This window comes from Aythya fuligula, chromosome 23, assembly GCF_009819795.1.
Source record: "Aythya fuligula isolate bAytFul2 chromosome 23, bAytFul2.pri, whole genome shotgun sequence".
Lineage (NCBI taxonomy): Eukaryota > Metazoa > Chordata > Aves > Anseriformes > Anatidae > Aythya > Aythya fuligula.
Window position 1 is genome coordinate 2,708,932 of NC_045581.1, and position 123,132 is coordinate 2,832,063.

At 54.4% G+C, this 123,132-nt stretch overlaps 3 protein-coding genes across 5 annotated transcripts; 2 read left to right on the forward strand and 1 right to left on the reverse strand.

Annotated features, from left to right (window-relative positions):
- Positions 1-24,827: 24,827 nt before the first annotated feature.
- Positions 24,828-79,951, reverse strand: PTPRU (protein tyrosine phosphatase receptor type U). Of its 3 annotated transcripts, none has more exons than XM_032202303.1 (31): positions 66,827-66,927; positions 61,033-61,304; positions 60,792-60,873; positions 59,690-59,805; positions 59,375-59,549; positions 58,492-58,785; positions 55,976-56,284; positions 52,916-53,025; positions 52,396-52,597; positions 51,457-51,559; positions 51,096-51,369; positions 49,477-49,513; positions 48,673-48,811; positions 46,441-46,470; positions 45,743-45,900; positions 44,026-44,216; positions 42,779-42,851; positions 42,145-42,221; positions 41,381-41,398; positions 40,902-40,938; positions 40,552-40,649; positions 40,347-40,463; positions 39,362-39,516; positions 38,017-38,152; positions 37,515-37,664; positions 37,228-37,401; positions 34,876-35,016; positions 32,729-32,854; positions 30,508-30,665; positions 29,788-29,923; positions 24,828-27,444 (listed from the first exon to the last, which is right to left on the reverse strand). In XM_032202303.1, the coding sequence occupies exons 1-31, from the start codon at positions 66,858-66,860 to the stop codon at positions 27,382-27,384; spliced, it is 4,185 nt and encodes a 1,394-aa protein (XP_032058194.1). In that variant the 5' UTR covers positions 66,861-66,927; the 3' UTR covers positions 24,828-27,381. The 3 variants fall into 3 exon arrangements, with proteins under 3 accessions (XP_032058194.1, XP_032058195.1, XP_032058193.1); XM_032202304.1 differs by having other exon boundaries at positions 61,033-61,239; positions 66,827-66,863; XM_032202302.1 differs by lacking the exons at positions 41,381-41,398; positions 46,441-46,470 and adding an exon at positions 79,879-79,951 and having other exon boundaries at positions 66,827-66,955.
- A 12,706-nt stretch (positions 79,952-92,657) lies between these two features.
- Positions 92,658-98,225, forward strand: MECR (mitochondrial trans-2-enoyl-CoA reductase). The gene is made up of 9 exons (XM_032202229.1): positions 92,658-93,290; positions 93,364-93,495; positions 94,977-95,120; positions 95,209-95,311; positions 95,669-95,771; positions 96,182-96,255; positions 96,717-96,777; positions 97,269-97,341; positions 97,455-98,225. The coding sequence occupies exons 1-9, from the start codon at positions 93,245-93,247 to the stop codon at positions 97,616-97,618; spliced, it is 900 nt and encodes a 299-aa protein (XP_032058120.1). The 5' UTR covers positions 92,658-93,244; the 3' UTR covers positions 97,619-98,225.
- A 2,475-nt stretch (positions 98,226-100,700) lies between these two features.
- On the forward strand, positions 100,701-114,170 carry SRSF4 (serine and arginine rich splicing factor 4). The gene is made up of 6 exons (XM_032202295.1): positions 100,701-100,824; positions 108,072-108,214; positions 109,091-109,203; positions 110,950-111,164; positions 112,485-112,568; positions 112,726-114,170. Exons 1-6 carry the CDS (start codon positions 100,718-100,720, stop codon positions 113,519-113,521), a joined length of 1,458 nt encoding a protein of 485 aa, XP_032058186.1. The 5' UTR covers positions 100,701-100,717; the 3' UTR covers positions 113,522-114,170.
- Positions 114,171-123,132: the final 8,962 nt, after the last annotated feature.

Genomic DNA, 123,132 nt, shown 5'->3' on the forward strand with positions numbered 1-123,132 from the left:
AAGGAGCTGCTGACATCCAGAATCAGTGGTGCTGTGCCTGCGGTGTAGCAGGGGACTGCAGCAGGTCTGGGAATTTTGGGCACCTGGAGATGGACCCAAGCCTGCTGGGGTCACACTGCCACCACGTTGCCGTTGCATCAGAGGCTTCCAGCCCCATGGCAGAAGGCTCCAGGTGGGTTCCCACCAGCTCCCATCCCTGCAGGGAAGCTTTTCCCCAGGCTGACACGGTGAGAGGTGTCTGTCCCCCGGGCACAGCCCCTGCCTCCAAGCACCAGCAGGCTGCGAGCTGTCCCCTCTCACAGAGCAAGGCACCAGCCTGTCCCCCTGCAGGCTGCTCTCCTGCTGGCCTTCTGAGGGTCACGTCGCTGGTGTCACCTCTCCACGTCACTGGGGCTTAGAGGTGGATTTAATGAGCCTGCATTTTCCTCAGCTAAGAAAAACCTCTAAGAAGCTTAGTCCCAAGCATCCCGGGGAGCCAACAGGGCTCTCTGCAAGTGTCACAGTCCCCACCGGAGGACAGAGATAGCCCAAATGGCCTAAAGCAGGCTAACTGACATCAAAAGCAGGCACTAGAGATCTTGGGGACAACACACCCATGAGGATGGCTTTGTCCTCACTAGACCCTGCCAGGTACCACCCTCCTCATGGGATGGACACGGCGGGTGACATCCTGCTCTGCCTTCTATTGCCCTGGATGAGGGCATGTGCTGGAACCAGGGAGAGGTGACAGCAGTGGTGGCACAGTGCCCACACTCAGAGGACCCAGCAGCATCTCTGAGGGCTGCCACAGAAGAAGCTGAGCTGCTGGTCATCGCTCCTCATGTTCTCCCACTGCTGGCTGGTGTTTAACCCCTGTCCCTGCACTCATCCTGCAGTCTGGGGCCACCAAATCCTCCAAAAAACTGGTCCCCCTGGCATCTCTCTTAGGCTCCCAGCAGCTTTTGTAACACAAGTGACATCAGGGAAGTGAATCCTGATTCACAGCAGTATAGAAGGAAATTAAGCCTGTAGTGTTTAAACCCAGAAGAACAAGTCCTTGCAAAGCAGAAAGGAACAAAATTCATTATCAAAATCAAGGGAAATGAGCATCATTTCTTCTCTTTTATGAAGGTCACTGAAAAAGGAAGCCTCACATGGGGTCCCTGAGAAACCAGTAGTGTAAATAGTCAGCGGACAGAGGGCATCTTCTATTAATGAAAGTGTCTTGCCAAAAAACACAGGCATCATATAAATTATCAGATAATGAAATTCCAGTTAATTTGCTGCCTGGTCAGCCACAGCCCTCCTGCCATGCTCCTGAGCCCGGCCAATAACATTAAGAAAGAATTACATCAGTATGAGGGCAGCTGGTTGAAAACCACATCTTGATGACTTGATTCAGGGAACGGCACCTTCTCCAGGATGAAGGGGGGTGAGAGATGCAGTCCCACAGCCCTCTGCACTGGGTCACTCACTGCTGCTCTCCCATGGCACGATGCACGTCCGTGGCTGTGACTTGTAGGTCTTTGAGAGCCAGAAGTGAGGATTCTCCACTAGGCTGAGGAAAACAAGCCATATTTTCAGTTCACAAGTTTCCTTGGGGAACTCATTATCCCAGGGGCTCCATGGAGCTGCTGACATGCGAAGTCTCCAGCTGGTGGGTGTCTGTCACCTCTTGGCATGTCACAGTGCCATAGAGCAGAAAATGGCCCCATAACCCATGGCAAATCAACCTGCTTCCATCTCACAACCACAGCCTCCAGCCCCAGGCTCAAGACCACCCACTTCACCTTAACCAGGCTTCAGTAGTGTCCAACAGCAAGCACCTCAGAAGGAACACAAGAAGGGGATGACTAAGCAGGGACATATCCCAGAAAGTCTCTTCCAGTCCTTACCTGCCTGCAGCTTTGCAGTGACCAGCCCTGAACTTCTGCCTGGTTGCTCTTGGCCATCTCACCTTGCCACTGCACTCTCTTCACTCCTTTTGGGGTTGTCTCTGTCTCTCAGGACCTGGAGGAGATGAAAGCCACCCCGTTTACTCTCTTAAGGCCTTGATCCCACAGGTAGAAAGAGACCCAAGACAGGGAAGGGCAACTTCAGTGATCAAAAACCAGGACAAGACACAGGACCAGCCCTAGCATCAACAACCAGGACTGGGTTTCAAGTACAAATCGCGTTATAACTCCTTCCCATTACCCTTTTCCCTCTGCTGCTCCAAACTATCCAAGCTTCATAACACCAAATATTCAGCATGCTCCATGTAATTTTAAAGCCATTATGTAAGTTGCTCTCTCCCCCCCATCTCTCGATGTCTCCAATTGGTGTGTCAGAATGTAATTAGCTTTTGATGGGATGTTAAGATTTCTTGAGCTCCTGTGGAGAGGCAGCATGGGGAGAGGCGAGGCAGCGGATTGTGATTGTCACTCCCCACGGTAAATGCTCGAAGACCCTGGAAGACTCATTTACAAAAATATAAAATAAAATAAATAAAAAATCCCAAAGTAACAGACCCAGTAGGCTTCGGTTTAATTGACTGAAATCACTGGTTTATTTTTTTTTTTTTTTTGCCTCTGTGCTTTCTCCTGCTTGGAGAGAAATGGCAATTAACTGTCTCGTGACCGACAGATGAGTGCCATGCTGTGACAGCGGTCAAGGCTCTACTGCAACTCCAGCTCGAGAGGCTGGAAGTCCTGAGCTGTTCAATCCTGCCCTTCCAAGCCCTGCTCTGCTGCCAGCTTTGCTGCTACAACTCATTGTATGAGCAAATCCTCATTTGCTCCAGGATCAGGTCCTCCAGCTCCTTTTGTCCATCACAACCCCCCCACATACCCCCCACAATCCACCCGAGAAGCAGAAGGGACAGAACACAGCAAAGTCCAATCCACAGCCCAAAGATAATACCTGACATCCAGGTCTGCAATTCGGGGGAAGTTTGGTGTCTCTAAAGAGTGTAAATCTCTGTTGCAATCACTGCTGAGGCTGAGCTCCCTCAGTGCTTCGCATGCTACCACGGACAGCAGAGCTACTGTGTCCCAGAGATGGATGCACCAAGACATGGGGCACCAGCTTTTCACCAGGAAGCAGCATTTACAAACCAGGCCAGGTGTTTCAGCTCTGGCTGTGGTGTCCTGTTGGAAGAGAGGACACTGGGGGTTCTACAAAAAGGATGCAAGTCTTTGTGCAGATAAACAGACCCAGCTTTAGATGCTGTGCATAGAAACCTGCCACAGAGCTCTTACAAAACCAAGCTCATTTTGTTGTCATGTTTCTAACCTCCCAAGGGAACCATCCTGGAGACCTATGCCTTAATGGTCCATGCAACAAACACCACATTCTCAGACCCTTCTCTGTACTCTCTTCCCAACTAGCCAAGCCTCATGGAGGTGTAAAACAAGGCAGGCAATTCCCCCAAACAAGTTTTCTGCAGTCTGGCTGGGCCTGAACTTTCACAAGAGCACCTGCCCCAGTCAACAAGCGCACATCAAGTCCTTACACACCTACAGATGGTGCTCATCTCACCGAGCAGTGTGTTTGTCTACACACAGACCCTGGCCAAAAGCCCACTGAAGTCACTGGATGCTTTTTCATTAACTTCAACAGGCTGTGGATGAGGTCGGTGTGGTCAGTTCTCTTCAGAGGCATTGAAATGCATCCTGCAGGATGCTCAAGCACGCCTTCAGATTAGCCATGTAAATGCTTTCCTAAACACAAACCTGCCACAACTCCCTTGCAAATGCACATATATTAATACACCTCTGGCTCCAAATTCGGCGATGATGTGAAACACAGGCATATCCAATACAATAACGAGCCGTTCCCATCAAATGCCAAATCAACTGGATAATGGGCCATATTGATTGCTTCAAGGGCCAGACCAATTCCACTTGTCCTTTTAATGATTATTATGACATTATCTATATTATTTCTGCTCAGAAAAATTAATTCCTCTCTCCCCATCCCTGTCGCTCTGGATGCGAGTCCATTCAAGCCTCCATTCCTGCTGAAACATCAGCTAAGGAGATCTCTGCAAGACCTGGACTTAATTCACTTCTGAATTGTTGTCAGGCAACTGGATTTTTTTCCTCTAATACTGCCACTGGCATTAATGGAAAGAAAACAATAAATGTATCTGGTCACCTAAGTAGTCAGCCTCCCCTTTCATAGCTCTGCTGACATTTCTGTCTCCAGCCTGGACAGTAATGCATTCCATTTTAATGTTAGCAAATGCTTTCTTTATGATCAGAGACATTTTTCATTTGCACTTGTTTGCATCTCCCTTAAAATTCAATATTTCATTTGGGGATGCAGGGTTATTGTCTGCTCCTCAAAATAAACCATATGTGGCACAAGGATATTTCTAATGATTTTCGTGGGTCTCCCCCCCCCCAGGAGCAGCAATTGCTTTTGGGGCCGCTCCCAGGAGCCAGCCCCAACCCCCTGTACAGGGCCCTGGTGAATCTCTCTGCTGGGGCCCCATGGACCTTTTGGGGTCACCCCAAGCAGCATCCCCCAAAAAAGCAAAAACTGAGTTTAGCCAAGCTTTTGTCACCCCGAGTCAAATGCCCCCGTGGATGCATTTATTCCTGTGGGCAAAAGTTGTACATCCCTGCAGCTTCACCCTGCCAAAACTCCTGCAGAAGTCACACAGGCAGATGAGGATGGCCACGGGTTAGGAGACAGCTCTGTCCTAACCCCCGACCTCCCCATCTGCCAGAAAACCATGGGGGGCAGAGACAGGACAAGCTCAGGACTCCTGCTGGCATTAGAGGTTTGCAATTCTCAGCTGCTCTGAACGTCCAGTAATAGAGCCGATGAGATCCCTGTGTCACAGCCTGGTCCTCACAGACCTCCCAAAATGGTTTGTGCAGGAGCAGGTGGAGCTCCTAGGGCACATCTATCAAGAGGGTGCAATCAGGAGACTTCAGTCCCCAGTTTTGGGGTCCAGGGCTGTGGCAGACTGCGAAAAGAAGGCATCAGGCAAAACCCACTGTGCTCCACAGGAGCCAGCTATCAGAAGCAGCTGCCCCAGAAACAAGTGATACCTCGGCACTTGCACACTCCCAATTCAAGCACCCACCACTTTTGCAGCCTTCCTGCAGGAAAAGGGTAGGCGGTTCACACCATGCAGCATCTCCCCCAGCCTGAACAGCTCACACCAAGGCGAACTGGAGCCTCTCCCTGCCATGCCTTTCCCAAGCATCCTCTCTGACCTCCAAGCAACTGCATTTACTGCTGCCCCCCCCCCCCCCCTTCCCCACAGTGAAAATCTGTTCCTTTCAAGGGTGCCTTTGGGAACCAGATATCTCAGAGGGCAATTACCAGATGCTCTTACCTGAATATCCCTCTGATCTCTGGCACTAAATGAGAATTGACAAGAGAAGTGGGTTGGATATATACATAGCAATTTTCTAATTTTCTGAGCAAATTTGGTTAAAGCTGCTGAACAAGAAAGCTTGAAACTTCAATAATAGAGCAACCAGCCAGGCACGGGAATGACAAGAGCTCTGAGCTCAAACATAGTTTTGCCCTGACCTAGAGAGACCATTTGAAAAGCTGAAGGAAATATTTGTCCTCCTGTGGCCATTACATCAAGGCTGCTGAGAAAGGTTTCCCAAGCAGGCTTTTGCAGTACAGCACCATCCCCACCAGCACCAAGCCTGAGGCTTTGAAAGCAGGCTGAATCCTAGACCAAAATCTGTTTTTGTTGACTCAAGGCAGTAAGAGGGAAAGGTTTTGCATATGGGCTGCTAAAGGGTTTATATTATGGAGATTATGTCTCCCTATGCACATGCACTGTAATAATTACAGAGTATTTGTGAGGATGAGGAGTGCCTTTTGCAACCTCTGTGCATGCAGAGGAGGACAGAGGGAGCCCTTAGAGCTGGATGTATTCCTGCAAGATGAAAGCAGCCAGCACTGAAGTTATTCTGAGAGCAGGAATCAGCACAAGAGCTTGTCGCCTGGCTTTGCTGTGATCTCCCGCAATAACGGCGCAGAACAAAAGCTTTATCTCTGTGCAGGAAGGAAGGTGTCCCAGTTCCTACCTCGGCAGCTAGATGCTGGGACACGGCTGCTCTGCCTCATCTCTCCTTGTTGCTATTGCCTGCAGCAGGTCTCTGGGAGCCGTGAGTGGATCAGGTTGGGGGAAGGTGCCAGGAGGTCCTGGGGGGATCAGGCTCCCATAGTGCAGGAACCAGAAGCAGCCAAGGAGCTGCTGGAGGAGCTGCTCAGTGTCAGAGCAGCAGAACCTGCCCAGAAGCGGTTTTACCCTTATTATCCGCAGCCACCGATTTCTGATTGCATTTAAAGCAGCCACTGGGCTTTTTCCCAGCGGGGCTGTGTCACCCACACAGCCACCAGCCCACATGGCAGATGTCATGGGCCAGGTCCACCCACACCCCATGCCCACGGCCATAGCACTACTGGCTCCACTGGATCCCTCTCAGCTGGGGCAAGATCTGGCAAAGCTCCCACGAAGCCATGTCTTCTTCCTGCTGTTCATTTCCTTAACTGATTTCTGGTAGCTTTCCAGGACGTATTACCATCTCAGACACTGGCTCAGGGTTCATCTAAGACACCAGGATTTGTCACCTCCTTTCTTCTGCTGTCTTGCTTTCCCCCAAGCCTGGTTTTCTCACGCCCACAACCGTCTCAGATTATTTTGGTTTCCAGTACCAGAAATTTCATTATCACCCATCATCTTCAGACACAACAGAAGACATAATGCAATCATTTAGCATTCATAGATCTGCTAGCCCTGCTCCTTCATGTATTTATCAGACAGTGCCAGAAAACCCGTCACGAGCATCCCAGCACTAGTGCCTGGTGTGTCAGCCCCCTGGAGCAAACGTTGAAGAGCATTTCTCCTGATCAATGAGAAAAGCCCTGCAATAACAATCCATAAAACTAAACTGCATTAAGAAAGCCCCTAGACTCATCTTCCCATATCTAATTAATTAAACCCTACTAACTAGCCCTATCATCCAGCCCTTTCACTTTTTATTACAAGCTTTTATAATGGAGCTGGAAGGAAAATTGACTCTCCCTTGGTGGGGATGGCATGTGAAATATCAGTACCAAGAAAAGATTCTCAGTATTAAGAAATTAAAAGGAACTGGAAAAAGAGGAGGAAATGCTAAAAGACCGAATGAAGTCTTCTGTGATGGAGAACATTTTCTGTGCTCTCGCTGCCAGATAAACCTGATTTGAGCTCCTGATTTGCTCAGAGCCTGACAAGGGGAGGCTAAGAGATGAGCTGCCTCTTAATCAAATCCACTCCCTCTCCCCTACAAGCCTGATGACACCAATACATGAAAACTGTGGAGATAACAGAGGGTTCCCAAGGGCAAGGAGCTGGCAGCAGAATTTCCTTGCTGTCTTGAAACCACACCAAGCAGCAACCATTTCTTCAGAGCCTCGTGCCTGCTGGCTTTCGTCTCCATGTTCTGCTTTCATCTCTGTAGTCACCAAGGTGCTCTGGGGTCCTGTGCTCTTGGGCTGACTGCAAGGAGCAGGAGCCTGATTGCACCTTAAAATCTACAAAGCTGCCTGCCTGGGGTTCACACTAGAATTTTGAACAGACCTCGCATTAACATTACAATAGCATAAATGCACATTTGCAAAGCATTTGGAGGAGCCCGGAGGCAGAAGAGCAAGGACTAACACAGGGCACCAGGGTCACACATGCAGTGAGGTCAGACCAAGGATGGCTGTTGCTGCTAGTGCTCCAAAAGCTAACATATATATTTATTTATATATATGTGTGTCAGGGCTGAGATGTTCTTACTGGTCAGGAGTGAGCAGATGTCCCAGCACCCACCTGCTCCATGCCTCACTCAGGCTGGACAAAGCACATCACTCACCCTGGTGCAAGATGTACTCTCTTAATTCCCATCACCTTTACATTGCTACAGATGTCATCCATTCCTCATAGCTCCCAAGTCCTCACAAGCTTTCTCCTAAGAATATTGAAGGTTTTTTTTCTGATCCTGAGCCTTGATATATTTGGGGAGTTTGCTGACCTCTGTTTCACCACCTTTTTTTTTTCCCCAGCCTGGGAAGCTCTCCCCCCTACCCAAACTGGCCTTGTACCAGCTTTCTTGTTAACACAGCTTCCTTCCACTACCACTTCTTTGAAGAACACATTTACGTGCTTTATTAATCTCTGGATATTGCATTCACCTTCTCCAGACAGCTTGTTAAAAATGGATCTGTTGGTGCTTCTATTGATTTCAGGTACTATTAACACTCATCACCCTTCCTGGAAGTGGGTTTCGCACTGCTGTTGCTGACTGCCAGCATCACCCATCCCCTCCCTGATGGCCCAACATGAGGGTCTCCTATCAGCACACGTGTGCTTGTTGAAGTTGTTTTTTGCTCAGGTAATGCCGGACACACAGTATCTGAGCACTGGCGTAAACTGGGAGCAAAACTGCATGTACCTGAGCAGGAGATGGAGGTGCAGGAGAGGAGGACGAGACCAACACCTTGGATAAACATCCATTTGCTTTGCTCCGAGCTTTTTTGGTTGGGAAACAACATAACCTTGCCAGAAGGGATTTCTTCCTGCTCTGTTGTCCCCAAAGCATCCCAGCCTGGCAGGCACTGAAGCCTGAAGTCCTTTTCCCCAAAACAGCAGCAGCAGGGAGATGTGACTGGAGGAGAGAGGGACAGCAATAGGAAACCTGGAGATGGAAGAGGAGCTTCTCCCAAATGCCACAGCCTGGACTGAGGACATCCGTGGAGGTGCTCATGGGGCAGAATGAGACCCAAGAACCCCGCATCCATCCCTGGCCTGGGGTCATTGCTCTGCACAGGTCCCTGCATCTGGATGCTCAAATGCCTTGAGAACCACTCAGGTATTTGGGGGTCCTGGAGTCAAAACAAGTCTCAGGGCATAGCCGTTTCAAAGAGCAAGCTGCTGAAATGGGAACACTTGCTGGTGTTTAAATATTTAAGACTCAATAGCCACTAAATCCTGATAAACACCCAAATGCAGAGAAATAGTTCTGGGAAATTAATAGGATTAGAAGTGTAGTAGGGGGCTTAACAGCAGCGAAACCTGCTGGTCTGCTCTGCAGCAGCATTTGGCTGGGATTGAATCATTCCCAGCCTAGATGGAAGAGGAGGTAGTCTCACTGGACACATCATGGGCAGGAACATTCAGGAGAAAACACCCCACAGAAAACACGGGAGGTTGGATGTTCCTCGTAACAGGGTAAAGCTCTTCCAGCCCTGTTACATCCACCTCAGCTCCACAGAGCAATGCATGAACCATGCTTGCATGGCTCGAGAGCAAGAGAGGCTGAGAGCCTCTATACATTACTGCAGCAATAAATGTCAGCCACTGAAAATGGGCTTCAATTTCTAACCGTTGATTTTCAATAAAAATAAAGGCTGAATCCTACCAAGCCTAGTTAACTTGCAGGAAAGCTGACAGACCTAATCAGTTTGCTTTTCTTTAAGCACTGTGGTACCTGAGCACCTAGCAAATCTCAGCTCCTCATTACAGAGAAGCCCCTTGTTAGAAGGGGATTTCTCATAGCAGCAGAGCCAAGAGCCCCACACAGAGCCATGCATGTGCCCTCACTGCTCAGGATATACAAGAAGCAAATCAAGGTCAGCCATCCTCCAGTAGAAAAGCCCCTTTCTTCCATCAGGTACCCTCGTATTCACAGCATTTTTCCCAGTATTTCTTTTCCTTAGTGTTTCTGTCTAGCCCAGATGTAAGTGGCTGAAGTAAAGCTCACACCATTTCCCCTGGAAGATTATTCCATGGTCTAACAGACTTGGCCATTAATTATTTTTTTTCCCCTTCCTGACAGCTGAAATTTGATGTACTTTAATTTCATGCCGTTACATCAAGGTGTGGAAGGAAATGAGAAAACCCATAAGATCGTACAAAGATTGTACAGGCGATCGGGCAGGATGGTGCTCAGCAGCCACAGACCTGGCACAGTCCCAGGCACATCTGGCATAGCACATCAGGACTACCTTGTCCCCCTCTGTTTTGCCCATAAACTGATCAGAATAGGAAAAAACAACCCAAGGAGGCTGAGGCTGCACCAGAGAAAGGCTCTGAGCAGCCACTGGTGGATAGGGAAGACAAACGCACAACATTTTGCACCAAAATTTAATCTGTTGTGAACTCAGGGAGGAGAAGGGAGAAGGTTCAACATGTTGCAGCTGTAATAGAATACAGTCCTCCTTCCCTAATCAGGCTGTGTTATTGGGGAACAATTAAGAGCAAGTCAGGGGTAATTAGATGTAATTAAGATCTCTCAGCAGGGAGCAAGGCACTCAGGGGAGGCTGCACAGCCGGCGGCTGAGCTGTGCCTGCGGGAAGGGCACGAGCTGGGATGGGGAAATGCACCCTGTGCTCTGCCGTGGGGCACCCACAAGCCCTGCAGGAGCCAGCCCAAGCAGTTTTTTGCCCACTTGGGACATCTCCACTGTAAAAGTCAGGGACATCTTTCCGGAGGAGGTTCTTAAGGTGCTGACCCAAAGGGAGACGTGTGCCTTTGGCTGCCAGGATCCAGGCAGTGAGCAGCAGGAAAAGACTGACTGCAGGGCTTAGGGTTCAACTCCAATAGCAAAAGCTTTCCTGAAAAGCCAGCACCCCTCCATGCACTCATCCTCTCTGGGTTACACGACAAGGCCACCTGCACACTTGTGCACTGGCTAGACATGAGAGGTTTCACCAATGTCTGCTCACAGTTTTATGAGAATTTCAACTACATCTGACTGCACAATAGGTGGAGCTAGAACTGCTGCCAGCTTGCAGGAATGGCAGCAAACCACAAGCTAACACCAGCTCCATGGCCTGAGCCCTGCCAGCAGGGACATGTCCAACACTAGTGGCCTTCCAGAGCAGCGTTGGATGAAGCCAGTCCATGCAACTGCTGAAATGCTTCCTGGGGGATGCACACACACCTTAGGGAGGGTTTCCACATTAATGCAGCACGATGAAGCCGTGGCTCTTACTGCAAGTTTGGGGTCTGGCTGTGGCCATGCAGGTGATGCCATGCCAGGGCTCCAGACGTGGACATCAGACAGCTGAGCCAGGAACACCAGACTTCTCCCTCTGCAATCCCATTTTAAATGACACCAGAGGTGCAAAACCTGCCCCAAAAGCACGTGGGGGCATTTAGGGTGGCTTAAGCTGCCCCTACAGACACTACCAGGGGATGCTGCCTTCAGGACCCCCCAGTCCCACCAAGCAGGACCTGGATGGAGCAATGCTGAGCCCATGCAGCAGGATGGTGCTGGCCAAGCCACCCTACATCAGGATGGGAGCCAGGGCAGCCTCTCCAAGGCACTCTGGCTGCATTCCCCAGCCACCCACCTTGGTTTTGGTGCCTCACCCAGGCAGGGCTGCTGCACCAGCCTTGTTCAGGCACAGCTGGCAGCTAATTAGCTGTTTAGCATAAACCCTAACAGTCTGCAGCCTTCCCTTGGGATGGAGAGAGAAGAGTTTTGCTGCTCTGAAGTGAAGAAAACCTTTACTGCAAGGGGGCAGCCAGGAGGATAGAGGCTCACAATCATGCTCAGGTACAAGGGGTTGAAGATGCTCTCTCCTGCTTCAGCCCCAGGTCAAAGCAAGCAGGGCTGATGGGCTTCCCTGGGACACCCCTCACTATGAGAACTGCTTAGCACAAACGCTACAGCTGGAAGTGGGGACAAATACCACCATTTTGTGCTCGAAAGGACAAGGTGGCAACTTCCCTCTGCACCCTTCCAAAACAGCATATCTCCTGTCACCCACCGCCAAAATGATGCTCCAGCACTGAGCATTCGTACACCAAACTTTCTGAGCTGGGCTACATGAGGGGGTGATATTTCCCCACTTGTTGTACCTCCTGGATGCTCCTGCAACATCCCTCCTGACCATGTTTGGGGCAGGTGGTCTCTGGGTTTCCCACACTGCCCCGACAGCCCTTCCCACCTCCTTCAAGGCAGAAGGAGGGACAGAGACAAAGTCATTTGCCAAACACCATCAACAAGAAATGGCAGGAGTCAGAGCCTACTTTTCTCTTCTCCCATGGCCATCTCATGGGGCTGGGGAAGGGCTCAGAAGGGTTTTGCTTTCCCCTTACTCCCCAGGTGATTGCCATCAGTTTGCCTGCAGAGCAGAAGCTCGCCCTCAGACGGGCCTCAGTTGTTGCCATGAAGATGACTCCTGACTGCACCAGAAAGGAAAAGCAAAATTAAAAAAGCAGCAAAATCACAACTAAATAAAGTCTCATTTGCATAACAGGTTTCTAAGTTTTTCATGCAATTTGGAGCATAGAATACAACGTGGAGCTGTTGAAAACAGAGCAGCCCTGTGCTGGTGCTCTCTTTGCCTGGGCAATGAATCCTCTGCTCCCAGCAGCAGCGCAGGGCAGGATCCATCCCAGCACAGATCAGCTACCAGCAGCCCATAGCAGCTGGCAGCCACCTGGGTTTGGCTGGGTTCCCTGAAACCTGCGCCCCTAAACCCTCAGCCCAGGATGGGGAAGCTGCCCTGAGGCTGTTCCTCATGGAGATCTCCTGGGCTCCAGGTGGTCGGATCTCATTTTTAACCTGTTTGGGCTCCAGGCCACACAGAAGAACAGAATGAGTCACAAAACAGCCTGCTTGGGTTAAAATGACCGATTTTGGAGCTGTGCTGCTAAGACACAAAGCTACTGCTGCGTGGCGAGGGCTCTTTGTGGGAGCTGGTGACTCTAAAATTGGTCTCATCTCTCAGGCTTTGCGTGCAGGCACCAGATTTTTCTTCTGGATAAACTCTGCCTTGGGAAGGTTCTTCAGGGGAAATTCATGAAATTTTAAATTACAGCAAGGTTCGAGCACTTCAAGGGGCTTCAGCATCACGGTGCTTCACCAAGAGCATCAGCCAAGGCAGCCTCTCGGGTCCTCCACGGGCAGGGTCACCAGGACCTCCTCTCACTCCAAGACTTTTAAGGCAGCACTTTAAACAAGAGCCTCTTCCCTGCTACCCCAACAATGTGCAAATACCTCACTGACAGAGAGCAAACATCTCTGAAAAAGCATCAGCAACCTTCCTCGGGGCCACCTGAAGCCGGGTGCCCATCACTCCGTGGTCTAGGCTGCTCCCCAGGGATGGTGGTGCTGGCTCCGATGAAACCTCCTCACCTCAGCCACATTCAGGGCACAGCGTGCAGTGCATCTCTTTGTGAGACACGCTAAGTAATCCCAGCTTCCAGGGAAGATAATTAAGTTCCACTCGATGGTGTGACTGCCACAATTTAAAGCGCGCGTGTACACACACAGAATGAGTAAAGGTGGTGCTTTTTTTTTTCTTTGCCTTAATAAAAATAATTGGCTTTGGCCAGCTGTGGGTGTTTCTTCTCCCCTTTTCAGCAGCAACACCGTAGTGAGCTAAGCCTGCTCAGTGACAAAGCTTGGCCCATCCTTTCCACAGCAGGTCCCCAGGGAGTTGCTGCACCCTTTGTGGCACCCATGGGATGCACACACAGACACAGACCTTGCCCTGTGGTCTAAACAGGCAAGAAAACAACCCCAGCAGAGCAATCTGCCTTTAGGAGCACTGGCTACACGTGAAAATAGGGAATTATTGGGATGATGTCCTTATGCTGCCATTTCCATAGCATGTTTGACATGCCCAGGGGAACGTCTGGCAGCCCCTGTGAGCTGGCCCTGCTGTGTCCCACGCCGTATTGCAGTGACAAATGGAGGCACAACGGCAGTGACAAACATGCCCCGGGGCTGCAAGGGCTGTGCAGAGTGGATGCATCCCCAGGCACACCTCCACTAAGCCATACAGCTCAAAGGGGCTCCATACAGTGGGGCTGCAGACACCCCCAGGATGTAGGGGCTGCCCACAGGGACTGAGCTGCTCCATGCATGCATGGGGAGATTATTTCCAGCCTGGGTGAAGCCCAAACATCTCAAAGGGGATAGGATCCCGATCCTGAAAACCACAATGTCTCTAAGCTCTGGCTAAGATATTTGTTGTCTTGAACTCCACTGTTTTTACTTGCAGACCCCAGAGCATTTTGCAAAACATTCACCTGCCCTGTTGAGCCACACATCCCTAGCATAAGGGCATTGCAGCACCTACCCTGCAGCCAAACCTGAGCTGCTCCTGCCCAGCTGCTGAATCAGGCCCATCTCCACAGTTCCACATGGAGACAGAGCTGGACATCAAGAAACGGTTAAATTCCTAAGCGAGCCAGTAATTACATTTTTACTGTAGTTTAAAAAGGCCATTTGAGGCCTTACAGAGCAAACATTTTCCCTTTTAATGACACGGTAATAGATTAAGAGGGGCCTGTCTCATGGCAAACATCAAACAAGGGAGATGGATTCCCCCAGCAGTTGGAGCAAGCAGATCTCTGGCGCACGGCATGGGCACAGGAAAGCAGCAGCCACCATTTCGGCACAGACCTGGCACAGGCAGGGTGGCACCGGCATCCCTCGTGTCCCTCCTCATCTCCAAAGGGCACCAGAGGACAGAAGCTGTGCCAGAAAAAGGAAACAAAAAGGGTCTTTGGGGTGAAGGGGGGTGTTATTGTAGGTGTTTTAGCTATTGCAGATGTTCGGGTTGTTGCAAGATGATGTCCAGGAGGAGCCAAAGGGAGAGGCAGCGGGGGAAAGGAAATATTTACCAAGCTTCAAAAACAGCAGATGGTTGCAATGGAAGGGAAGTGCAGACAGGGCAGCTCCAGCGGGAGCAGGATCAGCCCTGATATTGTAAAGGATTTCAGGTGCTTGGCACTCCGGGCCACCACAGCACTGCTGGAAGCCCAGGGTGCTCCATGCACAGCTGGGTGCTCCGTACAAACCTGTGTGCCCAATGCAAAGCAGGGGGTCCTGGGGGTCTGGGAGCCACCAAGCACCCCACCAGCCCCCACATCGCTGGTGCTTTGCTCCAAGACATGCATCCAGCCAGTATGTGTGCTCCCCATGGGCCACGTCCCCTCCCCAGGCTGCTCGGTGGGGGCTGCCCCCAGCGCTCAGCACCTCCAGCCCCCGCTAGGAGAAGCGCCCGCGCATGACGGGATGGAAACCTGCCTAATTAGTGCCAGGAAAAGCAGCAGCAGCAGGGGCCCAGGCAGCCCCTGCCAAGCAAACATGTTCAAATCAAACCGGAGCTTCCTCGCTCCAAAGTTTACAAGATGTTTCTTTCAAACCCTCATTAAGCCCTTCTGTCGTCGCCTGCCCTGCCTGGCCCCCGTGCCGGGGCTGGGAGATGCGACCAGGCGCAGGAGCTGTGGGTTTTCAGAACTTCAGGGGCTTCTACTCAAGCCCTCCATGTGTTAACCCACATTTACACCCGAGCTGCCCAGCCAAAATTCCGTAATGCACACAGACAAATAATCCTCCTGGAGCACTGTCCCCATTTTTGCACCCTTGGCTGGATCAGACCAGCCCATTGGGCATCCCTGCACCATCACCCCGTGCCTGGAAGTGGCTTGGGCTCCGTAGCTGGTCACCCATATTTTGGGGTTAGCAGGCAATAAAACCAGCAGGCAGAGGTACTGGGCTGTTCCTGGCCTCCTGCCACAGCTCAGTGCTCAGAAACAGCCAGAGACCCTGCACAGCACGCAGCGTACCCGTACCTGCCTCCTGCCCAGCACCCACAGCAGGATTCATTGCAAAATAGCACAGATACTGATTTAGGGTGAAAACAAGCAGCTGGGGGACAAGACGGTGGCAAAACACGTCCATATGGGATCAGAGCAGCCTGCAGACCCTGGCATTGCTGCTAGAAACACACTCTGAGCTTTCCCAAATCCAATTGGGTTTTAAAGGGTATTTTTTGGGTGGGGGAAGGCCAAGGAAAAGCACTGGAAAATATCAGGTTTCAACGCGCTCTCAGCATTGTGTGTTTTCCCTTTTGATGTTACTTTTTAGTTTTTATTGAAAAATATTTTGTGGTCTGACACAAACCTCACTCTTGCCTGAAGAGCCAATGTCAACATGAAATCCTGCGAGCGCCTCAAAGGGAAACATTTGAAACTACATAATGAAAAAAATAAATAAAAAGAAACTGCCTTCTCCTTTCCTAGTTTTTCCTTTTTCCCTTCTGGCAACTTTCAGCATTTTTTTGCTCTTTTCTTTACGAACCAAAGTCATGGTTTGGGGTCTCAGTGTGGAGCAGAGCCCGGCTCCAGGTGACAGGACAGTGCCCAAACCTGCTGCGCTCCAGGGCAGCATCCTGGGGAGAAGACCCTGGAAAAGTTTTCCCCCATGAAACCGTCACCCCTGGAGCTAAGCCAAACACCTTCCCCTCCTGGCACAGCACACAGAGGCCAGCTGGGAGGCCAACAGCTCTTTGGTTAATGTCAGAGAAACCTTGGATGAACCAAAAAAAACAAATCTACCCCCAGGAAAATACAGCCCTCACCCTCCTCCAGTCAATTAGGGCAGCACTGTTAATTAGGGCTCCCCGGACAGGCCTCGCACCCTTTCCTTGACCAACAGGGTTTGTTGTTTTTTTGTTTTGTTTTGTTTTGTTTTGTTTTGCTTTTTTGTGCTGTCATTAGTCAGAATATCACAAAACCAAAAAAGCCCAGAAAAGGCATGAAACTGGGCAAGGGCAGGCTTGCTAAAAACTGCAGCTTCTACATCTTGGCAATACATTTAATTTTGGCTAGAGAGGCTCAAACCAAGGGCTATGCCAAATGGTGCATCTATAAAACCAGGCATGTTTTAAGACATTTATGCTCCACTTTTGTGCACGCTCCTGCTCTGGCTGCAGGGAAGGGGAAAACCCAGGCACGCACGTGCATTTTTGCACACCTGAGCAGCTCTGCAGAGGGTTGCAGACACATCTGCCTGCGTGCACGCACTTCAGGCTTACTGGGGGGGCGTGAGCCTGTTTATTTGTGTCTGTTTGTGCGTCTGCACTCGGGCTGTTTGTTGGTACGGGCTGCCTTTCCCTCCACATATGTCTCTGTGGCTACGTGCCTGACTGCGTAGGAGAGCTCCCGTGGCTTTCTGGTGCCATTCCCAGGCAGCTCTGACAGCAAAAGGCACGCATTGCGCCGGGAGATTATTAAACAGCGATGGAAGAGGGGAGGAAGCACTGAGGAATAGTTAATTTTCAACCTGCAACTCATTCCTTCATGGTTTTAAAGGATGTTTCCCACCCACCTCTTCTGGCATGTGAAAGACCTGCCCGAAGCGAAGCTTTCCTGTACCCAGGCACGCACAGGAGCAGGGGTTGGATCCTTCTCAGTGTGCAAGAAAGCTGCTGGTGCTCGGGTCTCCATTTTATCCTTCTCCTCTAGCCAGTCCCCCCAAACCAGCATCTGTACAACTTTTTTTCCCTACTGGATTTGAAGGAAAAAATAAATGGAAAACCCTTTTTGGACCTCTGCTAACACCTTGGAAGAGCTGAGCCAGAAAGGGACAGGAGCCAGGTGGTGACCATAAAACATCTTGAGGGTGCTCCAGGGGCAGAAATTGGGATCTCTCCGGTAGATTAATGCCAGTTTAATGAGCAGGAGACAACAATCCTTTAGATCTCAACCTTGCAAATGCTCCCTACCTTTTTGTAATGCCGAGGCATGCTAGGGCCTGTGCCTGCATTCAGGAGGGAGGATTTATCACACAAGCACATCTTAGCACTGCGTTACAGGCAGCAGACCTGTCTGGGCAGGGTCTGCAGGGCCCTCAGGTGTGCTGTGCCAGTGCCACTGGTGTCCCACCAGTAACCCCCACTGCAGCCCAGGGCTGTTCCCGATGGATGGGCACTCCAAGCCCCCAGCAGCGAGCAGGCACAGCAGCCTCCAAGAAAACCATGCTAAACATCCAGCCCTGCAGTGCTGGCACTGCAACGAGACAAAGACATCACACCACGTGCAGCAGTGGCCTCAGGAGATGTATCCTTGGGGCACCCACACTACAACCCAGAAGCACCTTCCTCCTGCCCTGGTGGCAGGCCCAGCACCACCACCACCGCTCCCCAGGCAGCCGTTCAAGCACCCTGGGGTGCGGTTTCACCAGCAGGTTCCACCAAACCAAAAGCTTTGCAGCTCCCCAGGGTCCGTACTTGACCCCTTCCCAGCCCCAAGGTCCTGCTCACCTTCACTGCTGTCGCTGTGCCCTACCTGAGCACCACCTGGGCACCGATGAAGACTAAGGACAGTGACTGGTGCTTCATCCATCCTTCATCAACCTTCCTCTCCCACTAAGTCTTTGGGCAGCTCTTCCTTGTTCTAACAGCCTTACAAAAGGATTTCTGGTTGCTGCAGATGCCCAATGGTTCCTCCTCTGGTTCCTCCACACTACAGCGCATCTTCCACTCGCAACCAAATGATGCTCTTTGCATGTGGGTGTGCAACGCGTGTGCTCCTACTCACTTGCTCCCCCCAGCAGAAGCCGTGCAAACCATCAACACTCTCCCAGTGATGCCTCAGCCCCATAGCAGAGAGCAAATTGCTCTCTCTTGTCGAGGAACCCCCATGCCAAAGGTCTCTGGGGGTCCCATCTGTAACTCTCTTATCAGCACCCCTCTTTGGCTCATTTCTTTAACAAATCTCCCCTGCGCATCTCACTGGAAACAGCCCAGAGATAACAACAGCAGATATGGGCTGACCTATGGGATTCCTGGAGTGATCAAACTGTCAGATAACAGAATAAATCTTTCTCATGGGCTGGGGATTAAATCAGAGAGTGTTAGCTGCTGCGGCTTCTTATTTATTTCTGTTCTCTTAAATTGCATTTCCCTTCCCCCCACCAAGAGTGCCTGCTGCCTACAGCTGTAAATTACTGCAAACCTTTATGGCACGTTTAGACACTGAGTCTCTTAACCTTGCAAACACCTCTTGTTTTCTTTGATGGTCTCCAAAAGCTCTAGGGAAAGAGAAAGCAAAAAGGGAGGGGAACGATTTGATTGCAGGTGCGTGCCTTGGCATTGCACAACGGCATGACCGGGTCTGAAGGTCGCCTGAAGCCCAGGGGCTGGGTGTGCAGCTCCTGGCTTTTGCATTCAGCAGCCTCCTGGCCTTGGGTGCAGCACCTCATCTCTGCTTTGCCCCAGCCCTCCTCCGTCCCTGCGCCCTGCTGAGGATGCAAATGGGGCTGTGGGTGCCACCGTCTGATGCAGACATGCGTTGTAGCCCCAAAATGTAGTGATTCTCCGTTGGATTTGGTGGGGCTGCACTAAGCAGCATCTCTGGGATTGGGGTGGAAGAGAACCATGAGAGCTGCAGAGCACAGAGCTGCCCACGGAGCTCTGAAACAGGGGATGGAGGAATATTGAGAGGTTGTTCGGTCTGTAGTGACTATTGAGCAGAAGTGTTTGACAAGGCAAAATATCTTCTCCTTCAAAATAAATAAATAAAAAGCAAGAAATAGAAGAAAACAAACAAATATACATGAGTGATCCTGTCCGAAGAGATTTGCAGGCGTGCACCTTCTGTTAAGAAAACCTCACTGCATGGATTTGCCTCCGCAGTGCGCTGCAGCCTTACCCCCACGTGTGGGGACAAACGAGGCTGGTGGGCAGCCCATCAGTGTTGGGACTGACAGCCTGATGTCAGGTCCAGAGGTGGCACATTAGCTTGCCAACACCTTCGTGCAAGGCTGGGAAAAGCAATCAGAGGAGACCAGCTCGGGCTGCCCGGGGTGCTCGCCTGCTGGCTCCTTACGGGTTTGCTGCCCCGCTGCGAGCGGCGAGGATGAGCAGCAGGTCAGGGGAAAGGTATCAGGGGAAGAGAAAATCCCAAAGTCACCTGAATGTCCAGATGCCCTGGGCACCACCCTTTGGGGCTGTGCTGGTCCTGCAGCAGATTGACACGTCCCAAATCCTGGGGACGGCCTCACCATGCCACTGGCCTGCCTCCAGCCCTACACATCCCTGCAGGGCTGCTGCAAGCCCTCGTTTCCCAAACTCCCTGCGAATTTTGGGTGCATTCATCTCTCCTCAGGAGGCCCAGAGTTCAGACACGGCTGAGTGCCTCTCCTTTACAGACCTGGCAGCTTCGCCAGCCAGCTGAGCCCTTCTTAATAGGCAGCAGCAGCATCCAGGAGCCCTGAGCCAGCCCTGCTTTGCTCAGCGCTGTGCAGCCCTCAGCCCAGAGCTCTGGCTCAGGGGAAGGCAGAACAGCAGGGTTTTTGTCCCCAAGGTAACAGCAAGATGCCAGCACGGGCTCAGAGGCTGTGCCCAGCACAGGGACACCCTGAGCCCTTCCCCAGCGATGCCGGGTTGCTGCCCATCTGCTCCACCTCGGACAAGGTCACCTCAGATTGTGCAAAGAGGTGAAGCATTCAGAGATCCTGTCCCAAAAGTGCTGCTGAACAAACCAAGCAGCCGGCCCCACTCCCCTTCAGTTGCCTTACCCACGGGACCACCCCCCAGCCCACCAGAAAGGGACAATTTCTCAATCCACCAGCACCAGCAACGTGTCTATATGGCACTGAAACCCACACAGGAGCTTCATCACCTCCTGGGACTGGACAGAAAAATGTCACTTGGATGTTGGCCCCAAAACGCCGAGGGACACATGGGTTGGAGCACCAGCTCCAACAGCATCAGGAAGGGAAGAAAGAGCCCATGGACGGGAGATTTTCTAGGGACTCAGAGGGCTTCAGGCTGCTCAGGGAGGGGAGGATCAATGATCGCTGCCGTTAACCTGCAGGGACACCAGAGACTGAGGATAAATTCCAGATAAAAGCTGTTCTAGCAGGAACACCTTCCCTGCCCCATGAACCTCAAAGGCACAACAGTAAGGGAAAGCTCAGTGATTCATTTCTTTTACAAAACCACGTCCTGAGAACACTGTCACATTTTCTAGCTGGAGTGAAATCCTCCTGGCAGCCCCCGTTGCTGTTTGGGACCTCGAACTAGCCGGCTGCAGGATGCTCGTGTGCTTTTCGGCAGCACAGATCCGTGTTTGCCTCCCTATTTCAAATTCTCCCCAAACTTTCTGGGCAGGATTTTCTCACCCAGCCATTTGTATTTGGTATCCGCGCTGAAATACTGCTTTATAAATAGCAAAAGCTTTATCTTGACTCTAACCAGCAACCTCAACTTAAAGCTAAATGCATAATTTACTGCAAATTAAACTTAATGGGACTAGAATAATTATGTTGACTTTTGGAAGTACTTAAGGATAAATACATGATTAGATATTTTGCACACCGTGAGGAAATATTTATTTCGAAATACAAATTCTTCCCATTGAGCCTTTCGATGGCACATTTAGAGGTGACACCATCAGCATATAGATTGCAGTACCATTAAGGCTACTTAAATAAATTACCCGGCTGTATTTGCAGCGCTGGGGAGATGGGAAGGCTCCAGCCATGCATGGTGCCCACACCACCAACTCACCGGACACTGCAGCCTCCACTCGCCGTGCCCATCAGGGAGGTGCCGCGAGCATCCCTCCACTCCTCTTGCCAAAAAAATGAACCGAGCAACATCAGTGCTAATTCATATTTCCTCCCCTGGGGAATTGGATTTTTTTTTTTTTTAATGGAAATGGCTCAATTTGAGAAGTGTAATTATTTTTTTCTTTCCTGCAAGTCAAAAGTGAGGGACATTTCAGCGGGAGGACTTGCAGGATCTTTATCAGCAGCTGATGCTGTAAAAGCAGCTGTGGCCACAGCGTGCTGCTGCTTTGTGCTTGTCTGAAGCTCCGCGGCTCTGAGCTGCCAAGAGGTGAACAAAGAGGTTTCAGCAATGGGCTGCTCTGGGGGGAACCCCAGCTTGTGGCTGCATGGGGTCAGGGCAGCCCCAGATTAGCAACCAAAGGGGGAAACATCACAGCAAAGTGTCACTCTCTTCCTCCTCCCTCCTCCTCCTCCTCCTGCAGGCTCTGGCTCCTGCAGCCACTGCCCAGTGAAGATGAAATCTGGGAGCCGGGGCACCATTCCTGGCTGCCAATGGCCAGGGACAGTCCAGGGTTTCAATCAGAAACAATATTTCGTGGGGGCTTTTTTTTTTTTTTTTCTTGATGCTAGCAGAAGGGAGCTTTCCTCTTACATCTCCTAAGGGGTGAAACCTTGGCTGATTTGGGGCTTTCCTGGAGGTTAGGATCACGTTCCCAGCTGGGTTCCTGTTCCAAGGATGGGTGGCACGGCTGTCCTGGGCAAGTGGCTGTGCCCTGGGGACAGCTGTGACACGTTTGTCCCCTCCAGGCCCATCAGAAAGGCACCAGCACTCAGAGGCTGGCGATGGCAAGGGGATGGAGGTGACAGCCCCACCTGAGCCACGAGCAGATAAATCACAGGCAATAAATGAGCTGCTCTAGCTAATTGAATTTGGGTTTCGCTTTCATGAATTAATCTGCCAAGGTTAATCTGGGGAGAGAGGGTTAGCTTGCCCTTCCCCCAGCCCTCCTCCCACCCTCATTCAAGGCAATTTTTGACAACGCCATGTACAAAGGAGCAAGCCCAAAGCCTTGCCATCTGCGTGGTTCCATCACAGCCACCTCTGCAGGACGCTTGCCATGGATGGAGAGGATGGAGCAAAGCATCCACAGGGAGCACCAGTCCCTGCAAGTGGGAGGACAGGGGGCATGCAGGGTATGGGGGGCATGGGGGTCTCAGGGGACCCCGCCTGCCACCACTGGACACCAGCAGAGGATGGAGCCAGCACCTCCTGCACACCCAGCCCGGGTTAGGGAATGAGGCTGGAAAAGGAACAGGAATATCCAGGTCACCTCCAGTAACACCACTGCCGGCTGTGCTGCAGGTAAGGGCACAAAGGAGATGAGGAACAGATCCTAGGAACCAAAATTTGGGCATCAGGCGGCACGTTTGCAGTCAGTATTGAAAGACAAACCACTCCATTGAAGTAGCTCTAATCCATCCAGGGGCAGCAAGACCCGGGCATGTGTGGCTGTGCCCAGGGCCTGAGGCTTTCCTCTCCACCCTGTCCCCAGCCTGTCACTCACTGGGATGTGCTGGGACACGAGGGACCTCTCCATGGGACTGGGACCCGGATTCCAGGTCCTGCCCTGGCTCCGCAGGGCGGTGCGGGCTGCCTGGTGCTCCAGGCTCTCCGCGCGTCTTCGAGATGTTGTGGGGATAAAACAAGGCAGGAAAGTGAGGTCCTCACTGCCGCCAGCTGCAGGCAATGCATCCCTTTTCTTGTCCTGACCCCAAAAGCCCTCCTCCACCACCCCATCACCCCACGGAGGACACCGCACCCCTCCCCAGCTGGCCACCAAGTGCCACCCTGCTGTGCCCCATGGCCAGGCTGGGACCCAGACACTGCCATCACCCCTTGTCCCCGGGGAAAAGCTCCTCTTCTACCTTCACGGGGCACGGCGGAGAAGGGCAACGCGTCAGTCCTGGCGGAGCAGCTGCTGTTTGTATTACGGAGCCACCGAGCGAGTGATGGCCTTCATAAACCCAGGGGAAAGGTTTTGTCATCGTTAGCGGCCGGTGACAGCGAGCACCCAACGAGCTGTGGCTGAAATACGGCTCGAGGAAAACCCGAAATCAGCAAGGAGGGGACCAGGGGGTGGGCACGGTGACACTGCCACCGCTCCAGGACAGCACTGCAGGGTTTGGGGACACCTGGCCAAGGACAGACCCCGCAGCCTGAGGGTGCCATGCACACCCCCAGCCCTTCCCAGGTGTGGTTCTTGGTTTTAATTTGCATTATCCCTCTTTTTTATTATTTATTGATAAAATGTAATTACCACATCCTTCACGAACCTTAATTAAAGATGAAAAACAGTCCTGACAAGTCAATTAGATCTTTTTTTTTTTTTCTTTGGTCTCCATTAAATTAAGACTCAAGTGTTACTGGAAGTGTTTAATATCACAACACATTAAACTAAAGGCTGCTTTGCAATAAATAAATCACCAAAGACAATGCAGGAGCTTTCTTCTTCAGAAGGCTTTCCTTACAATAGCTGTTCACTTCCCAGCTGGGAAGGGCATGGTAAGTTTCTTCTTGCTTTGTTCACCTGTCCCAGCACTGGCCCATCCCATCGCTGGGAATCCCAGGACCGGTCCCTCTCTCTCTTTTCTATTCCCAGCATCTCCACGGAGTCCCCTGATTGCTTTCTGGGAAAAGAGAGGGATGGAAAATCGGCCCAGAGGCAAAAGAGAGACAAAGCATCATCCCAGGGGCTGCCCTTGGAGACTCAGAGCCTGCCCAGAGTGATGGGGATGCTGCTGAGGTTTGGTTCAGAGCCAGCTGAGCTGGTTGAGGTTGGGCGAGAGCCCTGGGGACATCCCATCATCAAAGCCCAGAGAACGGTGGCCTTGATGGATGGCACATTGCCCACCCTGGCCCTGTTGCAGCCCCAGCTCCCAAGGAACTGTGGAGGTGGCACCGAATGGGAGCATCCTCCCAGCTGCCTGCTCCATACCGAGAGCTCTGCACATCCAGGGGCTCCACCAGCCATTCCCAGAGCCACGATCCCTGCAGGAAATCGGGACAGACCAAGCAAGGAGGAAGCCCCTTCCCACCCCGTGCAAGGAAATCTTGCTCCTCACCAGCCAGTCAGAGGAACGGGCAAGGACAGGCACTCTCACCATCCACGAGGACACTGCTCCATCACAAGTGCCACGTGAAGTTGTGAGCACTCACACTCCACTGGTTGAGGAGGGGGAGTTGCAATTCTCAGCCATGGGACCTCATTTGAGACATCACCATACCGCTCTCAGAAGGAAACCCTAACGCTCTGCAAGCACAAGGCAGCCCTGTCCTTGGTGCAAGGAAGGCTTTGCAACCCCAGAATCTAGCCCTACAAATGGCTTCCCCCAAGATATCCTTGAACAAAGCATGATACAGCTGTATCTTTATATTTTTCTCTTTTTTGTTATTGTTTTTAAACTGCACAGTGCATCAGGGCTCCCCAAAGCACAGGTCCCAGACTAGGGCCAGCAAAAGAAACCCAGAGGCCATCACGAATTTGGAACATTTATTTATGCAACTGATTTTCTTAAAAGGAAAGAAAGCCAAAAATAATAATTAAAAAAATAAAAATTAAACAGATAACAGCTGGATGTGTGTGGTACAATCCACATCAGACGTGTCCCTCCCGTGCCACCCCTAAGTCCCCAGCGCGCAGCCCCCGACGTCGCCTCCACGGTGGAGCCGCTTCATGGCACCAGGCCCCTTGGCAGCAGCTCTTGGATGCTGCCAAAGTTTTCGGGGGTCAAAACCATTCCAATTTGGTGTTTTTTCTTGGGTTCTAATTTTTTTTTCTTTGTTTTTTTTTTCTTTTTTTATTAGAAATGAAAAAGAAAGCACCACTCCAACCTGTAATACCAATAAACATTATCCATCTTAAGAACAGTATTTATATTTATATATATATATTTCTCTATATATATTTCTATGTACAGGCTGTCCTTGCCTTGTGTCACGTGAGCATCCCGGCAGGAGCTGGAGATGGGTCGGTTTTTATAGCACTTTGATGTCAAAGTCTGCCCTTTGGAAGAGATGCCCTAAAAACCCAGAGACATCCAGCAAGGAGATATCAAAAAAGAAAAGAGAAAAAAAAAATCTCACTTTTAAAACATATATACAACTCCACCAGCCTCTACCTTATCGGGACTAAAGGGGGGTTCAAATTTTCCTTTTTTTCTTTCTTTTTTTTTTTTTTCTCCTGTTTTTCTGGCCACAGGTCGGCTGCGAGCAGTGCCCAGCAGAGCACCCTGCGGGTCCCCAGGCAGTGAGAAGGGGCTGGGTCGAGGACACCGACTTGCTCCATGCACTGACGTTACCCGAAGTCCTGCCACAAGCAGCCCGTGTCGGGGTGAGGAGACTATCTGGTCACAAAACAGCACTGGCACACAGCACGGATGGAAACGAAGGGGAACACGTTGTATAGCCCTTGGATCAGGTATTGTCAAGCCGTGCGAATTAGGCAGCGGGAACACTGAAACGCCAAGGATTTGGGCAAAACCCACAGACATCCTCCGGTGCCACCGCAGTCCCCTTGAAGGAGGTGCAGGATCCAGCTCAGAGCAGTGAAGCTTATTCCCAACAGAGTAGCAAACACTGGCTCCCCAAGCATAAATCCTCCAAGGTGGAGAGGAGATTTACCTCATCCCCCTCCGCCTTTGGAAAGCAGGTGGAAGTTTCTCTGGGCTTTGCACAGCTGGGGTGAAGCCCCTTTGGCTCTGAGACCTTCACGCTGTGGCCTGGTCCAGCCAAAAGGCACCTGCCTGGGTTTTGGATCATGGTTGGGGTGTGAATGCACCAGGGCTGGAAATGGAGGATGCGGGGGGATGAAGGATGCAGGTGCCCATAGGCAACCTCCAGCACACAGAGGCCAGCTTCTTACTTGCTCTTCTCTACCCACCAAAAAGGACTGTCAAGGGTCTTGCCATCAAGACAATCAAGATCCCCAGCTCCTCGAGTCAGCGAGGCAGCCCCCAGACCTGCATCTCTTCGCTGCACCTTTGTGGGGCCACGTGCAGAGAGAAAACCCCGACCACAGCTGGCTCCCCAAGCCCGAGGACAACCTGGCTTCCCCCAATAAGCACAAAACCCTGCAATTATTACAATAGACAGCAGAAGTGACATCTCCTGCCTGCCTGTAGCTGGATGAAGCCAAAAAGCATCAGATGCCCTCAGCCCCAGCCCCAGGCATTTGCCTGGGTGGCACCAGGAATTTGTCACCAGCACTCAGAGCCCTCCAGGAGGGGATAATTGATATGGATGGAGACAACTGCATGGAGACAGACAAGCCACGGGGGAAACATCACTTCTGAAGCTTTGCAAGGACACCGGGAGGGCTCCAGGCCGGTCCCCGCAGAGGGACACCCTGTGTCCCCTGCCTCCCATCCCACATCCCCGCTCTATCCACGGCTGGATGCACGAAGGGGCGCAGCTCACAGAAATACGACAGTGGAAACCAGACTCGTGGCGAGCGGGCAGAAATCCACGAGCTGCCTTTAGGGGCTTTGCTCCAGCACAGAGCACAAAAGGTCCCCAAAAAAAGGGCAAAACCCACCGGCGGCCATCAGGGCTCCTCAAAGCAGCTTCGACTCCACATACGATTTAAAAACGTCTTTTCCCCAAATATCCATCCTGCCCTGCTGGGAAACAGGATCACATCCTTCTGTCCTCTTCCTCCCCTCGTTGGGGTCTTCTCCAGCTGTTCCAGATGTGTCCGAGCAGGACCAGGCAGCGCTCTGGGGCAACTTCTCATGCTCACCAACCCCACACCACCACAGGGATGGGACAGGACGAGCTGTGGCAGCGACCCACAGCCACCCAGACGAGCTTGGAGCAAGGGGAGGGGATTTGGAAAGCAGAGGATGAAGATGGAGAACGGCCAACGCATCCCCACGTCCTTTCATTGCTCTCAATCTGTGTTTGCATCCGCTCCTTTGCTGTTTTATTTTTTCCCCTCCTCGCCTTCAGCACTAACGCAACGTCTGAGCGCAAACCTGCGCGCTTGGCACAAACCCTACGCAGCCCCCTGCCTTCGCCCTCCTGGCGAGGTGCTATCTGGTCTCCAGCGACTCCAGGTATTCCAGTGCTATGTCGTAGCAGAAATGATACTGCTCCTGTTCGGGGAGAGAGAGGGGAGAGTTAAGATCCCGAATTGTTTCTCAAAGCTGCCCCGTTTGAAGGCAAAACAAGTTTCAGCAGCCCTAAGGAAAAGCTGTCGAGCTCTACAGGACCTCACCAGGGCCTTCCTCCCTCTCCTGTCCCCTATAAAGCTCCTGCCAAAACAACACTGCCACAAACAACTCTTTTAGCAAACAATGCCCATTGCTGGGGAAAATGGATGAAACACCCATTGGACACAAACACACCAACAGCACTGATTTTCCTGTATTTAGGGGGCACAGGGCATCTTCACCTCCCCCAGAAGGAAGGAGAAAGACTGAACATCCCCTTAGCTTGAGGATCTGGTTTATTAATTGCGCCAGGGCTGAGCCTTCCCTGAAACCAAGGCACTTTTTACTTTTTTCTTCCCTCTACCTGGCTCCCTGACTGCACGAGGACAAGCCCAACATAGCTGGCTCCTATTTTTATAGCAAAGCTCACTGAAATTGGGCTCACGAAGGCTGTTTTGTCCATCCTCGTCCTCCTTTACGTGACCTGTTCTTGTGCTCTCCTGTCCTCATACAATTTATAGCACACAAAACTACGGGAGAGGGCAGACCTCCGAAGTGTCCAGCTCCATGTTGCTCCTTTCACGCATCCAACAAGAAGGGGAAAAAATGGAAAACATTAAGGTTTCTGATGCCCATGGGTGGAAGCATCCTGGGTCCCCTCATCTCCCCAAATCCTCGGCAGCATTATGGAGATGGCAGCTTGAGCCCCGGCGTGCAAATCCCGTTATCCCCAGGTGGGAGTGGGCAGAGGGGCTTCAAAGCGAGGAAGCTGCGGCAGCTTAGATTAAAAGCACATAAAGCTTCTGGATTAAGAAAAGGGATTGTTTCCATTTATTATAATATAAAAATAACCCCCCACGGGCGAGCAGAGGGGGAAAAAAGCACAAGCTAGATCCAGAGGGAAATGTTCTGCTCCGGCTGATCACTGCGGGGCTGCGGCTCCTTACACCGGGGGAGGATCCAGCCTCCAGCAGCTCCGGTAGATTGGGATTCCCAGAATAGCTGTTTCAGGTTCATTTGAGGCTGGAGGATGCTCATGTCCTGATGTGAAATGTCGCTTTTTTAATACCGTGGCAATTTAGCCCAATGGGGCTGGTGGCCTCATGCTTGTCACATCATCTTTCCATTAGCTGCGGCTCTCCCTCCGCTCCCCGGTCCCCTCCCTCACCTTCTTCTCCACTTTAATTCCTAATGCAAATCACATCCCCCTCAAAACCATTTCATTTCTCAACTTAGGGATTTTATAATCCGGGCAGGGCAAACGTTTCCGGCTGGCTTGCTTTGGAACCACCACGAGGCACCAGCCCAGCATGGGACGCATGGGGACGGCCACGTGCCTGCTCCCTCCCCAACCCTGCCATAGGGGGCCTGGAATAGGGCACAAAACTTTCACCCTCCCCAAATGAAACGTGGCTCCATCGCCGCCCCCAGCAGCTTGCCCACTAGGGCATCCTGCTCAAAACGCCCTTCCCTTTTGTATTTCCAACAGGAATTTGTCAGGCTTCACCTCCCAGTCCTCAGCTCCCCTCCTGCCAGTGCGAAACCATCCCATGGAACTGGCTGGGTGAATTTAACTCCAGGCTTTTTTCTCTAAATCACATCAGCAGGAAGGAAACCCCCTGCTCCAGCCGAGGATGGGGACAAGGAGCCAGCACCATGTGCCACCTCCCCAGGGACACCCCTGGGCACACGGGTGCTGCCAGGGGCTCAGCTCGGCCAAGCCAGGCAAGCAGCAAGTGACCTGTCCTGTTCCCAGCCCCACAACCCTCCAAAGAGCCCCAATTACAGAACCACAGGATGGCTGAGGTGAGAAGGGACCTCTGGGTCCATCTGGTCCTAGCCCTGCTCCAGCAGGGCCACCCAGAGCAGACTGCCCACAGCCATGTCTCCAGATGACTTTTGAAGATCTCCAGGAAGATCCACAGAGGAGACCCCACCACGTCTCTGCTCCAGTGCTCTGTCACCCCTGAGAACCTGCCCTATTAGACCAGGGATGGGTTTCTGGCAAGCCCAGTGCCAAGGGCACGTCAGCACAGTGAGATGAAGGCAGCACCAAGGTGGCTTTCAAGAGGCTTTCACCTACCCACCCAGCTCAACCTGCTGGGGAACTCACCAAGACATGCTCCTGCAGGATGCCCCAATCACTAGTTGGGTTTGGGGTGGGAAATGAGGTTTTTTGGGGTGCATGCATCCCCCAGCACCTCGCCCCTCTGCCAGAGGCTTGCAGGAAGGCAGACGCACAGGGAGCAGCAGCCAGAACGGACACTGGCAGTGCCTGACGCTTACCAAGGTCTCCACCATGTTTGGCTTGTAGTTGCGGAGGGTCTTTGCAGCGTAGAAGACATCTGCCATGTTGTGACACTTGAGCATCTCCAGGATCATGGTGGAGGCACAGTAGGTGCCGCTCCGGCCGCCCCCGTTCCTGGTGGGAGAAGCACGTGTGGTGATGGCAGGAGGATGGCACCTGAGCATCCTCCTGCGCCGTCCAGTTCCCCCCGTTCTCTGCCCATCCCTCCCCTCCCAGGAGAGGTCCCAGAGCCCCCTGCAAAGTGGGGGACCTGGACTGGACCCTACTTCCTCACAAGAGCCAAAACAGAGCAAGAAAACGCCTTTTTGGACCATCAGGGCTAGACCTGTGCTGCGGAAAAATCATTCACCCTGGGGTGAAACCATCCGACACGGTCACGTCTGATCCCTGACAGCAATGGGGACTGGGGAGAGAAGAGCGAGCACAACGCCGGTGTTTTATAAAGCATGTTCTCAAATTATCCTTTGGCTAATGAAGACAGACGAGGCCGTAATTAATTTTTGATTAAAGGCTCGCCTGCTGTCTCTACCAATCTGTGAACGTGCTGGGTCCCATCTGAGCAGAGCGTGTGGAGATTTGGGCACAAAAATTGCCCTGGAAAGGGCTTTTCAGAAGAATTTCTGGCAGGACTGTGGACAAAAGAGCTGGTGGCATCTCCCCCCCATGCAAGAGCCCGCTCCTCTCCAGAGGACACTCACAAGCAGTGCACAACGGTCCTGCCATCACCACTCTCCTTCTGCCACCTCTCCACTTGGGCCAGGAGGTGCAGGAAGGACTTCTTGGAGTCCGGGGTGTCTCGGTACGCCGACCACCGCAGGTACTGGAAATGCCGGACCATCAGGTGCCCCTCCTGCAACTAGAAAAGCAAACCTCATTAACGTGATCCCACAGTAATGGGATGTGCCCTCTGTTTTCCTTCTGCTGCCCTCTTTTAGCTCCACTGGAGGATTCACAGAGGGTTCTTGCCATTTATTAATAGCAGAGGAAAAGAGGAAAAGCCTCTCCTGGTGCGGCAAGACGGATGGTTCCCAGCTCACATCGACCCATCAGTCCCACCACCAACGTGGTTTCCCCTAACCAGCAGCATCTCAGGCTGTCCACGTATCTCACAAAACTTGCCATCTCAGCCTCCCCCAGGGCTTCTCCATCACATCCTCACCTCGCAGGCAGAGGATCCCCAGGGGACACGTTTTGTTGTGTTCACTGGAAGCCAGGAGCTCACCGAAAGCTGCCACCCACAGAACTGGGACGTGGTGGCAGCACGCCTTAATACCCTGGTAAGCTGGTTAGCCTTGAAACTAATCTGGTTAGCAGGCTGCGGGAGGAGGATTACACTCAGGGAGCTGAACGAGGCCAGGTTGCAGCCCAGCAGATGTGGGGCTCTTGCTCTGAAATACTCTGGGCACCAGGAGCAAACTCCTCTGACAGCCCACTATGGAAAACTGCAAGATAAATCTTGAAGCTTAGGTGCTCCTGATTTTTGGGTGGTCCTGTGTGGCCCCAGGGGTTGGACTTGATGACCCTCGTGGTCCCTTCCAACCCAGGACACTCTCTGGTTCTGTGGCTCTGGGTGACAGCTCTGGCTCACGGAGCTGGCTCCCCTCCAGCCACCAGCAGCCGGCACGGCTCGTTGAGAAGCAGCTCCTTGCATTTAGCAGTGCTCCTCCGGCGCTCTGCTCCCTGGGGAGATCTCTGCTCGGATCCAGAGACTGCGATCGCACTGCATTTTAATTCAGCAAGGGGCGTATTCTGCCACCAGCCACAAAGGGTTTCAGGCTGACACCCAGGAAAGGCCAGATGCTGCCATGGGGGGCACAAGCCAAGACCCCCTGATTCCAGACCAGGCAGGAGCCATCTCCTCCGAGCCCAGACATTCCCCAAATTCCCTCTGCCTGATGACCTCCATCAGCAGACCATTGTCCTAAACCCTTCAGCACCCCCTGGGAGATGTACAGCCTTCAGGGTCATCACCTCTTCCCAGCCAGGTTCTGCAGTCAAACCAGCTCTTCCCTGCCTGAAACTCTGCACCTACACGTGCTGCTCATCACAATCCGTGTCCTTTCCCAATTTCACTCCATTTCTCCTCATTTAAAAGCAAGCCAAACTGACCAAGCATGAAAGCCAGGCTTGCAGTGAACGCTGCAGCAAGGACACAAAATCCTGGGCAGGTCTCACCCCAAACAAAAACTGCTCTGCAGGTCCCAGAGTGCCCACAGCACCCCGGGGGGCATTTCAGTCCCAAGGTGCACAGGCAGTGGGGTACAGACAGACCTCCAGGACAGGAAAGGTCTTCTGTTGAGTTGTCTAAGATCTAAATTTGCGCCAGGGGAGGTTTAGGTTGGGTATTAGGAAAAACTTTACCAAAAGGGTTGCTAGGCATTGGGATGGGCTGCCCAGGAAGTGGTTGAGTCACCATCCCTGGAGGTATTTAAAAGACGTTTAGATGTAGAGCTTGGTGATATGGTTTACTGGAGGGCTTGTTAGTGTTAGATCAGAGGTTGGACTGGGTGATCTTGGAGGTCTCTTCCAACCTAGACGATTCTGTGATCTTGTAGGGACGTGGGAACTGGAGGACGGTTGGATGGAGCCAACAGCACTGAAGGCTCCTCTCGGCCAGGAGGCAGCTGGTGCTGCACCCTCTGGACGAGCTGGGTTGGGCTGAAGAGCACAGCAGCACCCACAGGTTGGGTAGTTTGTAGGGTGAGTTAGCCAGCCAAGCTCCAGGGCTGCGTGGCCTCACCAGGTACATTCTTCTGCTCTCCAAGGGTCTTCACTCTCACAAAGAAGCTCTTTGAGGTGCCCCAGCCCTTCCCCAGATCCACCCAGCCCTCCCCCACAAGCTCCTCCAGTTACCCACACTGGGGGAGCCTGGTTGCACACAGCCACACGTGGAGGCCCTCGACCCACCCCGTGCCTCACCCGTGTGATGTTCTGCACTCGGAAGAGCCGGGACACGATGTCCTCATCCGCCGCTCCCGAAACGTACTCCACCTCCATGGGGCCGTAGTGCTGGAGCCCGGGCTCGGGCCAATACTGCAGGCAGGGCTGCGGGGAGAAGAGGCACAGCACCGTGAGCGGGGACACGGGCACAGCACCTCACACCACGGGCAACTGGTCCTGGAGGGGGCAGGATGGTCCCTGGGCCTGATCCTGCACTGGGATGGAGCAAGGCTTGGCTGCTCTGGTTTTATAATCCAGCAGCAGCAGACGGGACAATGGGGACCCTCAGCCCATGGCCAGGACATCCCCAAAATCACACCGGTGGCAGCCAACAGCCCAGGGAGGGCCGTGTCCCTCCCGTGTGTCCTGCGGGGCACTGATGGATGGCTCCGGCCAAGGGTCACGGCTGGGATTGTTTTCACACCCTGACAGCTGGGAAAGCAGCAGCAGTACAAAATATATGATGTTTGTCACCGCACTTTAACAGAACATTTAGCATTTCAGGCCATCTAACGGCTTGGGCCTAACTGCATGGCAAATGTGTTTGAGAAATAATTGGTTATTAATAGGGGCTATAAATCTCCAAGATCTCTAAGCCTTCTAGACTCAGAGCTATAATTTGGATATTAAAACTTCCTTCGGCAAGACATAGTTCAAGTGAGGGATATACCCTCTAAGTCACCTTTCAAAGCTGCCTGCTGTAAAGGCTGATTTATTAGCTGTTGGTCCTAAACTGGTAAACATTTAAGACCCAGCTAAATATTGTAACACAGACATCCCTGAAGAATAGGTGTCCGGAGAGAGAGACAGGGCTGAATAATGAAGAAAAACGGCAGAGACCCTGCCAGGATGGCGCCGTGGGACAGCAGCTGACCCGCCACACTGCAGGGGATGGGGACAGGGATGGAGACGGGGACAGGCAGCTCCTGCTGGGCACCTCTGAACTAGGGGTTGAAAGAACAGGTGGACATGGAAAAAATAAATGTGATTTTTTTTTTTCTTTTTTTTTTTATCCCTTGCCGTGGTTCCCTGCAGCAGGGTTCAGCTGACAGCTGATGCTTTTGCTGCAGAGGCGATGTGTGGCCCCGGTGGAAGGATGGTGACATGGTGGCACTGCCACGGGGCTGGCTTGGAAGGGGCACTTTGTTCCCCCTGCAGGAGGGTAAGTGTGAATCCAGGGGCAAAACGCACTGGGCACCCACCCTGCTGGACCTGCCCGCTGCTCCTGTGTGGCACCCCTGCTGTATTTGTATTTACACCACTTGTATTTACACCACTCAGGACCAGTGCTGCATCCATGTCCTTGTGATGAATGCTACAACTGCCAGTCTGGGTCATTTACATCATGTATCTGATCTCACCTCATCAAATAAGCCAGCTAATGAAGTCTTCTCCAGACATCCATTAAGCATCCATAAGGGTAATTTTATGTAAAATCCAGCAAGTTTCCTCACTGAATTAACGTTACAGACCTGGAGTGGACTTTTACACCTGCTCTGGCTGTGGCTCCAGCTCCCTGGCCACCTCGGGTGAGGGATTCTGTCCCCTCTCTATAGGGGACAGGTGTCAGGGGACATCTCCCTCCAGCTCAGCAGACCTGCACATCCCATCAACACCGTAAAGCCACAGGACAGCCACTTTGCAGCAGGCTCATTTATAAAGCAGCATGCACAAGTCACCAGTCATTTGGAAGACAAACACTTGATGGCTTGGCACCGAAAAATCACCCCTACCAGGGCAGAGCACTGGAGGGGCTGACAGTGTGCAAGGAAACCACAAACCCTCTCATGAGGGGAGAGAGGGAAGGACACACCTTGCTGGAGAAACATGGTCCTGGTGGTGCATCCCAGCAAAAAAAGAACCAGGGGAGTCCCATTCTGTGCCAAGCTGAACCAAAACATCTCAAAGAAGCAGGGAAATCCCCGTGCCTCAGTTTCCCCTTTTGTAAAAGGAGGATAGAATCAGTTCTTTAATGCTGAACTTCCCCTTTCCTGTTACCTTTTTATCTCCTCTGGGTATCCACAAAGATTATAGGACAGTAACGCAATGTCAACCCAACGTCAACCCAACGCCAACCCAACGCCAAGCAGGCCAGGGCCTCCTGCAGGGCCAGCAGCAGCACTCACCCAGGCGGAGTTGGACTGGTTGAGCTGGTTGAGCATGACGATGGAGGTGCAGCCGTAGTCGTACACCAGCCGCCAGAAGTCGGTCGTGGTGTTCTGCAGCGGGTGCAGGGTGACGATGAAGGCAGCGCTCTTGGTGTAGCTCTGCAGCGAGGGAAGATGGGCACCGTTAAGGATATGGCGGCAGCACTGAAGCCATTGCTGTCACACCCCAAAAAAAGGGTGCTGAGTGCCAGTAAAGCCATTGGCTTCCCTGGCATTGGCCTCGGTCTTGGTGCCAGGAGATGCTATCAAACCAGGTCCAGGCTGTTGGTGAGGAGGGAAGCATCAGCTTTCTGCTCTCATATCCAGCAGGGAAAGGTGTTTTGCACACATAACTTGAAAAGAGAAATCACTCTGGATCCTAGAACAAGCACAGCTGGGTGGCCCCAGCCTTGAGTAAAAGTGCCTCTGCATCACCCCCGGCCTCACCACCGCTGCGCCCCAGCACCTTTGGGCACCCCAAGCAGCAGAGACAACCGGCTCAGCTTATCTTCAGGAAAGGAAACTGGAATGAAAGACCTCTAGAGAAAGGAGAAACCACTTCAGCTCCTAAAAATACCACCCCTCAAATTACAGACGGAGGGAGGGAAAGAGGCAAAAGGAGAAAGGGGAGGTTTCCAGAAAGGAAACTGGGGTCCTTCCTCCCCATCAAACCCAACGGGGACCCAGAGAAGCTCAGCTGGCTTCCAACACCCTCCCAACAGGACTGGCTGTGCCCAAGCACAACCTCCTCAAGCACAACAGGAGCAGTAACGAGGTTTCCATCCTCCTTCATTAACCACACATGCCTCTGGCACCTGCACTCCTTTTGCACCCATGTCAGCGAAGGTGCTGCAGCTCTGCCGGTGCCTCCACCGTGCTCAGCACCAGCGGTGGGCAGCACGGACCATGGATCTGACAGGCGGACAGACTGACTGAGCTAATGGCTTTGGCACTAAAAGAAAATGAGACTTTTTTTTGTTTGTTTTCTAAAGAGGGAAATGGATTTTAGCCCTTCAGCAAGAATTTCATCCAAAGGGCTTTTTGTGTCTGTATAGAAATGTATTCTCTGACCCGGGCAGTCCCTGTAGCAGAGATTAAGGAAGAGAGGCTCAGTGATGTATAAACACAAAATGGATGTGCAGACCCCAAGCAAGCCGAAAACAAAGCTGCCAGCACATGATCGCCACAGCCTCCATTTGCCGGCTGCTGCTCCGGAGCCATCAAGCAGCCACCTCCGGCGCAGGAACTGCTCCTGCTGCAAGCAAATGCAGGTACAAGATCTGTACAGAGACGCAGCGAGATAAATCACCGTCTGGGGGAAAAACGCAGGGCTGAGCCAGGAGGTGCTGCTGCTCAGGTGCTCGGAGATGCTGGGGGGAGGCAGGGGAGGAGAGGCTGCCCAGGGCACGCAGAGCTGCGAGGCTCAGCCAAAGCACCCAGCTCGCTTCCAGAAAGTGGTTTCGGTGACAAATGACCCATCACTCCACACTCCGGGCTTGCAGCAAGCCTCTCTGCTCTGCTTCGCCATCACTGGCAGGCAGGAAATAGCTTTTCCATGACGGGTGGCCTTTCTGATTGCATGAGGGGACGCACGGTGGCTTTGGGACCACTTTGGAGCCCCCTGAACTGCAGCAGAAGGGGCAAGAAGCACGCGCCGCGGGATGCTGGCAGCACGCAGGGAGGCTTGGTGCTAACAACCCCCTGCCAGAGCTCCGTCTCCCTTCCGTGCTCCAGTTTCACTACAAAATAAATGAAGATAGTGCCCTGACCTTCTTTTGTGAGCGATGAAAAGCTCTTCTGAGACAAGCAAGATGCCACTGCACAAAAGAAGGGGTGAGGGACCCCACTATGCTGGTTCCTGCCCTTCCTGCGCAGGCTGGGGCTGACACGTGCCCACACCTTTGTGCGTTTGTACGAAATGAGGCACTGTGAGTGCACACTGAGCAAGGGTTTGGCATGACAAGCCACCCCACAGCCTACAACAACCCCACCACCCGCAGCGTGCCCACTCCTGCATTGAAAGGGGAGCTCAGGCTGCATGCTGTGGGCTGCACAGGCACTGACCACTCTGCAGGATCAGCAGCGAGCCGCAAAACCACACCAGGCTTCCCCACATCCTCTCTGCAAGCCCAGGGCCCCCATATCCAAGAGGAACACCCTTGAAATTATACCAATTACACCCAAGAAACCCAGCATTTCCACCCACAAGGGCACCAAGGCTCGCCTCCTCCCACCTCCTAGCCCACACACCATCCAGGGAGGTTTGCAGCGTGGTGTGGGGACCCTGAACCCAAAGCAGCCCCTTCCTTCCCCCCGCCAGAGCATACGTACATCAGTTAAGGCCGCGTTGATGTAGTTGTTGCTGTCTCCGTCCACGGAGATGAGGAAGGGAAGGCATCGGTCGGGCGGCAGGACGTCCATGCTGCGGTTCCTCTCCCGGTTGCGGGGCAGGAGGGCGATGCTGCACTCCTCCACGTCCAGGTGGGGAGTGACCGAGTTCAGGGTCTGCAGGCAGACGCGCTCCCCTTAGCTCCATCCCTGCTGGGACCGGTCCCCAAATCCCCTCCTGGCTCAGCTGGGAGTTTGGGAGGGGCGGTGGGGGTTTCGGGGCCGCTCACCTGGAACTCCTCCCGCAGCTGCGAGGAGTTGCTCTGCGGCTCTATCCTCACCATCTCCTTGTAGGTGGGCTTGAACTCGCTGGCAGGGATGCTGGTCTCCCCGCACAGGCAGGCTTCCAGGATGGCATCGTGGATGAAGACGTACTGCTCCTTTTGGGGAGGGAAGAGGCTGAGCTGGGCAGTGAACACGGGAGGTTCCTCCTCCTCCTCCCCCATCGCCCAGCCCCTTCTCTGCCAGATGACTTTGTGCAAAGCCAGGGCAGCTTCTGCTTGCGGGCAGCAAAACTGCCTCGTGCTCCTGCTGCAGCTCTGCCAGCCCTAGAAAAACCACCCCACAAGGCTTAAAAACAACAGGATGGGTGCTGGCTTTCCCTGGGACATGATTTTGGTGATGCACCAGGCTGGAAGGACTTTACAGCCTGGAAGGGGACAGCAGAGTGAGAGCGATCCCTCTGCGAGGTGCTGGCATCGGCAGCATGACCCACCCCATGTCCCTGCTCACCTCCGTCTGTATCATGTTGATCCTCCGCGAGCACAGCGTCTTCACGCAGTTGTAGATGTCCACGACGCCCTCACACTCGGCCATGTCCAACATGACATCCAGGACGATGTAGCAGCCGGTTCTCCCCGTGCCAGCGCTGGAGGAAAAAGGGAAAACAAAGCAGAGATGTTCCCAGTCCACATGGCACCCACACGAAGCCCCAGGTGCCAACAAGGTCTGCGCAGGGCTGGCGGATGTCACACACCTCCGTAACGCAGCCCTCAGCCTGGCTTTCCCTTCATCCACCCCCTCCACACACCCACACGCTGCTGCAGGGCTGGGGCTGTGCGTGGGAGCTCATGGAAAAGGGGAATCAGCGCCTTCACACAGCTGCAATCCACGATTTTTGCAACAAACCCGGCAGCCCTGAGTGCCAACAGTCCTGTGGGACCCCTCCCTAAAGGGTGCTGCAGGAGGATGCTCAGCACCATGCCCCAATGCTCAGCACCGTGCCCCGATGCCCGCAGCCAGAGCAGGCAGCAGCCCAAATCCTGGCACCTTCGGCCCTGCAGCCAGAGAGCGACCGAGGCCGAGCCCCCCAGAACAGAGCCGCCCCCCTGCTCCTTTCCCACAAAGTCCTCCACAGTGAAATCCTAATTTCTGGGGCTGATGAATCATTCGTCGTGATTATCAGCGATTACATACTATGGGAACTAATCACACTGGTTCTTGCCAGTGAATGAATACTGATGAGGCAATTGACAGGGAGAAATCAAATAAAAAATCCCTCCCGTTCACCGGCTCCTCCTTGTTTGCCCGGCTAAGGAAGAGCCATTAACCTGTCACACACCTGCGTGAAGACAGAAAACCACTGCTCCCAGCTCTGCTTTCCCACGGCCAGACCCGGGGACACGCTGTGGGGACAGGGAACGGCGCTGCCCCAGGGGGCAAACCCAGCATCTCCCTCTGGGCAAACCCAGCGTCCCGACACAGCCACCGCCGGTGGCCCAGCCACCCATCCTTCTGTGCCACCATGTCCCATGCGGACAAAGCTGGGGCAGCACCCAAGGGTGCTAGAGCAGCACCCACAGCAAGATAACTCTCTGCCACCCACCCCAAGCTACCCACAGCCCTAGGACGACTCCTTACAGCTCGCTGCCTTCACACGGGGACACCCAGCTGCAAACCCCAGCTCCTTCCCTGCCTCGGCCCTCCCTTTCGTTACACATTTCCTATTTCTCTGCTGAACCGTACAATTTCCAGGCTTTTCAAAGGCTGAGCACCCACCCGTGACACATCGCGCCGCCCCGTGCACATCCCAAAAACCCAAAAACCCGTGTGGGATGGGGACGGTCCCCACGCCCACCTGCAGTGGATGACGATGGGGCCGGCGTCGGGCGGCGTGGACGCCTTCACGCGGCGGATGAAGGCCAGCAGCCCCGTGGCGTGGTAGGGGACGCCGTGCTCGGGCCAGGACGTGAAGTGGAACTGCTTCACCTCGTGCCGGGCCGAGTAACCTCGCTGCAAGGGAAGGGCAACACGGTGTGAGGCGGGAGGATGGACAGATGGATGGACAGACAGATGCTGCGTGAAGCTGGGAACTGCAACGGGGGCGCTGCATGTGGCAGAGCAGCAGGAGCAGCCCCTGAGCTTGCTTCAGCTGCTTTGTGCAAGCCCTTGGGACAAAACCCCTGCAGCAGGGATGCTAGAGAAGGGCACAATCCTGCCCCAGCCACCCAAATAACCGATTTCCCTTGGAATCGAGGATTTTCCCAGCCACACCACAGTCGGTCACTTCAGGAGCCCTACAGCTCTCTCCTCCTCAGCTGCAAGAGGGTTAAAAACAACCAGAGAAGGCAGCAGCAGCCCTGGGGCAATCTGGATCCGTTCCATGAGCATCTTTTCTACCTGCCTCCTAACTAGACAGTAATTTCATGTTCCTTTAGATTAAGGGGTGAATTACACCGGCTCCATCCCCAGGTACCACGCTGGAAAATAACTGCCACATTACGCACGCCGCAGCCTGGAGGGGAAAAAGCATCATTCATCCTCCTTTGCAATTACACGGCGCTCACCCTGAAATTCAATGCTCACCGCTGACCACAGAAACAAAAGCAGAGCTGAGCCGTGTGCTCGGGCAGAGGGCACAGGGCCAGGACAGGGCTTGCAGCAAAAAGCACAAAGGGAGGAGGTCTCCAGGCTTGGAGGTGGCACCTCCAAAGATGCAGAAAGCCCCACGCTGGGGTAAATTAAGAGGGTTTTGGTAAATGTTAACAGAGAATGGTTAAAGATGCCCGAGGTCTGTCCTCTGTCTGCTCAGTCGGGCAGGATCCTGGCTGATGGGAGCGTACCCTCTCAAGAGCGAAGGTGCGCACGGCGTACTCCGCCAGCGTCTCCGACTGCACCAGGGTGATCTTGATGTCCCCGTACATCTCAGAGTCATCCGGCCAGTATTTGGAGCATTTCACCTGCAAGGAGGGGACAGGATGGGCTTTCCGGCTCCTGTGGAGCAGATTGCAGAGCCACAGGGTAGGAAGGAGCGAAGGAGAGGCTTACCCGGCCCACCTCCACCAGCTTGGTTATCATCACGATGCTGGAGCAGTGCTCCTGCCACACCATGCGCCAGAAGTCGTACACCATCTCCTGCTTGGGACCTGCAGGATGGACAGAGGGGGCAGCTGTGTGGGCTGGGTGCTATGGGATCCCCAACTGGCCAGCACCGCACAGCCAGGGGTGTAAAATGTGATCCTGGGGATCCTGTGGCTAGGACAGCTGACCGGCTTTGCCTCATTTGGCCCCAAAACCGGCCCATTTCCTCCCTTTTCTCACAAACACAAGGTTAAATACCCCAGGGACAAAACCCGGCTGCTAAATCCAGCAGAGAGAGAAGAGAGGGGTCGACTCACCTTGGGTGGCTATGAAGTGGTTGGACCTGTGGTAACCCTGCAAGGGAAGCAGAGGCGTCAGGCCCGGGGGGGGGCCATGGGGCACTCGAGCACTGCCCCACCAAACCCTTCTGTCACCACCAGCAGGTCCCCAGGCTGGCCGTGCCACCGGCCCGGTGCTGCCTCAGCACCCTGTCCTGGCCCAGATCTCATCTCCCCCATCCCAGCAAAGGCTTTTGTGAACCCCCCAGCCCGCAGCCCCCTTCTGAAACAGCACCTCCAAAATGCCCCAGGCTCCTCCAGCATCACTGCTGAGTACGTCCACACCACCACGAGAGCCTGATGAGAACTGCCCAGCCCACGACTGCCCCTGACTTTGTTTCTCCCCCCATTCCCACTCGGTCCACACGTTTTACCAAGCCTGCCTCTCACGGGCACTATCCTACACCTTTACGCAGGGTGACGGCCCCATGCCCAGGAGCAGGGAACCATCTACTTACTTCTCGGTTAATCCGAATCTGAACGATCCCGTTTGGACACAGGTTTGAGAAAGAAAGATCAGAGACAGACATTAGTGAGGCAGAGCTCGAGAGACAGGACAGAGCCACGGGGCAGGAAGGACAGACGGGGACAGGCACAGGGACACTGCTCGGGCACAGGGAGCCCACCACAGTGCCATCAGGCCTCCTTTGCTGGATGATGTCCTCTGGACAGGAGGGAAGAATGGGATCTGCTGCTGCTTCTAGATGTGAAGAGCCCACAGAGCCCCCCTGAGCTGTTCCTCACTCAGTGCCTAACGAAGCCTCCACCAGAGCCCAGAGACACGAGTCTCCCCTGGGCTTGGCATTGCTGGAGGCACTGGGATGTCATTCTGGGGGCTGAGCTCTGCCCAAATTGCAGCACTGCTGTACCGGGGTACCCCAAATTCAAGCACTGCTGCCCCCTGAGCCCAGGGTGAGCCACCAGCCTGTCCCCATGTCCCCCCCAACCTCTGCATCCTATACCCTGGGTAGGCAATGATTCTGGGACCATGGCAAGGAGAACGGTGAGCATAGAAAAGGGGATGAGGAAGGAGAGGAGCAGAGGAGAAGGGAGAGATGCAGCTGCATGGGACAGGGACAGAAACGAGCAGAAATTTCTGATGGACATAAACCAGGCTTGTCAGAGCCCAGCCTGGCTCAGCTCCCTGCAGGGCACAGACCCCAACGGCCCCACGGGACACTCAGCCCCTACCAGAGAGGACCACGGCCCCGTCCCCACTTACATCGATGTAGTTGGCATTGATGTAATCCGAGTTGGGATCGCCCAGCAGCGGATGGAGCTTCACACGGTGCCGGTCGTCTGGGAGGCAAGGGGAGAGGGTGGCATCAGGAGGTGACAGGGACAGCGTGTCACCTGCCCACCTTCAGTGTCAAATGGGGCCCTGGGCAGTGCCAGCTCCAGGACAAAGCTCCAGGAGAGCAGCACGCCACAGGGGGAAGCAGCAGCAGGGCTCCTGGAGGACCTGGTGGGTCCCCATCCCTGCAGCAACGTGCAGGGAGCATTGTGTAGCCCCTGTGTCAGCCCCAACCACCTGCACTCCCATACCAGGAGCACCCCGGGGTGCACCAGAGCCATATTGTGGGTGTTGCCGCTGTTTAAGCACCCCAAAATGTCCCATCTTCAATTGCTCCCAGCTCCAGCCCTCCCGTTTGCACTGGTGCTGATCCCACGGGAGCTCCCAGGCCTGGAGCCACGCTGAGCAAAGCCTTCTGCTGCCCCCGACCAGCCAAACCCCGTCAGTTTACTCTTTGCCACAGACCAGACGGTTACCAAAAACCGAACCAACCAACCAACCGGCCCTTTAGAAGGCTTCTCACACCCTTTGGGCTACCCAAGCCTTTGTTACAGGCACTCACATGTCGACACGTGGTCCTGTCTCCCTTTGGTTTTGTCTTTCTTCTTCGAAGCATCCCAGCCTTCAAAGAAGCTCTGCAAGGAGAGGTGGCTGTCACAACCCAAGGACAGGGCTCTAGGGACACCCCCAGCCCCAAAAGCCTCCCCAGGGCGCAGGGGCAGACGCGCCAACTCCATAGCAGCTCTGCCAGCTCCATGCTTCTGTTGCATCCACAAAATGCCCCATTTTCCAGCAAATTATGTGCTGCCCATTTTTTTTCCCCAGCTTTTTTTTTTTTTTTTTTTAATCTCCCCAGCCCCTTTCTCTCCCCAGCACAGAATAGGTTTGTGTGTAATAACAGTAACATTCATAGATTGGCATAAGAGGAGGAAAGTGGAAGGAAATTACATGTTTTCTCCCCTCCCATAATATCTGAGTGCTTTCAAATGACTAGTTCCAAGAACATACAGCAGCTTTTCAAGGAGCACTAATGATTATAGCCAGCCCTGGTTTGTCCAATACATGAAAAGGGGGGGAAAAAAGCTCCTGCACTTGAAACAACTAAACATTAAACAGTAATTTCCCTGGGAAATTTCAATCGCCGGATCTGTGGGACACCGAGGAGTCAGGAAATCAACACTGCTGTGCGCGCTGCAGCGGAGCCGCGCCGAACACCGCGCTCCATTACAAGAGCTGCAGCCCCACGAGGTGGGACGGGCACGATGCGAGTGGTGACCCTTGGGGAACGTCCTTCCCCTGCAGCCTCGCCACGGCCTCGGGAGCTGCTGGATTGATGTGGAATTGCTCGGAGGAATTGCTCGTCCTCGGGCTGTGCCCAGTCACGGGGAGGGCACGGTGGAGAGGGAGGAGGTGGCAGGGAGGTGACACTTCTGGGTGTTTGCCCAGGAGGACCTGAGCACAGAGAAGCATCCCCAGGCCCAGCAGGAGATGCTGGGTGACTCACTGCATGGCTGCCAGAGCTGTTGGGGCTCATCTCATCTGATTAAATCCTGAGCTGCCAGCACCAGAAACCCAATCCAGACCAGCCAGAAAGCAGGGACACCCCATGTGCTGATAGCACCCAATGATTCAGGATGCCCAAAGAGCTCAGAGAGCTCGGACGCCCACCTCCTCCCCTCCAGAGAACTGCAGCTCCAGATCTGGAGCATCCTCTTGCACGTGGGTTCTCCCCATGCCATGCCACATCACAGGGGACGTGTCCATCCAAAAACCCACCCTCCCCAAGACACTGGCACGCAAGGCTCTCACCTCATACTCCTGCTTGAAGCCATAGCCTTCAGCCGTCTTCATCTGGTTGATGTGCTGGAGGAGGTCGGCCACGCGCACGGCGGGATGCAGCTGCCCGGTGTGGTACGGGGACCCTTTGCGGCCACACTGGCGACGAGGGGAGCCCCCAAGGAGGCTACTGGACTCGTTGACCACGCTGCTGCGCTGGTCACCTGCGGGCAGGGGGGCAGAAACAAGACCATCAGGGGAGCAACACCTCTAGGACCACAGCAGAGCTCTTTAAAACCAGTGGGCAAGATCTTAGGGGGCTCATGTGCTTATTTCCCATCGATTGGAGGGCTTAGAGCAGCAAGAGCTACGTGCACAGACATCCACTTGAAGCCCCACCTCGAAGAATTGCATTGCCAATGTCTCCAAACCAGCCTTAGGGTTAATTCTCCTCACTGCTGGACCCCATCGCCTTATTGCTAGCAGCGACACAACGGGCTTTGCTGCTGCTTAACGGGCAAGTTCATACAGTGTTTTACCCAGTCCGTGCCTTTGCCATGTAATTACCAGCATCCCACACAGCCGTGTGCCTGGCCAGCAGACGGAATCCCAAAATTGGGGTTTGGGCAAGAACTGATGCTTCCCACTGCTGCCAGGAGAGGCGGCCGGCGCGGAGCCCGCAGCACCAGCACGCAGCTCTGCTGCAACGGTGAGCCCTGGATGCGGTTTCCCTAACAACACTTCTAAAAACCGCCCGTGCCAGCTCGCTCACACAGCTGCCAGGCTTTTTATGGGGTTTGCTTGGATGCAGGGAGCACCCCTTGCTCGTGCCGACATCCCCCCGCTCCCTGTGCAGCCTGCACAGAGACGTTCTCCTTTGGGGTTACTGGGAAATGAACTGCGATGTGCCGGCAGCTCCGGGCAGGCTGGGATCTGCACAGCCAAACACTGAGGAGCTTCTTAGATTTTCTTACAAATGCATTAGGGGCTTGGTTTAAACACAAGGAAACTGAGGCAGGCTGAGGAACAGCCCACAGCGGGTTACGGAGCAGCCCGGGCATTTATCCCCATTAAATAGCGATGGTTTGGGGTCAGTGCGGCTGCAGCAGAGGCTGAGCCTCCCACGTCTCCTTCTCCACCCCTCAGCTGAGCAGAGGGATGGGGAACAGCCCGGAGATGAGCAGGAAAGCAGCTCCAGCCCAGGTGGGAGCAGGATGGGGCCCCTCAGCCCCCTTCTTAAAAGAAACCCAGCGCAGTCAGCTCTCCCGGCTCCGAGACAGAGGAAAAGCTCCGCACAAAGCAGCCCGGTTACGAGCATTTCAAGAAACCCCAGTAGGAGCGTAACTGAAAAATAATACACCTATACGGATGCATTAAAAGGAGGAAAAGTTTGCCCTCTGGGCTTCTATTATCTGCAAGACAATGCCAGGAATCATATTAATCCAGCAGTCAGCGGAGAGGAGCTGTGTGTAAGCAGCATCTTGGAGTTACTGTAACAGATGTTATTAGCATATGGTTGAAAGTGGGGCACTGAACGAGTTATTTTACAACTAAATCAGCGCCGAGACGCATCCTCCAGTGGGTGTGAAGTTATCAGTCTCCCTCTGATATGAACGCTGTGGCTCTTTAACCCTCCACACCCCGCAGCTGTGCACAGCGACACAAAACACGTCCAGCTGGAGCCGAGGAGCCGATTTGGGTGTGCTGCTGCTGCTCCAGAGCTGGGCACGCCGTGGTTCCCCGTCCTTACCCCGGTTGCTGTAGTTGTGGGTGTCCATGAAGGACAGCCCCAGCCTCTCGTCCTCCTGCAGCGTGCTCTGGTCCGTGAAGCTCCGGTCGATGGCGCTCATCATGTGGGTCTTCTCGTGGCGGTAGTTGATGGTCGCTTTGGTCATGTTGACGGGTTTGCTGCAGCGGGATGCGAGGGGAGAAGTGGGGGTGAGCAGAGCTGTGCTGGCCGTGCTGCCAGGTCCCCAATCCAGTGACCCTTCGGGCACCAGGATGGATTTTTTCCCCTGCTGCTTTGGTTTTCTGCTGCCCCGATCCAGCTGCAGCCCCGCACGGAGCACCTCTCGCTGGCTGGAGCGGTTCCAAACCATCCATCCTCTGTCCCCCTCTGTCACCAGGGCGGGGAGGACAAGCAGAAGACCCAAACCCACATCACCCAAGGGACCTCACAGCTCCCGGCGGGTACAGGACCCTGCAGGACGCTGCCAAAACTCTGCATTTAATCAAGCATCAGCCGCCCCAGCAGGAGCCGAGCCGTGCTGGGTATCTGGCCCTTCCTGCTTACGCTTCCTTTGGTCTCTAACGAGCTCAGAAGCATTATTTTCCCAAGCCAAAGAGGCCCTTAAAACGCACTTGACAGAGAAAAGGACTTGTTGGAGTGGAGAGCAGCAGAGCAAGGGGGGCAGGAGGAAGGGAGGGGAGAGAATGACAATTACTTACGGGTAATAGGAATAAGAATAGTAGTTCCTCCTGGCAGGCGTGCAAACAAAGAGAACGGCAGAAATTGCATAAGCAGCTTTTCTCCGGCAGAGCAAAGGGAGGCTCAGGAGGCTCGGGGGCACGGTGAGGGAGGGAAGCGATGGGCACACTGCAGCCAGCCCCAAGCAGCTTGGGGCGCTCTCCCTCCTCTCCAGCCCTCCTTCCCCATGGGGCCATTCTCTTTTTGCTCCATAAAACATCAAACCACGGGATGGAAGCCGAGGGCGGCTCTTCCCTGCACCTGGCAGGGAGCCTTGGAGGGCAGGTAACGGGCTGCATGTGCCTGTGAGTTATTACTGGGGAGCCCGGAGCTGTCAGACGAAGCCCTGGGGACTTCAGCCCTCCTCAGTGCTCAGGAAATTAAATGCTCCCAACAGAAACCTGGCTCCCCTTTTGCACCTGCAGGAGCCTGGGCATCCTGGCAGCGGGGCCAAGCACCGGCTCCTGTGGCCACCACGGTCCCAGGGCAGGCGGAGAGGTGTCCGAGGGGATATTTCCCGTTTTGTGAGACTGAGCAGCAAACACGCCAAGAATTTAGGCCCTCCCCGGGGAGCTGAGGAGGCAGCCCGCTCGTTCCCCCGTTGGGAGAAGTGGGGTCGGGGCACCGCGTTTCCAGCCTCCGCTGCCTGTCACCATTCATTACGGACAGGCGGATTCTGGGGGCACATTTCCATTGCACCACGTCAGCGTTTTTCCAACGGCAAAATGCTCCGGAGGAGATTTATGAGCCAGTCCCGGCTTCCCGACAGCCCTCAGTTCGGGGCCCTCGGTGCCGGAGCTGATTTGTGGCCCCCTTCCATCGGTTCACACCAGGATGCTGAAGCAAAGCAGCTCCTCCTCCTGCCCCAGACCGGTGGAAATGCGGCGGTTTTCTACCCACTGACCCAGCAACACCGCTTGTAGGAACCAAAGGGCTTCAAATGCAGCAGCACCAGCGGCGTTTGCTCCGTGCAGGACAGGTCCAACACCGCATGCACGGGCAGGCAGGGAGCTACGGGCTGATCCTGCACAGCAGCACGGCGGAGATGGGACACCGCAGCCTTGCTTTCAAGCTGGCACAAATCAGCAAGAATCCCTCCAGGTGACAACCAAAGAGCTCTGCACTTTGCATGGGCTGCGGCTGTTTTGCTCCCCCCGGCCATTCGCACACTTTCCTTATTTCGCTCCCGAGCCCGGCACGGGGACGATGTTTAATTGCTGCCCTTTTCTCCCCATTGTGCCAGCCTGGCTTTTAATACCCCCCCTGGCTCTGCTGCCTCGAGCCCCCCACATTAAGAGGCCACTTTCTGGGGTGCTGCACTCCAGCAAAAAGCAGCGGCCACGGCCCCAATGCTCCCGGGGATGAGTGTCCTGGAAAACACTCATCCTCCTCCCTCCTGCCCCACCGAGCTTCCCGAATATCGGCCAACTGAAATGGCCACGGCTGCATCCAGGCAGATGCTCGAGCTGGGGAGCACAGGAACCCCCCCCAGGAGGAGTTTGGGGTCCCCATGGAGCAGAGCTCAGAGCCCTGGGAGGCTCCCCTCCAGCATTCACAGGAACTGGAACGTCTCAGAGCCAGAAAAACTGGAGGCTACTAAAAAATCAGTATTTCTGCATTAAAATGAGCACCCATGTCCTCCTGCCCAGCCTGGGAGCAGGAAGCCCTGTTCGTCCCGGTGCCCTCGAGCACAGGGATGGTGACAGAGGGGCTCAGCACCACCCCAGGACCCCTGAAGCTGCAGCATTTCAGTCCCTACAGAACCGGCAGAGCAGCACGAAGCCAAGAAGGAGCAGTAAAAGACTGGGAAACACAGGGGAGAGCGGTGGAACAAAGCTGCAGAGGGTGAAGGGGCATCCCAGGACTTTGTCCTTTGGTCGCCCAGTGTCACAGGCAGGACACAGCCTTTTTTGCTGCTGTGCCTGGGTTTATTCCATGTCCTCGATCCATGCAATGCCCCGGGTGCTCAGCATCTCCCTCCGTCCCAGGCGGGCTGAACACCACCGAGCCATCAACACCAGCCCTTCCCCAGGCTCCCGGCAGGCAGGGGAGGGTTGGATGGGGCAGGGGAAGCAAATGGGAAACCTCAAAATTCCCCCCTATTGTGCTGGGAGGAGGTCACCAGTCCCCAGTCACCCCCAGTCAGTGCCATCTCCCTGTAAATTGGAGCTGGGAGGACGGACAGACAGATGGGAGGCGCGGGTTCCCCTTACCCTTTCCGGATGACGACGATGATGGCTCCCAGGAGGATAATGAGGACGACGAGCCCGCCGGCACAGATCCCCAGAATCAGCCCCATCTCCTCCGAGTGCTGTGACACCTCCAGAGGCCGCTTGCTCTCTTTGCAGGCAGCTGCCAGGGGAAAGCAGGGGCAGGGGTCAGTGCTCAGCTCCCTCCTGGCCCCTGCCAGGGCCGGGCACCGTCCCCTGCCTCCCACATGGCTGGGGGGGGGAAGGAAATTCACAGAATCCCCCCAGCTGGAAGTGACCCACGAGGACCGTTGCATCCAGCTCCTACGTAACATCTATGTGATGTTCATGTAACGTGCTGTGTAATGTCTCCTCTACATGCAGGGGGTGCAAAGCAGGAGGCAACACAGAGCCCAGAAGTCTCTCTTCTCCGCAGTTCCTCCCCGTGAGATGCTCTGAGCTCCCTGCATGTTTTATCCCTGCCGAGATGCTACAGGAAAAACCTGGAGAGCTGAAGTGCCTTGGGCACCTCCCTTCACCTCTCGATCCCCAGGGGGCAATGTGGTCCCTCTGCGCCACCTTTGTCACCCCAGACACAATCTCCCTGCGCTCAGCATCCAGCACAACCACCCCCAGCACCACCAACAGCATTAGAAAAAAAAACTCAGCCAAGGGTAAAAACAAAACACACCAGACAGCAAGCAACAACCACACACCCTCCCAGCAGCGTGGGGCTGAGCTCTGCCAAAGCATCGAGCACCCAACCGTGCAGCAGCACCCTGGGTCAAGCTGCCAGAGCAGGGATCTTGCTGAAAGCAGGGAGCTTACCTTTGCGGGCGATGCGGATGCAGTTCAGCCGGGTTTCCTGCAGAGGAAAGAGACGAGGAGTCAGGCTGGCTGGGTGCAAACCTGCTTTGTTGATGCTTTTGCCCCCCCCAGACTGGGGGAGTTCCCGTGTGGTTTGTGTTGAAGCACCCGCTGCTCTGGGGCACACGGAGTTATCCATCCCGCTGAGTTATCTGTCCCCAGCATCTTCTAAACCAACATCCTTTGATTTAACAAAGCTGTCACTCCTGGCACAGAGGGGGAGCAAAGCTCAGGGAGGTGCAAAGTGAAGGTCCCCAGAGAGCTCCTGGAGGGACCCCAGCGGTCCCAGCCACCTGCAGGTCACCAGCAAGCTGCTGGCCACGGCCAGAACACCCCAGGTCACCACTCAGAGCTTCATGGGGTTTTTATTTATGATCAAAGCTCTCAAACCCCATCACTGGTGCTCTGCACGTGCTGCCAACATTGCTGTGAGGGCTTCACGCTCAGTTGTCCAATAATTTTCACATTTGCATTGGGGGTTGAGCTCAGATATTCCGTTTCTCCATGTATCTGATCTCTGTTGGAAAAAAAAACTCCACCATTTTCACAGCTCTCCTCTCTGAGCTTCCTCCAGCGCCTCGGGACACCGGCACTGCCAAACCCACTCTGTCCTCACAGCCCGATGCCAAAATCTGCCCGCACGAGGTGCCCGGGGTGGCTGGCACGGCACCGCTCTCCCAGAGGTGCCAGGTCTGGCTTCTCCTGCTTCGTGGTCCAGCTGGCCCCGGAGCCAGGACAAACCCAAACTGGGAGGCAGCTTTTTCGCGACGCCTGACGGCAGCCAGCACAAACCCATTGCCTCCCAGCAGGAAGGTTATGAAGCACCAGTTATCCAGCAGTGCCTGAGCGAGCCGGAGCCGAGATGCTGCCGCCTGTCTCAGCTCTAATTACAAGCCAGCGAGGTGTGAACGATCCCAGAGGAGGAGGATTCAAAATTCAGCTCCTTCCCGGCGAGAAGGGAGCTGCAGCCAGCATGTGGAGCCACGCACGCAGGAGCAGAGATGCTGCCACGCTGCCACAGCTTCACGCTTAGCAGCTCGTCCCCAGGGTGGACCAGGAGCTGCTGGAGCATGTGAGGATGATGAGGGTCTCCCGGGGGTCCTGATGGCAGCTTGGAAGAAATCAGCCCAGATGGGGAGCAGAGCTTGGGACAGACGGATCCGGGTACTGCTGCTGGGAATCCGGTGAACTGGTGGCTCAGGAATGTGCAGACATCTCTTGGTTCCCAAATCGTCCTTTCTCACCCCAGGATCAGCCACTGGGAATGTGGATCTGCCCCAACAGCAGCAGAGCTTAGGCTGGATGCCCCCAGTTCCAGCACTCGTGGCCAGGACCAGGCAGGGGACACGCACACCCCAGTGGGTGCCCAGGCTCCAGGTAGGACAGGGAGCACCCAGCTTTGCTCCCAACGCACCCCAGGGTGGCCCCGAGTGACGGGAACCAAGAGCAAATAGCCAGCAGGAGGACCTAAAGCAAAGGATCTGAAGCAAGCCCCGCTTTCCAACACCCCCGGGACCTCAGGGGGCTGGTGGCAAACTGGTGGTCCCCACAGGGACCCAGCGAGCCGCACGGCTACTCACCCCTTTGAGGTTGCTCATGGCCTGGAAGTAGATGAGATACGCCTTCTTGGGCTCCAGCGGCGGGTTCCAGTAGCCGCTGTAGGTCTGGTTGTCCCCCACGGTGAAGGGTTTGGCTTCGGTGAGGCTGCTGGCGGGCAGCTCGGCCCCGAAATAGTGCACGGAGCCACGGGACACGGCGTCATCGAACGTCAGCGGCACCGGGAAGCACTCCTGGCCGCCCAGCTCCCGCTTGATCTTCTTGGGCCGGTCCTCTTCCACAATGACCTGGTAGGTGCTGGGGGGTGGAGGGAGCAGGTTAGCTTTGGGATAACAGCTCTGCCCTGCCCGTCATGCCCTCGTCCCCCCGCAGCCCTCTTCCTACCTGATGGGTGCCCCCCTGCCCTGCGCCGGCCGCAGCAGCACCGTGATCGTGCTCTCCGACTCGCCCAGCGGTGACGGCATGTCCCCGTAGTCGAAGGTGGGAGCTGCAAAGGGAGTGGGCAGGAGTGAGCCACAGCCCCGTGGCCGCCTGCATGGGGAAACTGAGGCACGAGCAGAATCCCCCAGGTCCTAAGCGAGTGCTGCATTTTGGAGAGGACCATGGAGGGGGTTGCAGTGAGGGGGTTAATTAACACCACCGGTCTGGCTGATGGGAGAAAACGGAGCAGGATGCGACCTGGGCTGATGCTCCAGCCTTGGGATGCGCTCAGTGTGCGTGGGGACATCACCACATCCAACCTCTGGCATGGCACAAGCATCGCCCCAAGGGGCAGCAGCACCCCGAAGGCAAGGAGAGGATCCCCCCGTGCCCAGCACAGCCCCGTGGGCCCCAGGTGATCGTCAGCACTGCTTTGCAGTTTCAGTGCCCCCCATCAGGACACATCTCAGCCATGGGATCTGCTTTGGGATCTGCTTGTGACCCTGACCCCCAGCAGAAGGGGACTGCCCTCTCCATCCTGCTGGTCGCCACGTGCCCCCTGGTCTGAGGGAGCTCTGCCACGCAGCCCCGCGGAGCATCTCCCTTAGTCTGTCCCCCGAACCTACAGCAGGGAGGAGGAGGAAGTAGGGATGCAGAGCAGCACCGCTTTGGAGAAGAGGTGATGGCTAAAAAACTACAAAGACATTTTTTGACCTCACAGTAAGTTGGAAACACAAATGTAGTCCCAGGCTGTGGGCACAGCACCGTGAGCATCCTTCAAAAAGCAACAGCCAAGCCCACAGGACCTCTGCAGATGCTCTGGCACTGCCACCACCAACGTGCCAGAGGAGAAAGCTCCTCAAAGCCCCAGCAGCACTCGGCGCCAGAGCCCAGGGGACGTACCAGATATGTTGGTGGTGATCTCGGTGAGCGCCGTCTGCCCAAAGCCCTTGCCCGTGCGGGCACGCACCGAGAAGAGGTACGTGGTGCCGGGGTGCAGGTTGGAGAAGACGTGGTAGGTCTCGTTGCGCAGCTTGGAGACCGTGCGCCGCGGGCCGGGCACGTTGACCGCCGGGTCGGAGGATTCGATGCTCTGGTAGCTGATCTGGAGGGACAAGGGCAGGGCATTACGAGAGGGCGAGGGCTGACGGCATGGCAAAAGGATTAATTACAGGGATTAATTACAGGGATTCATCCGCAGGAGCAGCCCTAAAAGCAGGTGTCTGTGTTTGCGTTTTGGGGTAAATCAGAAGATAACTGGAAAAGCCACTGCCGGATAATAACAGTGGCACTGAAAGCTGACCCAGGAGACACAAACCCTGTGGCCAGGAGGGTTTCAGCAGGCTGGACCCGTGCTCCCACCGCAGCCAGCAGCAGCGGCTGAGCTCTGATAGATCCGTGGGTACCGGGGCTCGGGACGCACCTCGTACTGCGTGATGAGGCCGTTGGGCTCCACCGGTTCCTCCCACTTCAGAAATATCATGTCCTCCAGCGGGGTGAAGGTGAGAGACTCGGAGGCGATGCCACCAGGCACTGGGGAAGGAAAGGGAAGGTGCCCACGTGAGGACGAGCCCTGTGGGAATCTGCTCCGGGTGCTTTGGTGCTCCCCAGGGACGCATCCTTGGGGCCGGAGCTGGCACTGCCCCCGAGATATAACCCCCCCTGCACTCCCCACTATTACCAGTAACACCCACCAGTAATTACAGCAGGTGAAGGTGCCGGGATCGATATTCCCTTATTTACCGTGGATTTCCTTCATTCCCCCCCTCCCAGACCCAAGGGGGTTATTGAGGATTGAGGAGGACAGGAGCTCGGCACAGACCACTATTCCCATTAGTCCCAGGCAGAAATAACGCTTTACTGCCTGAAAAACGCACCCCCTCGTTTCAGGAGCAACTAAACCCACTTCCCAGAAAAAAAAACCATGCTCCGCAGGGATGCTGGAGGCGCAGGAAAGACTGAGGGCAGCGTTAGCAGCTTGGGAACAGCCCCTGGTGGGATGCACTCCAGGCAAGGCATCGCTGACGGCTTTATATTCAGCACAGCTTCGTTGAGCTCTGCGCTTTGGGTCTGGGCAGGTTGAGCCATGCAAGCCTCACACGCAGGGAAGCAGCCCGTTCCAACTAGGTGCCAGCTCTCCCCATCTTCCCTTTATTTATTTATTTTTTTCAGCTTTTGTTCAGATCTAATTACACGGCCAAGGGAGAGGGATTGCCTTCCGCATGCTTCCCACCGTGCAAATACACAATTTCCACTTGATTTACAAGTTAATTTAATCACAGGCACCATGTCCTACACGTGTACACAAGACGCTTATTAAATTTCCGGAAACCTTTAGGGCAGGAGTAGTGCGTACGTATCAATATACATCGCTCCTGCAAACAAATAAAGCAACACGGAGGTGCCCACCTCTGGATTCCAGCACTGGCTGATGTGCTCTGCTGTGTCCGTGAGCACTAATCGCACTTGCAGTGCTATTTTCTACTTTTTTGGGGGAAAATCCCACTGCTCGGGGATGTTCCCATGGACCATGCGTTTGTGCATGCACTGGAATCAGACCAGCGTTGGTGCACAACGGCTGCCGGTTGTGTGTACCCCCCTGCCATCCATCTACACCTATATTTATGGATTTTTATATTTTTATTCTGGCTTGTAGTGCCTGCACCCTGCCTGCAAGGGAGAGAACTGGCTCACTGCAGCACCTGCACACAGCTCTGCTCAGCGCAGAGGTGAGGGGAAGGACGGGCAGAAGGAAAGCCCAGGGAACCAAAGCCCTCCCCAGCCAGGTCTTTTTTTCCAACGACTCTCCAAGAAAAACCCCAGTGCTTCACAAACAAAGCCAAATAAAACACAACCAAAGGTCCTATTATTGAGCCTTCGCTACCTTCTTGTAATTGCATGTGTGGCAGCTCATTACCCAGTCCTGGCAACTCAAATCATCATTACCCAGTCTCAGCCACAGAGCACACAGGGGGAGAGACTCAGCCCATTCCCACCACATTCAGTTGCTTAAAAAGATGTTCCTGTCCCATGGAACTCAGGGCCCAAGGTGGGGATGTCCCCACCACACTGTGAGGTGGCTGCAGGGTCCCCAGCACAGCCAAGGCACCAGCCCCTGCTCCTCCGCAAGCCTGCCACAGGAATCTGGGAGCAGTAGGAGCCGAGCTTTACACCCGGTCATTAGCTAATTTAGCTAAACTGCGCGGTCCTGTAGCTGGGCCAAACCCACGTGTAATGTTTGCAGTATATCCATGCACCCAGAGATGTATGGATCCCTCCCGGGACGGGAAGCACTCACTGCACCATGCTCGATCCAAGGGGAAAGCAGCCAGCCCCGGCTAATCTACATAGAGGGAAGCAGCTGGAGCGATTACAGGATAGCACAAAAACATCTGGAGCTACTGTATTAATATACAATAGGAAAGCAGCTGGAGCAGTCACAGCACAGTGCAAACAGCTGAAGCAATTAGAGACAGAAAATAAAGCGTGGAGCTGGGCGCCCACGGGCAGGCAGGCTCAGGTCTGGGGGCACACAAAGTGCTGATGGGACACACGAAGAAATCGCTCTGGTTTTAGCATTCAGAGATTAAAGCAGGACCCCAAAGACTCCAGTTGAGTTTGCAGCTCTTCTGCCTTAATTCTGATTCTTGATCCTAAAAAGCACCTCGGAGATCAACAACTACGCGAGGGGTTGCTTAAGCATAGGCAACAGGCTTTGCCCTGGAGCAAGCAGGTGATTTCTTCCCAGTTACGTGGTCTGTTCCCCACTCGTGCTGCAGAGAGTTAATGGTGCGTGATGGGCGAGTCGGAGTGAGCCAGCAGGGATGGAGGGAGGGATGCTGCGGGCACGCTTGGCACCCTGCACCCACTCGGGGACACCACGGCTCCTCACACCCCAACAGGGACATCGTCCCTTGTTGGTGCCTCTGGATAGGGAGCTGGGTTGAGCAGGAAGAACAGAAACGGTTTGGCTGTGCAAGGAGAGCACACGTATGCAACCCAAATCCCCCCGAAAGCAAACTTAATTGGGGAGAAGTGCTGGGGAAGCCGACCAGAGCTGTGCCGGGAGCGCGCTGACCTCTGGCTCATGGCGCTCACCAAGGAGCGTAGCAAAGCCAAACTGATCAGCCTGAGCCCTGCAGATGAAAGGAGTTCCCAAAGTGCAAAGCATTAATTGTTTTAATCAGTTGTTATTCCTGCGAGGCTTCAACTCCACAACAAGGGGTGAAGGAGGACCCGCCACGTGGGGACGAGTCGGGATAAAACACCACAAGATCAGCGCTCCTGGGGCGATGCAGGACATTGCTCTGCCAGAACACCAGTGCTGCCCCATCACCACCCAACTCCCCTGGGACACCCGCAGCATTTCTCCCCCCCCTCTGCCACCACTGCATCACCCTCCCCTCCCCACAGGAGACATTCCCATTGTGCCCCCAGAGGGAACACCTCGGGGACGCTCCCCAAACCCGCCGCGTGCCCTTACCGTCCTCGTCCGTCTGGAAGGTCACCTCCTTGCCCTCCTTGCGGCCCTCGGGGTTGGAGAGGATGAGCTTGACGTGGATGTTCTTGTAGGGCAGCAGGTTTTTGATGGTGTAGCGGTTGGCGTTGCGCTCCATCTTGGCGCACTCGCGGAAGGTCTGGTTGTGGCCGCTGCCCACCAGGTAGCGGTAGCACAGCGAGACGGTGTAGGTGTGGCAGCGGGTCAGGTTGTAGCCCAGCGGCTCCCACTGCAGCGTCAGCTGCCTCGACTGGATTTCGGAGAAGGCCAAGCCCTTGGGGGCCCTCATGGGCTCTGCCGGGGGGAGAGAGGAGTCAGAACACGTCGCTCAGAGGTTTACACTAAGGGCGTGTTCACCTAGCTTCAGGCACACAGCGGGAAAGCCCGTGGTGTGGGAGCAAGGCAGCTGTGCACAGACAGCAACCCTGACCCCAAAAGTGGTCCCAGTTTGCTGCCCTGTGGCCTGCCTTAGGTTGCCCAGAGAGGCTGCGGAGCCTCCTCTCCTCAGAGATCTTCAAAAGCCATCCAGAGACGGGCACCCTGCTCTGGATGGCCCTACTGGAACACGGCTTGGACCAGATACTTTTGCCTATCGCACCCCAGAGCAGATCCTTGAGCAGTGTGCGTAAAGCAAATTCCCATGGGATTTGCACCACGAAGGAGCTGGAGCAGCGCAGGGTTGCAGGAGGCATTTCCATCCTCAGCAGATGCTCCAGCAGCTCCAGATGTCCTCATGGGACATCCTCAATGCCTGCACCCAGTGGGTCTGCTCCACGCCTGGTGGCAGGGACCCACCTCTGGCACCATCATTAGGAAAATGATCATTTTCACCTCAATCATCACCAAACACCGCGCCATCTCCTTCACCCATGGAGAACCCATTTCTTCTTCATTCCGCTGTATTTAAGTGGTCAGTGGGGAGCAGACTCCCCCGGGCCAACGTGTGCAGATCCAAAGAGCAATTCAGCAAGAGCTCAGCTAACGAGGACATCCACAGGCACCGATACCACCGAATATATCCACGCAATTAGTGCCAGCACCGAGCCGCTGGCGCTCACAGTCACTAATGCAGCTGCACGGATGCAGGCAGCGTCGATCACGGGTGACAGCACTGGGCATCTCCCCTCGCCCCGGGGCAGGATGCATTTATCCTTTAAGTGGATTCTTCCAGAGTCCTCGTGGGTTGGATCCTGCAAAGCCCATTGTCACCAGGGGTTGGTCCAGAGATGCTGCAGGGCGCAGGCTGGCACATCAGCAAGGATGAAGGGCCGATGACCGACACGTTGCTGCCTTTCAGGTGGAAGAGCAGCGGCTGCTTTATCCCTTGCAAAGCCACTGTGTGCTGGGTCAGGAGTGAAATCCACGGCTGTGTCACACAGGAGGAGCGCAGGGAGCCTGGGCTGGAGGCAGGGACCATCAGAAACACAACACGGGGCGCCGACACTTTCAACCAGCGCCTGTCATCGGCTTGAAGGTAATAATGAAAGCCCGGCTTTCTCAGAACACTTGTGAAAATTAATCTGGGAGAAAAGCTCCTGCCAGGCCCTGGGTCAAGCTTTGCATCTCCTGATCTTCTCCTCCAGTGATGTCAGAAGCTGACCCTGCAGGGTCAGAGGCATGGGCAGAACCACGGTGCTCCAGCTCCACGATGTCCCAGCCCCACGGGCTGCACCCTGCAGCGGCAGCACAGGGAGGATGCACCCAGAGGTGACAAGGTACCGGCTCACAGTGTTGTCACCAGCACGATGACAACATAGGGACAAGCCCGTCCCCACACCCTGGTGGCTGATTCAAGCTCAGAGGGAAGGATGCTGTTGGTACCTGAGTTGCTCGATCCCTCCATCACCCCCGAAGGGAGTGTCCATTGGGACAGGAACCCTTCACCCACAGCATTAAGGCTGAGCTGATTAAAAACAACAAAATAAGCTCATTCCTGGAAAGGATAAGTGCTCCAAAGCACGAGGACCACCAGTTTTGTCTTGTTTTGGTGTATGTACTAAAACAGGCCACAGTCCTGGCCCATTGTCACCACTGCCATTGCCACCCAGCTGATGGCAGGAATGGTGTCAATGTGACGATCACGTCCCCTCACTGCCACCTCATCACCTGTGCTCAGCCAGAACTGCGAAGCCCACACCAGAGGTGGCTGCCATGGAGCAGCAGAGGTGCCTCCACCAGCCTCATTGTCCCAACAACTGGAGACGGGGACATCCCCAAGCCCCAGTCACCACAGCAAGGTGGCCACCACACACTAGCCAGCCTGTCCTGAAATTTTAGGGATGCCCTGAGATAGAGACGGCACTGGGGACCCCGCAACTGAGGTGAGCAGCTGTCCCCAGCCCCCTTCACCCATCATCAGAGATGGGAACCAGGCACTGCCCCTAAAAAGTCAACAAAATGCAGCTCCATGCATCCAGAGGAGAAATGCTCCAACCCACACCACAGCCCCTGGACCAAATCTGCTGCTCCCAGCCACAGACCCTGCATGGACACCAACCCACCTGCGCACTTGGTGCGGCTGATAAGGGGGGGTCCCGGCTTGCCGGTGCCCCCCTCGCCGGGGCGCGTGAGCAGGACGCTGATCTCATACTCCGTGTCGGGATCCAGATGCCACAGCTTGTAGGTCTGCATGTTGACGGCGTGCACCTCCGACCAGGGCCCGGAGGTCATGCGGTACTCGATTTCCTTGCGCACGATGGGGCCGTCGCCGATGATGGAGTTGGTGTTGAGCTGGATGATGAGGTAGGTGGAGCCGGCCCGCAGCAGCTGGGGGGGCGCGATGGGTGTGGGGGGCTCTGGAAGAGAGAGGAGAAGTGGTTCTCCAAGCTGGAGCATCCCCTCTCAAAGCCAGAGCATCCCCCATCCCAACACCCCAAGCCACAGGTACCACAACAGACTGCAGGCAGCACATTCACATCTCCTCCCAAACCAACCCATCGCCGTCAGGTCACAGGACAAACTCTGATCTCGCACCCAGAGGATGAGCAAAACGCTGACAAGAGATTGACACTGAAATGTCAGAAAGCACAGGCTGATCTTTAAATTTCAGCCTGTGCCACGTGCCCTGCATCTCTTCAGCAGCCTTGGCAGCAATAGGGTTTCACCTGACCAAACTTCAATTATTTTTAGAAGATGCACTGCCCAGCATTCAGTAAGGTAGTACAAAGTTTCACCAGAATTAATTAATTCCCACCGACTGCAATGAAAAATAAATGAAGGCCAGCGGGAAAGGTAGTTTCCAGGTTTTATGCTAAAGCACAGTTTAGCTCATGCCAGTCACAGCGAACAAACGCAGTCCTGGTGCCCTGACGGAAACCCCTGAGCAGCCAGGGGCAATCAGGAGCCGTGGCACAACGCAGAAGGACACCCGTGGGCAGCACCCACCTTTCACGATGAGCTCGGCGAAGTTGGAGACGCCGGCGCCGCGGCTGGACTGGGTGACGCAGCGGTACAGGTCCTGCTCGCCCTTGGACACCTCGTCCAGCTGGAAGGTGGCCAGGAAGCGCCGGTGGCTGATGTGCTTCACGGAGGCAGCGGGGACCACCTCGCCGCTCTGCCTCTGCCCGGCGATGAGGGAAAAGGCATAAGGAGAGGTCAGCGTGACACCCAGAGGCACCGAACGCGGTCCCAAAGGATGTCTCTGATGAGAGGATGGGGTCGTCCTTCTCCCCCCTGGCCTGGTGCATCCTCCCCTCTCACCTGCATCAGGAAGCGCTCTGCCTCGGCGGCCTTGCCGGCAGCCACACACTGGAAGGTGGCATTCTGCCCCGCGTTCACCTCCACGTCACCCAGGCGGGAGAAGTGGGGGGCTTTGGCTGCCAAGGGACACAAGGGAAGAGTCAGAAGGCTCTTGTCTGCCCCAAATCCCTGCTGCAGCCCCCAAACCCGCCCTGGGGGAGACTAGCTTGGAGCATGCAGCTTCCTGAGAGCACTGGATGGGCTCAAGGGCATCTTCATGGCCCAGTAAGCCCATGGTGATCTCCTGGGGCAGGACCTTCAGCCTGGGGTTGGGGACTGGTGCCCATCCTAGGAGCCTGTGCTTTCTGGCCAGCAGGGCCAGGGAGGTGATTGTCCCCCTGTATCTGCTCTGGTGAGGCCGCACCTCGAGTGCTGGGTTCAGCTTTGGGCCCCTCACTACAAGGACATCGAGGCCCTGGGAGCGTGTCCAGAGAAGGGCTACGAGGCTGGTGAAGGGCCTGGAGCACAAGTCCTGTGAGGGGCAGTTGAGGGCACTGCGGGTGTTTGGGCTGGAGCAGAGGAGGCTCAGGGAGACCTCATTGCTCTCTGCAACTGCCTGGAAGGAAGGGGTGGGGAGCTGGGGTCGGCCTCTGCTCACAGGGAACTGTGACAGGAGCAGAGGGAACGGCCTCGAGTTGTGCCAGGGTGGGGTTCAGGCTGGAAATGAGGAGACATTTCTCCTCAGCAAGAGCGCTCAGGCGTTGGGACGGGTTGCCCAGGGAGGTGGGGGAGTCCCCGTCCCTGGGGGTGTTCAGGGAGAGGTTGGACGTGGTGCTGGGGGACAGGGGCAGTGGTTGATGGTGGTGCTATGGGGGACAGTTGGACCAGATGACCTTGGAGGACTTTTCCAGCCTTAACGATTCTGTGATTCTATTCCAGCAAGGCTGGAGATGAAGAAGGAGCCCTGCAGGTACCCGAGGAGATGGGAGCCCCCCACCCCAGTGACAGCAGGACATCCTGGTGCTCACTGTCCCTAGGACTGGCCCATGGGCCACCAGCCCTGGAGCACCCACAACCAATCCACCTCCCCACAGCCCCCACTCCCATCCCACCCCCTACTCACAGCACGGATAATTCAAGAGCAAGATGTCATCCAAGCCAAGATAGCCGCGGCGCTCGCTGGAAATCACCGCCTCAAAGAGGACCTGCGGCACCGAACAGAGGGGTCACACCTGGCCTGTGGGGTCCCCTAACCCAGCACCCAGCCTTCGGAGGCGACCCCATCCCCTGAGCAAAGGGATTTTAAACACACATTGACAGCAGGTGACGGAGAGACAGGTCTGTAACACATTTGGGGGGCTCACCTGGTACTCGTTGGGCCAGAACAAGCTGACGGCCAGCTCCGCCTGGTGCCACTGGCGGCCGTGGGAGCCGGAGGCGTTCCAGACGGCGCTGCCCACCGGGCCCCCCGTCACCCGCACGTAGGCGCTGAGGGTGCCGGGGCTGTGGCCGTCGCGGCTGTACATGAAGTAGCTGAACTGCAGGCAGTGGGTGTCGTTCTCGCTCAGCGCCTGGAAGAGCAGGTGAGCCCGCTGGCCCGCGGCATGCTGCGAGGCGTTCACCATCAGGTAGGAGCCTGTGGCCGGGGAGGGGGGGAATCAAAGGGGGAGAGGAGGGAGAGCGTGGAACGGTGCCTCTCTCCTCCGCCTCGCCCCTAAATTTGGGGACGGGGAGGGTGGCACCCGTGGGAAGGAGCTGAGAGGGAGGGGACCCCAAGGATGGGCCCTAAAGGAGAGAGGGGTGCCGGAGCCCCAGGCAGCAGCACGATGCCAAAATAGGACCCAGCAGCTGGAGGAGGAGGGGAGGATCAGACCTGCTGCCCCCAGGACAAGCTGCTTGTGGCCCCAGTCCCCCCAGGACACCAGGTCCTGCTGCTTGTGCCACCATCAGTGGCTTCGATGCCACCAAAGACTCTACCCCGCACCCAAAGCCACCAGTAATGAGCCCATAGGTGCTGATGCTCAACCCAGGGCCACCCAGGATTTCCCATGAGGACCAAAAGCCCAAAGGGGACCCAAAATGCAGCATCTACCCCCAGGCTGTACCCTAAAATCCCACTGGAGTCCCAGAGCAGCCCAGGGTCCCACAGCTGGTCCTCACCCCCACCCCACAGCAAGGACGAGACTATTAATATTCCTTCCACTTTAGTAACAGCAGGCACTGTAAGTAACAAAGCCAGGCCATTTATTCAAGTCAACCGTTGTTTTCCTGACAGCAGCCCCTTAATTATTAATAGCTCTCACCGCTGTTTAATTTACATGAATTCACACACTTTTCTCCCAACAACCCCTGGCGAGCGGCTCAACCAGGGCATGGGCACCGACGGAGCCTAACGAAGGCCAGGGGACACCCGTCCAACTCCCCTGGCCCTTGGGAGCTGCACCCATGGGTGGCCCTGAAGCACCCAACAGGCCCCATCTTCACCTGGGGAAAAGCGACACCAGCATCGCACCGCGACATCCTTTAGAGCTAGGAACCAGAGGGATGGAGCTCAGGGGTGGCCAAAAGGGGAAAGAAACCACCAAAAAGCAAAATTTGGGCCATATTCACCAATCCACGCTGCTGCCCAGCATCCCAGCCTCTCCAGGCAGGTGCCCAGGGTGAAATAAATTTAGTTTCTCGGACAACACAGACGCATTTCATGGACAGAGGGGAAGCCAATATGCAGCTATTCCTTCTGTGTTTTATTTGGTTGTTTTTTTTTTCCTTTCTCTCCTGAAAAATTACTCCTGCACAGATGAGAGCAGCTCTGCTCGGGCCAGGGGATGCTGGCACTGAGAGACATCTCCCAAATGCAACCTCTTCCTGCCCCATATTCCGGGCTCTCATCGATAACTGAAGCCCTTCCTCCTGTCCACAAACAAAACAAAGCCAGAGGACATAAAAAAAACTAATAATAAAAAGACTGAGACTAAAATTAACCCCCTGAAAAGTTATTTTAAAGACAGAGAACGCCCATTACCTCAGCTGGGACTCGACACCCCTGGCTCTGACTGCAGCAGGGCAGCAGAGCTCCTCTGGCAAGGCTTCCCACCCTCTACATTTTCCTCCGTGATTTTCTTTCCTGGTGTTGCTGCAATGGAAAAACCAGGCTCCCGCTGCCTGCTCTGGCAGTAACGATGCATCTCTGCAATGTCTTTTCCCCAAAAGTGACTGGTGCTGACTCCCAGCATTGCCTCCACCTGAAGCCCCTGCATGCAGGTTGGGTATTTTAAATGCTAGGGGACAAGGAGAGGTTTCCCCTGGGCTTGTTTGCAGGCATTTTTCCAATTTTCAGCCCGTTTCTGGTTGTTTTTTAAAGCAGCCCGATTACAAAGGCAGTGTGGCCCCAGTTGGGTGCCCCCAGGAGCAGCACCAGCACACAGGGAGCTCCGAGAGGTGGTAAGACCACAAAACTCGGTCCCAGCGCAATGGGCAGCCCCAGGGGGCTTGAAATTAAGAATTATCCTACTGCTGCCAGCAGACCTGGGGAGGCAAAGAGGCCACATCCCTGCCCTGCAGCATCCCAAAGCCATAGGGATGGGCAGGACTGATCCCAGCAGCCAGAGCACAAGGCAACATTGCAGCCGGGTTCTGTGAGCCCTGTCCGTATGCCGGCATTACAGCAAAAATCCCCTCCAAAAATGACGAGAGGGGAATTATTTGCAAACCCCACACGAAACAGGCAGCTTCAGCAGCCCCAGGAAGGGGCCGTGGCTGGGCTGAGGATGGAGGCAGCCCTGCGAGCATCCTTCCCTCCACGTCCCTCCTTCCCCCGACCGCGCCGAGTCCATTAACGCAGGTGGCTCGATCGATGCCGCGCCTCGTTTGTTAAATCCTTTCTCCGCCGTTCAATCCAATCTAAGGTTGGTTTTAATTGACACGCTGGCCCAGCGGGCTGTCACCCCGCTTCGTCACTGCAAGTAATGAGCCAGCCCCCCCCAGAGACAGGCAGCCCCTCTGCTCGGCTGGGAGGACACCGGCAATTTAATTTAATTTAGTTTTCAGGTGGGCTTTTAGGGAAAAGTCCAACTGCTCGGCAGAGAAACAGAGGAGTCTCAAAAGCGCTAAATAATATTTCAAATGAAAACAGAAATAAGTTTCCAGCTATGTTCCCAACGGGAAAAAACATCAATTTGTTAGGCTAAAGTTGTTGGCGAGACGCGTCTGAAGGTCTGAGCTGCAAAAGCAGCTCTGCCTGCATGGGCTGCACGCAGGAAGCCCTGGACCTGTCCCTGCAAAGTCCTTGTGCAAGGTCCCCAGCCTTGTTTTCCCGTTTTGGGGACATCATCCCTTCCTTGTGATTCAAACCAGGTCTTCAAGGACAACTCAGCACCTCTAGCACCGATTTGCAGGGAGGTTGGAGGCGCTGCCGTGCTCCCCTCCAGCACTTCCACATCTTGCTGAGATTTTATTGTACAAAACCACAGAAAGGGGAATAAAAATAAAAGGAGAGAGCCATTAAGAGGCAGCGAGGCAGGCATATGAAGTGTGCACCAGCACCCAATTTCTGCACTGAGCCATAGGACGAGCATCTCCCCAGGGAGCCCCGGCATCAAGGGCTGGCCAGCCACCACCACGGGGAACTTGGAAATGCCCCAATACCTCTGCCCAGCAGCCAAAACCAAGGTCATTTTTTTCCAAGGTTTTTACAGATATGCAGCAGGAGCCAGTCAGGAAGCAGAGCTGCAGCTGAAGGAGAGGCACCGGGGTGGCAGCAGTGGGGACGACGGAGGGAGCACAGAGGAGTTTGATGCATGAAGATGTAGCAGAGACAAGCAGGGATCCATGGGGGGATTTTTCCAGTACTGGGTTTGGACAGAAAACTTTCTGATGGTTTTGCAATGCAAACCCAAAAGAGAAAGCCACTCGAAAAACCAGACCCGTGCTTCATCCTGCCCCTGTCCCATCCAACAGATTCATGCAGGGATTGACCCAAGCACCCGCTTTATTTGGGTGCTCATTAAGCAAATTCCAACTCTCATCTCAGCCCTGGTGCCCGGCACAGCAGCACCACGGCAGCGGTGGCGCAGCCTGCCCCGGCTCTCCGCCACTCTCCCTTAACAGAACAATAACGAGCTGAAAAAGCAAGATTGCAACGTGGGAGAGACCCATCCGTCTTCTTTATGTGAAAGAGGGAGACGAGTCAAGACGGAAAGAGAGGAAAAAAACAAACACAACAAGAAAACAAAAAGAAAGAGGGAAGAAAAGGTAGAGGCGGGTGGCCGGCAGCCAGCATCCGCTCAAATAAATCCTGCACTCCTTGAAATTGGCTGATCTCCAATAAAAACTCATTTTAATCCAGGACCACGAGACTCCTTTGTAAAGTGCTCCCTGGAGAGGCCACGGCGCTATGAAATAGCGTTCATCTACCGAGCTGCCAGGGGGCCGAGAGGCACGGTGCTGCCTGCACCTTGTGCCCCTGTCTGCAAACAGCTGGGGGAGCTCTTGGGGACCCCTGGTAAGGGGCTGAGCACCCCCATGGGTGCCACCCGTCTCTCCCCGATCAGCATCTGGGATGGGGCCAGGGCCGGACCCTGCCCTGCCACACGCTCTCGTAGCTCAGCACCGCAGATGGTTGCACCCCTGAGTTTCAGCAGAATAAACAGGTCAACTCTTTGCTTCCATTTAAGCCCCCACTTCTCACTAATTGGTGATTACATCCTCGAGCAAAGCAAGCAGCCCCAGCTTTGTGGCCAAGCACAGTCTCCACCTGACCCCTTCAGCCCCCCAACAAGCCCCCAGGCTTTGAACTGCAGCAGCTCAGTGCAGCTCTTAAATTACAGCAGGAAACCGAACAGAAACCCCAATTACAGGCGGGAGACTCGCCATCCTCCATCTCCAGCATCCCCATCCCAGCTCCATTTCCCATCTCACTGCCCCCAGGTGAACCCCATCAGAGCACAAATTAGGTTAATTCGGTTTAAAGCAATTATTTGGACAACCGTCGGGGAGGAGCTGCCGGCAGCCCTACGGCCCCCATGGGTGGCTGAGGCTGGTTTGCAGTGCCCGGCACATGCTGGCCCCATGGCACATCCCCAGCCCTCCAAGCCAGTAGAGGCTGCTGCCTTCAGGGATGCACCCCATGGATGCTGGGAGAAATCCTGGATCAAACAGGTGTTGGGAAGAGGAGAAGATAAATGAAGAAGGGATTAGCAGAGGGGAGAAGCAAGCCGAGCCCAAGGCAGAAGAGCGGCTGGAGGCAGGCTGATGGAGCAGGGATGAGATTTCTATGAGGCAGTGAATGACAAGTCATTTTTACTCTCCAGCTACAAACCAGATTTTCCCTCTTTCTGCCCAGCCTCAGGGTGGGATCTGGCCGCTGGGTGCTTCTCTGGGCTGCCAGGCATGGGGACAGCTCAGTGGGGACACACCAGGATGCAGCATGGGGCTGGGATGAGCAAAGCCCCAGAGCAAAACACCCACTCCAAGAGCCCAGGCATCGGAGGAAGGAGCTGGACCCAAAAAATAACAAGGAGTGGCTCCAAAGCAACGAGATTTTAAAAAAAGAAGATAAGAAATTCAATTCGTATTTTTATCCTCCAGCTCACAGCCAAAAGCCTCTCCCCGCAGTGCAAGAGCCAGGAACACACTTCTCCCTTTGCCACGACTCCCGGAGATGGGACCTTCTCACGAGCACCAAGGAACGAGCAGATGGATGCCCCAGCAGGGAGAGCTGCTGAAGGTACCGTCAGAGAAGGATTTTGGGGCTCCCGTGCTGGCGAGGCAGGGCAGGGGCTGCAGATGCAGCACTCCACGACAGATGGGGAATTTGGCACGGCGAGCTTGGGCGCGCGTCGCAGGAGATGCTGCAGGGACCCAGGCAAGCTGCTGCCATCCCAGCGCCACAGCGGGGAGAGCCCAGGGCTGCGGGGACACCTCCCTGCATTGGCAGCAGGGCCCCGTGCTCCATGTCCCCAAGCTGTGACACCCCCAGGGCCACGCAGCACCCTGCTGAGGACCAACACAGCTCATCACACCTCGCCATCAGGCACAGCAGCACCCCGACCCCAAAACTAAGGATAAATCACAACCCAAGTGCCCCACAGGGTGTTTCCCATCCCAGGCTCCAGGGCAGGGGATGGGTTTGGGGCAGATGCCCGCGGGGCCGGGACTCACCGTGGGGCAGGTCGGCCGTCAGGTGCGGCATCATGTAGCTGCGGACCAGCTCCCACCCGAAGTCATCGTCCTCGCCCTGGCTGTACTCACACTGGGTCAGGTCGTCGTCTTCCTCGAAGGTGCAGCCCGCTGCGGACAGACAGACGTGTCAGTGCCCCCGCAAACCAGCTGCTCCCTCCCCAAAAGCCCAGCTGGGATGGATGCTGCCACATCCCACAAAAGAGGGGGAGTGGTGTGGGCATCTCTCCCTCTGCTCTCACTCCTGCCAACACGGAGCAGAGCTGCCCCATGCAGCCACAAACACTGCCAGGGGTCGGGTGAGGACAGGTCCCGTCAGCTGCCTCTCCCTCCCTTCCCATTGAGTTTCCCCAGCAGTGAAACGAGCTGCCAGGTCTCAGCTCGGGGGGCAAAAATCCCACTCTGACCCTTAGACCGTGAGCTCTGCACTGCCTGACACGCCAGCATCGGGCCCCAGCCAAGACCCCCAGCAGCAATCCCACCCCACGAGCCCATTGCCGAGCCCCCAGCTGCAGCTGGCACCCCCATGCCCCTTTATTTGTGAGCTGGGGGGTGTTGCTTTTTCCCCTTGCAAAGAGCAAACCCAAAAGCTGCGCATCCCCAAGCTGTGGGGCTCCACATCCTTCCCTTCCCCAGCCCTCCCTCTCCATCCTTCCCCTCCGTGTGCCAGCCCCTGGGCTCTGGGGAGCTGCTCCAGGGCGGCTCATTAACACTGCCCCATTGTTCTGCTAAAATCACTGATTACAAGCACTGGGGCTCCGGTGATAATTAACATGAGCCCCTAGGCTGGCAAGGGCAGGCACATTAGGAAAGCCCTGAGCAAGCAGAAAGAACAAAGACAAACATCCCTGAACAGGCCAGCAGAAAAGCAGAGTCTGGGCCGGGGTGTGTTTTTTGGGGTTTTGTTCTTTTTTTCCTATTTTATCCCCAAATTACATCAATTAATCCTCCCCGCTGCTGGGGGATTTGCGCTCATAGAGCTGGTGCAGGTCATGCTCCCTGCCCAAGCAACCAGGGGACACACAGACAGATGTCTCCTGTGCAAAGCCATCCATGGTGGGGACACCACTGGGACTGTGGCAGGGTCAGCGTCACCCCCTGGGGGCAATGGGATGGAACCAGACGGGGATTTTCCCCTGCAAGGCTACAGAGGGGACCTAGGGATGCCTTTTTGCTGCAAACAGCCCCAAAACAGCCACGTTGCCAAGTCAAACCACTGCAAAAAATCCTGTAAGACTTAAAAGAAAAAAAAAAAAAAAAAAAAAAAGTCTCCCAACACTTTCATATATGAGAACAGATTTGAGGCTTTTTCTCTTTTTACACTCAGTTTTTTAAAGCACCATCCACAGCGCCGAGCTCTTTTTCTCCCCAGAACCACGCGAACGGGAAACTTCTTTCACAAAGACTAAAAGCACATCCTCTCCTATTCATAGGACCGAAGGAGCGGAGCCCTGACAGTTTTCTCAAATCCCTCTCTAAATGGGCCGTTTGTGCTGCTCAGCTCCCAGCGCCGACCCCGCCGCTGCCTCGCCTGCCGTGCCCACGCGCGGATGCGGCCCCGGCTGCTTCCCATCACCAGCCCCGCCAGAGCCTAAAAAGCCTGAAGCTTGGCTTGGCTTCCTAATGGGAGGGAAAAAAAAAAAAAAAAAAAGCAGAAATCTGTCAAAATTTTCCATGAAGGAAAGGGGAAAGAAAAAAAAAAAAAAAAGGCAAAATAAGTGCTGGAAATTTTTAAGTGCCAAGTGATGTCGAAAAAAAAAAAAAAAAAAAAAAAACATGCGTTTCCTTCCAAAGTCTGTTGAGATGGGATATTGTAGGAGGGAGAAAGTCGTTCATGGGGTTGTTTTATCCTGCCTGAGGAAGCAGAGGGAAAGCAGCAGGACCCCGCAAGGCGTTTGGGGCTGCAGAGCCCCATGTCCCTGACAAAAGGATTCCCCAAGGCTCCGCTCCCAAGGACCATTCCCACCATCGGGGCAGAGGCAGCCTCCTCCTGCACTTGCACCACACAGACCCCAGGATCTGCCCACTCCCTTCTTCCTCCCCAAAAGGAGCACCCAATCCTGACACCCCAGAACCCCAAGCACCCTCCAGCAGCTGTGACAAGTCCAGCAGGGCATGGACAGAGCTGGCTGCTCCCACACTGAGCTGCCCCCCTCAAATTAAGGGTTTATCAACATGCTTACAACCAATACAGGCCATCCCTGCTACCGAAAATCCCCTTCTGCACACACAGGGATGGTTTTACCCATCCAAAAGGCTGCTGGCAGCGGGATGTGGCTGGCAGGAGTCACTCCGGGTCCAGATGCTCCTGAAAAATCCCCAGGTGGAAGCACAGAGCTCCACACTGCAGCCCCTGCCTTGGTTCAACGCCAGGGTAAAAGCAGCTCGGCGCGGGGCTAAATGCAGCGAGCGCCACGGGAGGAGCGGCTCCAACAGCAAGAGCGGATAAAAATACCACCGAGGGCGTGACTGCCTGGTCCCAACGGCTCGATGCAGCCCAGACGATGCTCGAGCATCCCAAATTAGCCTAACCCCCCCAAGCCACAAGGGAAGGAGCAGAGGACTGCAGGGACACAACAGATCCGCGCAGAGGAGGGAGGGAAAGGACGAAGAAGCGCGCGCACAGTTGGCGGCGTCTCATTAAATCCCCGCGTGGACGCCTGCCCACCAGCCTGCCCGGCGCTCTTTCATCCGCCGAGGCTGTGCTGCTCTCGTTTCGGAGTTAATTACACACTTAAACCTTTGCTGTTTAACCTCCCGCACTGTGGGACGCACTCCGCGGGCTTCCCCTCGCTTTTATCGAGCGGCCTCGAAAAGGCGCCCGCGCCAACGGGGCTGCCCAACGCCCTCTGGGGCTCGGCCACTGGAGGCAGGGAGACTTCAAAAGGGAGGCTTTAAAAGAGAGGCTTCAAAAGGGAGGCCACAGCTGAACTGCCCCCCAGAGCCATGGGAATCGGGCACCTCTGTGGCCAAATACAGCAATCCCAGGCCATCGGTCGAGAGCTCTCTCACGTGCCAGATGCTCTCGTTTCCACCCCCTCCCCATATGCAAAGATGCCCCAGCCCCAGCGAGGGTGCTGCAAGTCTGGGAACCCCTCCATCCCCATGGAGTGCTTGTGATGGGGTGCCGTGCTCCAAACACACAATCCTGGGATGGCCGAGGTTGGCAGGGAGCTCTGGAGATCATCTGGGCCAACCTCCCTGCCGAGCAGGATCACCTAGAGCACCTTGCCCAGGATGGCATCCAGATGGGTTTTGGATATCTTCAGAGAGACTTCACAGCCTCCATTGGGCAGCCTGTCCCAGTGCTCTGTCACCTCACAGCACAGATGTGTCCCCTCACATTGAGCCGGGACCTCCCGGGCTTCAGTTTGTGCCCAGTGCCTCTCCTCCTGTCACTGGGCACAACCAAAAGGAGAGGGCTCCATCCTCTCAACACCCTCCCCTCAGATATTTATGCACACTGATGAGCTCACCCCCCTCAGTCTCCTTTTTTCCAGGCTACCCAGGCCCAGCTCTCAGCCTGTCCCCATGACAGGTGCTCCAGTCCTCTCATCATCTCCATAGCCCTGCTCTGGGCTCCCTCCAGCAGCTCCATGTCCCTCTGGTACTGGGGAGCCCAGAACTGGGCACAGTGCTCCAGGTGTGCCCTCCCCAGGGCCAAGCAGAGGAGCAGGATCACCTCCCTCGGCCTGCTGGCAACACATTGCCAAATGCCCCCAAGATCCCCCGCTGGCCTTCTTGCCCACCAGGACCCATTGCTGTCCCCCGGTGAGCCTGCTGCCCACCAGGACCCCCAGGTCCCTCTTCACAGAGCCGCCCTCCAGCAGGACCCCCCCAGCCTGTGCTGGTGCTTGGGGTTATTCCTCCTGAGGTGCAGGGCCCTGCACTTGCCCTCGTTGAATTTAATGAGGTTCCTCTCAGCCCAACCCTGTACAGGTCTGTATGAACGCAGCACGGCCTTCAGGGCTACCACCCACTCCTTCCCATACCACCACGGCTCCACAGCCCCTCAAAGCCCCAAATCTCACTGATTTAAGTCCCCACAGCTTAAATGCCCCTTTAGTCCAGGCAGAATGGAGCTAGGTACCCAACCAGCTGCGTTTTGCACACTCAAAGGGCCTGGGACACAAGCACGACAGCCACGTGCAAATTCCCTCCTGCATTACACACACCGGAGATTACAACAAACCCACTCCCTGCCTCTCCTCCTCTCCCCGCTCTGGCGAAATAGAAACGTTTAAAAAAAATTACTGATTTCCTGGACCCGATAAAAGCTGATTAGAAGAATATGGAAAGCAGCTCCATTAAAATTCTTGCCAGTAGTTTGTTTTGCTTCTCCAAATCATTTTAAATATTGCATTTAATAGAAAAATAATTTGCTCAGCTGTAAGAAACATCAATTTGCAACTTGAAGCCTTGTATATTAGCCAAAGAAGCTAATGTGTAAACATTAGCAGCTCCAATAACGCATGGGGTTTAGCCAATGCAATTCCAGGGAGAGAACAGCCAGATATTAAGACAGAGGATTTGCATAATAAGTCACTTATGCCTGATAACCTCGGTGTTTGGAAAGCGCAGGACTAAGAGAACAATATCCGTCTACCAGCAACTACAGAAGTCATAAATCCGTTTTTGGGCCTGTTGAAGACTCCCTTTCTGGGTTTCACCTGCAAAGGCCCCGCTCTTGAGCCCCACAGAGCCGTGGGTGGGGACGGGGAGACCCGGACCCCCTGTGGACACTTGGGAGCCTTTGGGGAGCAAATGCAACGCATGAAAATGCAACGCTGGGAGAATGCAATGTGGAAAGGGGCTGGCTGCAGGCCACTGAGCTGCAATGCAAGTGCTTTCATAATTAACCATTGCTTAATTAACAAAGTCAGGGCTGCCTCTTCTACAGCATCAGAAGAAAAACAAACGCAGGCTTTTGGAAACCTCCGTCCTGCAGTTATCGATTGCTCACGGCGCAATTACAGCCCTTGGGCTGACGTGCAGGCAGCTCTCATCCACCTGGCCTTGAGGGGGTAGAAAAAAATGGCAACAAAAAAAAAAAATGGTGCTCAAGCCTCTTTCCTACCCATTATTATCATCAGGGGCCCGTGGCTGTGGTAAAGGCTCCACATGAGCAAAATGCTGATTTTAGGGAAGCAACAAGCACATGGGAAGCCCTGAGCACATAGAGATGCTCCCCAGTATGGGTCAGGGCAGTGAAATGAGCAGCCCTGGGACAGGCACAGGAGCAGCATCAGCACCGCAGCCTTGTGGGGCTCCATTAGCAGCCTGAGCTGCAGAAAACACGCCAGGAAAATAAAGGAAAAAAAGGGTTTCTGGAATAAATCCCCCTCTAGAGGGAGGGATGCAGCCTCTCGACCTCCAGGTACCTCCTTGCTGCAGCGGGGAGCAGCACGCCAGGGGGCAAAGCCTCCAGTGATGGAGCACGTGGTGGTGCCAGGGGGGCTCAGCCCCATTATTTATGGCCTCACAACACCCAGAGCAGGGCCACTCCTGGTTCAGAAGAGCCATGAACCTGCAGCATGATGGGGGCTGCAAGAGGACAACCCTTGTGAGATGGCCACCATGTGCCACTGGCTTCAAGGAGCTCAGTTCCCTGCAGCAGCCCCAAAACAACCCCATGCTGCAGCCTCAAAGGGGAGAAAAGCATCCTGCCCCTATAAGTGAAGTGGGCAGGAGGGGAAGGAGAGGGCAGGAAGGTCAGGGCAGACCAGGAGCACATCCCATTGCAAAATCCAGGTCAGCATCACCCCCCCGGCTGGGCTGAGCCATGAAAAACAAGGAGGGGAGAGCAATATGTAGACCTAAAAGGTGGCAACGGGGCTGTTGTGAGCAAGCCCCCTGCCTGCTTGCTCGCCCCACAGAATTCCCCATGGCAGGGAAAACAAGGAAAAGGTGCACAATACAGCTGAGCCAAAAAATAAAAAATAAAAATTAAAAAAAAAAAATCAGTGGGGGGGGTTTCAGCAGGACCCCATCCACCTGCAGTGAGCTCTTGGGGTCTCCATGCCCCCTCTGTGCTGCCAGGGGTGGACAGCGAGCCCCCAGCCCCACACCCCCGTGCCCCTTTGTGCATCAGGTAACAGCTCCAGGTCCCCGTGCAGGTGCTGGCTCCAGAGCAGCCATCGCTGGGGGCCAGCACATCGTAAATCCAGAGCCGCGAGAGCCCTCCGCTGCCTTCCCTCAACAGCTTATTTATTGCTTTTAATACCTCCCCTCCGTCGCTCGCAGCGCTGTCTGCAAAGCCAGGTTTGCTCTGCAAATGGCCTGTGTCATTTGTCAAAAAATTGAATTTCCCTTTCCTCCGGAATACAAACAAGCTCTCCGGAGGGCTCTGCCGAGCTCAGAGCTCCCCCACTTTGTTTCCAAGGCCTCTGAAAACGCAGCAGTGAGGTGCCCGGGTGCTGGGCTGAGGTCTGGCCAACTCGCTGCACCGAACCACGAGGTTCAGTGAACCCAGCGCCTTGAAAGCAAAACGCTGAGCTTTCAAAACCCTGAGATCTGCTGCAAACAGGATAAAAAACACGAGCCCAGCGCTGGGTGCTGGGTTTGCTCTGCGTCCTGGCCGTTGCACAGCCTCGTGCCTCCCTTTTCTCCTCCGTCTGTTGCATCGCTCCAGCTTCTCCCACGCAGGGACCTGCTCATCAGGGCTGGGTTTTTGGAGAGCCCGGGGGATGAACCCAGGAGGCAGGATAGGGCCCCACGCACCCCAGGCGAGCAGCAGCAAATGAGCAAGAGCCCGGGTGAGAGTTACCAAATAAGTGATAAAGAGAAACACTTTCTCCCCATGCAGAGATGCGCTGCTTTAGTTTGAGGCTGCTAATGCAAAAGTAAAGCAGGCCGGTTGTTGGTCATGGAAACAAAAAAAAAAAAAAAAAAATCGATGGGACTTTATCACTCAGCAAGGAGGCAGACAGCGACCGTGAGGCTGAAAATACAGCAAAAAAAAATGAACAGCACTGGGAGAGTCCTTGGGAAGAGGCAGGGCTGGTGAGAGCCCTGCAGCCCCCCACGTGCAGCACCACCGGTGCAAAGTCACCAGGGGCCCTCCCTGCTCCGCTAACACCATCAGGCAAATTGCAGCTGATGATTATGTGAGAAGCATTTATTCGGTTAATTACACGGAGCATTAATGAGTCTAACAGGTCCCTGCAGCACTGCCGATGGCCGCAGCCCCACGGTGCCACCCGCTGCCATCCTGCCCAGCTCAGAGCGGGGCTTTGCTCTCTGCATGACTCGGGACCAGCCCGGGACTGGGCACACATTTCAGTTTGCTGTTGAAGCCCTGCTGTGACAGCTCAGGCTTCTCCTTCCCACGAAAAGCAAAGTCTTCAGAGGTTCCCAGCGACCCCAAAACCCCACAGGCTCCACCAGCTCGGCGGAAGGGCACACGAGACACGTGGGACACCCTCAGACATCCAACCGGGGGCACCAGCACCACGCAGGGAGGTGGCACTGAGCACACGGCCAGTGGCACCCCGCAGAGCATCCCCTATAGCTGCAGCAGCTCTGTGGGCACCTCCAGGTCCATCCAAGCAAGGAAATGCCGTCTGTCCATGCTCCGTCCATCCATCCAGCCTGCCTCCATCTCCACGGGCAAGCAGTTGTGATGCTGCACAGCCTTCGTCCCAGAAACACCGGCTCCCCCCGACGACGTGAAGACCCCAGGCACTACCCCAAAGACAAAGCCCCTCAGTGCGGAGCAGCTGGTGGGTGGGAGCAGCCCTTTTGTCCCCGCGGTGCCATCGTCCCCAAGGTGCCATCATAGATGAAGTGCACTGGGCTGGAGCGAGGCTTGCTCCCCGGCTGGGCTAATTGGGCTAATTGTGCTGGACGGCTGATGCACAGGGATGCACGCACGGCTCAGACACCCCCAGGGCTGCCAGGGCTCCTCTCTGCTGCCCCAGTTGAGGCCACCAGCACCGAGCACGACCACGGCCTCATTACAGCACATCAGGTCACCGCAGCCCCCTCGTGCTGTCCGGGGAGGGCTGGGATGGCAGCTCCAGCGAGCCACAACCCTCATTAACTTAACGAAGCCAAGCAAGAGCTGATCCATGTAGGGGGGTGTCCAAGCAATCAAAGCAGTTGCTGGCTCACACTGGGGGGGCTCCCAGAGCAAGGGGCTCCCCGCAGTGGAATTTTGCACCGCTGCAACCACCCTGCTATGGGCGATTCCCCAATATTTGTAAAGCCAAATCACCAAATAAAAATAAACTCAGTGTTTCTCCAGCCACAATACATCTGTATTCCAGCTGCAGCACCGCACCTCTGTACCCCCCACCCCAAAAGAAGGGGTTCCTCCAGCACCGAGGGGTGCACGCGGTGTCCCCAGCCGTGAGGACCTGGCTGCTGCTGCAGCAGCTCCGTGTCCCCGCTCCCTCTGGTGGCAGTGGCACCGCACGGCGCAGCCCCGGCCACCGAGCCACAGCACAGCCCTCGGCACCCCCAGATTTGGGGTCGGGGGCATGGGGATGGCCCCGGGAAGGTGCAGCCCCATGGGCTCTGCTTTGGGGAGGAGGAACTGGGGCGCAGCAAAGCCGGAGCCCCCCAGACCTGTGTGTGTGTCCCCGGGACATCGTGCCCAGCCCAGGACCTCGGGTGAAGCCAGGGAGCTGCTGGGGACAGGAGGGAGCCAACAACTGCTCTGCCAGCACCTCGCAGCCCACGGCACGCAGGTGAGGGCAGTGCTGGTGACTGCAAGACCCCAACCAGCCTGCGTGTCCCCAGCACCAGCCTGGGGAGGGGACAGGGCTGTCCCCAAGCTCTGGAGCAGCACTGGACTTTGGATCCACGCAGAGGGTGTAGCAGAAGCCGCTCCCAGCGCCGGGAAAGGAAAGAGCTCGACAAACACCCAGCGCAGCTCAGGCAGCAAGAGGGAAGTCCCTGCGGCGCCTGCCAGCTCCCACCGTCCCTCCTCCTCCTCCTCTTCCTCCCCAGGGCTGCCCTGCGGGGGTGAGAGCAAGGACGAGCGGGTCCCCGTGTCCTCAGGATGTCCCACGGCCGTGCCAGGTCCGGGCACCCACCCGGATGCGTCCCCACGCTAAAAATCAACAGCAGCCTCTGCCAGGGAGCGGGGTTTGAAGAGGCCATCTGCGGCGGAAAGAGAGCGCTCCGTCTCCAGGACGGATTTATTTTAAGGCTGCCAACAAGGAGGCAATCAGCCCGGGGTCGGGGGGGGGGGGGGAAACGCACTGGGAATCCTCCTCGCCCAGGTCTCCCCGGGCCGCAGCTCCAGCCTGGAGGGAAAAACCTCGGTTTCCCCAGGCTGTGCAGCCTGGAAGGGCACAGTGAGACTTTGGGATGGGCAAGGGCCACGGCATGAGACCCTTTATAAATCCATATGGGGTGGAAGCGTGGCCTGCATGAGGCTCCCAGTGGACAGGGCACAGTGGGGACCCCATGGCCACGGGAGCGGTGCCCAAAGCCAGCTGCAAAGCAGCCCCCCGGCTGCCATCGGGGAGAGGAGGAGGTTTGGGAATCTGACATTTAATCACGCAGTAACGAAAGGTTCCCAGACATGTCTAATAAGACAATTATAGTGCATGTTAATAATAGATTATTAAAAAGCTTATTTATGGAGGTTTAAGCAGGCAGATGGCAGGGCTGTGTTGATAAGGCTCTCCCGAGCCCTGCCACCTCCCAGCTCTGAGCATGCGGAAGGGATTTACCTGCCCCTGCCTCCAGCCCCGCACGCTTAACCCCTGCACGGCTGCTGGCAGTAAGCAGCCAACACCTGGGGGGTCATGGGCAGGAGAGGATTTTTGGGGGGTGTCCCCTAGCAAGCAGCGGGTGAGCAGGGCGACAGGGGGCTCAGGGCTTCATGCACCACGGCAAGAAGTGGTTGTGAGCAAAAAAAAAAGCTTCCTTCCAGTGCATTCAGGGGTACATCGTCCTCAGCAGCTGGCAGTGGGGAGGCAGGGGTTGGAGCCACCAGCGAGCGGCCACCTTTGTCTTCCAGGGGCCAGATCCTGCTGATCCCGCTGGCTTCATGCAGGGAAAACTCCCCAGGAAGCTGGGATTTGGATGGTTTGTCTTAGTTTGGATAAGAAAGGAAAATATGCTCAGCTCGGGCCAAGAGGTGACTCACCAGGATCCCGGGGCAGGTCCAAGCACCCGCCCGCGGCCGGGGAAAACACGACCCAGGGAGAGCAGCACCAGCTCCGGAGAGGGGAGAGAAAGGGCAAAAGCAAAGCAAACGCAACCACGAGCCTTTGGGGGAGAGAAGCGGCACTGCAGCCCTCCACCACGGGTATGGAGCCACAGCTCCGGCTCCATCCACGGGCTCTGACACCACCGAGCATCCCCAAATTCTGCTGCACCCCCACGGACAGCGAAGCCCAGTGCAGTCCGGATCCTACAGAGAGGGGACCACACAAGAGAGCCAAAAATAAAGGAGCACGGGAGCAGAAAAGCTCAACCCCGGGCACACTCAGGGACATTGCCATGAGCAGGATTTTTCGGAGCACCCCAGGAGGGACGCGGTGTGCCCGCACCGGCCGGGTGCTGCAGGATCCAGCACCCCACAGCCAGCCCTCACCCCAGTGCCCGACAGCAGCACGGAGCACAGCTTAAAAAGCCCCAAAATGCAGCAAAAACAGCAAGCAAAATTCTTCCCAACACAGCAGAACAGGCAGGGAGGAGGAACCATCCCATGCCCAGCACCAGCGAGGGGGCTGCCGGCAACAAGAGCCCCCCGGATCCGCACCGGCCCCTGGGGTCCTGACCCCTGCGTGGGGACGCTGAGCTGCAGCATCCCCCATTGTCCCCAGCATCCCCCATTGTCCCCACAGCCTCTGCTGACAAAGACGCGGCCGTTAACGGCCGGGGGGACGCCACCGCCAGATTTGTTCCGCTCCCCGACCCCAATCCCTGACCCAGGGGAACGCGGCCGCTCGCGCTCACCCAGCCCCAACAGCACGGCCACGGGGTCAGGGGAGAGGTCAAGTTCACCCGTGCTGACCCCTCCACTGCCCACCCCAAAACCATCGTCCTGGTGCCACCAAAGGAGCCCCAAACCTCAGGTCTGGGCTCCCCCCTGAACCTCCTCCTAAGGGAAAGCTACAAACCCAAATATTTTATTTGCTTAATTGCTGCTAATTGCTGCCGTGCGCCCCAGGCGCTGCTGGAAAGCACCCCGAGCTGGTGCTGGGGGGCACGGGCAGCCCAAATCGGGGCACCCCTTGAGAGCAGCCCCCACCAGAGCACCCAAGGGTGCCACCAAAGGGACCCTCCCCTATAAAAAAACCCAGTGCATTGATATGCACAATACAGCCACTGGGAAATTTTAACAAATCTGTAACAAATCACCAAAGTTCAAGGGCTGTGGAGAGGAGCGGGGAGCATCCCGGGGGGACGGGGCAGGCTGCGGCCAGGGCACTGGGCACCCGTCTGGGTTCACGAAGCCGGGTCACTGAGTCCCAGCCACTGGGATTTACACTGGGATTTAGGGAAAACCGCCGGCTGCAGCGAGGGCGAGAGACCCAGCGGGCTGGAGGCAGGTCGGGCGCTGCCTGTAGCAGGGGAAGCGCTGAGCGGAGGCACTCGGGGCTGCGCGGCTCCGGCTCGCAGCTGCCCACGGCTGGGGCTGGAGCCGGTCCTGAGCAAATTTCAACTTGGGGGTAGGATGCCAAGGCCCACGGGAGGGAAGAGGTTCGCCTGGGAGCACGCAAACCCCATCCTGAGCCCCTTCCCCAGCCAAACCCAGCCCCATCCCACTGCCCCCCAGGCGGGCGGGTGGTCCCCTGCAGCCCCCCTCTGGGGAAAACCACCACGATTCCCCAAAACTGCCCAGCACAAATCCCCTCCACAAGCCGTGATGTTTCACACACAGACCCCGTTACCACCACCCCACGCAGGCTGCTGCAGACCAGACGTGACAACACCGGGATGCTATGAGGGGGAAAAAACCCCACACGGGGCTGGGGAGCAGCACAGCCCCAGACCCCCCAGCACCAGGGGTGGGGGCAGAATCCCCTTTCTCCAGCAGTGGACCCAGCAAAGCCCCGTGCCTCAGTTTCCCCATCGCACCCAGGTCAGCCCGACGGAGCTCCCCGCAGCTGCCCGGCACTATTTATGATTTTTGGAGCGGGGCCACCACCAAACCCCGGGGCTGCACGCAGGTGAGCCGCTGCGCCCCAAAGTGAAAGGAAAACAGGAAAGAGCGAGGCAAAGCCAAGCCCCGAAGCAGGGAGCGGCTCCCAGCAGCCGGCAGCTGCAGCACCGGGTCCTTTCTGCCCCGTGCCTCAGTTTCCCCCGTGCCCGCACCTCCCCAGACCCGCACCCAGCACGGCCCCAAACCCACAGACCCCACGGGTACCCCAATAGGGGAGGGTGGCAGTGGGGCTGCTGCACCCCAGGAGCTGTTCTCCGAGCCCAGCAGAGCGGCAGGGGGGGCAGGCAGGGAAGCCCGGAGGAGGGAAAACGTCGAAATTGGGAAAAATAATAAGAAATAATAACACATTCTTTGGGGAAGCTCTAATTATAACCCCGCAGCACAGCGCCGGGCTGCGAGCGGAGCGCGCTGCCAGCCGCCACCTGTTCCGCAGCGCTCCTGGAGCCGTGCTGGGGACCGGAGGGGACAACGGGGGGGACCCCGGACCCCTTCACCCCCCCCAAACCCCCCGCAGACCCCGGGGACCCCCTCCCCAAAGCGGCGCCGAGCCCCGCTGCCAGGCTGCGCAACCCGGCGGAGCCCCGACGGGGACGGGAGCGGCGGCTGCGGGGACACCGGGACGGGACCGGGGACGGGCTGGGGGGGGGGGGGGCAGAGCCGTGCACCGGGACCGGAGCCCCCCCAAAAAACCTCCCCAAAGGAACGCGGGGCTCCGGAGGGGCGCGCACAAGGCAGCGGCTGGAGCAGCCGGGAGCGAGCCAAAGCAACCGGGACCGAGCAAAAGCAACCGAAAGCGCTCGGGGACGACCGAAAACAACCGGGGGCGACCGAAAGCGATCGGGGGCGACCGAAAGCGACCCCCCCGCGTCCCCCCCATCCCCTCCCCGTCCCCAAAAACCCCCCTCACCGGAGGGCGTCTCGGTGTCCAGGGCGCAGACCCGCAGGGCGAGGGCGAGCAGCAGCGCCCGGGCGCTGCGCATGGTGCGAGCTTTGGGGAAGGGGGGGGGGGTAAAGGGGTGGGGGGGGAGGGTTAGAGAGGGAGGGGGGCCCGGGGAGGGGGGGGCGGGGGGGGGGCGGCCACCGCCGCCTGCGGGCCCCGCGGATGCTGCGGGCGGCGCAGCGGGGCCCCGGCGCCCGCCCCGCGCCTCAAATAGCGGCGGCCCCGCGCCGCTCTGACGTCACCAGCGGGCCCCCCCCCCTTCTTTCGCCACCGCCCCCCCCCCCCCCAACAAAGCCTGCCCCCCCCCCCCTCCCTACACCCCCCCTCCAGCTCCGCCGTTCCGCCTCCGGGACCTGCGGGCAAGGGGGGGGCGCCCCCTGGCGGCGGGAGGGGGGCGCGGCCCCGCCCCTGATGGGGAGGGAGGGGGGGGGAAGGGGGTGAAGGGGGGGGGCACGGTTTGGGTTTGGGGGGGTCCCGGGTTGCAGGGGGTGCAAGGTTGCAATGGGGGTGGGGGGTGCAGTTTGGGGGGGGGCCCAGTTGCAGGGGGGTGCACTTTTGGGGGGGTCGCTGGTTGCAAGGGGGGGCCCAGTTGCTGGGGGTGTAAGGCTGGGGGGGCACGGTTGCAGTTTGGGGGTCCTCAGTGGTGGGGGTGCAAGGTTGTAAGGGGGGGGAAATGTTCAGGGTGGCACCGTTGCAGTTTGGGGGGTCCCCAGTGGCGGGGGGCACAGGGTGGGGGGGGTCTCCTATTGCAAGGGGGTGTCCCCTGCTGCACGGGTTTCAAGGTTGAAAAGGGGGGGGCGAAAGGCTCAGGGGTGTGGTTGCAGTGTTGGGGGGTCCCCGTTTGCAGGGCGGTGCGGGGCTGGGGGGCTGCAAGGTTGCAAGGGGGGGATTCAAAGCTGGGGGGTGCATGGTTGCAGGATAGAGACACTTTCGGGGGGTCCCAGTTGCATGGAGGGGTAGCAAAGCTGGGGGGGCACGTTTGCAATTTGGGGGGGTCCCTGGTTGTTTGCAGGGGGGTGCATGGCTGCAGGGGGGACCCAGCTGCACAGAGGATCCCGGTGTGGGTTTTTTTTTTTGGGGGGGGGGACAGCTGTAGGGGGCCACCATTAGCCTGGAGCGATCCTGGGGCACCCCTACCTCCAGAGGGCCCCAGCTTTGGGGTGGGGGGGTCCCCGGGGTGGGGGGGTCCCCAGCTGCAGGGACAGCACCAGGAGCACCCATGGGTGACACTCAGCAAAGCCACCGCCCCTCCTGGACGGGCGGGGGGGGCAGGTAGCAGGAGGCACAGCCGTGGCTTGCAGCGAGGGAAGGGGGGGGGAAAAATAAAAACAAACCCAAAAGGGCACAAAAAAAAAGGAAAATGTGCACGGGGCGGCGGGCGCAGGCGCGGGACGCGGCGCTGGGTGCCCGTGGGGACGCGGTGCTGCCAGGGGATGAAAGGGCCCTTGTTCGCCTCCAGCCCCGGCTCTGCAGGAAAAGGTTTTTCCTCCAGCTGGGGGGGGGGGAGTTTTGCAATCCACCTCCAGCCCGGCTGCCCTGCGGCTGCTGCACCCCGAGTTTGTTTGTTTTATCCCCAGAGGGTGAAATCTGCCCAGGTACGGACACCGGCACCCTCCCAGCGCAGCCTCCCCGGGACGCTGCAGCAAAATTGGGGCTAAAAAAACAAATAATCCCAAATAATAATAGCAAAAATGGCTCTGCTGGCAGCCCTGGGGAAACTGCCCAGCCCCAGGATATGGCACCACAGGGCTGTGCAACAAGTTCTCTCCATTCCCAGTTGCTCCCAGTTGCTCCCAGCAGCCCCCAGTCCAGTTAGCACCGTGCCAGGGGCCAGGCCAGTTCCCTGCCACCAGGACGAGCGCGTTTTCCTGGCCGTGGTGGCACTTTGCAGGGCTGCACCAAAGCCGCCGTAGGGCACAGGGCCTGGCCACGTCCTGCCCCGTGTGTCCCCAGCCCAGGGAGGACATTTTGGGGTAGGAGGCGAGGACACCCAGGGACACCTCCACTCCCCCTCTCCAACCCAAAGCAGCCTCCAAATGGCACCGAGCAAGGAGCAAAGTGAACAAATCCCCTCCCAGCACTAAAATCCTACTAAAACCCTGCCTGAGGGACACGAGTCCTGTGTTTCTGTGCAGGGGACAAGCTGGGGACACTCTGCAGGATTTGGGGGATTTGGGATTTGTTTCCAGCAGCCGAGCGTCTCAGCATGGGGGGGATTTGGATGGGGTCCAGCAGAAGCAGGATGCTGCCAGGATTTGGGGGCAAACAACCCGAACATGGAGCGTTGAAGCCACGCTGCCCATTTTTAAACCCAAAAGTTGTGTTTCAAAACCAAAACGAAAAGGGGGAACCAGAGCAGCCGTCCCAAAATCTCCTTTAGCAGCCGGCGTGGCGCAACCTCATCCAGGCTCCCCAACATTTCACAATCTGCACCCATGGGTGACTCTGGGGGTCATGGGGAGGGGGAAATCGCAGCATCCCCATTGCTGGTGCTGGGGAGCCCCCACACCTGGAGCTGCCGCGGGGATGCAGCCCAAATTTGGCACGAGCGGAGCCGGGGGTGCCACAAAAGTACCTTGTTAGGGGCTGCCCCCTGCTGCGGGGTCTCAGCGACTGGCAGCTGCAAGGGGGGTTGTGGGGGTGTATGGGGGGTGTATGGGGGTGTAAGAGGATGTATGGGGGTGTATGGGGGTGTATTGGGGTATACAGGGGTGTATGGGGGCATATGGGGAGTTAATGAGGTGGGGGCATGGGTGGAGGGGCTGAGTGTGCAGGGATGGGATGCGCAGAGGAGATGTGATGGGAGGATGGATGGATGGATAGATGGATGGATGGATGGATGGATGGATGGATGGATGGATGGATGGATGGATGGATGGATGGAGGGGATGCATGCATGTATTTTATTGCCAGTAGGTTTGGGGACAAGCAGGAATTGCCCATTAGGGCAGCCCCACAGCCACGAGCGTGGCAGGATCAGGCCCTGCTGAGGATGGTTTCCCCTCCGGCACATCCAGGTGAAACCCCATCAGCGTAACAGGGCTGAAAGAGGGGAGAACACAGCAGGACCCTGACCCCGATCCCTCCCCACCTCCTCCTGACAGCAGGAGCCAGGGGGCCGATACCAGGGAGCCCTCAGCATCCCGCAGGATCAGCCCCTGGGCCCGCAGCCCCCTGCCCATCCCCGCCCCATCTCCCACTGCCATCAGCCCCGAGCGCCTGCAGGAGCAATCGAGCTAAAATGAAGTAATCACTCTTCAAGTACAGTCATTTGCAGCAAAAATACAGGCCTCTCTGTGATTGCAAATGGTCTCAGCTGAAACCCTCTCTCCCATTCGGAGGATAAATGTTTTCAGCTCCAGGGTGTTCGGTGACAGCAGCCTGAACACAGCGGGCACGTCTGCACTCCTGGGTTCCCCCAGGCTGGGGGTAAAACGCTGGGTTTTGGGGCTTTGGGGCCTGTTGGGAGTCAGCAGCACTTTGGGGAGGGTTTTTTGCACTTGCTTATAAAAGGGCAGAGCCATGGAGTGGGGCTGCCCCGAGCCCTCCCCAGCACCCACAGGACGGGGCCACAGCACCCAGGTGGGCTGCAGGAGTGTGACCGTGGCACCTGTGCCAAAACCTTTCATTTTTAGCCTATAATCAGAACACCTCTTTTTGCTGCCAGTGGAATAATTTCCTATTTTTCCCACGAGGACCCAAGAGCTAAGGATGTGGCCACATGTCCATCAGCACTCTGCACTGCTACGGGGGGGATTTAACCTGCTTCACACCCCAAACTTTTACCTCCTGCTTAATTCTCCCCTCCATTCCCTTCGTGCCACCCTCCCTCCCTCTTCTCCACACACCTCCCTCTTTCTTCTTCTATATCTACGCCTATTACACCACCATCCAGTTCTTTATCTCTAATAAGTCTCCGCTATTTTCTCAAATCACCTGCCTTTCCTAATGCCAAAAAATCCTTTTCTTTCTTAACAGACAAAACAGCTTATCTCATCCCGCCCGGCCAGCGGTCAGGCGCCCGGCGCGGTGCGGTGGCCGGATGTAATAGGGCTATTAGATGAGTTATCACCGCCTGAAAGGATGAAATAACTTCTGTGTCTTCGTCCAAATAAACCCTCAGAGCCGCCCATATTCCTGTTCGAGGCAACAAGTGAACAAGAGTTCCTGGAGGAAACAGCTGGGAGATGCTGTGCGGTGTTACACCGAGCTATGCGGGGTTATTTCTGACCCGACTCCCTGCCCGCCTGCTGCTTTGTGCTCCCAGGGCCCTGGGGTTTCTTGCTGGGGAACTGGGAAGAGGAAGGATCTGTCCCCAGCCCCAGAGCTGAGTCCTGCCCCGGTGCAGTTTTGGAGCCGATGGCACCAACCCAGCACATGGCTGAGGTTGAGAAGCAGGCGCATGCAGCAAAACGCTGCTTTTTCCACCCCAGCTCCTGAGTGCAAGGAGAAACATTGCTCTTCACCTCTGAAGGAGGTTTTCCAAGCCACCCCTGTGTTTTCCATGCACAGCTGCATGCAGACACCCCAAAGTGTCAGCAGAGTCCATGTTCCATCCCAGCTCCCCAGCCAGAGCGGATGCCGGTAGCCCCAGCCACCTGAGATCGTCCCCGTGCTGCACCCACAAATTCCCCCAGTGGCATTTTCAAGGGGTTTCATGGAGCAAAAAGCCAGGTGCTCACTTCTGGTGGGAGCCAGTGCCGCAGGACTGCAGGGAACAGCCCCCAGCAGCAGCTCTGCTGTCACATGCAAAACCCCAACGCTTCTCTTAGGGTTGTGCTCACTTGTGCTCTTCTCCTGGACTCGTGGTAAGCCCCACAGGGCGGTCGGGGTGAAGCCCTGCACTTCTCTCCTCAGCCCAGCACCTGCCAGCATTAAAAAATCCCATCACCAGGGGCACAACAGGCAGTGCCAGGCCCTTCCCAATGCCCAAAGCCCGGAGCTGCCCAGGAGCATCCCTTCATTCTGCATCGGGAGCTCCCAGGGATTTACAAACCATTTAACTCAAAAATATCCCAGACATCACAGGCTGATGCTGGCCAGCACTTAACCCAGGTCCACAGAGCAGCTGCAATCCCAGCTGCAAGGATTTGCTCATCCCTAAATTCAGCAATAAAATGACTTCGGTACAAAAGAATACAGGCATTAAAACCCAGCAGATCTGCACCAAAACTCAGCGCTTTTCCAATTTTGTTGCATTTTTTTTTAAAGGGGGAGTGGAACATGAATCAGCCAGCGTGCTTCGGGGTCCCTGATCGCATCCCACATCACAAGAGCTGTTTGTTTTCAGCCCAGGGTTTGGGTATAGCTCAGGTTTCTCATCATCAGCTCTGCTGCTGCCCGAGCGGTGCCTCTCCTGCCCGCCCCAAACCTGGAGGAGAGGAGGGAGCATCGCCGTGTCCAGCACTTCCTATTTATCCTTACGCTGGGGGAGATACTGCTTCTGCAGCTTGTTTTATTCTGTTTTATTCACTTTTATGTATGCGGGGAGTGTCGGCTCTCCTCCCCTGTGTTTGTCCTCCTCGCAGCTCCGCTTTGGTGCTTTTCCAAACGCCGTCAGAGAAAGGATGCGCTCTGCAGTTTGCAACAAAAAGAGCTCGTCAGGCAGCTGAGCTGAACAGGAGCGAACTAAAACAACCAGCAAAACCCAGAGAACAATCGATTCTTGTCCCACATAGCATGGCTCGTGCTCACAGTTTAATGCGGGGCTGGAAAAGTGTCAGGTCTGCCATCGATAGGAGCATGCATGGTCAGGGGGCGGAATGGAGACGTGTCAGGAGCTGGAGCAGGGAAGGGAGGAAAAAAGTTTGAAGGAAAAGTTAAAGGCAGATTAAAAAAGCATAAAAGGTGCTGATTTGATTCCTCTCTTCACCCGAGCTTTCTTCCAAGCTATTTCAAGAGCTCTCCCCTGCCCAGAGGGGTCACTGCTCTGATGGAATCGGTCTCAGTACCAAAAACGGTACCAAAAGGGTTGGCTCCTGCCCTGCAATTCTCTGGCTTGCCCCCCATAAAGGATTTGCCCTGAGATCTCCTCAATCACACATTGTTGTGAGTATGGACAAGGGCATGTGTTCAGGGGGATGCCTGTGCACGCCGTGTGCGCATCGGCTTCCAGGGACCCATCTCACTGTCTCAGTGAGACCCCGGCCATCCCTGCCTCAGTTTCCCCACCTGCCAAGGGCCAGGCACTGCCCACCCTCAGGAGACACCGCGGTGACTTTCTGAGGTCCCGCTGCAGTTACAAGGCAGGGCTGGATCCTTTGTCAGCTCCTCTCCTTATTTATGGCTCGGGACGGAGCCTCCTTTCTCATCTCATTGGCAGAGGATCAGAACTCATCAATTCTCCGTTAGCCGCCGAGCGTTGTGTTTCTTCTTTTTATTTTTTTTGTGTTATTATCTGACAATGAAACATTTCAAAGGAAATACAGTTTTGGAGGCTGTTCTGGAGGCACAAGAGCCAGCCATCGGCTTGCTTAAAAAAATTAATCCTGGGCATCCGCGTGCTGGCAGCCACAACTCCCTCGCTGCCGCACAGAGCCGGGAGCGGGGGGCACGAGGGTGGCTTTAGGTAAAGGATTCAACAGAGGCTATGGGATTGTCCAGCGCCATCAGAGGTGTTAAATGAGGGATTCGGGGATAAGCCAAGGATTATGGAAAGTGGTTCTTTAAGCACAATGTATTTTGCATTTTAAGATCCAGGCACGTTTAATAAAAAGGCAATCAGACAATCCACTGGCCTCGACTCTTTGTCAGAGCATCGCTTCCTCTGCACAGAGCAGGGGCTTTTTTTGCAGATGATTTCCCAGGTCTGTTCTCGTGCAAGCCCAAACCCCCACGGTGGTCCTGGTGTTTCCAAGGTCCAGCATGGCTCGGCTGCACCCACCCTCCGCAGGAAGGCCACCAAGGCACAACACCGAGCGTGTCCCCAAACAAAAACCCTCCAAAATCCAGCCCTCAGCCTCCACTTTCCCAGTTATTCCCAAGCGATACAGGTCCACCTTCAATCTCTCCACCAAAAAGGCAACAGATTGTTATTCTCCTTAGTTAAAATTGTGTCGATCTTGTAAGTACTTAATTAATAATCCCACATGGATGTGATGAAGAGCAGTGATAGCCGGGGGCATCTCAGCACTCCTGAGCTCCAAGGCTTGGGGCAAAGCCGCTGGGCTCCCCCTTGGAGACCAGGGGATCCCTGCAACCCTCCCATCCTCAACAGGATTTAGGTTTTAGGGGCAAAATCACAGCAATCATCACCCAGGTGCCACTCAGCTCTCATGAGCATCCCCTGGGGCTCCTGGCCAGGGGCTCCCCATGTGTGCAGAACCAAACCCAGCCCCTGCCTGGCAGCATTTTGCTTTCCATCCCTGAGCAGTGTGACCAGCCCGAATCAGCTGTGACAAACCTTTGCCAGTTGGCAGCAGTGGGTTTTAGGCAGGAAAAGGCAAAGGGGAGCCGGGAGTATCGCTCCTTCCCCTGGCCTCAGCTCTCTCTCTGCCTCTGCCTCTGCCTCAGGATCCATCCCCGCTTCCCCCTCTCCCCACCCACTCCCGAAGCCCTCGCATGCAAATCTCCGTGTGCTTCTCCTAAAAAAAAAAATTGCAATTTCAGGAGATGAAGCAGTCATTAATCACCAGGAAATTGTGCTTGTTACAGGAGAAACATTAACAAAATAATCATAAATAGTCTGCCAGCCCTGATTTGCCAATGCATACGTTTCTAACGCTATAGAAAGGCATCTCATTTGGCTGCTGTAATTAGTTATTAACCCTTTGCCATGCAGTGCAGAGCTTGGGCACCTGAGCCTCCCAGTGCGCCTGCTCGTCCACGTTGCTCCATCCTAAACCCAGCAGCATCCTCCACACTGCCACCGTGCCCAAAGCCACGGGGTTACTGCAGCCATAGGAGCACCACGGCACAGTTTTTTGGCCCAAATCCCAATTTTCTCGATGGCAAAGGAAAACCTACCGACCTCACAGCCCCACCAGGGAGAGCCACGAGCCTCCTCAGAAAGGTGCAGCTTTTGGTGCTGTGAAAACCCCATTGTTTTGTGGCTGTGCATTGAAGTGCTGATTTAAAGGGGGCAATGGGGATGGGGACAGCTGGGCAACCGGCCCGAGGACCATCACATCCCAGTGGTATGGACGTTTCCAGGACACGGCCATGCTCAGGATCCCACCAGGTGTGGGAAAAGCCTATTTTGGCCTTTGGGGCTCTGCTGGAGCAGGGACCAGGGGCACTGGAGATGGGGCTGTGGGTGTCCTGCCAGCTGGGGCAGGAAAATGGGCCGAGAGACCCCCGCAGACTTCACTTGCCCGGCACTCCTGCCCATCTCTCTCTGATTGCCATGCTGAATTTAGGACAGTAGAAATGAATATATTGAATTAATTGCCATGTAGGGAGGTGGAGGGGACGATGTTTAGGTGGGGAAATGGACAGCCAGGCTCCAGCAAGTGCTATTGATAAGCGTGAAATAAAATGAGGTGGGGAAGGAAAGGGCAGCAACTTCCCACGGCCTCTCCTGGAGGCAGGAATGGGGTCACCTGCAAGAGGGGGGATACAAAACTGGGGGCTCACCTGGGACTCCCAAGCCACCAGTGCCCTTTGCAAGCACTTGGCCAGCCCTGCAAAATGCAAAATGCAGCCAGTAACTCCCACGACGGAGCAACCCAGGGCTGTGGGGTGACGCGGTGCCATGAGACAGGATCTGGCTGAGCTGCTCCCATGGTGGCTTTGGCTCCTGGATGCCCCCCCGGGGCCAGCCCTGCTCCTCCCCTGCCCCTTTGTGCCACCCCTGGGGCCAGCCCGAGCTGTGTCCCTGCAGCCCCTCCAGCCTGGTGGCCAGAACCAGCGTCACGAGCGCCGTCGGTGCTCGTGGAGGCCACCAGCTCCGTGGGTGCGGGGTGTTTGCGGGGGTGTTCGCCGGCAGCTACCCGCTTGCACATCCCCCGGGTGTCGGAGCACGTTTACACCCGCTGCTGTTACAAACAACACCTCCAGCTCCGAACGGAAGAAGTTGGCGAGAAAAAGTTATTTTTCTCTCCGCTCCCCTCGCCTGTTTAGCAGAGCCTTCGGCAATGGTTGGCGGAGCTGAGCCCTGCCGCTCCCCTCCAGAAGCTGCTTTTTGTACAAAGCTCACACCAAAACAGGCAAAAAAAAACTCGTCAGCACCTCCGACTAGGCGCCTTCCCTAAAACCGGTCCTTTTCTTCATCTTGCACTTTCAGCTCACGTGAAATCACACACACACAACTCTTATTTTCCAGGTTGCTTTTATTTTTATTATTATTATTATTAAAACGACCTCGAAGCATCAGGCAAGTTGATGCCAGTCTTTCAGGTCAGGTTTCAGCACAGCCTGCTGGTTTGGGTGCAGGCTGCAGCCCCGTGCCCAGTACGGGTGCGGCATGCAGCACTGGTGCCCAGCACAAGGCTCCCCACGAGGCTGACACCCACCTGGATTTCTGCTTTTTGGAGCATTTCCCACTTGGCTGTTGTGTTTTTAACCAAACCACACACTCTGGGTGCTCTGGTCGCTGTTGCTGTGGGACCACGGGCAAGCTCCCGCGCTGGTGATGGTGTTAACGAAGGGACGTGCTAATTGCACGTGGACAAGGAGGGTGATGAGCAGAGCGGGAGCTCGGCTTTGCACAGGGCTCACTCGTGGAGCTGCTGCCCCCTTGGAGCAGCCAAATCCAGGCACGAAAGAAGAAATGATTTTTAAAAACCGCTGCTCGCTGTGCCGCGAGGGGCCCCTCGGTGGAAGAGCGCCTCGGCTTCCTCCTCCTCCCCCCGGTGTGACCGGCTGTAATTAGAGGAATAAACGAGGCCTCTCCTCCGGGATAATTCTGCAAAACACCGAAATCGACCCCTGCTCCGAGCTTTCTCCTCGCGCTGCTTTAAGCACCCGAAGCACCATGCACGGAGCCGGCACGGCCGGGAGGCGGCTCCAAAGGATGCTGTGGCTCGGCACGGCACGGCACGGCACGGAAAGACACGGAAAATCAAGGCAAGGCACGGCACGGCACAGCAAGGAAAGGCACGGCACGGCACGGCTCGGCACGGGTCAGCATGGCACGGAAAGGCAAAGAAAAGCACGGCACGGCATGGCACGGTTCAGCACGGCTCGGCACGGCTCGGGGCCGCCTTAAGAGCAGGCGGAGGCGGTGCCGACCCTCTGAGAGGCGGTGCTGCCCCCGTGACGCTGCTGGCGGCCGCGCCGTGCCGTGCCGAGCCGCGCCAGCACCGTGCCAGAACCGTGCCAGAACCGTGCCGAGCCGTGCTTGTACCGCACCGTGCCAGGATCGTGCCCAGCCGTGCCGTGCCGTGCCAGATCCGAGCCGAGCCGTGCCGAGCAGTGCCGGATCGGTGCCGTGCCGAGCCGTGCCGGGATGCAGCGGGCGGCGGCGCGGGCGCTGCGCGGGGCTCGGGTCCCCCCCGTGCGGGCGCGCTCGGCCTCGACGGGGCCCCCGCCGCGGGGGCTGCTCTACGAGCGGCACGGGGACCCCGCGGGGGTGCTGCAGTAAGGGGGGCACTGGGGGGGGGGGTAGAGGGGGTGGGGGGGTGAGAATGGGGGTGCAGGTGGGGGGGGTGCAGGTATCGGGGGTGCATGGCAGGGAGTGTAGATGTCGGGGTGCATTTTGGGGGGGTGCAGATGTCGGGGGTGCGTTGCAGGAGATGGGGTTATGGGGGAGTGCAAGTGGGGGTGCATTTTGGGGAGGGTGCAGGTATCAGGGGTGCATTGCAGGAGATGGGGTGTGGGGGGGAGTGCAAGTGGGGGTGGAGGTACTGGGGGTGCATTTTGGGAGGGGTGCAGATATCGGGAGTGCATTGCAGGGGGTGGGATTATGGGGGAGTGCAAATGGGGGTGCATTGCAAGGGGGTGCAGGTATAGAGGGGTGCAAATCAGGAGGGTCAGGCTGGGGGTGCATTGAGCTTGTGGGGGCAGGTGTAGGGGCGAGGTGGAGCTGTATGGCAGTGGGGGGGCAGTAAGCGGGGGGCATGCATATGGGGTATGTATGGAGAGGGTTGTAGTGGGGCTGTTTGGGGGTGCGCAGTGTGTGGGGGTCCTGGGCTGCCCATCCCCAGGGCAGTGGGCAGGGATGGGTGCAGGTCCCTGGGGGGGGGACCCAGCCCATGGGGTCATGGCAGGGGTTGCTCAGAGGTCCCCAACATGCAGGCAGAGCTTGGGGTGCAGCCCCAACCCCTTTCACCCATATTTCCACAAGGTGGGGGGGTCTCCAGTGCTTCCCGGGGAGCTGCTCTCACAGAATTTGGGGTCAGTGGGGAGGTGCTGAGAGGCAGCACCACTGAACCCCACTTTGTCCCCAATTTAGGGGTGTTCAGGGCCAGGAATGAAAGCAGGGCCCAAATCAGTGTTGCTTCCTCAAGTATAACACTGTGGGGTGACATCCAGGGCACGGTGGCTATTCAAGGTTCTCCTAAAATGGCCAAAAAGTCTGGGAAAAGGGAAATTTTTGTACCTTTTTTTTTTCAAGAGAGAAAATGCTGAGGATGCACTGACCCAGCGGAACTGGCTGGAGTCACGTAGACACACAGGAGGTGCAGATACGTTATCTGGGTGCACCCAGACCCCGAGCCCCTGTTTTGGGCCCTGTCTTTGGACCACTCAGTTGGGTACTGGTGCTTATCGGCACTGGTGGCTGCTGAGATTTGCAGGGATGCAGTGGGGACACGGGACAGGAACAGCTGTCCTCGTCCCGCTGCTTGTGCAAGACCCAGCTCCTGCTGGGTGACTTCTCTTTCTGTCTTTTTTTTGCAGATTTTTGGAAATGCCCTTGTGGGTCTGACTTCCCCTAATGCTCTGGCAGGGTGGGATGAGCCCAAAATGAGTCAGTGGCTTCCTTGTGCAATGTTGATGCTTTCCTGTGGAGCGTTGGGTTGTTGGGTTCTGCAGCCTTGGTCAAAAATCTTGCTGTGTTTTTCCTTTAATTATAAAACTGATTTTTCCGTGAAAACCCAAGTAGCAGGTTGGTGCTGGGCTGTCTGTGGTGCTGGTCCTGTGTGGAGGCTTTTTGCCCAGATGTTAAACACGTGAGCAGCTCCATCACTCGTGGGCGACCCTTGCCAAAACGCAAGGTTTTGGGCAAAAGCCACAGGTCAGCACGCGTGGCCATGCCCAGCAGCTGCAGAGCTGTACCCTGCAGGTCTCTGATCCCAAACTGCTTGAAGTGAGGTTTTTGGACCCTCCTGGGAGCTTCCCACAGGCTGTCAGTGCAGTCTGGGGTTTGTTTCAAAGCAAAAAGCAGATTCCTGCGTGCTAAAAGCCTTCTGACAAGGGCAGGGGGGTGTTTAATCCAGAACTCCAAGTCTCCAAATCACCCAGGCAGCTTCAAGGAGAGAAGGGGAAAACACTTTGCCGGCACAGGACAAGCTGTGAAGGAAATTCAGTGTATTGTTCCTAATGACACGTACTTAGCAGCATGTAATTGTGGCAAATAACTGCTCTTAAAATTGGCTGCGCGCAGGGTCTGCGCCACCTCCTTCCTTCGCAGAGCCACCAGCTCGTTCAAATGCAGTTCAAATTGCCCTCATCTTGCAAATGGGCGCCTCTGAATGGCTTTGCCCCGGCTGGCAGATAGGTCAGGCAGCAATCAGCTTCCCCTTCCCCTCGGGGTGTGTGGTGGGGCAAGCTGGAGGAGCTTGCTCCATCCCTGGGTGGTGGGACCCCTCCCAGCTGCTCTGCATCCTCTTTGCTGGGAGGACCCCGCTGCCAGGAGGGTGCAAGACCCACGGCGGCCAAAAAATGTTGTGCAATTTTCCCTGTGGCCGTGCACGGCATGAGGGAGCTGAGCTGAGCGGTTTAGTGATGGGAGGATTTAGTGATGAGGGGCTTGGCTTAGTGATGGGACCCCGTAGGTCAGGTTGGGGTAGGACTTGATGGTCTTGAAGGTCTGCTCCAGCCTAGGTGGGTCTGTGCTTCCAAGTCAGCCAGCCTTGGTGTAAGGGCATTCTCCTTGGATTTCAAGCAGTCTGGTAGCAAAGGGGCTGGGATGTCTTCTCCTCGGAGGGGCCCTTCTCTGTGCGGGATGTGTTTTGGGTTCGTTCCTATGATTGATGAAAGGAGGTGCTGGGAGTGGAGGTTTGAGGAGCAGTGGAGGTGCCACGTTAGGTCCTTATTTTTTCCTGCTAGAGGAGATGAGGCTATAGCAACGTAGACGGGGAAAATGGTGCTGCTTATCTTAGGTCTGATGTGTTGTGTAGGTCATACAGGAACCTCTCCTCGGTGCCTTAACTGAGTCTTCCTTTGCGTGACCCCACACAGGCTGAAGGAGCTGGAGGTGCCCAGGCTGGGGCACTCGGACGTCCACGTCAAGATGCTGGCGGCCCCCATCAATCCGGCCGACATCAACATGATCCAAGGTAACCTGCCCGCTGCTGGCGCTGCCTTTGAACCCTTGTCCTGCCTCTCTGCATCTCCCCGTGCTCCCCGCAGGCACCTACGCCATCCTGGCCCCGCTGCCGGCCATGGCGGGGAACGAAGGCGTCGGGCGCGTGCTGGAGGTCGGCCCCGGTGTGACGGCGCTGAGACCCGGGGACTGGGTCATCCCGGCTGATGCTGGACTCGGTGAGTTTGTACCCAAGGCTGGGTGCTTGGTGTGCCCTCCTGGCGGGGTTCAGGACCGGGACTATGCCCCCAGAGCCTGGCTCCTGTGCATGGGACGCGCTCGGCCACGAGGAATCCTAAAATCATTAAGGTTGGAAAAGCCCTCCAAGAACATCAGGTCCAACCATCCCCCCACCACCACTATCCCGCACTAAACCGTGTCCCCAAGCACCCCAAGGAAGCGCTCACCCAGGGAGCTTTGGCAGTGCTGTTGCATATGCCAAGCTTTAATTTAGGAATAATTTACTTCTCTATAGTGCAGACCCTTTATGGGCCTTCTGCACTGTTATAGAGCATCGCGGCAATCTGTTCTCCTCTGGAAACAACTGCGTTTTGTCACATCTACTTACGGCTTCCTTAAAGACATGGGATAAAGCATTTAACCTGTGCAAGGTCAGCGTTATATCTCATTATGGTTTTCTCCCTAATAGTGCTCTGATGGGAAAGCTTGGGAATTTATTTTCCAACAAATGCCTCTCGTGCTACTCTGACACGCCAATGGCCAGAAAAATTGTCGGTTCTGGTTTAGCTTAACAGCTTGTTCCTTGCCTATTTCTTCTTAAAAGGCTTTCTCGCTTAATGGGAGAAGCAAAGTTATCTAGTTAAGATCCAAATGTGATATTTTTAAACATGAAAAAAAAAAAGTAAATGGATGATAGGGGGTTAAATCAGATATAAATACATAGTCTCTAAATCTAAGTGAATTGGCTCTGAATGTATGGGCTCATCTCTGGGATGTGGAGTGCTCCTGTTAGCTCTGCACACTGCATCCAGGGAGCCCGGTCCCATTACACGTCTGGGAAGTGATGGGGCTGCTCTGGGTGACAGAACCGCTGTCTGTGGGCAGCAGGGGAGCATCTCCTGCCTCCACCGGGGTCCTGCTGAGGCGCAGGGCAGTGTGTGCCACGAGAGGGCTCGTTTTGCCCTGGAAGCTCAAGACGCAGCATCGCAGTCTTTCAGCGCGTGTACGGATGGGGGGAATCTCTTACCTGGGGTTTTGGGCACACGTCACACAAAGTGGTGGGTAGAGTCCTGACTTTAAGCTCCCTGGTGCACAAGGTCTTGGCAAACATGCTGATGGCTCAGCCATGGGAGATTTGCAAAACTGCCCTTAAATATATGTAGGGAATGAGTGCCTGGGGTGCTCATGCCTCTTCCTCACTGACTTGTGAAGAAAAGTGCAGTGCAAACGGAGCACAGCCTTACCTCCAGCCTGCAAATTGTTTCAGGCACTGCCAGCTTTCTCTTCCTTCACCTATCTAAATATTTTGGCTATACCCATACGGGAAAAGGTTTAATAATTGGCTCTCCGATGCTTAAATTGTCGCGAGGTGATGCTGCAGCAGTGTGAGTTAAAGCTCTGGTGCGAGTCGGGGTCTCCTAACGCTTCCCTTTCCTTTCCTTTCCTTTCCCTGCTGCTCACGAAACGCTGCGATGCCCAGGGACGTGGCGGACGCAGGCGGTGTTCCCCGAGGCGAGCCTGCTGCAGGTGCCCAGCGACATCCCGCTGCTGTGCGCCGCCACGCTCAGCGTCAACCCGTGCACGGCGTACCGCATGCTGGCCGACTTTGAGAGCCTGGCGCCAGGTACGTGGCACTCACGGGCCTCCGGCTCTGTGTTTGTAGGGGATTGCAGCTCCAGTGGTCACGGCTGCACCGAAATTCTGCTCCCCAGGTGACTCCGTCATCCAGAACGCAGCCAACAGCGGCGTGGGCCAGGCTGTCATCCAGATCGCCAAAGCCACCGGCATCAGGACCATCAATGTGGTCAGGGATAGGTGAGTACTGGGCACAAACTGGGACACGGGAGGTTCCCTCTGAACATCACAAGCCCGTCTGTGCTGTGTGGGTGCCAGATCTCTGGCACAGGTTACCCAGAGAAGCATCTCCTCCTTGGAGATCTCCAAAAAGCGCCTGGACGTGGTGCTGGGCACCCTGCTTGGGGTTGTTCTGCTGGAGCAGGGGTGGGAGCAGGGGACCCAGAGCTCCCTTCCCACCTCAGCCATTCCATGGCCCTGTGAAGGTGCCTCCCAGCCTCTGCTCTGCCCCGCCTCATCCTCAGACCCATCCCAGTGGGAGGAAGGGGAAGGGGACACGCTGCTTGCTGCCTCATGGGGTCTTTTTTCTCTCCCCAGACCTGATCTCCCGAAGCTGGTGGAGAGGCTGAAGGCCCTGGGTGCAGACCACGTCATCACGGAGGACATGCTGAGAAAGCCAGAAATGAAAGAAATATTTAAGGTACCTCGATGTTGAGCCCCCCTGAGAGACTGTCCAGGGCGGTCCCGCAGTTCAGAGCTTCGAGGAGAGCTGCGAGGATGGTAGAAAGGACAAACATGAAACAAGCTTTTCCTAACCTCTGGGCAGGCAATGTGATGGCCACACTGTAAATCATTAGGAAGAGATACAAAGCTAACAAATGGCATTCTTGCACTTCTCTAAGCCACTCACTATTTACCTCGTGTATTTACCCATCCATTTATACAAACGTGCCCTGAACTCGCCAAACTCCTAGCCCCAAAGTGCTTTTCACAAAGTATTTCCATACCAGAGACAGACTGAGATGTGCTCCCCACCACGGAGGGCTTTCACCCAAGCTCTCCAGACCAGGACTGAGCCCTTCAGGCTGGAGCTTCCCCTTTTTCTTGCAGAGCATCCCAAAGCCTCGGCTCGCCCTGAACTGCGTCGGAGGCAAGAGCACGACGGAGATGCTGCGGCATCTGCAGTAAGTTGGGCTCTGCCCCATGGCTGGGGTGGCGTGGGCTTGGGACCTGCTCCAGATCCAGGGCACGTGGCCACCAGGGACATCAAGAGCAGATGCCAGTCCTTGATGAGGGGAGATGAGTGAAGTTGTTTTGGAAAACAGGACTTAAAGTTAACCTGGCATCACCATCCTCTTGCTTGTCTCAAACTCTGCCCGTGGCATGAGGCAGGAGACATCTGAAACAGAGGTCTGTCTGGTCCTGGCCACGTGTAATGGCTGGCTGGTTTACGTAGCTGCAAATCCAACGTGTGAGCAGGAGGGCAGCTCTAGAAAACAGATCCTCAGGGCTTTCTGGAGGAGCCTGTGGTGTGAAACCAGCCTCATCATACAGCGGTGGGTTTGGGTGTGATGGAGGAGAGGTTGCAAGGCCAAAGCTGCATGCTGGGGGCTGTGGGTAACCCAACGCCCCCTTCCTCTTGCAGACCCAAAGGGACCATGGTCACCTACGGGGGCATGGCAAAGCAGCCCGTGACGGTGCCAGTGGTGAGTACTGGGGATGCTCTTGGTGCCCACGGGGGCCCAGCTTATCCTCTGCTGCACTCTGCTGTCTGGATGTCACGTTCAGAGCCCCCAAATTTATTTATTTTTTAACTGATTGGGGCTGTAATGGGACGAGCTGGTTTGCATTCCGGTATGGTTGTGCTTATGGAGGGTTTGGGCTGCTCTGGAATGCCAGCATGGAAACAACCCCACAGATGCTGAGCGTTGAACATGCCCTGATGCAAACCTATCTCACACATCGGAGCCACATCTGAGCTCTGCCCTGACGTGAAACCCGGTGTTAATCCAACAAGACGCAGCCCCTCTGAGCTGCTCAGCGCTGTGGTGCAAGGTCTTGCATTAACATGAACCTGCCAAATTGGGTTTGTCCCAAAGGAGAGCTCTGAGCAAAGCTCCTCGCTGCCTCCTGCCATGCTCACGTGGGCTTGGGAACAGGTCAGGGGGAGGCAGATCTCACCTCCTGCTTTCCGCAGAGCGCCTTCATCTTCAGGGACGTGAGGCTGCGCGGCTTCTGGATGACCCAGTGGAAGAAGGACCACGCACATGGTGAGCTGAGAGGGGCAGGGACCACGACGGGCTACCAGAGGTGGCCAGCAGGGCTGGGGACAGCATCCCATGGGATGTGGCCGGCTAAGAGCAATCCCCTTCTTTCCTCGCAGACAAGGAGAGCCTGAGCAGCATGATGGACACCTTGTGCCAGCTGGTGCAGAGGGGACAGCTCGGCGCACCCGCCTGCACCACAGTCCCACTGGAGGACTTCAAGGAGGCCCTGGTGGCCTCCACGCAGCCCTTCACCTCCTCCAAGCAGGTCCTTCTTCTCTGACTGCTCACAGGCCTTCCTGTTGGTGTCTGCAGAGGGAAAGCTCCACGTCCATTGATTTTTTTCTTTTGTTCCTTTTTTATTTTTGTGTGCCCACTTCAAGGTTTAAAAGCCTCTGGAAGTTTACCCAGGTGGCACCGTGAGCGCAGGCTGGGGTTGCTTCTGGAAGGAGATTTTGGTCTCGCTTTAGCTCGTTGTTAGTTTTGTTGCAGCAGAAAGCCTCTTCCGGGCCTATCTCAAGGGAAAGGAGTCTCTCTCTTTGCAGATGGACTTACACAGCAAAACCACTTTTTAAAAATATATATTTTATTTTTTTATTTTTTTCCCTATACAGCACATGCAGTGCTGGCAGGACTAGGGGAGTGCCCGTGCCGGCTGGAGGACAAGGGGACAATGTAGGGACAGGATTTGGGTCCCCATCCCTGGGTTCACCCCGCAGCTCACCAGCCGGAGCCTCCAATGTGACTTCTGCAATACCTGGACTTGAATTCAGTTTTGCTGCTGTTACTGAACCAGTGCCACTACTGATCATGCAATGCACAGAGAAACCTCTTGAAAAATCAATGTCTAATATATGTCTATTTTTGCAAGATGCCGCCAATAAACTTTTCTGTGCTCAAAGCATCGCGTGTCCTGCCTGCTTCCCGCATTGCCCCAGCAGCCCCTGCCTGTCCCAGTGCTTTCACCAGGCTCTGGCGGGGACTGAGGACTGTGCTGGAGCCAGCTGCTTGCACAAATGCAAACCCTGTGAGAGGGAAAAACTCGCCTTTGCAGCTGGTTTCTTCTTTAGAATCATGGAATCCCAGAATCATTAAGGTTGGAAAGGACCCAAAGATTATCTGGTCCAACCACCCCCTACCACCACCACCACCACCCACTGACCCTGTCCGCAAGCACCACCTCCAACCTCTCCATGAACACCCCCAGGGACGGGGACTCCCCCACCTCCCTGGGCAACCCGTCCCAACGCCTGAGCGCTCTTGCTGAGGAGAAATGTCTCCTCATTTCCAGCCTGAACCTCCCCTGGCACAACTCGAGGCCGTTCCCTCTGGTCCTGGCACAGTTCCCTGTGAGCAGAGGCCGACCCCAGCTCCCCACCCCTTCCTTCCAGGCAGCTGCAGAGAGCAATGAGGTCTCCCTGAGCCTCCTCTGCTCCAGACCAAACACCCCCAGTGCCCCCAACTGCCCCTCACAGGACTTGTGCTCCAGACCCCTCACCAGCCTCGTAACCCTTCTCTGGATACGCTCCAGGGCCTCGATGTCCTTGTAGTGAGGGGCCCAAAGCTGAACCCAGCACTCGAGGTGCGGCCTCACCAGAGCAGATACAGGGGGACGATCACCTCCCTGGCGCTGCTGGCTGCACTATTCCTGCCACGAGCCAGGACACCCTCCTGCTGCAGCTCCTCCATCACCCCGTCGGTCACTGGGATTGCTCCGTTCCCCATCCATCCCACAATGTGCCTGCTCCCCCCAGCCCCACACAGGGGGCTCGGTGCTGCTCGTCTCACCAGGCTGGCCCGCAGGCATCTCCCAGCCTGGAAAGCTGGGCTGGCTGCATGGGGGCCATTCACACCCTGCTAAACCCTGCTGTAGGATCACATTTTGGGGCAATGTATGGAGACAGGGATGGCTCTGCCCTGTTAGCACCGAAAACCCCTGAAAGCAGCCATTGTCACCCCAAATCTACATCCTGTGACAGAATATACTTTTACATGTATTCCCCATTATTGAGGTGAGGAGCCAGTCCCAGCCACACTGACAGAAGAGCTGACCCCGCAGACATGCCATAAAGCCCTGTGAGCCCCAATTCAGAACGGGGAGCTGCTTGTGTACAAGTGGGGTTTGGCCCCAAGCAGACACCAGAGAATCCACGTGGGAGCCCTTGTCCAGCTGGGGGAGCTTCGCAGCAGGTTGTGGTGGTGAGAACCCAGGAGAACAAAGAGGGGAAAGGCCCCAGATGTGAAATGAGGTATTTGGGTCCCACTGGGAACTCCCCAAATTCATTGCATGGAGGGTCAGCTGCTTGCTGAGACCCCAGGCCTGCTGCCCATGCAGGGGGTGCCGGGGGCACACCTGCACTTGGAGCAGGATCCTCACACCAAGCAGCATCCCACAGAACTGTTACAGTGCCCATCTCACATTTTGGGGGGCAAAAGTGTGCCTTTTGGTGTTTTTCAGTTGGGGGGGGGGGGGTGAAGGGGAAGGAGTCAGTGAGGTTCTCAGCATTTAATTAATCGATGGTTGTGATTGGGGGGGGGTCTCATAGGACTTCACAGGGGTCTTAATAGGAGTCCTTATAGGGGGTCTTCATAGGGGGTTCTCATAGGGGACCTCATAGAGGGTCTTCATAGGGGATCTTCACACGACCTCATAGGGGACCCTTATTGGGGATCCTCATAGGGAATCTTCATAGGGGACCTCATAGGGGGACCTTATAGAGGACCTCATAGGGGGTACTAATAGAAGATCTTCATAAGACCTCACAGGGGGTCTCATAGGGGATCTTCATAGGGGCCCTCATAGGACGCCATAGCGGACCTCATAGGGGGTTCTCGTAGGGGTCTTCATAGGCAGTCCTCATAGGGGGTCCTTGTAGGGGTCTTCATAGGGGATCCTCATGGGGAATCTTCATAGGGGACCTCATAGGGGGTCCTCATAGAGGGTCTTCATAGGACCTCATAGGGGATCCTCTTAGTAGCCCTCATAGGACCTCATCACGGACATCATCACGGACTTCATAGGGGGTTCTCATAGGGGTCCTCATCAGGGACCTTATGTGGTGACTTCACATGACACAACACAGGGATCCACACAGGACCTCAAAGCGGGGCGGGGACCCTCACAGGGTGCCCCCATCCCACCCCCACCTTCAAAATACCTCCCCCACAACCCCCCTTAACCCCCCCCTCCCGCCATTACCCCTTTAAGCCCCAAGCCCTACGCGCGGGCGGGGCCTCACGGACGTCCCCCCCGCGTCCCCTCCCGGCGCCATGACGCCGCGCCCCGCCCCTCACCCCCCCTCATCCCCTATTCCCCCCCTCCCCTCCTCCTCCTCCTCCTCCTCCTCCTCCTCCTCCTTCATCCCGCCCCCCCCCGGGCGCGATGCCGCGGGTGTACATCGGCCGCCTGAGCTACCAGGCGCGGGAGCGGGACGTGGAGCGCTTCTTCAAGGGCTACGGCAAGATCCTGGAGGTGGACCTCAAGAACGGGTGCGTGGAGCCGGCCCCGCCCGGCCCCTGCGCGGCCATGAGGGGAGGGAGGGCGGGGGCCGGGCCCCGCTGCCCTGGGGTGGAGGGTGGGGGGTTATAGGGGGGGGGGAGCGCCCCTTGAGGGGGGTTTTGGGGTCGGGGAGGGACACGGGGAGGGGTGGGGGGGTTGTTATGGTAACAAGGGGGTGTTAGGAGGGGGGTTGAGGGGTTTTAGAGGGGGATTGGGGGGGTTTGGGGGAAAGGGGGGTGGGTTTCCATGGTAATAGGGGGTCAGGGTGGCTCTGGGGGGTGTGTGGGGGATTTTTTGGGGGGATTTTGGGGGAAAAGGTGGCGGATTCTGTGGTAATGGGGGGGTCAGGAGGTCTCTGGGGGGATTTGAGGGTTGTTTTTTTTTTGGGGGGGGGGGGGGGGAAGGCTGGGTTTCCATGGTAATTTGGGGGGGTCAGGGTGCCTCAGGGGAGGTTTTGGGGGTTTTGAGGGGTTTTTTGGGGGGAAGGGTGGTTAGGTTTTTATGTTAATGGGGGGTCAGGAGGTCTCTAGGGGGGGTTGGGGGTTTTGGGGTGTTTTTTTGGGGGGTTGGGGGAAGGGGTGAGTGGGTTCCTATGGTAATAGGGGGGTCAGGGTGTCCCTGGGGTGTGTGGGGTTTGGGGGAAGGGGTGACAGGGTTGCTGTGGTAATGGGGGTGTCAGGGTGCCAGGGCCCACTCTGAGGAGGGGGTTTTTGGGGGAGGTATCGGGGTTTCAATGTTAATTGGGGGGTCAGGGTGCCTCAGTCCCCTCTGGGGGGCGGGTGGGGGAGAAGGGTGCCTGGGCCTGTGTGCAATGGGTGGCCTGTGGGGTAATTGGGGGTGTGATGGGGGCAATGGGGGTGTCAGGGTGCCTGTGCGCTGTTTGGGGGCCCTGTTGTTAGGGGGTGGGTCCCCACAGCCCTCCCCTGTACCCTGAAGGAGGGGTTCCCCTTAGGGCACAAGCCCAGCTGTGAAATCCCCTTGGCAGCACCTGCGGCCCTGGTGGGGGGCACAGCCCAGAGCCCCCCGTGTGCAGCTGCCGGGGTCTGCACCCAAACAGCCGCTTCCTCCTGAGCACCCATGGGTGCCCGGCTCATGGGGATGGGGGGGGGGTGGAATGGGGAGCAGCAACTGGTGTGGGCGGCCTTCCCCCGGCATCATGCTCGGTTCGTAACGTGTGCTGTTCTAGTCAGGACACCTGGCTGCATCTAGAGCTCTTGGATCCTGCTCCACCAGGACTTGCCTGAGACATTCAAGTATGGATTTTCAAGAGAAAAACAAATTATTTCAATTTTCCCCTCCCCGTTCCCCTGTTTTCCCAATATCTAAAGCCGCCGGCCTAATGAGCGCTGGCATCTTTACAAGAAACCCAACTTGAAGTCTTGTTTAGGAAGACTGAGTGGAATATGGATTTTATTCTTATTAGCCAAGAGAGGCAATTATTTTTGCTTTAAAAGTGGAGAAGAGGAATCTCTTGTAAAAGTTAGTCCTGGAGCACAAAAAAAGGCTCATTAAGCTTTTTGTACTGGTTTTACTGGTAGGTGGACATAATAACAGGTTTACAAGATGAATAAAAGCCAGTGTTCAAACAAACAAGCGTGCACGTGTCAGTGTTTTGACCAACCCAGCTTCAGGTGGTATTGTAGATTGGCTGTAAAATCTGGAAAACAAAGTGCTCAAATATTTCAGTTCTGCTGTGCATCCTTGAAGGTGCAGGGGGAGTTGGTTTTCCTCTTGCTGTATAAAACCTTTAAAGGAAATGTTTCTTTTTCAGGCACATGTCAGAGGAAAAAAGACTTTAATAACAGCCATAGAACTGCTAGATTACGTGTCTGATGCAGTAATGGGTTGTCTTCTTGTTTTATTGAGAAATACCTATCAAGGCCCAGCCCTGAAATCCCAGCTGAATATTTGGAAATAGGCTGGGGGGATGCAGCGTGGGGGCCAGAGCTGATTTGTGCGTGAACTTCAGCAGCCAAAGCTTGAAAGGTCAGACTTGTGGCATCCTGAGTGTGAGTTGTAATGGGTGCTTTGGGGTGGAGAGGGGGAAGGAGGGCACAGCCCTAAGATATCCTGAATGTGATGCCAAAGTGACTTTGGCTCTGGAGCAACGTGTAAGTTCACTTGGGGGAGACAGAGTTCAAAAGTTGCAGGTGGAGGGATGCAAGAACTACTAGCGGCTTGTATTCAAATTCCAGTTTGACAACATTTACTCAAACTATCAGATTTTACGTCCTTCTGCTTGGGTCAGTCTCGCGCTGTGCTTTTGCCAGGTTACTCTACCGTTGGCTTTGTTTGCCCTCTGATCCTTTCTCCTCAGCTTATTTTTAGCAGTGCTTAGCAAATGATTAGGAATGACTTCACAGTGTTTAACTTAAAGAGTCTTCCAGTTTCTTCTGAAAACTTGTGGGCTATCTTCAGTGCTCAGCCTGCAGGAGATTAGCCTTGCGGTATTTTAGCAGTTAAGCTGAAATGCTTGAGCAAGGAGATGAAACTGGAATGTGATTCGGTGGAGTCCTAAAAGCTTAGCTGGGTCTCGGTTGCTGCTAATTGTAATTTAAGCTTGCAATTCAAAGCCTGGGAGCAGTGTTTACTCAGGGGAAGGACAGGAAAATTAAAAATCCAGTTCTTGTAGGATTCTCCATTTCAATTTGCAATTTATAGTTGTATGCTGATAGTTTTCATATTTCTTCTTACTTAGACCTGCACTGACAACTGGAGCCGTGCATGGCAGCGGTACGTGCGTTAAGTGACCAGAACACTGGACTTCTCAGTCTGCTTTTTTATCTTCTAAAAACATGCTGAAAGCTAGCAGTAATAACTTAAGAGCTGAAAGCTTCCACTGAGGGCAAAACCAATTTGTAATCTTACCCTAGCTTTAAAAAATAGTTCTACCTGTGTGCTCACCTGCCCTGCATCACCCCGAGCAGCTGTCGAGCACGCATGGCTTCATCTGGTAAAATCCCTGCAAGTTGGAGGGACACAGCTTCTCCAACATGTTGAGGGACAGAGATCAAAGCTAAAAGCTTCAAACTTCAGTTCTTTCATCTAGCCAGGCTCAAAACCTGTGTGTGTTGCCTGAAGAGAGGTGATCTGATTTCTCTGGGCCTTTCCCACCAGAATATTTAATACCCGTTAGCTTCAGTGAGAGCAGCCAGTTTCAAAAAATCAAGTTGGTGTCACTACACGGCAATACCCAGTGCGCCTAGGTGACAGAAGGGTGACCTTCCAATTCCAGTGTTGTTTTTTTTTCCTTTATTGATATTAAGGTGAGATTTTCATTTTCTTTTGCTTTACAGTGTTCAGTGTTTGGTTTTGTTAGAAGCCCAGAGATTGTTGGCGATGTTTGCCATTGTGCAGGAACTTCCAAGAATCACTACCAAATCTTCAGTTATGCTTAAATAGTTTAAATGTTGAGTAATGAAATTTAGATATTTTCAGAGTTTTTAACTTCAGCAACTCATTTAAGAGTGTTGTGTTTCAAGCTGTCTGGGCGTCATCAAGGAAGAATCTCTTCAGACTCTAACGCTCCTGGTTGTAGCCTCAACTGAGCAGGAGGACTCACAGAGTGGGGACAGACCGTAAGCTGTCAACAAATTAACTTCCAGGAGCGTGTTTTAGGGCTAGAAGCACTGCATTCTTTGTTCCAGATGACACTGAGGCTAAGACTTGATTTTTGCACGTGCCTCTCCTTCCGTGGCTGCTTGTGTTGATGCATGCTTCCCTGATTTCACTCATCCAAAAGGATCACGAGGCACCACGAGCCAAGTTCATTTCTGTAGTGTCTGTCCACACGAAGCAATTGTTGTATAAAGCTAAGGAAGCTGCCAGCTTGATCTGTCGAGGGCAGGACAAGAGCTGAGCCAGGTCTCTTCCTTCTCCTTGGGATCTGCAGAACAGCTGAGGAGCAGCCACAGGAGTCACAGGTTGAGCTTGGCTGGACTGGAGGCACTCCTGGAAATCCTGCAGACTTCCAGCAGGCAAGGGCAGGTGGAGCAGCTCCCAGGTCCTCCTGGCACGGGGTTTGGGCTCTGGGCTCTACCCACCCATGAGCAGTGGGGGAAATTTGGCACCTGGTGAAAGCCAGAGGTGGGCTTGGGGCAGGCACTTGGTGGGCTGGCGTGGAGAGGCTGCGGAGCCAGCTGGGAAGGATGCGAGGGGCTTTGACAGCACTAGGTGGGGAGCAGCTGAAAGGGGACAAAAATGTTTTTGTTTTTTTTCCCCTCTAATTTCAGGTATTAAGCAATTTCAGAAAACTGCATTTTCATTCTTTTTGGATTATTAAGAAAAAAACAACTGCTAGGACACCAAGTCTGCTGGAATTGCTTGCTGTAAGGACAGCCTTCTGTAGCTTTTTCCTCTTTTTGATCCATGAGCAGAAAATGGTGTAGCTTCACATTATCCGGAGTAAATTGCATTGACATTTTTAGTAAGTAGTTTTATGCCGCATATGAAGTAGTAATAGTAGACATTTAAAAGAAGATTTACTTGCACTGCTGTCATATAACAGCGGGTTCAGATTGCTGTAGTTAAGGCTGTGTCAGCAGTCGTGTCTTTCTGTGGTATAAAACCGTGCTTCTGAAGGTTTTTGATTCGCAGTTTTGGATCATATGGTGCAATATTATACATATTTAACAGGTGGATCGGTATTACTTTCATTTATGAGTGGTGTGGGATATGATTTTTCGTATTCTTTAATAGCCAGCAATCTCTTTCAAGGTTTGTGTAAGCTTGTCCTATGGTTTTTGTTTATTTGTTGTTTTTTTTTTAACTGGAAGTTGTATCTTGTAAATCCTGCTTTTTTCCTTTTCTGTTACAGTAACATCTTATTCTAGGGCTACTTGCTTTTTATGTGCTCCCAGGTGAAAAGAACAAACAGCGCAGGGTAAATGTTAAGCATTTCCTTTTGGAACAAGTGAGGAGAAATGTAATGCTTCCACCGAGATAAAATCCTCTTGGTGGGACCTTCCTGGGAGTGTTGGGGGGAACAACAACAAAAATGCAGCCCCCAGGGGAGGGAGGCCAAGTGCCTGGGCTCAGCCTGTGGATGTTGGGCTGCGAGGTGCTGCTGCTGGGGCTGTGTTTTGTTCAGTGTGTGGTGTGGGGGACTGTGAGCCTCCCAGGGAGCTTCTTGGGGGTGTTTTTGAGAGGAGCAAGTTCAGTGCCATGCTCCGATCAAACTCAGACATCCCTCCGCTACGCCAGCTGTGTTGCTTTGTCTGGAAATTTAGTGTCTCGAAGGTGCACGGCGGGTGCCTACCAGGCACTTCACCTTGTAAGTAATTGCTTTTAGGTGACTTCTCATGTAAACGTAAGAGCTTCTTTGCTCTATTTTTGGAATCGAAGCAAAGAGAGAAGGAAGGTCCTATTGGAATGGATTTATAATGACTGTGATTGTTTCAGTTATAAATCAATCACACATTTTGTTTGTGCAGCTATAGAGCTTATGTGAGATGGCAGCTACCTCTCTGCGATCTCTGGATTCTTCCCTAGCTCTGTGGTTAATGCGGGTAGCCTTACCTAGAAAAGCTGTAGCTGCTGGCAGCTCATCGCTTGTTGGAGGTAGTGACGATGCTTAAAAATTTAGTGACCTAAAAGAGGAGGCCAGCATTTTTGTGTTGTGGATTTGTTATTCTGGATGACTTAAACCACCAGCACTCACAAATATTTCCCCCCTTGGCTTGCTAAGACCCGAGTTCAGGGTCTGTGTTTGCCCACAGCAGCCAGAGAGGTCTCAGCCAGCTGGAAAGAGGCTCCGGTACTGCCCAGGGCTGCAATAACACCAGGTATCGCACGGGAGGCTCTGAAGCCTGGACTTGGGTCTTAGGTAAGTGAAGGAGAAATGATTTGCAATTGCAGATAGGTGCTGAACTCTGAAAAATGGCGCTGTGATGCTTTCTGTCCTCTTTCTCAGACCCATTTGGGCAATGGGCGTTTCATACAAGGTTGTTTTTTAAAATAGGTGTTTAACTCTGCCCGTGTAGAAACTGGCGGGATTGAGTTCTACTCCAGTGCTCCGGTGAATTTGCTCTGCAACTGTAAGCAAGTCACCAGCTTGTCCCTGAGCACCAGCTGTAAGAAATTATTTAAGAAACCTCTGCTCAGTCTTCTGAGGTCTGTAGCCAGCAGGGATTAGGCGCTTGCAGCAGGCTGACGTTCACACTGATGTCTGTGGCACCTCTGAAGATGAAGCTGAAAATGTTGGCTTTAACTTCCCAGGCAAGCAGTGGTCTGCAGGCATCTTTGCATTTCTGGTAGTAGGAAACAAATGCCAGAAAGTTGATGTGAATATTGGAAGTAAGCACTTCTGTTATTTTTTTTTTTTTTTTTAATTTGCATATTTCCTCTTGCTCTTGGTCTGTCTGACCTCAAAGCATGAGCAAGGCTAATTTGGATGTTCTCAGGCACAGACCTTCTCTGCTTTCCTCTGGACCTGCACCTGGTGATGCCCTTATGAGGCATCTTGGCCACAGCTGGACTCCTGGTTCATCCCAGGAACTCGTTCCTGGTTACTGTTGCTGGGTTTTAAGTCCCATAGCAAGGTTTGGACTTCTCATGCTGTCTGAAAAACTAGGATGTTAGAAACTCGCTGGGCATAAAGCGCTTTTTCAGCAGTGTATGGGAAGCTGCAGGTATTTCAACAGGTGGAGGATCTGTTGTATGAGCATGTTGCTTTTCCTACCCAACTCAGCAGTATTCCAACTAAAAGAAAATCCCTTCTTCTGGCTTGTCTTCACTTTTTTTTTTTTTTTTTTTTGCTGGACCTTCCATAGAGGTTGCGCAGACAAAGTGTATTTACAGAGGTGGTTGAGTTTTTCCATTTAAAGAGCAGGAGTGATGATAGCTGCCCAACAGAACCAGGAATGGACCAAGAGGCTCTTCAAAAATCAGGGTAAATCTTAATCCGTGGATTTTATAAACTGCAGTACCTGTTTAATCTGTGGATTTTATATATTCAATACCTGTTATACACAATTTCAGCCTTACTGCTGTTGAGCAGACATATTGCCTATAACAGCAGAGCACCGTCCATTGTGGGTGTAGTGCTGGTGGCTGTGACCCGCAGGCTGCAGCTGGTGTTATCTGCAGGATGGCACGAGAGAGGTCCCCTGGGGGAGCTGCAGGATGGCACGAGAGACGTACCCCGTGGGGTTCTGCTGCCCTGGGCTGAGCTGTTTGCAGTACAGACACCTCCCGGTCACTTCTGAGCGATTCTCTTTCCCACCTCCCCTCTCTCTAGGTATGGCTTTGTTGAGTTTGATGATCTGCGAGACGCAGATGATGCAGTTTATGAGCTAAATGGTAAAGATCTTTGTGGGGAGAGAGTGATCGTTGAGCATGCCAGAGGCCCACGGCGTGACAGCAGTTACGGTTCTGGACGCAGTAAGCACTAAAATGCATTTGTATCCGTGACTTGTTTTAAATAAAATATTTTTGCTTGTTTTTTTAAAAGTAATTTAAAAAATATTTTTATCTATGAAGTTGTGCATAGTGTTTTGTAACTGTAAATGTAACTGTTGACCTGAACATTTAACTTGTTTGTTGTATTAAAGTATTTTAATTGATAAATGAATAAACACTTTTTCTTGTGCTATTTTTATTATTATTATCATTTCGTTTAACTATTTTAATGGTTTATTTGCAATGTGATGTTTAACATAGATTTAACAAAGACCTCAATGTTTTAATTAAAAGAGTCCTTTGAGGCTAAGATGACTGCCTGTTCCATTTGCTGACCTTGGGTTACCTTTCCATGAGTGGCTCTTTGAACTTGTGGCCCTTGGCTGACCAAAAAAGGAAGCCATGTGACGACCGCAACCTTTTTCCATTAGACCTGGGTGGTGAGGATCCCAAGGGTTAGAGACAGATGAGATTAATCTGAAATAGGTGCCTGAAAATCTTTATTCATGTCAAATATTCAGAAAAGCTGTAAGCAATGTAAGTAACATTAGTCAACTGGCTTAATTTGGTTTCTTCTTTCAAACTTTTTTTAAAAAAGATAACTTAAACTTAATTGCATGTTAATCTTATCATAATTGTAACTCTGCTTTGTTTTAACTATGTGCTTGCAATAGTTCCTTTTAATGCTTTTTATCTTCGTAACGTTTTATACAAGGGGGGTTGAATTTAGACTAGCGGGCGGGTGAGTTTTTAATGGATTTGCAACCATATGGGGCAGAATGTTTTTGTCTGGGGGTGTAGAGTGAGTGCTCCATTTCCCTAGTTGAAGTACTGCTGTCTGCTTGTCACCTCCTAAAGGTGGATATGGTTATAGAAGAAGCGGAAGAGATAAGTACGGTCCTCCTACCCGTACAGAATACAGATTGATTGTGGAAAATTTGTCAAGCCGCTGCAGTTGGCAAGATCTTAAGGTATGGGGCCCCTTTCTTTACCCTTACTCTATTAAAGAGCACAAAGGGTAAAAAGGTTAGCTTCTGTTTCATTGAAGAAAACTCATTTACACCTGTCTTTTCTCAACTCCAACTTGTTAGCAAGTCTGTGTGCTCATGTGCATACAAGTAGACTTGAAGTAAGGACATCAGTATTGACTTAAGGTGTGCTATTTGCATATACGGAGTCGTTAATGTTGCGTGCAGCACTGGGATTTGCACTTGCAGGCTTGGTGTCGTTGGCTGTTGGGAGAGTAACATTTTTCCCTAATAAACCAACATCACGTACAGGTGATTTTTATCTTCTCTTTAAGCCCTGTCAAAACAGACTTCAGTCAGGCCAGTGGTAGGATTCACTAGAGACAAAGGAGTTTGTCCTTATTAATTGGGCTTTTACCCATCAGCTTCTAAGGTGCAGGAGCTGTTTGGGAAAGATAGCATCGTTCTTACACAACCTATGCTGAGAATTTCCACCCCGTGAAAAGCTGTCTGAAGGCAGCTTTAGGGAAAGGATGCTTCCAGAATGAGCAGTTGTCCAAAATCTCTGCCGAAAGTTAATATTTTCTCCAAGTCTGAAGGAATGGAAAGTGATTCTCAGCAGTGGAAGTGTTGGGTAACACTGTGTAGACAGCAGGACCTCTGAGTGCTCTGGCGCTGAAGTGTTGATTTAGGATTATCTGCATCGTGCAGTGGGGGAGCAGGACAGGGAGCAGAACTCCAGCAGCAGGTGCAGAAGGGCAGGGCTTCCTTATCAAACCTAGCAGCAATGGTTAAAAACACTTGTTCTTACAGGAACGCTTTCTTTATGGTTCTCTTTTAAGGATGTGTAAAATTTGTTCTAAACAAACTTTGACGTAGTACAAAGTGGTCTGTAGGTGACTGTAACACTAGTTCAGGTACGTACTGAGATCACTCCGATGTCTTTTGTTAACGCTTCACACCATTGATAGCTTGTCTTTGCTTCGGGTATTAAAAATTGTAAGTAGAGCATGGCATGATTAATCCTCTCCTGGATGCATTGCTTTTCTGACCAGCTTTCGTTTCAGTGTACCTCAGAGGGGAGTAGCTGGGTCAAACCCAAAGGGAACCAAGTTGTGTGAGCTGTTCCCATTGCAGCCCGAGTCCCTGGGGGCTGAGGTGGCCCCGTGGCAGCTTGCTGTGAGCAGGGCGGATGTGTGTAGTAGCTGAAGTCAGGTAGCATGAAGTAGGGAAGTTAATTCAGCTCTTATTTGTGTGGGGTTTTCTTCCAGCAGAATGAGATGAACGCCCTAGGTAATTGAAAAGGGAAGTCTGCTTGCTGATAGCCTTCTTGCCTGTGTGAGGTGTTTTTTCATATTTAACCTTTAAATACATTACTTCTCCCAAGTTACATTCAAAAACATGATTTAGAGAGCGTTTTATTTCTTGAATCACTTCTGTAATTTGAAATTTATCGTAGTCCTGGCCATATTGATATTAGATACTGGGAGACGTTAGATTATTTGTCTCAGAATACCAACGCTGCCTTAGTTCTAATCACACAAACTGTGTGAAATCATGGTGCACTACTTGGCTTGCTCAGAAATTTTGGCTTTAGTTCTGCAAATGCTGTTTGGTTAAAACCCTGCTGATGTCAGTGTGACCAGAAGAGGCTATGCAAGGCTATGCAGGCATCAGTGCAGAGATGAAGTGAGCCTGGAAGCCTGACTCTGGATTTGAGGCAATGGTTATTCTGTCCTCTTCCTCCAGGATTATATGCGTCAGGCAGGGGAAGTGACATATGCAGATGCACACAAAGGAAGGAAAAATGAAGGTGTGATTGAGTTCAAATCCTATTCTGACATGAAAAGAGCCCTTGAAAAGCTGGACGGGACAGAAGTAAATGGCAGAAAGATTAGATTAGTGGAAGACAGACCTGGATCAAGACGGCGCCGCTCTTACTCCAGAAGCCGAAGCCATTCAAGGTATGTCTCCTTATAATGTACTTCGGGCTGAATCTTACTGCAACTGCATTAATGTGCAGCAGGTTCCAGAATACCTTGGAAATGCTCAGAGTTCTCAGTAAACCTGGTTTTGAGAATTTATTAGTTACCAGGAAGTAACAAAGGGAAATGAAACCTCAGAGGTGTTTTCTTTGGTGAATGTGGGTACCGCTAGCTAAACACAGGTACAGCTAAACACCGTGTGCTGCTGCTGCTCCCAACTGCAGCATCTAGTCCTTGCTGTCTTGCAGAGGAGCACGGCATGGCAGGTGGAGCTGTGCCTGCTGAGGGAAACAGAAGGTACTTTTAACACTTCAGCTCTGAACACGGAGTTCTGCTCCAAGCACCAGGACTAACAGTTCTTCCTCGGTTTGGAAACCCCCACCTCTTCCCTGTTTCTAGAGATGTACTGCTTTCTTTGGATGACTGAGAGAAGTGCTTCAGCACAGTGCCGTATTCCATTTTGGGATAAAACTTTGCTGTAGTAAAATTTAGGCCAGCTTCTACTGTTCTTGGAACAATTTGCTTACAGAATTAAAGCCTGTGTTTGTGTGGGTTTTCCTCTTGCAGTCAGTTGTGATTCCCGCTCTTCTCATGTCCTCTGCACTCGTGAGCAGTGTGTGCAGGTCAGCAGCTCTGTAGCTGCCTCATAGCAGTGAGCTGCAAAGAGAAGTGTACCTATTTCTGCCTTTAGCAAAGGAAATGTTGGCGTGTTGTGTCTCTGCCTAAGGGTTCCAGGGTTTCTCAGAAGTTCAAAAGATCTTTGCCAAATGTCATTGAAAATAGCCTACGTACTCAAAAGCTAAAGGGGTAGGAGGATTTCATGCCATTGGCAGACCAATTTTATCTGTCCCACTTAAAGCTGGGTGAGAAAATAGTGACTCTTAGTTTACAAGTAAGTTTTAAAGTTTCATGGAAGGCTGCAGGCAAACAGGTTGTGCTTTTAAAGGATGGAAAGTGGAAACCATCTGAGGGTGCTGCCCAACAGCATTCCATACTGGAAGAGCAGAGAGCTTTATCCTAATGTGTCGCTGTAGTCAAACCTCTGACTTGACTGGGAAAGGGTTTCTCACTTCAATAGTTCTTTGAGATTTGCAGTGTTGCATGCTTGCAGACATGGCAGCAGGGGATGAGCCCCAGGGAGAAGGGTACTCTACATTTGTAACTTTGTTGTGTTATACACTCCTCTTTCTGCTGCTCAAAAGGTGCTCTAATACTATGGGCTTTTACCCACGTGGGTCCGTGAGACCATAAGCCCTCCATGGTCATGTGTTAACATTGAGCTGACTGATTCTGTTCCAGGTCTCGCTCTCGAAGCAGACATTCTCATAAGAGCAGGAGCCGCAGTGCCAGTAGCAGTCGCTCCAAGAGTAGATCAAGATCCAGGTATGTCTTTGTGGTGGAGCAAATCGGTTTACCCACTTTAATGAGAAGCATCATCCTAAATTTGCAGTGGGAAAGCTGTTTTTCTTTTCCCTAATGCACGGTATTTGAGCGCTAGTCAAATCCAAGCTGCACTAAAGTGTTGCCTTTGTACTTCCAGGTCTGTGTCCCGTTCCAGAAGCAAGAGCCGTAGTCGAAGCAAGAGCCGTAGCAGAGGCCAAAAAGAGAAAAGCAGGACTCCAAGTAAAGAGGATAAAAGTAGGAGCCGCAGCAGGAGTGCAGAGAAATCACGGAACAAAAGCAAAGATAAATCTGAGGGCACTGTCCATAACAGTGACGAGAAAGCAAAGAGCAGGAGCCGCAGCAAGGAGAAGAGTAAGAGCAGGAGCAGGAGTGGAAGCAAGGACAGAGGAGAGACAAGGGGGAGCTTGAGGAGTCGGAGCAAGGAGAAGAGTAGAAGCAAAGACAGGGAGAAGAGCATTAGCAAGGCTAGAAGCAGGAGCAAGAGTAGAGACGAGAGTAGGAGCAGGAGCCACAGTAAGGACAAAAGGAAAAGTAGGAAGAGAAGCAGGGATGACAGCAGAAGTAGAAGCAGGAGCCGCAGCCACAGCAAGAGCGAGAAAAGCAAGAGGCGCAGCAAGCGAGACAGCAAACCAAGTAGCAAGAAGAAAAGGAAGGACAGCCATGAGCGGTCCAGGTCAGTCTCCAAAGAAAAAGAGCATGTAAAATCAGAGTCTGACAAAAAGGAGGCAAAAGGGGAGGGTGAGGATGCAGCAGCCCATCAGGTGTCTCGCTCCAGGTCTAGGTCAATTTCCAAGTCCAAACCAAATGTCAAATCAGATTCTCGTTCCAGGTCAAAATCTGTTTCAAAACCTAGGTCCCGGTCCAAGTCTAGGTCTAGGTCTGCCTCTAGGTCACACTCCCGATCACGGTCAAGGTCTCGCTCCAGATCCTAACCTTGCTGCACCCATGCTTGGAACGGTCTGAGAAGTCTTTTGTACATGTTTGGTAGTTGTAGCACAAGTGATTGAAGTAGAAAACATGTCAATGCTGTATATTTTTAACTACCCTGACCGTGTGTCTGTCACTGGTAACTGCACTGCTCCCTCCCTGTAATGCTCCCTGGTGCAAGGCTGTTCAGCTCACGTACTCTCCTGTAGAAAGGTTCTCTTTAAATATAATTCTTCCTAGAGCACCAAAATTGCCCTGTTTTCCAGGAAGAGCCTTACAGAGAATGAGCAGTGCACCTTGGTGGGTTTATGAGATTGCAATGATGACTGATAGGTAGGTACGATGGCTTCAACAATCTTTGCCCTTCAATTGATGCCCTTTGATGTATGCCATTTAGTGGAAGTGCTAGTCCTAAGTTTCATACTACTTTTGTTTCATATTTTTGGACTTAAAGTTGTGAATAGCACAGTCAAAAGGGGGAAAAAAAAGGTACTTGCAGTAATCTGTAGGGAAAAGTAGAGTTCCATATTCTGGTATTGTGACAATATCCTTGTTTTATATTAAATTTTTTTATTTTATTTTTCCCCGTCTTGCAAAGTACAGTGATCCCTGTTTCCATGAAATTTGAATAAAGACTATTTTTGCTTGATGACATTTGAGGGTGGTTACATGAAGTTGTGTTGTGATTGTTGCTGCTTTATATTGATTGGTGTAAGCTTGAATTTGCAGAACAGTTACTTAAAGAACGGGTTCTTCTCTTAAAAACAGCCACTTAATATCGTGTAGTCATGGCACTTGAATACAATCCAGTTAAAATAACTTGTTTCTCCAGCAACACTTGCTGCGTTGTTTAGAGCTGTAACGTTGCAATAAGAAGAATACATGAAAATGAACCAGAAACAATAATGAAGGTGACAAGCCTGTTTTCCATTGTCTGTATAAACAAAATGAAGTGTGCTTCAGCTTCCATAATACAAGGAAGAAAATTTTTCAACCACTTAACTTGCTAGACTCGAGTCAACTCAAATCATTGTTTGTCCCAAAACATTTCACTCTTCATACAGCTGACGCTGGAGGTAAGCCTGGCTGGCATGGAGGACGTGCTTTTCTGCTTCTTGCTTTATTTTGTCAAACATCAGTTCAATTGTTTCCTCTTTTGTGCAGTTGGCCTTTCTTACGGCACCTCTGAGAAATGAAGGGGGAAGAAGCAGGATGCTTTTAGAGTTGTTTTTCCAGTCTGGCGCACTCAGCGGGAGGACACAAAGCTGCTCCAGCTGTTTACTTCTGGTGGTTCTTTGATTTCACGATCCCTGATTGCGAGTTTGGGATTTCAGTCACAAACCGTGACTTTATAAATGAGGAGGTGTTAGTGTGAGCCAGGTGGGACGAGCACAGATAGCACCAACAAGCCTTTGTTCTGGGCACTGCGCAGCTGTGAATCCATCTCTAGTTACACACAGGGCCATTTGGAGTTGAGGGTAGAGCCTCAGCTCGTTTCTTGTCAACATATTTTCCAGGAGTTTTTCTTCCTAACAAAGCACCTCTGCTGTGGGGGAAACCTCTAAAAAAGAAAAATGTGCAGGAAATCCTTCTAAGGAGCTCTGGACTTGAAAGCAGTGAGGATGTGATGGGTGTGCTACTCTCCTGGTGTGGCCCCAGCATCCCTCGAGACTTGGGGGAAAAAGGAGAGCAGCTTTTAGCATGAGTACTGTAAGTGGTCCTGAATAATATCCCAGTATTATGGCTGTACCATTAGCAAATTACTAAAACTGAACTTTCTACAAGCTCCTGTGTCGGCTTTGAATGAAGAACTGATATCCCCAGCACCCTGCTCTGCCTTCTAGAGCCAGCAGTGCCCCCCCCCCCCCAAAACAACAGGCAAAGCACAATTTTAGTTGTTCCTTAGTTTGCAAGCAAGGTTAGCTACAGCTTTATCGAAAACTTCTTGGTAGCTAATTTCAAACTGCTAAACTTACTTCTGACAGCAGTTGTTTTGCAGCTAGTTGTTAACTTCATAGGAGCAAGTAATTTTGTCTAATTTGATCATTTGAAACTTGTACTGCCATATTAAAAAGATGAAAGGGTGATAGATCACAAGAGTAGCTTTCAACACAAAATATTTCTGTAGAGTTTAAGAGGGGTCAGGGCTTGGTGAGTGGCTCAGGCTTTATCAAATGTCATATTACAGCGGCGTGAGAAAGCTCTGTGGAAATGATATTTAATTTCTTCAGGAATCCGAGACTTTCAGTTACGTATTTAGTGCTTTAACATCTTAGGCACTCACAATATTTGCAATTCCTTCTGCTGTTTAAAACAAACCAAACGAGGCAAGATGATTGCTAATAGGGGATAATTAGCTTAAAAATTATCTTTAACCAAATCTGTAAATGATTGTCTAGGCAAACATTTTAAGAAGTGCCTCTGGATTTTGCTGTCTGGCAGCCAAGACTGCTCCCAGTGAAGTGTGCTTGTTTTTAGGGGGCTGCTTGTTGGCCCTTTGGGAGAAGTGTTTTCCCCCAAATACCCAAGGACTGGTGTTTGAAGATGGAGGAACGTGGAAAACCTTTAGCCAAGATGTAAACTCTTGTTGTGCCCGGTAAGAGATGTTCTCTGCACCAAGAAAGACAAAAACTCCTCTGAGGCTGCACAAACAAGCACCTTGGGCCATGCAGAAGGAGCTGGCGCCTGCCCTGCAGGGAAGTTTCTGTACAAGCAGTAAGGAATTCGTGCAGTTTTTGGACATAATACATTGTTGTGAGTTCCCTGCTTTTGATCCTGCCATTTTCAAAGCAGATGATTGATGGTTGCCAGCAAATTAGCAAGGGGCAGAAGATGTGATATTTAATCAAAAGAGGTGTTTGAGAGGTGGGCAGCCTGAGCTCTGTGGCAAACTCACCTGAGTATCTGAAGATGCACCTGGGGCACTTGCTGGAAGCACAGCTGAAGACAGGTCTTGGACAGAGCCCGGAGTTACTGAACTGCCACTCAGGCTCCTGCTGCCTTAACAAACCTCGCTCTAAGGCTTCCTTTTACACACAGGTAATCCCAGCGACTGCCTGGGGCTCTCCTTCTGCTTGACACCAAGCGTGTGCTTAAGCACTTGCTACTCTGAGGATCTGCCTGGTTCTGTGCTTTGGTTTGCTCCTAGATGCATCCAGTTGGGAGGGAAGGAACTGAGCAAGCCTGGCAGCAGCAGCAGCATCCCCATCACCAGGGCAAGCTGCTCTCAGCCTCGTGGGTCCTCCTCGGGCTGCCTGCAGCTTGCCACAACCCGGGCTGTGCCCACCAAGTGCCAAACAAGCCTGGGAGCTGTGGGCAGGTGGCATGGCTGCTGCTTGTGCTGCGGGGCTGGTGGCAGCCCAGAAGGGACGTGGGGGAAGGAACAGAGGCAGAAGTGCAGCAAGGAGGAGATTTCATCAGCTTCAACCATCAGAAAGCTGCACAATGAGGCTGCTGCCCTGGTTCTCGGGCTGTGGCTCTTCCTTGAGTATCAAATACCCCAGTGCCTTCCCAGAGAAGAGTCCCCGCACTGGCAGCAGGATCAGCAAAATGCTTGTTTGGGGCTGTTTGGTGCTCTGGAGGGGCCCAGTGATGCCCTGGGCAGGCCATAGCTGTGCTGAGCCATTGAACAAAGCAAGCTCTAACCCCCTTACCCTGCTCCTAGCCTCAGCTGGGGCTTTCTTCCACCACAAAGCAGGTTTGAGCAAACCAATCTTTAAAGCACGATTTAGCACATAAAAGGGGTTGCTTCCTCTGCTTACAAAAGCTGCAAAAGTTTGTATAAAAACAGAAAAAATAAAGCCTTATTTCTTCCACTTCCTGCCTGCGGGGTGGTGACTCCAGAAGCATCCTCATCCCCTATGCCCTGGCCTGGTTGTGTGGGATTGTGTTGTCCAAGGACAGAGTCGTGGCCCCGTTGCAGCCCAGGGGCTGAGATGATGATGGTCATTGCTGGTGGGCTCTGCAGGACCCCAGGCTCACTGCTTCTTTCCAAGACTGAGGCCTTCCCAACCTTCCCAACAGCCCTGCTCAGAGCTGTTCTGAAAAGCAGTGGGAGAAGAAAAAGCAGCAGCAGCTGCTGTGCCTCCTGTAATGATCTATCAAGTACCTAAATGCTGTCTGTTATGGTAAGAAATCCCATCGAATTGTGGCATGTGCCAGACAGCTCAAGGAGCCAGCGGAGGTGCTCAGGGAGCGGGTTTCAAGGTGCTGGCTTTGGGCATCACCCAAAATTTGCCCTGGGAGAACGTGAGCCCACTAAACCTCCTGTAATGTGCCTGCAGCATTTTAAAAAGGCAAAACAACAGAGCTGAAAATAAAAGGCTTTTTTCTTTTTGTCTTATGCCTATGGCTTAGACAATGCTGCAGAGCACTGCTGAGGTGAGAGGAGCCGTGTTGCTGCTCGTTTTGGGTGCCTGCAGTGAATTTAACATTTGGTTCTGTTGCAGGGGTGAACTTAATGTTCGGTTCTGAACATCACTGAGTGAGTCTTCCCTGCTAATTTTGAATGGAAGAGTAATTCTTGCATCAAAAGCTTTGGCCAAGTGCACTTTGCAGTTTCCAGGCTGCAGCTTCCCCTGCTGCTAGCCCAGCGCTGCATGGCAGCCTGGTGCAGTCACAAGGAGCATAACAACAGAAACGGCAACAAAAATAATAATAATATTGATGGTGCATGCATGGTTGGAGAGGAAGAACCAGCAGAACATCCCAACATTTCACTTTGAAGAATGAAAAGCAATGTAAAAAATGGGAGGTGCCAGCTGGAGGATGGCGATACCTGCACTGATACTCTGAGAAAAAGCCCCAAAATCTGGATTAGTGGGGGGAGACAGATCCTACAGGGGAAATGCAAAGTGTAGGAGAGCTCCGAGGATGGAAAGTCTTGAACCGGTGTGAAAAGGGTGAGGAGCCCTGAAAGGGAGCTCTCAGCAGCACCAAGTGAGTGCCCGGAGCCTGCAGGGCCCCGTGTTTTAGATGTAACTTGCTGATGCAGATGAGGGGAGAAATATTTGTTCTCTGAGTTAATTTTAAAGACGGCTGTTTTATGTGCCTCACTCTAGGGATGAGGAATATTATGATGTGTGTTTCAAACGAGCCATTGCAAGTCTCATTTATTATTTTCCTGAGATCCCATTGCGTTTAAGTTGTCACAGCTTGGGGCCTGCTCATACTTTTTCCCGTCTTACTAGAGGAAAAAAGAAAAAAAAAAAAAGTGCCATTAAAAAAATACCACCGCTTCTTTTATTGTTTCAAAATTCAAATCCAAACAAAACCAACGTTCTCAGATGAAAAGAAAAATGAGACGGGAGGGTGAAGTAGTTTCTATTAATAACTGATGGGGGAACTGGTGACAGAGGGCAGTGCCTCGGCCACCGCTGGCTGGATGTGGAGGTCTCCGCTTCCCCACTGCCATTTTGGGCAGCCGTGTGCTGCAAAACCCTCGGTGAGCTGGAGCTGTTCAGCTCTGTGACAGGCCCCAGAGTCCCCAATGTGCCCAGTACCACGGTGTCCCCCTGTCCCAGTATCCCCAGCACCCCGATAACCCCCAGTGCTCCCAGTGTCCCCAGTGCACAGAGTGCTCTCAGCACCTCTATAACCCCCCATGCCCCTAGTATCCTCTAGTGTCCCCAGTGCCCCTAGTGTCCCCTAGTGCCTCCAGTGTCCCAACAGCCCCTACTGTCCTCCAGTGCTGTGTCCCCAGTGCTCCCTGTGTCCCCAATTTCCCCTGTGCTCCTAGTATGTCCCAGTGCTCCCAGTGCCCTGATTGCTCCCAGTGTCCCACAGTGCTCCCAGTGTCCCAGTGCCTCTAGAGTCCCCAGTGCTCCTGGTATCTCCCAGTGTCCCTCCCAGTCCTCCCAGTGCCCTAGTGTCCCCAGTGCCCCCAGTATCTCCCAGCGTCCCCCAGTCCACCCAGTGCCGTGTCCTGTCTCTCCCACTGTCCCCCAGTCCTCCCCGCGCTCCTAGTGTCCCCATTGCTCCCAGTATCCGCCAGTCCCCCCAGTCCTCCTCGTATCTCCCAGTGTCCCCACTGCCCCCAGTATCAGCGCTCCAAAGCTCCTCAGTGCCTCAGTGCTCCCAGTCCCCCGAGTCCTCCTCATATCTCACAGCGCACCCTGTCCTCCCAGTGCCCCGAGCGTCCCCAGTGCCCCCAGTCCCCCCAGTATCCCCAGTCCCCTCAGCCCCGTCCCGCCCCCGCCGCCGCCCCGGCCCCTCCCTGCCCTGAGCGGAGCCGTGCCCGGGGCCGGGGCTGTGGCCGGGGCCGGGTGTTTGGGCGCATGCGCGCAGCGGGCCGCGGGAGCCGCTTGTTGCCGGAGTTGAGGCGCAAAGAGAAGCGCGGGGAGGGCCGGGGGAGGCCGGGCCGTGCCGGGCCGGGCCGTGCCGGGCCGCCGGTGAGTGGCGGTGGAGGGCTGGGGGAGGCGGCGCCGCCATCTTGCGGCGGGGCTGAGGGGGCTCGGGGAGGGCTGTGGGGGGCGGGCTGAGGATGAGGGGCTGAGGGAAATGGCGCCTCCGGCGGCGGGGGGCGGCCGGGACGGGCTCCTGAGGCGCGGGGGGGGGGGGGGAACGGCAGCGCTCGGCCCCTCGGCTGCTCGACGCCCCCCGAGGGCTGAGGGGGTCCCGGTGAGGGTCCGGGGGTCGTGTCCGGACCTGGAGCCGCCCCCTGAGGGGGGTTTGAGGAGCGCGGGGCTGGGGGGGGGCGGTTGGTGCCCCCCGGTACCTCAGCGAGACCCCAAAACGCTGAGGGGGCGTCGCGGGGCCGCTGCCGCCAGTGCCCGGTGCCAGCGGTGTGGTGGCCGTGGGGAGAAGTTTTCTGAAATAATTCATCTCCTGGGGTTTTCGTGTCCTGCGGAGGGGCTGAGGGGAGCGGGGCTGGGGTTGTCGTGAGCGAACCCCGAAATGGTCCAAGACAAGGGAATAACGGAGAGGATTTTGCTGCCTGAGCCAAGATTTCAGTTCGGAGATTGAGATTTAACACGAGGAAGTAATGCCGTCAAGCTTTCCGAAAGCAAATTCTCCAGAAGAAAAGGCCAGAGCGAATAATACCAAGTTTTTACGAACAGAGGGAAGGCCGGTGCCAGATAAACACGGGGATAAATTTAAGACTTCAAAAATATTGATCAGTGTTCCGCATAAAGATTAGCATGGGACGGTCTTAATGATGCTTGATGTGCAGAAGAATGGGATTAGGACAGTTTTATTGACACTCAGCGCTGCGAGGAATTGGATTAGATTTTTAATATGAAAACACTTCCAGTAATTCATTCAAATACTGCCTAGGTGAGTTTAAAAAAAAATAATAAAAAATAACACAACCTTACACACGTTTGTAGTCGGGATTAAGGGATAAAGAGCTGATGTTTGGTCTTATTGTCTGGTAAGACAGAAACACAGCGGAGAGGAGAGCGGTGCCTCCAGAGCCACGCTTCCCTGCTCTTCCCTGTCCCATCTAGCTGGACTGCACGTTTTTGGGGTCGGGAGAGTCTTTTCCTCATTGAAAGTTTCTACCTGGTGTTGTAAGATACGGGATAATAATTAGTACGAGCCCCCAGGGTGATTTGCTGGATCGGAGGCTTATAAAGTAATTACTGGTGCAATTATAACGGGGGACGTTTTTGTCCTCTGTGCTTTAGTTTTGGCCTGAAATTGATGGCACCTTAACTCTGCGAGTAATGCCACAAAGGCTGAACGTGTGTCAAATAAATTGTAACTTACCATGAGCATGGAGATGGAACCAGAGCCTGGATGTTTCCTGCCCAGTTCAGCTCAGCACAACCGACAGGCAGGTTGCATAGCATCAGTTCCACTTCTCCTGGCTGAAGTGAATTTGTCTTGCCTTCGTTGTTTTTATTGCTGTGACAGGTAAGCTGCGGCATGAGGAGTGGTTACGAACACGTGTACTGTGCAGACAGTTCCTGAGCAGCTGACTTCTTCTGGCCTGAGGGCGTGTTTTGTTCGCCTCAAGCATGCCGTGTGCTGGGCACTGATTGCCTGTGCATTTTTCCACCCCTTCTTTATTTGCTGGAACTTTAAGGAAGTGGTGGGACCATTCGTCTTTGGACTGTATGTAAAGTAGCACCTGGAATTTATTTTAAAAAGCATCTGCAATTTCGGTTTGTAATGGTTGACTTGAAATTTTGTTTCATCTGTAGGAGGTCTAGCTCTCCCTTACCTCCCTTCTTTCATCCTGCAAAGCTTTTAGTCTGAACGCTTCAAGGGATGATGATGGTGTTGTATTGTAGGGGTATAAATTTGAGGGTACAGCCTCAGAGTAACCCCTTGTCCTCTTCCATATGAGCCATGGTATTTTTTTGAGAGGTGAGAGGTGCAGCAGGCCTGATGCTGGGAGCCGATGCAAGTGGGTTGAACTTCAGGAGAACATAGACTGGGCCAAAACCACACTGAAATGCAGCAGCAGCTGCTGTGCACCTTTATAATCTCCTGTAGGATAACGAGGACATTCCTGAATTGCGGTGTCAGTTCTGCCCCGCACATACCCTGCTCCCTCTCCCCTAGTTTATGGTATTTAATCCATTCCCATCTTTCTCAAGCCTCCAGCAGCGTGTCTCAGTGCCACGTGCCACCCGAGGCAGGGGAGAGGGAAGAGGGTGGCACAGTGGGTAGAGGAATTAGATCAGAGACCGGGAGGAAAAATGCCCAACTGCTTGGGAATGAACGCTGGCAGCTCGGCGCTTGGAATCAATTAGCAGCTGCAGCGACCAGGGATCCCAGCAGACCCCGTCCTCCCTAATTAGTAGTAGACTGTGCTCAGCAGGTAAAGGGTGCGTGCAGATGTGCTCTTGTGATACAGAAAGGTGCTGGGAATGCCTTGATGGGCAGACTGGTACGCTCCAATGTTGGCGTGGTTTTGAGCAGAACATCCCGGTTAGAGATCTGCCATGGCCCAGCTGGGGTTAGAGCCACGTGTCCGTCACTGCAGAGGTGGCAGCTGAGCTTCTGTCATGATGGTTGGATTTGTCCTTAAAGTTTAATTCCTTCTCTTCTGCACTTTAACTTATAAATGTGGCAGAGTGCTTCCCAGAGGATGGCTCAACTTACAGGCAAAATACTTTCCCTCCTTAGAAAGGACATTTAATTTTAAGTTTAGCAGCTTTTGGCTTATCTTGTGTGAAGGTTTTTGTTTGTTTGTTTGTTTGTTTAATTTTCTGATTGAATCAAGCTAAATGACGGGATAAAGGCATGGCAAATCTAAATCTGAGCGAACAGGTCAGATTAGAGCTTGTTCATGAAGCACACAGGGCCTGTTTTGATAGCTGTAGCTTTGAAACTAAACAAAATGCTTGACTTAAGCAAGAAACCTGCACGTAAGCAACAGCAGAGCTCATGTGTGTGTGGCAGGAGGCAGCCGGGATCCCCGTGGCACAGGACAGGCGCTGCCGGTGGGTGTTGTTTGCAGCCGGGATTTTGGGAGGCTCACAGGGCTGCATCTGCCTTCCAGCCAGCATCAGGGTGGGTTCTCATGGTACGCGAGCCCCTCTTGTGGTCCTGCTGCTCCGGGTCTTTGTGTGTCCCTTTCTTTTTTCCTGCTGTGAATTTAGGGGGTGAGCTGTGGGTGTTTCAGCCTCCTCCTCCCTGGCTGTGCTGAATTCCCTTGCTGTGC

Excerpts from the sequence above, each read along its gene's own strand:
- PTPRU (XM_032202302.1), bottom strand. The coding sequence starts at position 79,951 with ATGCGCAGCGCCCGGGCGCTGCTGCTCGCCCTCGCCCTGCGGGTCTGC. Across the intron at positions 58,786-59,374 it reads CGCCGAGCTCATCGTGAAAG|AGCCCCCCACACCCATCGCG; the intron begins GTGGGTGCTGCC and ends TCTCTCTTCCAG. Across the intron at positions 42,852-44,025 it reads GCTTCAAGCAGGAGTATGAG|AGCTTCTTTGAAGGCTGGGA; the intron begins GTGAGAGCCTTG and ends CTCTCCTTGCAG.
- MECR (XM_032202229.1), top strand. The coding sequence starts at position 93,245 with ATGCTGGCGGCCCCCATCAATCCGGCCGACATCAACATGATCCAAG. Across the intron at positions 95,121-95,208 it reads CTTTGAGAGCCTGGCGCCAG|GTGACTCCGTCATCCAGAAC; the intron begins GTACGTGGCACT and ends TCTGCTCCCCAG. Across the intron at positions 97,342-97,454 it reads GAAGAAGGACCACGCACATG|ACAAGGAGAGCCTGAGCAGC; the intron begins GTGAGCTGAGAG and ends CTTTCCTCGCAG.
- SRSF4 (XM_032202295.1), top strand. The coding sequence starts at position 100,718 with ATGCCGCGGGTGTACATCGGCCGCCTGAGCTACCAGGCGCGGGAGCGG. Across the intron at positions 109,204-110,949 it reads GCAGTTGGCAAGATCTTAAG|GATTATATGCGTCAGGCAGG; the intron begins GTATGGGGCCCC and ends CTCTTCCTCCAG. Across the intron at positions 111,165-112,484 it reads AGAAGCCGAAGCCATTCAAG|GTCTCGCTCTCGAAGCAGAC; the intron begins GTATGTCTCCTT and ends ATTCTGTTCCAG.